The sequence below is a fragment of the Azolla caroliniana genome, unplaced genomic scaffold, assembly GCF_043228905.1.
Source record: "Azolla caroliniana isolate FFs.n. ecotype wild unplaced genomic scaffold, voAzoCaro1.0.p SCAF_1, whole genome shotgun sequence".
NCBI lineage: Eukaryota > Viridiplantae > Streptophyta > Polypodiopsida > Salviniales > Salviniaceae > Azolla > Azolla caroliniana.
Genome location: NW_028230436.1, coordinates 33,754,748 through 33,895,123, shown reverse-complemented (window position 1 = coordinate 33,895,123; position 140,376 = coordinate 33,754,748). Strand labels below are relative to the sequence as shown.

The following is a 140,376-nucleotide window of genomic DNA, read 5'->3' as shown; positions in this document are numbered from 1 at the left end:
ATGTATGTATTCTGGTTGATCCTGAAAACCCAGTCTTTTATTTATTTGTATAGATTTATATATCTCCATTCCTGAACCATCGATCGAAACTGTGGCAGACATGGCAATGGCTATGGCATTGCAGCTCAGCTTTCCTAATCTTGCCGCATGCCCTTCCACCATTTGGAACCAGGACTCTCTGAAGACTAAGAGGAAGAATCAGAAGCTCGGCTTAATGTTGCGGTGTAGTATCTCTGATCCTTCAGTGGTTGAACGATCCGATGCTTTCTTCATCAAGGATTATCGCCCAATCATTCTCTTTGACGGTTAGTTCTCTCTCTCTCTCTCTCTCTCTATCCTCTGTACATGTATGTCTTCTTTGTATACGTATGTACGTATGCATGCGTAATGATCTAGTAAGGGTTAAGCAATGAATCCCAAGACATGGTTGTTGTTGGCTCTGTATAATTCTCAGACTTCGAGAATAAATGAACAATCAGATGTGATTATTAGAGGCTTATCACATATACGTGATTGTTGGCTGCTGAGAAATTTATAAGATGATGTTTATTTTGTGGGTCTGTGTGTGTACTGTATGAATGATGCCCTCGTTCTTAAGCACATTTCTTTGGCAATTTGTATCAAACAGGCGATCATATTAACTTATGCATCATAAAATGAAACTTTAGGATCAAATCCATTATCTGCCAGCCAATTCCCGTGCACTATTAACTTCAGTGGTCATCATAACAATGCAATTTTGCGATGGAGTTCTCATGGCTTCAGATCTGTATGTACACTTGACATGAGAAGCCATATCATAGGATGTAGCCTTTTTGCAATCTAATTGGAACCCCACCCCACCCCCCAGGGTTAGACTGTTGCCATTATTTCAATTTGTGTTTTTTTTGTCCTCTACATACATTTGTTCCAATTAAAGCGTTTATACAAAAATAGTAAAGCATGCATTACTTTTCATAGGTGTCTGCAACCTTTGCAATGGAGCTGTGAATATAGTTCTCGATAACGATCCAAAAGGGTAAGATTTTAAGGTTTCTGTAAACTGTATGCTGAATATTCTTGTCTATGCATGATATGTATGCTTAGCCCATCTAGGAAAATATGTGCAAAGCATATTGTGCTCCCTCTTGACCACAATTCTCTTTCTTTAACTAATATTTCATTTGACGCTATTATTGTGTACTAATGCCTACGTATTCATGACAGAGTAACTTTATCGATAAAAATAGATTTTTGATCGTTTGGCCAATAGTTTTTATCTTTTGGCTTATGTTGATTCTTGTGTCAATTAAAAGTAAAATTCCTCAACAGAAATTGGCTGTACTTTGTGTCAAATTGCAATTATCATGTCCATGCTGTGATTTTGCTTGCTTTATACACATCTCTGCATTAACGTCTCCTACTATGGATCGTCCCTCATATATATAAACCTCACAAATAGGCATTATCTGTTATATGTAGAAAAGCTAACGAGAAACGGAGATACAGGATTGCTAATATTTATCTTAATAAAATTTAGATGCATACAGTTTTATTTCTAGACGAAGCTAGTTTTGCCAAAATAGGCTTATTCAATGTTAAAAATGAGTACGCATCAATTGTGTGTGTGTGTGTGTGTGTGTGTCTCCACTCCTTTCTAGAGATGTCCTGAAGAATCTAATATTCTTCATGTCCAGGACAATGTACGAGGAGTGATCTATTGAATTCTTGAAACTCTAGAATAGAAGTTCTTAAGATCAATTTAAATTTTTGCATGTATGCTGATGTATACCTTCCAAAGAACAAGATGCTCAATTTTGGCATGTGAAATTCCCAGATTAGGAAATGATTCTCCCCAATAAGAGGTGGATATATGCATATATGTTTGCTCATTAATTAGTTGTACTTTTTCCTCCAAAACAAAATGGCAACAAGGTTGCCTATTGATCCAACCAAGTTCTGAGCTTGTAAATTTCATCAGGTTTTGTTTGGCTGATTCAATTATATGGATTTGTGGTGTTGTGTTATTAAGGACACTGTTTCGTGCAAATTTGGGTAGATGGAGAGGTGTGAAATGTTTTTTTTTAATAGTCTGAGTGATGGACAGAAAAAGCAGTGGTTTGTTGAAACATAACTATTAAAAGACCTTATAATCAAAGGAGTGGAAGGTTAATAGAAAAGGGGGCACGCAGAAGGATGCTGATAGGTGAGATCGGACGCCCATAAAGCTCTTACTCCTAAAACAAATTTAGTGACAACTGCGACAGAGAGTAAAAGAATAAGGAGGATCATCAACACAAAGGTGAAGCTATGCCTACTGCCAATTGTGATTTGGCTATGTAATCTGTGTCTGAATGATGAATAATAACTGAACGATAATTTGTTTTTTCCCTTAGATATTGTTATTAAAGTGTGGCTTTGTTTAACTTCTCACGGAACTAAGCTCTCTTTTGGGGGACCTGTAACTGAGCTTCTGTAGGTAGCAAGTAGAGGAGAACATCTGAACTGCATTAAATTATTGTCTTTCTCAAAATCTTCAAGGTCTTTCTGATTGCAAGTTTGAAATTGAAGAAGAACGTATCGAAAGGAAAGGAGCCTTGATGAGAGCTTCATGCTTAACTTGTTGTGCTAAATGCTATCCCTTCCAATTTATAATGGCTACAACATATGGGGAGTTACGAGCTAACTATATAAACTACCAAAATATGCAACCAGAATTTGTTTGGAAAACTTCATAAAAGTGGTAGAACTGCAATCCCACCATTAACCAACCCCAGTCATTTCCAAGGTATATAGAGGCTAAGAGTGAGGGGATCAATTTACCACAGAAGTGTCATTAGTCCAATACTACATCCAGGGTAAATAACTTAAAGCACAGTTTATTGATATCAAATTACAAGCCCCCAAAATAGCCAAGTATAAATTGAAGGCATCATGAATATTTTTATAGCATTACAACAAGCTCTGGAGATGGATCATCTTGTAATGACAGCATGTATATTGATGCTTGGCTAGTGAGAACAACCTTCTCTGAGAGATGCTATGAAAAAAGTATTTTGACAATGATTCCACAAAGACAGTGTTGCAGAATTGTGACATGAGAGGTGGCAGAAGAAGCAGCTCAAGGGATGACACGGTGCGCTTAAAGACAAAAGGGAATGGATAGGCCACATGAAAATTACAAAGTCCATGCCGGGATATGTCTAGGTGGTGCAAAATCTGAAATCCCAACGTGCTTGACATGATGAAAACATAAACGTAACTCTGGCAATACTCCATGCTGTGTAAGAACATCATGTGCTTGGATGATGTGAGCAAAAATGTTAAACAATTCTCTTCCTCACATTTGTCAACCATAAAAAAGAGTAGAGGTTGTTTCCTTCCCTGGATGGTATATGTGAAGAAAATCAGGGACTTCTGAAGAGAGAAAAAAAGAGAGTTTTGTAACGTGTGAAACAACATTGATTGGATTGATTTGCAGTAATTGTGTTGAGGTTATTTGGCAAGTTTTGAGGAAGAACGAGTTTTATTTTCCATGATAGGCCAAATTGACCTTTGGTGTGTGTAATTGATCACATTTTGCTCACCAGTTTCATGTGTCTGACCCCTTGATGTCAGCTGGAATAAATCTGAGGCATTGATAAAAAAGAGTCGACCTAGATATGAAATAAACATGGAGAGTTTTATGAGGGAATTCAAATGAGTAAATTAACAAAACAGAGGTAGAAGACACTGATTGAATTAAGAATTAAGCAAGTCTTCTTTTTTTCTTGATTTTATAATCATAGGAGTTTAAGGCTTGCAGCTTTACAAAGCGAAGCGGGCAGGGCATTGCTTCAAAGATGTGGCCGTTCTCCGGACGATATTTCAAGTATTGTTTTAGTTGAGAAAAACAGGTATGAAGGTATCATTCACACTGAGCTCTTTATACTATCTCATTGTAGCCTTTGGACAAGAAAATTTAGGCATGCATACATTCTTTTGTACAAATGGACACAAATTGTCTCAAGTGAATCTCTAAAGAACATAAACTAATTAACACTAGGTTAACTGAAGATTGCATTACATGATTCTGTGATATCCACGCTCATGCTTAAGGTTATGTGTTGCTCTTTGGATGATGGTTCCTTGTACTCTAACCATGTTATGTGGAAAATATGTATCATGCTTGCATTTATTCCACAATATTTATGCTATATGATCAGGTCATCGACCAAATCAGAAGCCGTTTTGCGGATTGCAAACTACTTGCGTGTACCTTTCCCATTGATTGCAACTCTTTTATATCCATTACCTTTGTACGTTGTTTAGTTTCACCTATTAATATTTCAAAATTCATACAAAGATATAATGGACTTACAAATGAAGGATTTCATTATGTAGGTTCTTGAAGGATACTGTCTATGACACAGTCGCGACGAATCGTTATACTATTTTTGGCCAAACAAGTGAATGTCGTCTCTCTGATGCATCGTACCAAGATAGGTTTATTGAGTAATGAGACTAACATTATTCAAATTTGTTGTAAACAAAATATATTAATGTAAATTTACATGTACATAATGTGGGCTTGGAGAACATATTTATTTACCTTCCTCTTTAAGAATTATATATTGTTAAAAGCAAATAAAATAAACAAAAGGATATCCCTTCAGTTTACTTGCTTTACCTAAAGGTCTTCATCGACCGGTTAAGTTACGGCTTTTTGAGGTGACACCTTTTCTCTCACAAGTATTGTGAGTCTATCTTCGGGTATTCTACTTAATCATTCCTATCCTTCCAAAAATAACCTAGACTTGCCAACTTGTAACACCCCCAATATTATGTCAACCATCCAAAGGATGTACCTCTAAATATGGAGTGATTTTGTGCTGATCTTATACTCGCATCACCAATTTTTTCCATCGATGGTGAAGAGATCTTGATGTAATTAACAAAGATCAAAATTGCAATCCCAAACTTTGATCAAGTTTGTTTTTATAGATGGATTTTTGTAAATGGCCATAACATCTTGTTGCACACTTAAATTGATGCTAAATGACTCAAAACTTGCACTCATTAGCCCTTGAATGGTTGAGTTTTAGAAAAGCTTTGACCCTTTGATGCGTAAATAGCTAACCATAACAAAGCTATACTCTAGTAGCACACTTAAATTGATGCTAAATGACTCAAAACTTGCACTCATAAGCCCTTGAATGGTTGAGTTTTAGAAAATCTTTGACCCTTTGATGTGTAAATAGCTAACCATAACAAACCTATACTCTAGTATACTACAATTTTTTATTATGAAATGTATACATTTTTTCAAGATACATCTCATCAACTCTTACACATTGCCACAAATAATCTCTAAAGTCCAGCGTTATTGAATGGATGAAGTTACAAAAGCTTACACAATGATATTGAGATCGAAGCTCATACATCCAAACTTTATCATGGTAAGCATGCCTTTATTCAAACTCACTTCACACTACCACAATTGTTCTTGCATCTTAAAACAAAAGATGTCCAAGCAAGTTTTCTTATCCAAATCTTTGTTTTCTTAAGCTTAAAAAACAAAAATTAAAAAGGCGATTGTGCAGCAAATCCACCATAGACAATGTGGTCACCTTTCAAGTACATGGTACGTGATCTTCGTAACTTTCAAGGTGAGCTTTTGACCCCAATTTATCAAAGTCTTAGAAGTGCTCTTTTTCCTTACATGATGCATCCATGACTCATGCATCATCTTGCATGTCAAACACCATTAATAGACTCATGGCCATCTACGCACTTCTAATCCATGTATAATTATCCGTTATTCTCATCATACCATTTCTAAATTAATAAGTAAGAAAATGAGTGGCATGTTGAAGAAATTCCATCGTTTTACCTTTTCGAATTTGTCACTCTTGTGCCACAATTTTTGCTTAATTTAATTATTTTGAGATACAAACAAAAGTGCCTGCATGTTCATGCCAAATGTAATTTTATCTATATTAATTCATTGGAGAAAATACAAAAATACACAAAGCACTCTAACTTATTGACAAATCACTAGAATACCCCTCTATTTCTTTTAACCATAAATTTGCTTGTGTTTTTAAATTTACACAACTATCCCTGGTTTTTAATTAGATCAAACCGACACTAATGACCATGTTATTATTATTAGTGTGCTAGTTAGATACCGGAACACTTATTATGATAGATTTGTAATTTAGTATCTCTAGAGCTCTTGAACACTACAAATAGTAATTGATTTTTATTTTTCATGTTAGCCTAGTGTCAGTATTAATTCAACTTAATTAAAAAGTAAGTCTTTTTTAAATTTTGTGGTCGGGGCATCCTAACAATTTGACATGATTAGGGGTATTTTTATTATGTACGCATAATGTAAATAAGGGTAGGTCACTAATATTTACAAAACATAAGTGAATGGTAAATTCGCTAATGTTAGAAAGGGATAATGTGATTGGATAGAGGGAATGGTATGTGCACTATCGTGAGCTTAACAACCAATGGATATAGAGTCTTTTATAGAAGTCACACCTATTCAAGGGGTATGTGAAGATGTATAACTTAGAGAGTCTAAAGTCGTAAGACACTAGTGGTGCAGTCTCAGCTTTTGTCGCAGTGATTGTTTTACCTCTTCCAATATATTAGTCAGCGGAATATCTATGGGTATGGAACATTAGTGGTTTGTTGGCTATGTCTCGATCATAGCTTGAGTGTGGTTGGGAAGATCAAGTTACAAGGGGGGGAAACTTTAAACAAATGCCACAAATATGTGCTCAAAGGCCAATTTTTCATTTTTTTTCACATATGTAACAAAAAAACCAAATGCCATTGTCAATAACCTCTTGAGTAGTTGTATTTGGTATTTATGAAGTTGTGTAGTTAATTTCTATTTCAAGGGTTGACAAATAGCATTTCGGAGATAATGAATGTTTGAATAGTTTGGGGTATGTTAGGTATGCAATTTAGAGACTCGCACATTTAATGGTGTGTTAATTCATAATTATTTAATTTCAATTACAATGTGATATAATCACATAAATTAGTGGCTTTGCACTTTGTCTCATAATTAGAGTGATTAACCATGATAAATCATATTGTGATAAAAGCTAATAGTAGTAAATATATGTTGGAAATTGGAAACTTTCGTTTTGGAGATTGGACAAAAGTTCTATAGTATGGACTCTAGAGATTTGGCTCACGAGTGTCAGTATGTAGGGCTGATGAAGATTGACAGTCAAGCTTTGGACTCGTTCTAAATGGACACACATGGGCCGTACATGGATCATGGAAAAGAAAAAGACACATCATTTTTAGTTGGCCAATCACAATCAAAGGCCTCTTTCATAGGAAAAAACCTTGCCTACCACTTTCTCTAATGCATTGAGAAGTTTATTAATAGAAAGAGGCTTGGCAAAAAGCAAATAACAATAACCCCTTTCATGTGGACTATTTGATTGTTTCAAGTTGTTAAGCATATCAATAGATTGGGTGAATATAACCCTATAGGCTATATTATATATATGAGCAAATTTAGTTTTTTAAAAGTCACCCATCAATGTACTCTCTAATGTTCTTTAATGTTTCCTATACTTCAAAAAATGAAAATCGAGAGACATGCTAATGGAAGATCCTTTAAGGTTCTTTAATGTTTCCTATACTTTAGAAAAGGAAAATGGAGAGTCATGATAATGTAAGATCTTTTAATGTTTCTTGTACTTAGAAAATGAAAATTGAGAGCCATGCTAATGGAAGGATATTCTTCTTTGGAAAAAAAATTAAGAGCCATGCATGCAAGATCCACCATCCACTATAGAAAATGTTAATGACAAGATATATAAAAGTTAAAACCAAGCACACCGCTTTCACATGGATAATTAAATATTTGGAAGACCAATGTTGGTCATAAAATTTATCTTATGGCAGTAGATCAATGGAGTCAAACAATTGGGAGGTTAACCCAAAGATTGAGCAAATATTGGTAAGAGCTAATAATTACGGGTCAAGACCTATACATTGAAGAGTGTGTTGTAAGAATAACCATACAACCATGCCATACATAGGAAATGCTTTTCTACAATAAGATCTTTCAAATATTAAGTTGAAAGATGGTGAGAGGAGATTGGGCTGAGTTGACATTCAAACATGTTGGCAAAGAAGGAATTGCTTGATTGGTAGGTTGTACACGTATGTGGAATAACCCCAATTGGTCAAGGCTAGGCTATAGCATAGGCTTATGGGTTAAACCCTTACAAGAATCACAAATTGAGAAAGTATATATTTGGTGTGCATCTATTGTTTAAGATCATACTTATCTTTAGTCCTAGGGTAGGAGAAAATCACAAACTTCAAAATAAACTAGAGATGTGTTGTTATTTTTGACACGTTCTTTGAATTTTCCTAAATGATTACTGTTCAAGGGGGCATACATGCAAGATCCACCACTCGAACACATTGTTCGAGAAAAATCAAATGCAATGGCCTCTTCTCTAACCCACAAGTCTTTCAAACCCCTAGATGTACACATACTTACAACGTGCATTTGAAAATACTTTACCTTAGCAACTTCAGACAATCATCTACTATCAAGTATTTAACTTTTAGTTTCCTAGTGGATTAACAATGTGAGCATTTGTCGCCGTATTAATTGGATTTAAAAGTATTACTCGCTCACTATAAACAACTTGCTTTGCACTTCCAACTATCCCCATATATTCCATGTGGATTATGTAGTAATTTGTTGATTTTTTAATATTCTAGTGGTGTATGTTTACCTTACTTTCACTTCTTGATTTCATATATCTCATAATTGGTTAGTGGTGGCTTTTTATTTCTCCCAAGAGATTGACATTTCACGTGAGTGGGATGTGCGCTTGGTAGTTTGGTAACTACCACTTGATAGTAAAGTAACCTTACCAAATCCCACTAACAATTAGAGAGAGATAAAACGATGCATCTGATATGCCTTTCTATTTTGACGCTTCCGCCACATCATAAATGTGTTTGCATACTTGCACACACACACAATCCTAAACGGAACAAGATATGAATGCTTGTCCATCTCGTGGATGCTTAATAAAGAATATAATATTTTATGCCAAAGTGAAACAAACCCTCTTCCCTGTAGGATCTAACACATTTGTATGAATATTTTATACTTTGTTATGTGTAGAAGATCGAAACGTTAGATCCAAGGAGCAAATATATATCTATTGCTACACTTCCTCATTGATCAAATGAATGTATAGAATTTATTTTAATTTTTAGATTATTTTTTCAAGCTTGTAACATGCCATTGTTCTATGTGGTGTCCAAAAATTGCATCCTCATATCAAATAAAAGTTTACTCGTAACGCCCACTTGTCCTTATCAAAAATTGGAAAGGGTTTCTATTGTGCAAGTCTCAAGTAATGATATGATAGTTGATTGGAAAGTTGGGAATTGAAAATCCACGCCAATCAGCATATGGAGTTGAATTGAAGCATACTTCTTTTCTACTATCATTTTCGTATTTCGGAATGTAGTGCATCAAACTTAGTTCCTTGCTTAAACGTAACTAGTTGTGGTTGGGACATGCAATAATAATATAGAATTTTAAACATGGGTAATATCCCAAGTAAGATTGATAGGAGATTTTTGCTTTAGTTATGATTGTGGAATATCCCGTCGTTGTATACCCTAATTTCCTTGAATTTGTTCACCGGTCTTTATGCTTCTTACGTGTTGTTCATTCCTAGTTCATTATAAATACCAAGACATAAGACAAACACATGTTTCCTCGTTTTTCTAGGCTACACATTTCCATGCATAACTGCAATTTCACATTTACCATAAATGATTCATCGATATATGGATGTGCATTGAAATATATGGCATGCCATTTTTTGGAAAAAAAAGAAAAATATGGCATGCTTGCGTAAAGACATCACAATTAGTTTGAATAAGTTGGCAACAACGAGAAGTTATAACCCAATAACACCAGAGAAGCTACGAAGTTACAATTGCATACATGCACCTACACTTATGATATGAATGACTCTTTGTTAACTTATGGTAAGAAAATGATCTAAATACTTTTATAGCTCATGGAAAGATGAAGTGAAACTTCTTATTTTACTTGATCTATTTATGTATTTGAAGTTATTTAATAAAAAAATGTTGAGCTCACTTTATAATATAAAAGGACTTATTTTTATAACGAGTACCACCCTTGATCCATGACATTGTTGCGTTTAATATGCATGGAAGTTGAGCGTTATTTGAAAGTAATTCTACGTGTAACAAATGACTTTGTCAAGTGTCTAAGGATGTAAACATGGTCAAAGAGCTACACTCCACTAATGAAGATGGGGAAATGAAAACATATTCCCATACATTCAGCCAATATATAGCATGCATACATGAAATTGCGTTTTCCGCTTATTATTTTCTTTAGCTACTCCAAGCTTAAGGTTTTGCAGATTGACACACGAGGCTTCAACTAATCATCCGTGCGGAACAATTCGAGAGGATGACAACATTGGGAACAGGGTCAACCAATCATCCATGTGGAACAGAGTTCCAAAAGATGACAACAATGGGAGCAGGGTCTCGAAAGGTGGCTTGAGATACTAGAGACAACAAGCTTGAACCGGAGACGAGGGATGCTATGCTATACTATGCTAATATGTGGTATGCATGCATGTAAGTGTATGTATGTATGTATATATATTTATATAGTAAGAAGAGGCAATCCTTGTGGGTATGTATGTATGTGTATGTATGTATGTATGTATGTATGTAGGTAGGTATGTATGTATAGCAAGAAGTGGCATGGCATGGAGAGTCCACAGAAAAGAGGGAGTTATATGAAGGTTTGAAAAACCAGGAAGCTTTTTTTGCCCTTTTTTTTTTTACTTCACTTTAAAGTTTTTATTCACATACATATTTGCTTTTTTTTATTTGGGTCCTGTTTTGTTTCCTAAGCAGCAATTTTGCAAATGGCTCTTCACCTCCGTCATGCCATATCCATCATCTCTCTTTCTTCTTCTTCTTCTTCATATAACAAAGAAAACAAAGAGAAAGCAGAAAGCAAAGGAAACCCAAACTTCAAGCTACCACCTCTTCCTCTTCCTCTTCCTCTTCTTCTTCTTCTTCTTCTTCTTCTTCTTCTTCTTCAAGATTTCTTTGAATTCATGCTCCTCTGTTTCCTCTTCTTCCCTGGGCTACTCTGTTCCTCCATCAAAACATGTTTGCGCGCCTTTTTCGTGCCTTCAGATTCTCTTCTCCTTGTTCTCCTCATCCAAGTGTTCTGGTAAGCTTTGTTCTTCTCTTTCTCATTCTCATTGTCCCTCTCTCCATGCATACATACATACCTACATACCTACATGTATACGTATTCCAATCTATATGTGCATACCAACCTCCTTTTTTCTGTGTGTTTAGCTTTCTTTCCTTTGGTGTACTTTCTCCATTTTTGGCAAATTTGTGACCTTTTTATCCCTACATCCTTTTTTGTGGAGTTCAGTGGGGATTCATTTTGTCGCATTTCAAGGTCTTACCAGTGAAGCTACGTGTATTTTTGGGAATATCTCTGTGGTAAATCATGGGGTTTTATAATTGAAATGATTATATGTTCGTTTTTGGAGACTTCCACGGAAGCAAATCATAAATATTTTTACAGTGGGCTATTCATGGATTCTTTTAGAATGTTTATAATTTCGGTTTTTGACTAGCAACCAATGTTTTTATTTTAGCAAGAGTTTGTTAATTATATGTCGGTCTTTAGCAATTCATGCATCCATTGAGGAGCTTGATTCACGGGTAGCATTAAGTCCATCGTATTCAATCCAATGGAAATGATGGGAAAGACCAAATTCTAATTTCATCCACATTATTGTTCATTATATTTCTATGGGGGAATCTCAATCCATTGTGGAACTATTGAACGTACAACCTTGGCACTCACTGATGAAAATCAATAGATGAATGAGTAAATAATGTAATTGATCTCAATCAATTGTGGGACCATCGAATGCTACACTGTGGAGCTCAAACAATGAATAAATGAATGAATCAATAATGTAATTGGTCTCAATCTCACGTGAGATGATTGAAGATGCAAATTTGGAGCTCAAACAATGAAATTGCTCTCTATAGGTTTTGTTGAAATTCATGTGGTATTTGCATGAAACTGACATCTTTTAATTCTAAGAGGGTCATATAGCGCATGTGTCTTCCTTGAAAAGAGCAATCATTTTTTGTTTTCCATTGATCTTGGCAGCTAGATGTAGAAGCATATGAAGAGACTGGGCAATGGTTTAAGCTATGGTCAAGATTGACGACCTTTGGTAGCTTTATCATGCTCATATCCTTATTTTGCAGTGTCGCCCTACTTGAATTACAGATTCAGGTATATTCTTGGGAAACATTCCAGAAATACACATCCCTTTTCTTTGATTTCCCAAAATGCCCCTGCATTTCCATTATTTCCCCAAACGCCCTTGAACAACCTCCTTCCAAGCAATTATATGTTCTCAATTACTTCTCTTTCTGGGGTTGACCTGGGTCATGGCGAGAAATAACGGAAACATCAGGGCATTTGGGGAAATAAGCAACACAAGGAAATTTCATAATCTTTTTCCCATTATCCTTTTACCTCCAATCTTTTTCCTTATTTAAGACTATTGGCAAACTGTATTATCTTTTCAACATTGTGTTTTCCATACGTGCAGCGCAAAGAACAATGGACAACAATACATCAAAAAACTGTAAATAGCATTGGGAAAGGGTTTGGTCGTATTGTTGACGATAAGCCTTGTCAGGTAATAACTTTTTAATTCCCTCTCTTTATATATATGTATGTGTGTGTGTCACACACACACATTGCCTATTCTATGTACAAAATCTTGCAATTTGATATATAGTGTTGTAATCATTATTATGTTTTCTTAACTTTACAGATAGGTGGATATCAACAGAGAGGAAAGGCATTTGGTTCAATCCCAAAAGGTATTGTTCAAGAAACAACTGATCTTCATTTCCGATCTGTAGGGGCAGATCCTATTGCAGAGGTTTGCATCTGAGCAATGCATATTTTCATTGATTTTGCTTTCTTTAAATATATGATTGCCACATGGTACTATACATGTCAAAGAGTCTTTTATGATTGCCCTTGTCTTTGGAATAATGTATTGGTATTTCTTATATTGCTTTCAGGAGCAAGAAAGTCAGCGGTCCCAGAGTCTTCTGGCTATACCAGCTGGGTTTAAGCAGAAAGATTCAGTCAATAAGATCATTGAGAAGGTTTTCTATAAAGCTAAATGGAAAAAACACCAAAACATTCCTAACTTGTTGGAATAGTGTCTCACTGTTGAAATTGACCAGAATACCCCTGATATTTTAAAAAATGACGAGAATATCTCCAGTACTACGAAAAGGTATTCTGGTAAATGCCCAAACAGTTAGTGGTATTTGGTGTTTTTACCAAAAATAACTTGATTTATCTATGTTCATGTAAGCTTTTTCAATATATCATTGTGCATAAAACTTTTCTGTGAATTCAGTTTCCTCCAGAAAACTTTACAGTGATGTTGTTCCACTATGATGGCATTGTTGATGACTGGAAAATGTTCCCATGGTATGGTAGAGTCATTCATGTTGCAGCTGTGAATCAAACTAAATGGTATGGATACCTCTGTGCTAATTTAGTTAATTTATGGAAAATTAAGTATCCATATCCTCTATTCCATTGTTTCAACTTATGACTTGAAAGATTGATCAGGTGGTTTGCAAAAAGATTTTTGCACCCAGACATTGTTGCTGCTTATAAATACATTTTTCTTTGGGATGAAGATATCGGTGTCGATAATTTCGATCCAATCAGGTATATCAATATTCCTAATTGCATTGTGTCCATGTTGGAAGTGGTATTGGGTTAAGGCTTATAGTTTGTGATTGACTCCAATCAAAGTATATATTAGTTACTCATAATATGGTGTGATTTGAGTTAAAGTGTATATTCGTTACAAGATATTATATTGTGTGATTCAAAATCAGAGTGCTCCGTTATAAGACAATAAGTTTGGTGATTCCAGATATCTGAGTATCGTTAAAGAAGAAGGTTTGGAGATCTCTCAGCCGGGCTTAGATTCTAAGCTATCCGAAATTCATCATCAGATAACAGGTCGTCGGCCGAGATGGAAAGTCCATAGGTTGGTTGTTGGCATGCTCTAAATGTTAGAGCTCATAGATTTCTGGCAAATTCAATTCTCATGTTGTTTTGGCTATGTTAACCTTTTTAACAGGAGAATTTACAGATCAAGAGGCTCTTTCCTCTGTTTTGAGAATAGCACACAGCCACCATGTACTGGGTAGGAGATGATCATAAAAGATTTTGTGATTTTGTTCATCTTGCTATAAAATAAATGTTTGCCATCTAATTGTGCAGACATAAAATCAAGCTTCATTCCTATGCTTTTTTATATCTAGAGTTTATGCTCATCTGTTTGCATTCAAGAATGTGTGGTTAGGTATTTTACATACATGTACATATGTTCAGCTATTTACATACGAGTACATGCTTATGTATTTCCATGCAAGCATAATGAATAGGGATTGATATACGTGTATGTGTGTTTTAGCTATTTACATACGAGTACATGCTTATGTATTTCCATGCAAGCCTAATGAATAGGGATTGATATACGTGTGTGTGTTTTAGCTATTTACATACGAGTACATGCTTATGTATTTCCATGCAAGCATAATGCCTGGGGATTGATATATGGGCATGTGCATTTGCACACAAGTATGTGCATACGTACTTATTTGCATACAAGTATGTGTTTATGCCTTAGATATGAGCATGTCCTTATGTATTTTCATGTGCGTGTGTCGTATGTATTTACACACACGTATGTGCTTTATGTATTTACCTACGTCTATACACACAAGAATGTGCTTATGTATTTACAAGTATGTGCTTATGCATTTACACTTGCGTATGTGCGTATATATTCACATAGCACATACATATTTACACACGAGTAATGTATAAATACGTATGTCCTTACGTATTTACACACTCAAGGATGTTCTTACATATTTACACACACACATAATTGGTTAAGTATTTACATATGAGTGCATGCTTATGTATTTGCATCCAAATCTATGTGTACATATTTAGGTACAAGTATATGTGCTTATATATTTATATATGAGTATATGCTTATGTATTTACATGCGGTATGTGATTTTTAGGCAGTGAAGACAATATTTAGTGTGAAGACATGACAATTTTGGTTATGGTTTGTGAATATTCAAAGTGTTTTCCTATGTCTAGATGGGTGGAGGTTATGGTGCCTGTATTTAGCCTTTCGGCTTGGCGTTGTGCGTGGTACATGATCCAGGTGAGGAGTTTTTACTCACCTTCCATCATCATCATCATCATCATGAGAAGAACCAATGCATGGAAGAACAAGATTTCTTTTTTTTCTTTGATTATCTTTGATAGTCCTTGAGACCGTTGCTTTAAGACAATTGATGGTCAGCTTTTTTGTTTGTGCAGAATGATCTTGTACATGCATGGGGTATGGACATGAAACTAGGGTATTGTGCTCAGGTGTGTCCTCATTGTGATATACATATCGTTTAGTTTTTTAAATATCCCAAATCAAACATTTTATTCTCCATACCAATATGCACCATTATAATCATGTGGATTTACAAAAAAGGCCATCCATCTATTTACTTTTTCTTTTTTTTTCAAGGGCGATCGGAGTCAGAAAATTGGAGTTATCAATGACCAATACGTTGTACATTATGGCATACCGTCTTTAGGGGGGCAGTCTGAGAAGGTAAACAACATCTTTATGTACATTAAATGCTGTAATGCTGAACTATTTTGTTATCATGACTGTGAAGGCAAACAAATCTGAAATTGAATGATATATGATTCTCATTGTATGAGATTTTCTGAAATTTGCATGCATATTTTGACATTATTTTCTTTTCCATTTTGATGTGTGTAGGAAGATGGAAAGAATACAGCTCGACGAGCAGTAAGTATTTCATTTATTTGTCCCTTGAAGTTAGATGTTGCCAAATTGGGGTTTCTTTCAATTTTTGTCTCTAGAGTTGGTTGGGCTTTAGCAGGATGTGAACATCTCTTACCTTTTGTGTAAAAGATTTCTATTCGTATACTTTTTTTCACATGGCAGGTTCGTTGGCGCTCAAATAAGGAGCTTCAAATCTTTCAAAGAAGATGGGCTGTGGCTGCAAAAGAGGACAAATGCTGGACGGACCCCTATCATTGAACATAATGTGGATGATGCGGCTGCAAAAGAGGACAAATGCTGGACCAACCTCTATCGTTGAACATACTGTTTGGATGAGATTGATAGGGGATACGATTCATGATTTACAGAGCGACAACAGAGAAAGATTATGCAACATGAAAATTTTGAACTAGCTTGCTCTTTGCCATCATCTTCCACAGTAGAAAAATAGAAGACATGAAATCAATACAGCACACATCAACCATGAAGTTAAAACATTGGAGGCAACACTACTTACCATATACGATTTATAGACGAATTCGAACTCCAGATAATTCTTTAGGCATGGGGGAAATAATACTGCTTTTTGACATTCAAATCAAGACAATGCCATGAAGTACTGAACTTTGCAATCACATTTATGTAGAATGATTGGTTCATTAATTCTTTATCAATGTGATCAGCCTGGATATGTCTAGCAATATAATTCAAAAACTTAATCTATGTATAGCATAAACCGTTCCATTCAACGTAGGGTTTCAATATGAATCAAGATGTACAAAAAATGTTTCTTACCATGTGCCAAGAAAAATCTAATAGTATTTGTTGCCATGAACAAAGATGATACAATAAACAATGAATTAGAAGCCACTCATGGATTCATGGCGAAAAGAAAATTACATTGTTCCCCAAAACAATGATTTGTTTTGAGGTTGTACATCTGATAAGGCGTTATTTGATGCTACCTAAAATCCCAATGCTATCATATCAATGTTTACATAGTATGTGTTGAGTCAATTAGAATGTATAGGGGCGTTCTTTGATGAATTTTGTTTTGCTACATGGATATGGATATATGTAAAGAAAAGCTAGCTAAGACATATGTGTGATTTTGGAATTCATTTAGAGCATTATATATAATAAACAACTAAAATATGCTATTTCAATCCATGAATAACTCTCTCTCTAAGGGAGGATCACCATGCGACTTTATATTTTGGCATGCAACTTGAGATATGTTGTCTTCATGATTCTTGTCATTGTCGTCCCCTTCTCGTATGTTTTTGAGGTAAATTCCATATCTACTCAAACCCTCATCATAACATTACTTCTTTTTCATACAAAAGTACATCCATCCCTCTATATGGGATCACCTAGATAGTGTCAAAATCCTAAAAAACTTGATGAGCATGACAAATCTCATCTCAATGGTAAGCCTAAACCCTAGATAGACAACATAACAACTCTCCTTCTAAATCTAACTCTCCCCGTAAACCTAAACCCTAGTTAGTACAATAAGTTTATTTTTTGACCTAAACATAAAGCCTTAAACCTTATCTATCTATAATTGAAAGTATGTATCTAGCAATTGTTGTCATAACCCTAAACTTACACCTAGGTGGCTTTAAAAATCTAACAGGGTCTTTTGCGTGGCTCTAGACTCTAATGTAGCCAGCCCCAAACTAACTAATAGATTCAAAAACCATGAACTCGTAGCTATCATGGAAAGTTTATTCTGAACCCGAAATCTAAACCCTCGAGGAGAGCCCATGCCTATAGTAGACCGGACATGTCTTCCCGAAAAGGCCCCTAAAACCACCCCCCCCCTAAACCTACATGGCATGATAAAAGAAGAAGAGAAATTTGAAAAGCACATTACATTTTTGCATGAAGTGGCTAATTTGGGCAAAACCCTTAACCTCCTTCCTCCTCACTAGGTTTTGGCTACAACCCAAAACCAGAAGATATGGCCCTCCCCTCCTGCTGAGACACCACTCCTCTTTCCCTTCATCTTCCTCCATGGAGGAGCAGAGCATTCCCAAAGACACCCCCAACCAATTCACTGCTAATCTGAAGACGAACCCAGAAGAATCCATTTCCTGCAAAGACCACAACCCAACCCTTGACATGTCCTCTTCGGTGGAGAATCAGACAGACATCCTCTCCAGAGAAGAACAGAGCAGATCGGAAGATCCCCCCCAGTGCACTGATTATATGAAGAAGGCAGAAGAACTCATTTCCTGCAATGATGAGAATCCAGCCCGAGACATGGCTCTTTCAGAGGAGAAGCAGACCGAGGTATGCGTACCCCCTACCCTTTCTAAAAATGCACAGAAGAAATTGCTTAAAATGGAGAGATATCAAGCTAAGAAAGCAGAAAGGAAAGCTTTTGAGAAGACCCAGAGGCTTGAAGAGAAAGAAAGGAGGAAGAAGGAGTGGGAAGAGAAGCTCTCTGCCATGTCTACAGAGGAGCAAGAACTGGTATTGAAGGAGAAAACTGAGAACAAAGTCGCAAGGAAAGAGAGGTCTAATGATCGGAAGAACAAGATGAAGCAAGCTATGGAGAGTGGTCAGAACCTTGTGATTGATCTTGAATTTGCTGACCGCATGAAGCCCAGCGAACTTGCAAGCCTTGTGCAACAAGTAAGTTTAGGGTTTAGGGTTTAGGGTTACAATCAATTTCTGTGATGCCATAAAATGTGAACCAACACCAATGATCTTGGGCAAATTAAGTATTAGAGATTGAAAAGACCTGCAGCTTGCTTGTGAAGCTGATCAGCTGCCAATTCGAGTGTCTAAACCCCCCACCCTTAAATTTGTAAATGTATCATGGAAACCCCAAAGCCTGCATTGGTACGCATCCGAAAAACTCTAAAACAGGATTTTTGTAAGTGTCAGGAAAACCCTGCTATGCTCTCTTTGTCCTTTTAAATATCTAACACGTGTATGGCTTTACGCAATTATACAGTGGGCTTGCTATTGAGGATTTATAGTTTAGGACCCGATGTTAGGGTCTATCTATGGCTAGGGTTTTATGAAGTCCAATGAAGTCACTAGCACCGTGCAATAGATTAGGCGTCAAAAATCCTAAACTCTAATACTGGTTCTTCTTTGTTCCACATGTTTATAGCTGTGATCATTGGCTAGGCTTTGCGTAAGATATATATGTGTCTAAACTCCACTAACCAAACAGTAGGGCCTAAACCATAAATACTAAATTCTAGTCCCTAAAACCTAGGGACAGGTATATGTGAGGGCTCGAAACCCTGTTTTTTCTTGCTACATATATGAGGGAAATGTATGTGGTTAAACCCTAAAAAAGGATTTGACTAGTTGCATAATGAATGTATGTGGTTAAACCCAATACGTCTACTTCAGCATCCCTCGTTTTTGTTATAGGTTTCAAAGATGAACTTTCAAATTTCTAACCCTAATTCCCTTCATTTTCCTTCAATTATAAACGTCTGTATGACATTTCTATTATTTTTTCTTGCAGATAATGTATTCGTATGCAGCGAATGGGAAAGCCTCTGTTCCCACAAGCTTGTCGCTCACGGGGTGCACAGGCGAAATACTCGGACACCTCAACAAGGTGTCTGGATTCGGTAATTGGTTGATCCACAAACACGAGGTATCATACTTGGAAGCATTCCGAGAGCGCAAACAAGACTTGGTCTACCTTACTGCTGACTCGGAATGCCTAATTGACCAACTCGAGGAATCAAAGATCTACATCATTGGGGGTCTAGTGGATCGTAACCGGTGGAAAGGTCTGACACTTGAGAAGGCGAAAAGTCAAGGGATTGCTACAGCAAAGCTTCCCATTTCTGAGCATATGAAGTTGACAGGATCGATGGTATGTGCACACAAAGGATCTTTAGTTTCTCATAGCTATGCTTGATGTGGAACTGTAACTAAATAAATGATCCTAGGAGGTTGTTTTTGTGTGCCAAAAGGATCGTATTTTGTGAGATATTAGTCCTACCCCCCACTCTTTCTAATTTGAATGAAGTGCTCAAATATTTGTGTATGACTATTTATAGTAAATGCAAATGAGTACATCATTTATGTATGAAAGCTTAAACATGGTCACTGGTGATAGAACTGATGGTCGTTTGATGCATGTATTTTATTATATTAGATTGTTTTACTACACATTGCTTGATTGATTTGATGATTTATAATGGTTTTCATGTGTTTACTTCAAGAAGTATGTATAGCTGTGAATTGTTTATTTATTTCTAATTCTCCGTTTTGTTTTTGAATTAGGTTTTGACCGTCAATCAAGTAGTAGAAATATTTTTACGTTACCTTGAACTAAAGAATTGGGATATGGCTTTACGGCAAATAATTCCATTGAGGAAAAGATTGAATGAAGATGGGGACAGTGATGTAGAGGAGCCTGTAACAAAAACTCGCCATCTTGATGACGGCTCTTAAGAAAAAGGTTGAAGTCTAATGATCAATTAATAACACACAAACCCTATGTTCTCATTCTTTGAGCAAATTTTCAACTAAGCATTAAGCTTGTGTTTGCATTTCTTGAGCTATGTATTAATGGCAATCATTGTGGGTGCTTTTTCCATTCCTGTCTTACGAAATCAAATTGGGGAAAAATGTGACATGGAATGAAATTCCTTCCATAATGTTACTGCAATCCGTCAGATTTTTGCTTGTGGAAAATGAATGTGATACATACATGGGAAATGAATCCTCAGTATTAGTGTCATTATTTGTGCTTAGCGATTTACAAGTATCACTAAGCTCTCCAATCCACTCTTTTAATCATTTTAGGCTATGATTTAATTAGTATCTCCTCATCTGCCAGTATTATGCTTTGCATTTAGTGGCTTTATTATTGCACATACTTGATTAAACCATCACTTGTTAAATGAAAATTAACATCACGTTTCCACATTTAAGGTATATTGTTGGATACATGATGAACATTTAAGAGGGTTGAACCATTACACTGTTGTATGGCCCTTGTCTTATGATTCCTGGTCATCACATGCGTGAAAAACATATCTCGATCAATTACTCAAGGACTTTTTCCCAAACATTGATTCCTAGACATTTAGTTCTTCCTTTCTGATCAATGAAGACACAGTGCCCTATTAACATCTTAGAAAATTGTTGTAAAACAACAAAGAATCAAAACAATGATTGATTCATAGTGGATGCTTGAAAGCTTGAAAGGAGACCGTTAAGTCATGGAATAATTTATAATGTTACGAAACATTGCTAGTTTGCAGTTATTTTTCATTGACCATTCTAATTAAACGCCTAAAGGATCATAATGTGCTTAATAATCCTTCAAAATTGGTCTGTTTCAAACATTCACCCCCCATGCCTTTGTGAAAAGTAACGGCACTTCACCAATGACGAATTAGAGGGATAAATCAATGTGTGTATGATTGCCATTAAGAAGACTAGGACATTGCTGATCTGAATTGTTTTGAAACAAAACCGGTTCTTTTCTGAAAGAGAAGTGCATTAAGGCAAGTGACTCTCAAATCCATGGAAAAAGCCCACCTTGTCAACAACGGCATTAAAACAAATGGATCATCCGTGGAAATGCCGGCATTTAGGGAGAGATGGTGAGATGGTTCCTTTCTACTTACAAACAACAATGGTCTTGTATTATTAGTGGAATGGGTCATTAGTGGAATGCCAAGATTTTGAGCGTGGTGTTGGAGGCAGCGAGGACCTTCCATGGGAGCTTATGACGTGGGGGCAAAGAGAGAAGCAATGAAGATCTTAGATAAGGAAAACAAAAAAATGAGTGTCTGAACAAGTGGGATTCGAACTTGTGACTAACAATTGGCAACGGTTCGGTTTGAACCAAACGGAACCACACAACCGCAGCTTAACAGTTTAATCAGTTCGGTTTGGTTTCAACAGTTAGAAACCGTGGTTTAAACAGTTTAATGGTTTTTTTTTTAATGTTTACAAAAAAAAGTAAAAATTGTTTTTAAACAATATTTTCATTTTTAGACCTTATTCTCACATTTTAGGAACATCTTTAAATTTTAAAAATATATTTTATTTTATTTACCTAAGGTGGAAACCGAAACTGTGGTTTTAACGGTTTAATGGTTTGAAAAAATTTGACGGTTCGGTTTAACAGTTTCGTGGTTTGGTTCGGTTCAAGTTTCAAAAAATTTTAACGGCTCAGTTTTGACCCTCTCAAACCCAATCAAACCGTTGCCAATTGTTACTCGTGACCTGCCAATGGGTTGCTAGCCTCGTGTCATTGAGAAACCATTGATTGTAGTGAAGCGGGTGTGAACACGAACCCGATATCCCGCAGAACTCTCGACCATTGTGTGTCGTGCGTACGTACCCTTCACTTGCTTCCTAAGGAAAAGCAAGGTCGCCCGCACATACACATATACACAATTACGCACGTGTGGATCATGTGTGCCGCTACTTCTTGCAAAGGACTAATAAATTGCAAGCTCAGAGAGCTATTATCGGTCATCGTTTATACGTCCGTGTGTTAAAGTAATTTGGGTCTCGAAGAGGGCTTGGACCAAAGCTCGTAGCGCATTCGCAAAGAATGCGAAACCAAGATTATGGTCGTGGCACTGGATTTCGTGTGATCTTCCTGTGTACCCATTGTATGAAAGTGGCATGTAGCATTCGACCGCCGAAAGTGTTGTGCCGAAAGAGCTCACGAGGGCATGCATATTGTCGGGAAAACTCCTGAAACCTTCGTCCGGAGAAATACATTTGAAGGAATGGAGAAATGGTTTGCGTCCGGACAAGTGTGAACACGAGGGGACGGACGGACAGATAAAAAAACATGAAAATTAGAAATATGTAATTGGAAGGGGCAGAAAGGGCATCGCTCCCCGAATTTCAAAAAGCTTTGAATTATTATAAATTATAATAATAACACAGCAGAGAAGAGTGTGAGAGAGCACAGAGATGACGTGGCAATTTCAAAAAGGATGAGCTGGCCGGGCCACGTGGAAGTTCCCCTCCACGTGGACATCCTACGTGGCCCGATCCAGCCTGACGTGGATGCTTTGAATACGAATTTTCTCATCGTTTTCTTCTTCTTCTTCTTCCTTCCTCACTTCCTTCTTCTTCTTCTTCTTCTTCTTCTTCTCCTTTTATTCTGTTTTCTCCCCTTCTCCACTAAACCCTAATTCGCGTCTCTGCGACACCCTACCATTGCATCTCTTCTAAACCCCTCAAATTCCTTCCCTTTTATTCCCACCTTCTTCCCTCAATTCTGTTTTTCCAGATGCGCTGCCTGTGTCTCCCCTAAGTATCCTTCCATACATTTCGCTGCTAAACCTTAACCTTCTTTCTACATTCTCTGATGCCATAGCTCCCTGCCCAAAGCCGAATTTGATATGCTTTCCTCTGTTTCTGCTGTAATTATAACTCTTCTGATTCGGAAGCCCTAATTTGTATCTGCAAAAACCTTAATTTTGCATATCCGATCAACTTCAATTTGCACCTCCAAAAATATATAATTCTCTTTATAGCTTCTCTGCCCAACAACCTAATTTTGATATCCTCTTCATTTGCCCACCCAAACTCTCCCATCCCCCCCCCACCAAAAAGGAAACAAACTCTATCTTCCTATTAAGTCATTGTAGATCTGATTTTTTGCAAAATGAGAAAAGAAAAACTATGGTTTAGATTTCTGTCTTTCGCTCTATCCTGAACTTGCAACTGATATCTGGTTCGAGATTGTGGGTAAGGAGAGACAAGCATCCCTCGGTGTCCTCTTCTTAAGGATTGAAAACTTTGACTTTGAATTCTGCAGTAGATTGTTGAATTATGACCGTGTAGAGAAGAAGAATGTATTCGAGAAGGCCAAGGACAAGTAGCCGACGATATGGCAAAAGCAAAGAAGAATTCAGCGAGGATCGTGATGAAGAGTGGCCAGAGAAGAGTAAACAAAAGGTCAGTATCGTAATTTTGTTTAGTGAAAGAGATAGATAAATACATAGACCGAAGATATATGATTAATATCCACTGGAGACCAATGCAATCTATGTGCCAGTGGTGAGGATCAAACTTGGGTTTTCTTAATTTTAGGAATTTGATGCAATTTTGTAAACCATGAAGCTGAGTGAGTGTGTGTGTGTGTGTGTGTGAGAGAGAGAGAGAGAGAGTGAATGAGCAGTTTGTAAGGCTGTCCGGAAGAGACCAGAAGTTCATGCATTCAAACCCAATGGCTTCAAGTAGAGTATTGCATATAGTGAGTTTTGAACCTGAGTGTATAACGTATCAAAACCTTGCATTTTCATGGTATGCATGGAGTTTATTGTGACTCTTGATGTTCAGAAATTTACCAGCTAACGTTGCAATTGACAGTGCACATCATGAGAAAGATTTCATATACTGTCATCTTTGATGTGTTAAATTACTCATATCTTGATCTGCTAATGATGTATCCTTTGGCATGTTAAATTATACACATTTTGAGATACAATTTAATCAGAGAGAGGGCGCTGACATACATCATTCGTATGTATGTTAGTTGATCTGCTAAATTTTCACCTTTCATGGGTTCAACTGATACTTCTTTTAATTTGTCAAGTTCTACATCTTTGTGATATGCTAAAATTCACATATTTGATATGTTAGAAACAAAGGGTTTGAATTAGGATCTATGGGTTTAAAATATGCCAAGATGTTCCCATGCAAACAGAATTATGACCTAAACAAGCCAGGGAGATTGACAGAAATACTGAAACTGATAGTATTTCTGGCCATGTGAACAAAACACCCTAATTCAAACCCTGTTCAAGCCATTGATTTCATGTGTGGAAAGCTTCATGTCAGTTTTGCCATGAGTGATAGGTTATTTTGTAAAATGCTTTAAGAGGAATGGTTGGAAACACCACAAAGTGAGAGAAGCAGTGGGAATTGAATGTGAAATGCTAAAAGATTGGGCAGATTAAGCTTTTTATTTGCTTAGCAATGAGCAGTAATAGTTAGTTTCATTGACAATGCTAGGAAACTTGAAATTTGTTGTCATTAGCAAATGTTTTATTATTTTTTCTGGTGGGATGTGCTGTTTGTTTCGAAGATGATCTATTGACTTCCATTCTATTTAATGTCTTGGCTTTATTTTTGGCAGAAAAGAAAAATTTCAGACCTACTGGGCCCTCCGTGGTCAGAGGAAGACCTCAAACACTTCTATCAATCTTATCGTCGCCACGGAAGAGACTGGAAAAAGGTATATATGTAATTAAGCTTGAGGAACTGTTGCAGATTTGTGAATTGATGACATCTAATTCTCGACGAGGAGTTTAACCACTCCTTGCAAGCTTTGCAAATAATCTGTGTTTTTTAGTTAAAGTAGAACTGTGGATGAATTTGCCAGAAGTGTTGACATTGTAGTTAATATTTGTGGGCTTCCACAGCATGTAAATATTTTATTGATGTGATGGAAACTAATGCAGGTGGCCGGTTCTTTTCAAAATCGAACTGTTGAAATGATCGAAGTCCTTTACAAAATGAATAAGGTAATTATCTTTTTCACTCATGCGTATTGTGGGAAATAAATAAGTAACATGAACATTGTCATGTCGTTTATTCTGTTACTTGGTTATTCTGATAATAGCCATTATCAGAGAAAATAGTGCAGTAACTTTCAAATTTTTTTACTTCTGATTAGTTGGAAATAGAAAACGTTTCTAGCAGCATCAGCATATTAAATGATGCAAACATAAAATGAAAGCATCATATAGATATCATAAACTCTCACAACAGTTCGGTTTGTGCTATTAGGGGCATTTTATCGAAATAAGCAACATTCTGAAGTAAGTTCCAACTTTTGTGGTTGGCTAGAGATGAGTTAGGACTTTTGTTTGGGAACAGCATACATGCATATGCAGTGTTCTCTTTTTCTCCACTCTCTTGCATTTGTTTTAATGCAAATTCTAAATGTAAATGTATGTGTGAGTCTTTTACAACTTTCTCCTGGAAATTTTGTTTGCATCATAACTTTTTATTTTTATCATGGTTTTAAAATAGTTGAATTCCCACTGATAACATTTCTTAAATTGTTTCATTTAAAGGCTTATTTATCGCTACCTGAAGGGGCTGCATCTTCTGCAGGGCTGATAGCAATGATGACTGATCATTACAACATCTTGGTTAGTTATTTGCTCCTCCAAGTTTCTTTTCTGTATGTATAGATCTTGGACCTGAATGATGAGTGTTCCTATAATTTATTTTAGGAGGAAAGCAAAAGCAATGATGATGATGAAAGCAGCAAAGAAATTGCAGGTTCGGGTCCATCTAATCAGATTTCATCACGGTCTCGGCGAAATACATCAGCTGCAATACAACCTGGGAATAATTCCAAACTCACACCACAAGTATCAGTGGGAATGCTGAACTATGCAGTACCTTCACCTGCAAAGAAGCCACGAACTATTGCTGGTAGATATTTGTTTCCTTTGATTACCTTCTCTTCATTCTCATTGGCGTAGAAAAAATAAATTTGATTGTGGTATTGTCTACAGCTAATCGTCCCAGACCTGTCGGGAAGAGGACACCTCGGGTCCCATGGACAATGATGCAGATCGTGGATAAAAAACCCATGGACAATGATGCAGACCAAGACTCATATGGAGAATGTGATGAAATGAAAGTGGCATTGACATTAGCAGCCTCTGCTTCACAGAGGGCTGTTTCTCCTCAGATCTCTCGTACACCAGTAAGTCGGACGGATCGATTGAGGAATTCACCCACTCGCACTCAAAATGGACACACTAAACATATAGTCACTGCAGAGTCAGAAAGTTCTGCTACTAGGCATACGGGATCGAATATAGAAGATGGGGAGGATGGAGCAACTGAAGAAAGTAAGGATACCGAGAATGGGGTTGTGACCAAATCCATCATTAGTACAGTGGGTGCACGTAGAAGAGTTCTGGATGTCAGAGAAGCAAGTGACGGGCTGAGAAGAACACCAAACACTCAGTCTCGGAAAGGAAAGGTACAAGAACTTCAGAGCTTTAGATCTTATGACTTAAAAGAAGAATGCAGCTGCACAGAAGAAGAAACAATGAAGAAAACTGATGTCAAAGGGGAACGACAATCAAAAAAGAAGAGGCCACCCTCCTCGCAGAAGACGAAGAAACGGAGTAGGCAATTGTTTACTGGAGGTAGATGATGTCGCTTGTTTATTTTGAAGTTGGATGATTATCCTATATTTTTGTCGTATAAGTTCCAGGTAAACCTTATTTCGGCTTGCCTTTTCAGATGAAAGAAGTGGACTGGATGCATTGGCAACCTTGGCAGATTTGTCATTAAATGGCCTGCTTCCATCTCCAAGAAATGATTCAGGTCTTTTGCTAGGCAAATTGCTCTGCATTTTTTGCTTGTTTTGTTTTGTGCGTGAAAACTATATTCAGTCAGGTTTAATATTGTTTGGGTCATCTCTGAAAATTTACATCTAAATTGTTAAGCCTATCCCACATAACACAATTTCTTTGCACATTATGTACATTGTTTGTTCTCGTCCAATGATTATAACTAAACTGCAGGTGCAGTGAAGAATTGGGAGACGAACAAGGATACTCGATCAGTGACAGTGACGTGCTCAGAAAGAGAGGATCTAGAAGCATTTTGTGGTCCATCCAAAGAGATGCCAAATATGGTGAATGCAAAAGGTGGTTTAGTAGGCAGATCAAAGGATTTCTTTTCGAAAATTGATAGTGGTAGCAACTTCGAAATGGAATTCCATACGGCTTCAGAATTGAAGAAAAAGAAAAAGACAGTGGTGCCTGACAAGGTGCTAGCTCTTGTTTTAGTTTTCGTTTGGAAGAGAGCACATTTTCATATTTTAGCTATTGCTGAGATATATTGTATTTGTTTTGTAGAGAGATCTGTTTCTGGATGTTAATGGAGAACACGATAATAAGGTGAATATAAAGGTTGAAATTCTTTTTTTCTCAAGGCGCGGGTAAATGCACACTTTTGCAATTACAGGCAAATTTATTATCTAGTCGTCTATTTCAACTAAACAGGTTTCAACTATGCACTTTGAGGAACCTGCGGCCCGTATGAAAGCAAAACGAACTTTCCCAGTTCAAACTCAATCAAAGTACACAGGAAGACCTATCAAGAAGGAGACAGATCAGGAACCTGAAACTCAAGAAGTGATTATGGGGGGTTCTGAAGCAGAGCATTCAAATATTGTAAAGCTTCTTCCGCTAAAGAAGCGGAGCCGACGGAAGACAAAACTTAAGGAATCAACAAGAACTATGATCCCCCACTTTCTTCATGCAACTGAGAACAATTCCAGTGATAATGTATGCACGTCCAACCTTGTATTAATTTAATTAGACTCCCAGAACATGCAGAAGTTTGCTCACTTTTGTGTTCATAATTTTAATTTTATCTTAACTACGACATTACTTCCCTATTGCTGTATCAACAGATTAAGCTTATGCACTGCCTCTCATCGGAGAAAGTTCGGAAATGGTGTATTTATGAATGGTTTTACAGTGCCATAGACCTTCCTTGGTTTGTACGAAATGAATTTGTTGAGTATCTTAACCATGCGGGCCTTGGTCATGTGCCAAGGCTTACCAGGGCTGAATGGGGTGTTATACGGGGGTATGTTGAGTTTTTTTCTTTTATTACTAGGTTACAAATCTAGCCAAGATTATCATATAAAATATATGATTTGATACAGGTCTCTTGGAAAGCCACGCCGTTTGTCAAAAAGATTCCTACAGGAAGAAAGAGAAAAACTTGAATATTACAGAGATTCTGTTCGAAAACATTATCAAGATGTTAGAACTGGAGATAGTGTTCCCCCAGACCTTCCAAGAAACCTTGTAGTTGGTCAGCGGGTTATCGCACGACATCCAAAGGAAAAGGAACTCTGTAAAGGAAGCATTCTTACAGTTGACTTGAAGAAATTCAGAGTTCAATTTGACCGCCCTGAAATGGGTGTAGAGTTAGTTGCTGTATGTCTTCTTTTGATAGAATTTCGGTATGTTTTAGCTAGGTTTTTTATGTGTGTGCGCCTCCTTGTGAACAGGATATTGATTGTATGCCAATCAATGGTTTGGAGAATCTATCAAACACATCAGTTCAAAAGAGCATCCAAGCTGATGTTGGAAATCGAAATATAAAGGATTCTGAGTGTGGTCTCCAGTTGTGGGCAACAGGAAGTGCTGCTGCACTTGCAGCACCAAGCTCTGTAAATAACAGACTTGATCAACCTGAAGGAGTTCCAGCATCACACTCTGCAACCACTTTTCTAAATGCACTTTGCAAGCAAGCTCAGGTATAAAATATGAAAATCGATATGTTTTGATCTTGATATTTTCTCCAAACATAATGATTTATTCTTAAATATTTCAATAACATATCCCATGGGGAGCAGGCAGCAAACACAGTTGATTCTGTCATTCAAGTAAAGGCAGCAGCAAATGAAGCTGTGGCAGCTGCTCAAGAAGCAATGTATCATCAACCATGTTCATTGGCACAAGTTCAAGCCAGAGAAGCCGATATCAGGGCCCTTGCAGATTTAACTCGAGCCCTTGATAAGAAGGTCTTTTATTATGAGTACATTACTGTTTACTGCAACATGACTGTTACATTAAAGATATGTTCAACCTTAGCCAGCCCGATATGTAAAATCTTTATACCCTGTGATGATGAATGTTAGGAAGCCATACTTCTGGAATTGCGGAATATGAATGATGATGCTGATTCAAACCAAAGACACAGAGATAATCTCAGCAGATCTGACATATTTAAGAAGCATTATGCTACTTTGCTTCTACAACTGAAAGAAGTAAACAAACAGGTTTTATATTTTTCTCTGCTGCTTGCCTGCAGTATACCCATCTATTTGTTGGGCTAATCCTAACCTTATTTCTCCACAAAATATGAACCTATCCCTATATCTGCTTATATCTCACTCATATAACAATACATGTTTTTCTAATAGAGTGGCATTTTTTGCCATACGTCTTTATACTTTTCATTCACCATGAATGGCTAGCCGGCTCTTTGCACATTCCCATAAGACTAACATGTTTTGCATGGCACTTTTGTATAATCTCCTGGTCAGGTTTGTGGCGCCCTTCTGCATATGAGGCAGCGGAATAAGTATCAGGACAACTGCATACCACCATGGCAGTGTTCTTCTTTGCAGAAAACCGTGGAGGGGATGGATCCAGGTGGTCTAGAAACTAACAGCTTATCACTGGAACTCTCTCCTCTTGTGAAAGAAGTAATGTTGAATGCGAAAGAACAAGCCAATTTAATGGTTAACACTGCCATGGACACTATGTTTTCTATCAAGCCAGGAGAAGATGTTTTGTCCAAGATTGGTATGGCACTTAATCAGCTGCCAAAGACCAATTTATCATCATCATCTTATGCTGATGGCAAAGCTGATGATACCTCACCACCTTTGGGCACTGGGAAAGAAAATGACTCAGTTTTCCTTTCAGATCTCATGTCAAATTGTGTTGCTACTCTACTAATGGTGCAGGTAAAAAAGAAAGATTCTTCTACTTCTCGAAAGTTGTTGATTCAAAAGGTTGTCTCCATTTTGATGTCATTATCATTGTTCATGTTCAGGCTTTCACTGAACGTCAGTTTCCACCAGCAGAGATTGCCATGGCTTTTGATTTGATTCTTGCAAGCATGCAACCTCGTTGTTCACAAAACTATCCAATCTATTCCGAGATACAACAGTATGCAAACCATCTCAAGAGCCAAATCATTGCCCTCATTCCAACACAATCCCTGCCTGTTGATTTTCCTCTACTACAATGAGATTCTTTTCCCATACCAATCATTACCATTTGTACTAAATCATTCTATTTTCAATAAGTGCCATTTGTATGGACAGCTTGTTTTATGTATCCATTAGCATTCTGCCTGCCTTTGCATGTCAAAAGTCATTGTTATCACTACATCAACCATCCAATAAGATGGAATGTGCATAAGAATTTCTGTAAGTCCCAGCAATTTTATATAGAGGAAGGCTTGTGATGGATATTGCAACTCCTTAGAACCTGGTCAACCCATCCTGTATTTAGACCCCTTTCCTGTGTATGGAAGATAATACCAATTTCAGAAAGTATTTTGAGGTGTATTCTTGTAATGAAGAGAGGTACTGACAGTACAAAAATTGTTCTCAGTTGATGAGATGTATGAATAAGTGAAAGCAAGATGGCAAGAAATTGACACTCTTACAGAATAGTATAAATGTTTTTTAAAAGTATTTCAGTGAGAAGCAGCAAGTTTGAATGATTTCCAAATTCACAAGATTCTGCTTTGAAATGTATAGCCATTTTCAATCTAATGTAATTTTATTAATTGAAGCTATTTCTCGATAGTAAATGTACTTATTTAGTTTACCCAAGTGTAAGCATCGAGAACAAATACCTTTTCATGATTCATTGAATCAAAACAATCAGTCTTATCTTCTTTATTCATTTTGCTTGTACAAAGATTGTTTCTCTCTCTCTCTCTCTCTCTCTTGCTCTTTGGGCTTGGGTGGTTTGCTAATTTGAGAGAACCCAGGTCTCAAGTTCCATCCGCACCCAGGTCTAGGCTCCCTCTCACAGATCACAATCAGTCTTCCATGGACATTGAAATTTCCCATTCTTTGAACAAAGAAAAAAAAACCTATCCTATTGACAATGATCAGCCTCTCTCTACCTACTTACCTATCTACGGCTGTTGGTTTGGCAATTTACACCATAGCATCAAGAGAACCAACTTTGTTCATTGCTATGCGCTCAGCTCCACCTCAAAGATCACAATCTCCTGTGAATCTATCTATATCTCTCTCACAACAGCAACATTCTTAATAATATCATTACTTATTTCCATGAAATGTTTGCAAAATCATTTAAACATGATTATAGAATAAGACAAACATCTCTTCCCAACAAAAATGGTGTGGAAAACCAATCTAGCAAATAAATGCCTTAACCAGACCAACCACTTCATTAAGATGTTAATTTACTCCAAATTAATAATGAGAAAAGCCAAAATTAGACTGACAGGTACAAGAGATATGAGTATATGCTATATGCTTCACAAATTTTGCCATTGATTTCAAAATCCTGTCATGTGATATGCCCCTTTGAAAATGCAAACAGAACATCATTGGAAAATGTGAACGTTCTGCAGAACTTCCAACAAGGATGGTGGCTATTTCAGATGCAGCAGGAAGGACCCTTGTAGAGGTTTCCTTTTCCTTTCCTTTAAAAGAATCCCCAAACTTTAGAGGGATATCGAGCATAGATTTGAGACATTTCGGAAATGGCTGAAAATATATTGTGATCAAGTTACCAATTTCAAAAGTTTGTGATTGAAATAAGAAGGTTGGATTTTTTGCAGTATTTGGTTTCTCAGAATACACTTTTAGAAGAATCAGGTGCTGATTTGCACCTGATAAATACAATGCCCTATTCTTGGAATAATTCGTAGAGTTGAAAAACCAAATCTACGAATACAAAAAAGTCGAACCTTATGACAAGCAACTTACATCTGCCTCTGCAACTTATTCATCCCTTACATCTGCCTCATTTCCATCCCTTATATCTGCCTCTGCAACTTATTCATCTTATGACAAGCACTGACATATTCCATGGGAAAGAATATTATTAGTGACATTACGAGCCAGATACTTCCTCATGAGATGTATCCTTTACATGCATTGAGATCTGAAAGGGGGATGGGAGGCAAGGGAGACCTCAAGAGTTGACAATGGTTTCTACTTTGATGCCAATGATATTATTGCAAGCTGGTGGTGCTTGAAGGCACTGGTAGCATACTATCCATTGATAACACTGTAGAAGGTGATGGAACTCTAGCCACAGAAACATATGCTGCAGAACTTGCTAGTGGCAAACTATTCGGAATAACAGGAGTAATGGCAGCCCTTATTACTGCAGGTTGGGCTCCTGATGGTTGAGTAGCCACCATTATTGGCCTCGAAACTCCACCAAGGCTGACAGATCCTGGTGGTGGCTGTTGCAGATGCGATACGGTTGGCAGTTCCACCCTCGAAACTTTTGCTGAATACTGTGTAGCTACATAATTACATCACAAACAAAAGATCAGCTACTTTAATTTATTCCTTCACATGTTGAAAATCTGTATTATTGGTATAAGAACATATAAAAGGCACATGGTTACACTAAAAAAAATGCCTAGCATCATGAGGTTGTAAGAATTCTAGCAAACCAACAGAAATATTTGCACAAAAATTTAGAAAAATAAACTAAGCGGAGAAGAATGTATTTCCAAGAGAAGCCCATATGAGCAAAAAAGCAATCTGCAAGAATGTGAAAGACTGGAAGCATTTAATTTGACCATTCAATGACTTACGAGTATGAAGGCACTCGTAGAGAGGAACAATATAGTATAAAGAATACCTCGCTTGTTACCGACGGATACAATGTGCCTCAGACAATCACGAAATTCTGAGAGAATTGCTTTTTCTTGTTCAGCATGCATTTGTGATATAATGGGTGACTTTTGTGTGGGAAAGACCCCAGTGTTTGACCCAGATGGAGATGGAGGTGCAGTGAAGAGGCTGTCTTGCTCATCACACATCAGTGCCAGAGTTCCTGGAGACATAGGTCTTTGCCTGGATCCATCAGTACCAGACTCTGATTCTGTTGCATGTATATAAGTTTGTGGAGCTTTTGATCCCATCAAAGTTGTTTCTCTTACTTCTCCTTCTAGATTTTCTTCCTTTACTTCTGCTGTTGCTGAGGTTTGAGAATGGTTCTGCACCTCATCAGCAATGTCACTGACAGACCCTAGGCCCTCTTTCTTAATTGATGGACCATTTTCTGCTGATACCCCATCACGAGCTTTTAGTTCTGCCTCTGCTATCATAAAATGATTCAGAATGATAAGTTCCAGATGTTTACAGATTTTCATATTATATAACAAAAAACCAAAATTACCCGCATATGCTCTTGCTGCATCTGCCGAGACAATGGCCAAAAGCTTTCCCAGTTCCCGGATTGCATCTGGCTGGACTACTCCCATTAACAAGGAACTGCATCATTGCCATCCATCATATTAAATATGGATGTGTCTGTGTGTGTCTGTGTGTGTCTGTGTGTGTCTGTGTGTGTCTGTGTGTGTCTGTGTGTGTCTGTGTGTGTCTGTGTGTGTCTGTGTGTGTCTGTAGCTGTCTGTAGCTGTCTGTAGCTGTCTGTAGCTGTGTCTGTGCATGCATATGTGAATGTGGATGTAAATGCGAATTTGTATTATGTATATGTAGTTGTGTTCTATACATATTACATGTACATGTAGCTGTATTTGTAGATGTCGATGTACATTTAAATGTACATGTACATGTACATGGAGATGGAGATAGAAGATGGAGATGTATGTATCACTGTAGGTGCAGGTGTAGATAGAGATTGAGATTAGATGGAGACATACATGGACACGGACCACGGATATGGATGTGTATGCATATGCATGTGTAGTGCCATCATTATTTCCACACATTGCAAACCTGTAAGAAACCTTTGTGGCTGGAACAGCAGTTGTAGTTCCAGGTATTCCTGTGTGGTATTGATTAATTGAAGCAGCACTTGCTTTCACATTTGGAGGCTGCATAACAAAGACGTGGTAAAATTAGTTCAGACTAAAAACTAAGTATCTTCAATGTGCCAAGTATGACAAAGTAGTATGTACATCTCTTCTTCACCTGCAAGACATGGGGTACTCTGTGTGGAGGAGCTTGTTCCTTCAGCCCCTGTCCAACAAAAACTAGATCATGTGTTCTTCTCTTCTTGGACAGTGGTAATGGGGAATTGTAACCTATGGTACTCGTCCCCGAGGAAATACTAGGATTAAGTGCATAGTTCAGAGTTGTTGACAAATCTCGCTGAAATAATGCACGCCTCTCTTCACTGTTTTCGCAATTTTTGCAGTCAATGCATTTGCAATTCTCTGAGCACAGGATGTTTGCTTGAAAGCATTCACAATATTTTTTTAAGCAACCTGATTTCTTGCAGTTACAACCTTTATTGTGCTTTCCAACAAAAGACAACTGGGCCACTTCATCCTGAAAGATAATCAGAACGATTAGCTTTATAGAATACTTGCACAATATTCAATTGGGGAAACAATTCTCTAGTCATGTTTAACCTTTTTATCCTGTTGAGGCCACACGACAATTTTCCCATTAGTACCTTCCATGCACCTTTAAAAATGAATCTAATTCAAATGCCATCTCTTTCCTACAGTTCAACTTTTAAATAGTTTGCATATACTCTGGCACTAGGCCATGGGCATTATCTTGGACTTCAAGGACTCAATCTAGAAAAAGTATAAGCAAGATACCTCTTATCCAGACTTGTCCATTTTTAAGTAGTATATGAGGATCAAAAGTCAAGATGTTGCCCCTTGACAAGGATACACCTTCCATTAAATTGATTTGCAAGCGTATGCATGTAAAAGCCTCAAAGTCCACTTTATGATAACTATTATTCAGCAGGCAATTTGTCTTATTAAATGAGACATTTTAATCAATCTGGGTTTTCCATGAAAACAGCTGAAACTAAACTAGTAAAAATAAGTATTAGCATCTACCTCAACTAAAAGAGTAATCAACACAAATCCAAAAACCTGATGTATTTTATAAGTTATACCATTAAAAAAACTATCATATAATAAGCACAAACATATTTCCTTAAAATTAAAGATGGAAATCCTCCATGAAATAAGAAATTAGGAACGCTCTCCAGCACTTTCTGCTTGTATGCTCTAAATATTTTTTCTTGTAGTCATTTAAGTCATCTTTAAACACGAAGATAAAGAAATTGAAGGGAATACCCGAGTTTCTCTTTGAGAACTAGGACTGCTGGCTATTTTTGGCCTGAAAGCATTGGGATTGCGCTCTAAAATGGCTTCTATTGCTTCTTTTCGGATAGCCTCATTCTCCACATTATTGCAACAATTTACACAATTGCACCCATCACAATATACTCCTGCAGCAAAACACTCACAGTACCTGAAAAGGATAAGAGGTCAGAATAATATAATCCATAATGGAGAGCGTAAAGAAAGGATGAAAACAGTAAAACATACAATTTCAAACAACGTGAATTTTTGCAATTACATCGTTTGCACTTCTTCGGAGTCCCTTCTTTTGAATCGCATGTAGTTCTAACCCTTGGAGCCCTTGCAGGGGACCCAGTTTTCCTGTAGGAAAGAGATGGTATATGAAAACAATTATAAAGAGACTCGTGTGGGAAAATGAAAAAGAGCTAAGACAGAATTACAGAAAAACACCAAAATACCCCTAGTTTGTTGAATTTTCATCAGAATACCCTTAAATTTTACAAAAACGTGTACTGAAGAGGGGCATTGCAACAAATTTCAAAACTTAGGAGCATTCTGGCAGTAAATACCCAAAGAGTTAAGGGGTATTCTGGAGTTTTGACAACAAAATATGCCTTACATTGTCACTGGCCTAACACATGTGTCCGCACACGAAGATGCTCCATCATACATTGATGTAAAATCTAGCTGTCGAACAGGCTTTCTCGCAGGATGATCTTCTTGATGAATTGGTGCTGATGCTGAGTTTGTCTGCATTCCCTGTCCCATATGTTGTCCCACTGAGCGAAACATTGCCCTACTATTACACAAACAAAAAGAAAATAGCATAGTTATTGTTGAACATGCCAATTACAATGGTTCCACTATTACACAAGCAAAAGAAACTAACATTTAATCCATACGGTGTAACTGTTACAGAAGCAAAAGAAACTAATGTGGTGATTAATTTAAACACCGAGCACTAAATAATACAGCCTGTCAGCACACATAAGTGCATGTGTAGATCATCCACACATAGACCATGTAACCAATAAACAGTTTTTAGGATTTTGATCTGTTTCATGTGTTGTCCGCACATGAAACTGGCAATATCACTAAGTTTAAAAACATGAAACATTTACTTGCAAGTTTCCAAAAAATTTATTAATATGGGAACAAAATTCAAGGAAAAAAAGTTTTAGGTTATACCTAGCAGGTGAAAGTGGTAGTGGCTTTGTATGTACTGCATGTGAAACATAGCCAATCACTCCTTGTGCACCTGCCCCTATCAAATAGAAAAACAAACACCAGGTCTTAATTCAGCAGTATATTTCCAATTCAATAACATTGGGAGTACATTACCAATTAGATGTAATGGGAATAACAGTCTAGAATTCTAGAACTAGGTGATTCAAATTGAGATGTACATTATGATTATCATACAATAAGTTTAAAGATCCAACAATCAACAGAAAAACTTAAGAGATAATAAATTAGCACAACAAACAGACACCCTCGAAATGAAAGACACTTGTCCAGATGTAGAGAATCAAAAGAGCGATGGGAGTGTATTACATAATTGAAATAGACCCAACAATGAAAGAATGGAAAAATATGGTTCAGCATCTCTAATGTTCTGGAATAAATTATGTTCATCCTAATGTAAACCATAAAACCAATGTACAGTTTTTAGGATTTTGATCAGTTTCACGTATTGTTCGTACATGAAACTAGCAATGTCACTAAGTTTAAAAACATGAAACCATTTACCTACAAATTTACAAAAAAAATTATTAATATGGGAATAGACCCAAAATATGAATGGAACTTATCTACTCCCTGTTTCGTGTACTTATTATGCATGAAACTTAGTTTCGCAACACGAATCTGAAAGTTGGGGTATATTACCATTTACAAATGAGATTATTAATATAGGACTGGACCCAAATATGAATGGAATTGATATGAATCTCTGTAGGGCTTGATCTACTCCCAGTTTCAGGTGGTCATTGTGCAGGAAATTGACTATGAAACTTATGTTAACAGGGTGAAACTGACAATGGGAGTGCATAATCATTTGCAAAAATTTTATATACAAATTAAATTTACATATATTATCACACTTGGGTTTTAATACAAGCTTACACATCTAGATATTACACACAAATTGAAATCCAACTTTACATGCAAAATTTCACATCAGAATTTACATATAAAATGGAAGCAATACAAATTTATTCAAGGTTTGAGCCTATTAACTGGTTTGGGTGCTTGTTAATAGCATACAATGGGGAGAATATTACCCACTACACACAAATTTGCGCCACATTTGAACACAAGTTAATATACACTATGAATTAGATCTAATAATGAATGAAACTGATAAAAACATTGTATGGATTGAATCTACTTACTGTTTTGGGTGTTTGTTTGTGGGCTTGGGTTAACATTTGCTGATGAGAAAGGAATTTGTACAGATGAAGAAGGAGCAGTTAATACAGTTGTGCTAGTGTTAGTGTCTCTCTGTTCTTCAAGATCCATAGGAATATCACTCTTTTCTTCTTCTCCCGTTACAGATGGAGTGTCTCCAGCCATAGCCATAGATAAAGCTCAGAATACAACAAATCTCTGAGTTTTAGTTCCCAAGGGATTTCTTGCTTGAGCATACAAAAAAGACCAGAAATTTGTGACCCACAAAAAGAAATTGATAGTTTTTTCGGACCAAATCGGGAATCGAACTTGACCCGATTTAGGGAAGCTTCAGTGGAAGGACACAGACGAAACTAATGGTGTTTCTCTGTGAGAGGATATTCAGAGTGTTCTTTGTTTTTGCTCGTGAATTAATTGAAGAGGGGGAGGGGGGGAACAGTGAAACCCAAAATCAGAGAAAAACAGAGACCCAGAAAACAGAGGAGAGCAGAGACCTCTCTCTCTCTCTCTCTCTCTCTACCATGAAATCACAAAGCAGAAATTGAATTCAAAATATTACCCATATATCGCTAAGGAAAGAGAGGAAAAAAAAACACATAAATATAATTATATATGTATAATATAATCAAAGAAACAAAAGCTTTTTAGTTTGAATTTTCAAAAAACTAAGCCTCGTGCCATCATCCATCATTAATCACCATACTCATCTTATGCTATGTTATGTATATAATGTTAAATGTATGTATTGATGGATGTGTGTGTATGCTCATCGTATGTATGTATGTATGTATGTATGTATGCATATACATCCACCATAGATCTATCCACGGTAAATATTTGTTAGTTGAGTTGGCTACGTGTGGACGTATAAGTGTCTCTCTTTGCGTTCCAATCACCCACTTAAGCCTTTCAACGAGACCATTGAAAGTAACTCACTAATCCATGCATGATGTCGAGTGGTAAGAAGTCAGAGAGTTGATTGGCCCACGATTGAGGTGGTTCTGTCGATTGTTTTGTGATTGTTCGATACACCAATGCACATTTAGTTTTTAAGGAAAATGTGGTGTATGGTCTTGCAAATAAGTTGTCAAACCGAATTCAACTCATACCCACATCTTCGTATCCTAATAACTTACCACTAGGGTAAAACTGTTTCCAAAAACAACAATGCATATGTCGTCGTGACCAACATCCATATATTATAGACCAACAAACTAATATATGGCCCCATCATATGTATTGTAGCAAACTATGTAGTCACCCATGAACTAGGGTAGTTGACCCCAACGTACACATAACCATAAGTGAATATGTTAGAGGTCATTCACATTAAATTGTGGGCAACCATGTGGTTGGACATGAAATGGATAACAAAGGATTTAAAATAGACTCAAGATTGTGATATACGTGTATTCTCATTCAAAGTGTTTCTCGCAACAACTCCATAGTCGTCGTCAAGAGTACATCACATAATGATGGTTGAATTAAAACCTCCTTTGAGTTCTAGTGTTGTTTGTTTCACAAACACATTTGTTTTACCAATGTAAACATATTGCGTTTGACTTACCGTTTTTGTGTATATACACAAGTGGATGAACCTCATAGTCTTGAAGCATGGACAATAATCATAGTAGTGACATGATAGTGCGAGAACATAAGACCCATTGAGTGATTGGTTAGAAGTAAGCTCATATCATATTATGGGCTTTGCATCCATGTAAACATGGGGCCCTTAGATAAATGGGTGACCACATGCAAAACCTACAATTGGAGACACATTTATCAATTGCGACAAATAAATTATCGTGTCAAAATCATTATCTAGTCTCGTGAAGGAAAATTTATGGATTGACGCAAGTTCATACACCACCATATAATATTGCTCCTACTAACCACGCACACACGAGGTGATTGTAGATTTCATTATCCAAATTATGTTCATAATTCTTAAAATTAGGATGACATGGGAAGAGAAAGAAAACACCATCTTCTTGGTGATTGAACATTTGCACCTTTTAATACGATGATGGAGCATAACGATAAGAAAAATAAGAATGGTTGTCCCTACCATAGATATAGACATTTTAAGACATTTTATAAATGAGATGCAAAGCTAACCAATTATCATCTTGTCTAAATCGTACATGTGGGTCAAAGCAATGCTTATAATGTCCACTCATACATGTGTTGACCATGTTGTTGAGCTTGCAAAGCACACAAATGCTTTATTGTTTATGGAATTAGAAGAACTTAACATAAATTGTGACATTAAGGAAAAAATCACTATATGTTAGTTATGTTTATACTACGCAAAACCATGATCAAATTAGATATCATAGTAATGACATTTCAGTTTATCTAAAAACTCATTAGACCACGTATGAAGGTCATTGGAGCATTTTTTTTATGTTGATGCATAGATAACAACAATATTTGCAACATTGGCATGCTAGTTTAAGTCTATGTAAATTAAAGCATACAAGAACATTTCTTTGAAAAACAAAAAAATGCTTTCGTAGGGAACTATTTGTCTATGCATTAGAGGATGATCCATAAATTTGTCTTCATTCTTCAATCCTACGAAAATTCTAATTGTTCCCTTAAGTAGGCCAATCATTGATCAATTATATGTGTGATCTATAAGAGGAATCTCGATAAGTCCACTCTTGTGATGGTTTAACCATTTGGGTTAGTGGTTTCACCATTGTCAATTTGTTTACTATAATCTAATGATGGCTATGGAATTCACGTGATTTGTTGCTCGAATAAACAAGAAGCATATTGTTTCACCATTATTCCATTCACGTTGACATGGAGTTATGGGTGAAACATTCTCAATTATTGTTAGAGTTTACGCAATTAGTTATCATTGGCTTAATTATTACAGAATTGCAAGTATCCTAATGTAGACAATGCTCATGTGGACATTGGGAAGGTTTCACAAGGAAGGAGAAATTAGGAATAAATGTGAGGGCGAGGGCGTGTATGGTATATTGTAACATAAACACTCACTTTTCCCTTGTCTTTATATGTATCAAGAGGGGATTTCTTTGAGGGCCCCAAAATTTATATAGGGTATATAAAATCTATGCCTTGTAGTTCAAGAAATGTCAATGCATGTTGCTAATGAAAGTTCCTCCCTCCTTAGGAAAGTGATACAACGAGGTTGTCATTTCTTAAATTATGACGTGTCTTTATGAGTCGGTTACCAATGTCCACTACTATTTCTCTCTCTATATTTTCAACATTAATTGAAGATTTTTTTCTTCTATTAATAAGATGCAAATTGATCTTTGCGATGTCTCGTAGCTAGATTGCTAAAACAATCATCTAAGATTTCATTTCTTGCAAGGCGGGAGATTGATTCTTTTGTCTTGGGTTATGAAGGGGTCTATCTTCCATCTTTTACCTTGATAGTTTTGTCTTCCGTCCTCTTTGTGTATCTCCCTTCATTTTGATTTGCAATCTATGCTCTAGAAAAGGTGATAGTTTTTTATTGACAAAAATATTCACTATGTATCATCCATAAGAAAGGCATACTACTGTGTCGCTAAAGAAATATCACCTATCAAAATTTGTATTTTAATTCATTATTGCATAACAAATATCCATGTAATCAAGTTTCTCTCATAAGCATAACTTTTCAAGAGGTTATTTGTATCTATACGACAACTGAGTTTGAAATGTGGGGTGCATGCATACATACAAATTGTATGAGAACGTGACACGTTGTTTGCATGGATACGATCATCATCAAGACATGTAAATAATAGGCTTGGAGTTTCCTTGTAATACAATTGTTATTGACACCTATAAATGATTGTCTTGACTACTCTAATGATGTAAACCAATCTGTATTTAGCTTATGATCAATTAATCTTGAAAAATGCAAGAATAACAAATACATACGAGATGAATGCAATGTTAAAGACAAATTTGTATCAACATGCAAACGATAACCATTGTTGCTAACTCGATATCCACTTCTAGAGCATAAACCATGTTGCATGTAGAAAAACATGGTAGTAGAAATAAATGTTTTGATGAACCAAGGTTTCACCAATCAACCATGGATGAAAGGGAATGAAGAAGAATGTGTGTGAATTATCACATGCACTCACAAATAGGACTGGAGAAAGTTAGTCGAAGACCAGAACATGTGGATCAAATTTTCTTGTACTGATCGAATGCAATTGAGTTTACATGAGGCAAGGGTCATCATCTCCATCACATCATCATCGTCAAATATATCGAGGAGAGAGAGAGGGGTCGGTAGAAGGTACCGTGGAGTATAATATGATCTCACGTAGTTGGGGTAAAGGTGTTAGGGGCATCATTTTAACGTAACCCATTGTAAGATCCATAACAATGGAGATTATGCGTGCCTCACTTTGTCCATCGAGTGAGCGATTAATATATGTGTACGCAACATCCCCTCATTGAGCTTCATTTGTGTCGAAAAAGAATAACTATATAAATGTGAATGTGCATCCAACGTTATAGATGGGAAAATAATCACGGTGTTGAGAATGACTTTGATGGTGTTGGGAAAATTGCTTCACGACATCAAAACTAACTCAAATATCATATCATGCGACATTTAAAAGGCTTGAGCTTATGGCCTTCTATATCAAGTATAATGGATAAACCATTAGGATAATCATTCCATATCATAATAATGAATTTTCATTGTACACATATGTTATATCCATTTTCATACATGGGAACTCAAATCAAATGGTGACCATACATCTCATGCATTATATAGGTAATAAATCACGATGGTTCATTTGTGAAGTGTCTTATCTTTCAAAATTGAAGTAAAGGGATCGGGTCAGAGTTTGGCAAAGATAAAGTATCATCTTTACTATAATTTTGGTAAAATATTGTATTCTTAATATAACAAAGCTTGCTATTATCATGTTATCTTGCTTCTTGAATCGTACATTATCTCTATGTATGTGCTCTTCTCTCTCGCTTTTCGTTGGGAACTCTCCTCTCACAAAACCCTGGGGGTTCGACACATCAAGCACAAATGGCACAACAACGAGTACATGGTCAAAGTCTTATCCATTGGATCTTATGAGGTTGACTACCACACCATATGGATTGAATAACACATGCCTCTAGTTGGCATCATATTCCAATCAACTCCCTTGGAATGGTATCAATCCACTCAATGTACATTGAAACAAACATGATGATAATAATGAGTATTAATTTTGTTACAATAGTAACATTGATATACACTAGAGAACAATATTCACATGTTCTAAAATTATTGATTAATCAATCACACAATATTCCAAATTTGTCGCAATTATGAAATGTTCTCTTTCCCTTATTAAGCCATTTGACTTGGAGTTTCTGATTTCCCTTATTCGCAACAAGTATGTTGGTTACTCAACACCTTTTCCTTGCATACTCATCACTTAGTCCTTTCAAGATTTTCGTTGTAACTAGCTTCCTTATAGTACATGATATTTACTTAACAATTTGGGGGTTCTTGGTAAAAAACAAGCATCTCCCAACATTTCGATAAAGTTTCTTTCGACAACCACATGCCCCCATATCACACAACATTCAATGAAGTTCCCCGACAAGACCAAAATAACTCATACCTCACAGTGTTGTACTTCCAAGGTTCACTACCAAATCCAAATGGGGTTGCTTTCCTTGTGGTGGGTTAATCAAAGGATTGGACGATACAATGTTAAAGCCTAAAGGTTTCTTGGCATATCATACTATAAAAGTTAAATCCTTTTTTAGTTATAGGTGGCCAATCATACTTTTCTTTTTAGTACAACCTATTGAATAACCACATTGCATGCTCAGCCATATTCAACCTGTAAATGAACCATTCGACTAGTTGCTTAATGGGTGCCTTTATTGCCTATTCACATTAACATATCATCCACATTATGGACACATATCCATCCACACTTCGCTCTTGCGTAAAATCATTGACCTTGTCACAATATTATGAGTTAGCCTTTTCGAGTTGATATATTTAAAGGAATGATCATGGCATAAGGAAATAGACTATATAGTGGATGGTTGGGAGGAGAGTCAAACCAATATTGTGTGTGGTGGTTTTATCATTTGCCGTAAATTGTATTAATATGTACAATATGGTCAAAATCTCACAAATTTACCATATGGGACAATGGAAGGTTCACGAAATTTTAATATATGCCCCTCATATATTTGAATATCTCAAAATACCCATTGCGCTTTGTAATTTCTCCCATCAAAGACACCATATTCAAAGAGAAAGAAAGAAACACCGACGACTTTTGAAAGTCCAAAATGACACGTGGGTGCGAATGAGAGAGTAACATGTAGAAAGGCTTTCTCGTCATCGAGAATAACCGAACAAAATCAACACAACTAGATTAGTAAAACCATACAAGGCACCAAAATACTACCCCACCCCCCCACCCTCCCTAGTAACACTATATGAGGACGTAAAATGGCGAGGATAGAAGAGCAACAAATTCTGCCTTCAGACAATAACCGACATGTGTTGATACAGGATGGAGAGGCGTCGGGAAGCGATGGGGAGCACGACCAATCTTTGGGGCGATAACGGTCTCGACAACAAGAGTGAGTACGAGGAACTAAGGCCTCGTGCAGACGGGCTTGGAATTGTGTTTCCGAATGTGGTGGATCATCATTGGTGGTGGTAGAGAAAGCTCCCGATAAGGCTCCAGGCCAGACACACTTACTTGTGGATGCAAGAAGAGTAAAAGAAGCAAAAAGCAGCCTTTGGTTGGATGGATATAAATGAGTGAGAGTGGATTGGAGGCTATGTATGGTATTTCGGCAAATTTCTCGAGACGGAAAGAGACTCGCATAGTACGTAAAATTCGTGTTCGTCTAGCATAACATTCGGGTTCATACGTTGGAAAACGAATGAGAATGTTATTTTAAACATTCGTGTGTTTTATTTTTCTTCCTCTTTTTTAGGTTTATTTACCTCTCATAATAAAAATAGTTAATCCTGGTATTTACCATTCTTCGAGGGTGTTTACCATTCGCGAATGTTTGAAAACATTCTCAAAAATTCACGTATGGGTGCGTATGGTTCATACTATAGTATGAAAGAGAGTATGTTATGTCCTTCCTTCCACCTGTGTTTAAGAAGGAGGGGGCTTTTCCTTGAGGTTTTAAGCAGCTCGACAGGTGCTCTGTTTCTGTGCGTGCGTGACACGCGTTTCTAGGGTTTCTCATCTTCTCCGCGCAGAAAGAAAGAGATAGGGGTAGAGATTAAGACAAATTTTTTCTTCCTTATTTTCTAGGTTTTATTGTTTTTCGTTGCCATGTCTGCTGTGGCTTCAGGGCTTGTGGTGAACAACATCATCTGTCAGCTGTCTGATCCCGAAGGAAACCCTCTCGGGAAGCCCGTTGACCTCCCTCAGAATGTCGGGCCCTTGGAGCTCCATGCCCTTGTCAATAGCCTCCTCAACAATGTGAGTGCCTTTCTCTCTCCATTGCAATATTCATGGTTAACATTCTTGAACACTGAGGCTCACTTCTCAAATCCACACATACTACGAGAAAATGTTTTATTTTTCAGCTCCCGCCCGCACTTCATGTTTAATTTCCAAAGAAGACAGTCAAACCTATCTATCCCTTCATAGGTTTGTAAACAAAAAAATGGAGCGTGTTTTTCCAGTATGGGCAATTTTCGAAATACTTAGAATTTCCTTTAAACAAGAAAAAAGAGGGAAGCAAGCTTGTTGTGGGTTAATGCTCTTTAACAAGAAAAACATAATTTTGTTCTATAACAAGAAAGAAGAGAAAGAAATATATTGCCAGTACATTGTATACAGATTATTTGGCTTTTGTCAAAACACAAGAAAAATAGAGAAAGAAGAAGGTATATGTCTTCAACAGTGTCTTGGAAAATAAGCAAAGTTGGGCATTTGATTGTCTGATGCTTAATCATGAAGAAGACTTAATATATAATGATATTATTGATCCAAAGTACCTCTTACGATAAGTAATTATATGGTATAACAGATAATCAGTAATTATATGGGGAGATTATTAATATATAATTATGAAATACTAACATATCATATTTTAAATCAATAATTATAACGAAATAATATATGTATTGGCATAAAGTGGAACCAATATGGATTATGCAGCGTTGCTAAAATCATAAAATGGCCTCCCTTCAAAAATTAAAAAGAGAAAAAACATGTATGGTTGAGTGTTGGAAAACCAAAATTATTTTGTATCCCTCTCTGGAGTAAAAAAGGATAGAAGAGAGTATGTTATATGTTATCATGACATGTGTTGGAGATTTGTTTTTATCTCTCTAGAAAAGAATACACGAAAGTATGTTCTGAATAGAATATTGGGTTATGTCATCGGCAATGTTTTATACGTGCATAAACCAGTGATTGACCACTGGGTTGGTTTTAATGGTATATATTATACGAAATAAAGCTAGGACGATATGGCATACATTGTTTGGTTCGAAGGCACCTTTCCGTAGTACATCAACACTGCAATGTTTGTCAAAAGTACATGTAAGAGATATATCCATGATATTGGATAGTTAGTGTATATATTGGCAAAGGATAGAAAATAGAATTCTAATTAATTTCATCGATTAAGTATCTTGCCAAGATATAAATAAGCCTGTTGTAGATATACAAACAATATTCATCGAGATGACATCATGGAAGACTTTGCACGGATGAGAACCATTTTGGTAAATGGAAGGCATTGGTGATATTTCCATGTGAACGATAATTGTGATTTTTATTCTATATGTGATGGTGTAAGAGTTATAAACGAGTTAACACTTATAGATTGTAATCCAAACCTATTAAAAATATCTCATATGGAATTGAGTACTTTTTGTGCTATAAAATTTGTTTCTATACTGCTAAGAATTGAATTCATTATTTCTCTTTTTATAGGAAGAGAAAGTTCCTTATGCATTCTATGTAAAGGATCAAGAACTTCTTGGGCAACTTGGAGACTTCCTTTTAGAAAATAAAGGTATCTTAGCTTTTCAAGAAGTGTGAAATAATGATATCAGTTTTACAAGCTAAGGTCATAGTCAATATGAAGGACAGTAAACTAATTAGATGTGTACATTTGTAGTTTCTGTGGAACAGGTATTGAAGATTGTGTATCAGCCTCAGGCAATCTTTCGAGTTCGTCCTGTAACACGATGCTCTTCTACAATAGCAGGTTAAATTTGTTCGCTGATCCTGTGATCTGCTGCAAATGCGTGAATTTATGTGAATGTGTGTAGCTTTAAATTTTTGTTTTAGTTTCTTTCTCTAAGGATTAAGGAAACTTTAGAAAGGGTGAGTAACTTTAGATTTTATTGAATCATGAATATTTATGAAAGAGGTAATGATTACACATGATACTTTATCTTACTGGGTTTAAGAACTTCTGTTCAACAGTTAATACGTGAATTAGATTTTTATGTGCTTTGTAAGTTTCTGCGTAATGATACTTTTACTCGTTTATGTGACACAATTTCAGTTTGCGCACACGGTTCCAGAATCTAAATACTTACTCATGCTGCTTTATGATTGCAATTTATCTGCAGGACATTCTGAAGCCGTTTTATCAGTATCCTTTAGCCCAGATGGCCAACAACTTGCGAGTGGCTCAGGGGATACATCAGTACGATTTTGGGATTTGAATACTCAGACCCCATTGCATACTTGTACAGGTAAATCATGCAAAAGTGGCCTTTGAATTCTAGAGCTTTTCATGACATTATGCTCACTGGAACACAAATGATCATATTTAAGTCTAAAGATCAGGAAAGGGTCAGTAGATTTAATCAACACTAAAATTATTTAAACGTTGTTTTTCCAAGTGTTGGATGGAATTGGAGTAATAATAATTAGTGATTTGGGATTCCACTAACTCGACTGTACTCAAAATTGTTTTTACAGGGCATAAAAACTGGGTCCTATGCATTGCTTGGTCTCCAGATGGAAAACATCTTGTCAGTGGAGACAAAACTGGGCATGTATATATGTGGGATCCACAGAATGGCAAGACAGATGGAAGTACCTTCAATGTATGCATCTCTCTCATCTCTTTTTTGAGTTGAACGTTATTTGAGTATTTGTGAAAATATTCTCAGATATGATTATTTATGCTCTGTGCAAAGCATAAATAATCAAATCTGAGAATATTTTCATGAATATTCAAGTAACTTTCAACTCGAAAATGCATAGCACATGACAACCTCATCCATGTGAATTTTTGGGGTTCATTTAAAAATTGATCAACAAATCCTCTAGGAATCTCTACTTGGTAGTAAAGTCCATGAATGTCAGAAATTTCATGTATACTCAGTTTATGAAGAAGACCTGCATTATATATTCTTTTGCCAGATGTGGAGAGATGATAATATCATTTCTTATTTTGCGGTTCCATTATATAGCCCAAACAGTCCCTCCTTTACCTGAATGTGTATATGTGATCCGAATTTTTTGTATACACTCTTGTTTTGTTGTATTTATCTACAGTTCTCATAATAAGCTACTGTAGATATGTACCAGTGACTTTTCTCCAGTTCTCAGTCATGTTTATAACATTTGGCTAACTGTCTGAATCAGCTGTTGTATTCGATTGTTGGGACTCTCTTATTCAGTTTCATGGCTATTTTGTGAGCTATGTCAATTTGCAAATCTATTTTTCTTTTCACATTCCGTTTGGTTGTTTTTGTTTGTATGTTAATTATATTGCAGGGCCATAAGAAATGGATTACCTCGCTTGCTTGGGAACCTGCTCATTTGCAATCTCCAAGCCGACGTTTTGCTAGTGCAAGCAAGGATGGAGATGTTCGCATATGGGATATTGTGACACGGAAGTGCACAGTGTGTTTGACTGGGCACACCTTGGCTGTAACATGCATTAAATGGAGTGGAGAGGGGCTTATTTACTCCAGGTATTTTTTGTGACAGGTGTTGCGATGGAAGAGTTTAAACAATATTGTTTGCATCTATTTGTTTGTTTGGTTAAGTTATACCTCTGTAATTACTGTGTAGGAATACTTGAAGAAATTTGAGACACTACGCATATAATATGCTCTTCTGAAATTATTCATTCCCCCCCAAATTATTGCTTTTATTTGTCATAGCTCTCAGGATTGTACAATTAAAGTTTGGGAGACAACACAAGGAAAGCTTGTCCGAGAATTAAAGGTGCTCCATCACCATGACTCTTTATTTTGCTGAATTTTTAAACATTTTGTGCTCCTTTTCTGATCAAGAACTTTCAGAATTTTGAGCAGAAATTTGATCCAATACTTTATTTGAGACTTGGACACGTTCATTTACTTACAAGAAATGGCAATTCATTAGGCTGTGCATTTATATTGTGAAGTGGTAGATTCGTGCCTTCAAATAATCCATACACACCCATCTGAGCAAAATCTCTGCTGCATACTTGTTTTAGCCTTGGACATGTTACTTTATTCCTTATGCACATGTCATATACTTAAAACTTGCATGAAATGGCAATTGGCAAGGCTATTGAATCACACTATGCTCATGATGCAAACTCCACAATTTGGTTTCTGAATTGAATCAAGTATCACATTTGTACACTGTCAAACAGTAGCATTCTCATGCAATTACTGATGCACATATAAATATGCTTTCATGCATTGTGCAAAGGCAACAGCTAAATTATGTGTACACTTTTGCCTTCCTTTAATATACGTCTCATCATAACATGATCAAACAACATGACATAAATATACTATATGAGTATTTCACAGTTCACAACCTTCGTTGCAAGGCCTAGGTTTATAGAAGTTCATTTATGGAAATTTTAAATTCGCGAATGTGACTGAACAAAAGAAATTTCGGCATCAAGAGGAAAATGAATAATTGGGGAAAATGCAAAAAACTTCCAAGGAAATAGAGGCAAGAGGAACGATGAGCATATAGGGGTTGCAGTATCTAGCATAAAGGGAGGGGGTTAACATGTTCTAGAAAATCTGATGGAGTTTTTATAGGTAAACCACCAATATTGTATGCATGGACCTATGAGCAGAATACAAGAAAATGATCATATCTTATCTTTATTTGCAGGGCCATGGTCACTGGGTAAACACCTTGGCTTTGAGCACAGAGTATGTTTTACGAACTGGGCCATTTGACTACAAGCCCAAGCAGTGTAACTCTGCTGATGAAATGAAAGAGGTTTACATTCTCAAACAGTAAGCCAAAAATCTTGTGCTTTTACTGTCTAATGGTGTGAATAATTCATTACTACTTAATAATGTTATAGGCTTCTCTTACTCGATACAACTTGGCCAAGAAAGATTCTCCTGAAAGGCTGGTTTCTGGATCTGATGATTTTACAATGTTTCTATGGGAACCTGCTGTCAGCAAACAACCAAAAGCTAGAATGACAGGACACCAGCAGGTCAACATTTGTTTGCTTGAATGCTATGGATTTTGCTCGCCGTGTTTATGTTACTTGTATGTTTGGTAATATGGTGCAATAATGGTTGCTTCTTTTTTAGATGTGCAAAGTGATATAATAATGATGAGATAAGGTTTCGACAGGTTGTCAATCAAGTGTATTTCTCTCCTGATGGTCGATGGATTGCAAGTGCTTCATTCGACAAATCTGTTAAGCTTTGGAATGGATTCACAGGAGAATTTGTTGCTACCTTCCGTGGGCATGTTGGTCCCGTTTATCAGATTAGGTATGTGATGTTGCTTCATGTATGTGTGTATGCTGTTCTTGAATTGGTTAAATGATGCCTATGCTGTCTCAATTTGGTGCATGTTACTTCGTTTTTTGACGATCATAAACTTGACATTTGTTACCTTGGAAGAGAAACTCCTAATCTCATAGGAATCTTGTAGCTTATCAATATCTGTTTACACCCACCACATCTATATCATGCTCAAACATAACCATATCATCTATATATATTTCGAGTCATTTAAAGAAATTGTTCCTGTTAATCTTTAAGCTTAATGGGTTCGTCAAGCTAATAGAGCATCCTTGTTTGATCTCTTATTATGCTCAAGAATTTAAAAAAAAATTTAGTCATTGTTTTCGTTGACATCTTTGCCAAGGCCAAAGTGACCTCTGAGAAACTAGCATGACTTATATCCATTGGTCTGAGGAGGTGGCAGCATAGCATTCTAAAACAGTTTGCTGCCTGAAACAGTGTTTCAGCATGAGATTCTCACTAACAGTTGGAAACGGTTTGGTTTGGTTGAGAGTATCAAAACTGAACCGTTTAAAAAATTTGAAACTTGATCTGAACCAAACTGAACCAAACCAAACCACGAAACATTGAAACTGAACCGTTACAAAAAATCCACACTGTTAAAACTGCAGTTTCGTGGTTCGGTTTCAGTTTTCAAGTTAGGTCAAAATTCAAATTTTTAGTTTAAAAATTTAAAACTTTTAATTTTTACAAAATTTAAAGATTTTTCCTAAAATGTGAGAATTAGGCTTAAAAATGTAATGTTGTTTAAAGAAATATTTAAATTTTTTTCAAATGGCAACCCTAAACCATCAAACCGTTTAAACCACACTTTCAAACTGTTTTAACCAAACCAAACCAAACCGTTCCCCCCAAACTGTACCGAACCGTTGCCGATTGTTAATTTTCACTTCTCGACAAGGGGTGAAGTGAAGTGATTGAACTCAAGCATGAGCTAACAAATTCATGTAAAGAAATGTTTATCAGCAGTATAGATTGTCATCATACATATATGGACCTTAAATGACTTCAGTTGCCTGCAAATGTCCATATGGTGGATAAAAATCTGCATTCAGTGGATGCACCAGAGATGAAAATCTTGAATAAAATATCGTTGTTTGTGTTCCAATGCAACAAAATCAAATTGTGTCTTTTTTGCCCTCGGAAAACTTTTCATTTTTAAATGCTGTTCTGGTTTTGGATTAACTAAATGTTCAGTTGAGTGAGATGCATTTTATACTGAAAGATTAGATAATAAATCATTGTTTTACTGCAATTTTCTTCCCGTTTGAGGTAGGCTCTTTGCAGAGTCACACTATAGTCTTCTTGTGCATATGCTTCTTTTGGTAACAGTATTAGCAATCATGACAAAAGCTCACACTGTAGATCCTATATATTTTTATATTTATAGGTTAAAAACATATTATATTCCTTGCGAAATGAGGTTTTCTCCCAAGCTAAAGACAATATAAAAGACTGAATTGATATGTTTGGATTGTGTCAGTTGGTCTGCAGATAGTAGATTGTTGCTAAGTGGTAGCAAAGACTCTACTCTTAAGGCAAGGAATTTGAAACCATGCACATGAATGACAATGGGATCCTTTGTATACTGGTGTGAATAAAATACTGAATGCTAAAGATGTTGCTATCTCAGATCTGGGACATGAGAACCAGAAAGCTTCGTGAAGATCTTCCTGGTCATGCCGATGAGGTATGTATATGTTTACATACACATACACACTCGTATATATGTATATGCACACACACATGTATACATGCATACAAATATGTGCACATTTTTGAGGATTTCCTATTACCTTGTGGCTCTTGTTTTCTATAGTCTAAACCATATAATGGATATTTTTATTGACTTCAGGTATTTTCCGTAGATTGGAGCCCAGATGGTCAGAAGGTAGCATCTGGAGGAAAGGATCGCGTTTTAAAGCTGTGGATGTCATAAGAGGATAAAAACTGGGAAATGAATAAATTTACATCCCAAAGATATCAAAGGAGGAGGGTCTGCATACATTCAGATATATGCATGAATATATATATGGATCAGATCAAATATGTGTGCCAATCTGAAAAATATGTATTGCAAATCACTATGATGGAATGAGTTTCATGTGTTAAGTGGGTAAAGATGGAATACGTAGTAGTGTGATATGCTGGGTACTCCACTCTTTCATCGAATGTAACTTGGTTACTATTTTTTGTTAATTTTGCTAATTGGACAATGTGCCCATTATATTCTTACGCAAAAGACTTGAGCATTGAGAAACATGGAGTCCATCATTATTCTTAGGTAATAAAACTTTTTGTGATTTTTATGTTCCATGAGTGCTCAAAATTTTGTGTTCTCTTTAACCCTTGGTGTACAGAGATATGTGTGATTTTCGTATACGCAAGCGCACGCTAATGCAATGATTAATATAATCAATGACTACAGATAAACGAGGGTTTCCTTTTATTTTTTATCAACAAATAATGACCTTAGTTACGAAAAACGTTTCGGGCTTGGACTGCAAAATGAATGAAAAAGTACTATGAGTTAATTGCTTTTGATGGAGTACTCAAGAAGCTCCAATCAAGCTATTAGACAATTCTGTGGAGAAATTAATACACTAAATTTGAAGTGTTAAATGATTGTTGAATTCTTCAGCATACTTAATTGCATTTGATGAAGATTATAGAAGGACCAACAGCTCAAGAATTTTCTGATGGGTTTGCTCTCCAGTCACGAACCTTTTATCAGATCATTTGAGTCATGAATTCTGAATCTGCTCCCTCTATGCAATCTGCATCATTCTTTGATGAGGGATAGTACTGTCATCCTGGAAATCCTAGTGTTACAAGCAATGCCGATTTTATGCATTGCTTGAATAAGGGAAGTTCAATTAGAGAAGGTTCGGTATTAGCAAAAACAATGAACAAGAGTGTCAAAGTAAGAAAAGAACAAGTAGAAAATTCTAGTGACTTCCCTTATGCATCCCTCAATTCAAAAGATCGTTGTTTGTTGAAAGGGATGAGAGGAAGAACACTTGATTATTACTATTTCTTAGATTCAAATGAAAATTCTTCCACAAGTTCGATGAGGGAACAAAAGCATCCTTTGGTTTTGGGCAAATGGAGGGTTTGTTTAGTGAGGCATTCATGCCCTAGCGAAGATTAAGAGGATTCAACCGTTATCAATCAATCAAGCAATTAGATGTCATGAAGGAGTTAAAAAGCGCAAGCAAATAGTTAAATGACTTGCCTCACCCCCGATAAAATGAAGCAAAAGTGAAGCTTGAAGCACTATCGTGAAGAACTATAGGATATTCAAGCTTTTCAGTTTCATCAATTAGTTTTGGATGGAGCACCTTGATTGATGTTGAAAAAAATATTGTGTTGCTTGGATTATGAAATCATGGAGGCAAATTTGGGAGTTTCGGGAACACAATATGCAAAATGAGGGAATTTGTTGAACAATTAAGAGCATGGTGTTTTAGATTTCCCTACCTTAAATAAATGATTGGAAACTTGAAAGTAGGTGGTAAAGAAGATGCAAAAGAGAGTGCTAAATATGCATAAATGGTGCTAGAAAGCACTTCATTTGGAAAGCTGAATTTTGTGAGTATTGATTCTTAAGAAAATTATCAAATTGATGGCTTAACGAACGTGAGGCCATAGTAGCCAAACAAATATTGCAATCTTGTCCTGTTGCATGCATAACAATACAACATGGTGGGAAGGGTAGCTATCGTCCTCTCTCCCCTTGAAAGCCAATATGGGAATCTAGAAAGAAATTGACGATGTTGACTAGTAACTAGTCTAGGGCAACAACATATTACACGTGTTTGGTTGAAATCCAAAAACTCCAAAATCTTGCCAAGTTAAAGATTTGTTTACATAGTGCAAAACCACTTGAGGAGTAAAAGCAAGTGCCAACCCAACTCAATACGCCCATATTCACACCCACATGATTGAATTGGGAATGAATAGATTGATCAAATGAAAAATTTCAAGGATACCAAGGGATGAATAAAATGCAAATTTTCAAGGATACCAATGAATGTGTAACTTGGCAATTAGAAGGCCACAAATTTACATGTGTACTAATAAAACATTTGGATTCTAGATAAATCAAGACATCATGTCCATAACACAATGTGATGCAGTACCTCTTATTCATCAAATCTTTAATGAGCTAGTATATAAAAATAGTGTATGGAAAAACAAGGGAAATTTTAGGAAATGAACACGGGAGGAGTGTTTTATGTGGTGACTACTAGTTATATATGAGTACTAAAATTGAAGTGTACAAGTTTTTTAGAATTATGAGCGTTGCCTATATACCATACAAAAAAATCTATAGCCCACCCATTCAAATCAAAACATTTAGCCAAAAACTGGCCTGCTCATTTTGAAACATGGCTTCCCAATTTAATTTTAATAACTATACATGAGCTAGAGCCTACCATAACAATTTGAAACAATTTGCAAGGGCGTTGCCGTTACCGCACTCCTTAGAAGAATGCCATAATGTGGCATAACATAGCCCATCAAGCTCAAAACATTTCACAAGATACAACCCCCCCCCACCAAAATAACCACCACACACACACACAATTTGCGTATATTCCTTGCAAGAAAGCCACTTTCTTTGTGTTCCTTACTAGAAAAAACGACATTGAGTGTGTTCCATGGCAGAAAATATTTCCAGACTCAAACTATGTTCCTTACAAAAGGAAATCCATGTAATGCAGTTGCTTCTAGGAAACATTGGGTGATGAACTTGGCCACTTATTGTCATGGACACACGTACACGGACACACCATGGTGGAGACATGTTACAAAGGTCAATCCCATATTACGCATGGAGCATGTCATAGGAGACTTCCTCACGTGCATTCGACGCAGTTGCAGTGCCACTCAAACTATGTTCCTTACAAAAGGAAATCCATGTAATGCAGTTGCTTCTAGGAAACATTGGGTGATGAACTTGGCCACTTATTGTCATGGACACACGTACACGGACACACCATGGTGGAGACATGTTACAAAGGTCAATCCCATTTTACGCATGGAGCATGTCATAGGAGACTTCCTCACGTGCATCCGAAGCAGTTGCAGTGCCACTCAAACTATGTTCCTTACAAAAGGAAATCCATGTAATGCAGTTGCTTCTAGGAAACATTGGGTGATGAACTTGGCCACTTACTGTCATGGACACACGTACACGGACACACCATGGTGGAGACATGTTACAAAGGTCAATCCCATTTTACGCATGGAGCATGTCATAGGAGACTTCCTCACGTGCATCCGAAGCAGTTGCAGTGCCACTCAAACTATGTTCCTTACAAAAGGAAATCCATGTAATGCAGTTGCTTCTAGGAAACATTGGGTGATGAACTTGGCCACTTACTGTCATGGACACACGTACACGGACACACCATGGTGGAGACATGTTACAAAGGTCAATCCCATTTTACGCATGGAGCATGTCATAGGAGACTTCCTCACGTGCATCTGAAGCAGTTGCAGTGCCTCTAAGAGGGGGACAAATGTGATTGGACTTAACAAGGAGACATATGTCGACGAGAGACCGACAAGTGGGTTGTTAGAGACATCTGTGTCAACGAGATACTGGCAAGTGGGTTGTTAGAGACATCTTTCAATTAGAGACCGACAAGTGGGTTGATCCGATCCGAGGCCTTGGCCAAATCTAGAAGGTCAAAATCAGAAAAACCTTCAAAAAATTTCCTTCAAATAAAGTTCGTGACACATTTTTGTGTTGTTTTTGATTCAAACATTCAAACGTCGATATGGAACGCCACAAAACACACAGACACAAAAACAGAGCATAGAAAGGAAAACAGAGAGACACGGCGAAAGAGAAAGACCTGGTGGAGAAGAGATGGCAGGCCCTACCCTCCGTCTCAGCCCTTCCTTCTCCTTCTCTTTCCTTATTGTTTTCGTCACCCTGTTATGTATAAGCGATGGAGCAATTCCTGTGAATCTGGAGCCAGTGTATCCTGATTATTGCCGGTTCTCCAAAGGATCAGTAAAGCTCTACAATTGTAAAGAAAAGAATAAATCTCCCCTCGGTTATGTGAACCTGGAAAATTACACATCTCCTGAGAGGTAAAGTTTCCTCCTTTTTCTAAGTATATATGCACGAATTATATTAGATACCTCTAGCCCATGATGTTTTTATGTAAATACTTCTTTTTGAACTCATTAAGTGCAAATTTCTGAGATGGAAATGAGTGTATTTATCAAGAGCATTTGACGTTCATTTGCCATTTTTAGCAATCATGTTTTTAGCAATTAAATTGTGCTCTTGCAATCCAGTTAACATTTCTTAGCCATCTGAATGTATCAATGGATGCAATATCAGAATTTTGATTTATATTATGGACCTATGACCTTGTAAAAACGTTTTGGAGAATCATGTCATAGCAATGTAATTATGTTTAAATTCCAATAATGTGTTTATTGATTTAATTGTCTACACTTGCTGACGTGAGCTATCCCAAATGGTATTGAAATTAGCGTGACGTCATTGGCCTTAGAATATTGATACTTATCTGAATCTATGGCTTATATTGTGGCATATCTAGGTACCTTATAAAGCTTAAGGATTCCTTTACTTCAACCATGGTTGACCATATTTGTACAAAGGCAGAAAAGAATGAAGGATATGCTGGTAATTGTGTTCACAGGTATGATTCTTATATATGCTTTATGTCTTTGTTATAAGGTGTAAGCTCTGACTTTTTGAAGTTTGAGCTAATCAAAGATGTGATTTTATAGATACAAGAAGGTATGGGTAGGCATGCTTATGGTGATAACTGGGCCTGATTTGACAGAGCTCGTTCACAAGGAAGCATATGCAATCGATCATGTCGAGGTGGATGGCATTGTGATGGTTAGTGTAATACAAAAGAGTCCTCCTTGGGGACTTGATAGGATTGACCATCAACCGGGACAAGCTCTTCTCAATTCTCTCTACAATGTTTCTGCATCAGGTGCAGACGTTCATGTGTATATCCTAGACTCGGTATGGAGTCCTAAAAGGAGTTAGACTGCTTTCTAAAACCTACATAATCTGCACTGGGAAGATGCCAACTGAGTATTCTTGGCTTGTAACAGGGAATTAGATGCACTCATCAAGAATTCTGGTATGCAGATGGAAGGACGAATCTTAGCGGGAAACCCTTAAGTAGATGCATGGGTGGATTTGATGGGATTCAGGATGGCCTGGGAACAAATGATTGCAATGGACATGGCACACACTGTGCAGGTACGAGGAATGGGAACTTTAGTGATGTCATTCTTTTCTTCTTATTTTATATTGAAGACATCTATTATTATGACCTTTTGGAGATAAGATTCTGGTAAGAAGGGTTTGGATAAAATGATTTCGAATGAATTTGCAACACATTGTGGGGGTATGAGGAATCAAAGCTAGTGATATATATATACATATTTCCCAGGCCATTCCATTATTATTATTTTACATCTAATTATAGCCTTGTTTGGATCAAAAAGCAAAAGCTGAAACCACAAACATCTTTTGCGAGAAAATGGCATGAACTAAACTAATCCACATCCAATGAAAACTATCTAATTTTTTATAGGGTTGTGACCGTTGTGCAATAACCAGCCTCATTTGAACCCTTGATCTTGATTAATCTTTTAACTAATGGAACAATATCTCTCTTTCAAAAGGAATTGAACAGAAATAACACAATCGAGGATTCACATTAAGAAAAGAAGACCCCAAAAAATGACATTAAGAGATCTATATGAATTCTTATAGGAATTGTTGCTGGTTTAAAAAGTGGTGTAGCAAAGAGTGCCTTTATCCATCCAGTTCGTACGATGGATTGTGATGGAGCTGGAAACTTTGGGGCAATTTTAGCTGGCTTAGAATGGATAAATGATAATATTATTATGCCAGCAGTTCTTTCTATGTCTATAGCAACCAAAGCCTCCATAAGCATTGATCAAGCTGTAAATAACCTTGTAAATTCTACAGGAATTTTTGCTGTAAGTTATTTAACTATTTATCGTGAAGCTCATAATTTGCAACATGGCAACTGGAAGCTCGTGATTAACTTTTAATTATATCATAGTTAGAGGTTTAGGACCCAGTTTTTTTATTGTGTGAACTATCAACTATTTGACCAACATCTTTATGTCGTTGACATTGCTTGAATAGTTTTACTGGAGAAAAAAGTGTGCTATGAGAAATTTGTTGAATAAGTACTCATCAAAGTTAGCATTACTTCTATCAAGAGTCCCATCATATTTAACTGCAAGGAATTGTTAACAGGTTGCAGCCGCAGGGAATTTTCTTAGCGATGCATGCAGTTATTCACCTTCTCGAGCTAGTGGTGTCTTATCAGTAGCTTCTTCCAACCGTTTAAATGCAATGAGCTGGTTTTCTAACTATGGGAATTGCACGAACATATTTGCACCTGTATGGAAGTTTCTTTGAATCAAAATAATCTTTCCACAGGATTTGTTTTGAGATTTTACACTACACTGTGTTTATTCGATCTTGACTCATGGTTTCCTTTTTCCTCAGTTTTTCTCACATATGTATGTATGCATAAATATATATATATATATCAGGGGGAGCTGATTCCGAGTGCTTACAAGGATAGTGATACTTCATTTGCAACATTGTCAGGGACGTCAATGGCTTGCCCACATGTGGTAGAGAATGATTTACAATATTAATTTGTATACCAAATAGTTTTCATTATATTGAGTTTTGATATGAAGACATTTCTTGGATTAGAAATGATAGGAATGAAAAAAAGCAAAAGAATTCTGTGTATTGTGAAGTTTATACTCTGCATATTCTTTTCTCAGGCTGGAGCAGCAGCTTTGTACCTTTCTCAAAATGTGGATGCAAGGCCATCAGATGTGCGACAAAGTATTCTTGATGCTTCAGAACCTGATGCAATTGGATATGTAAAACCAATGACAATAACAAGGCTGCTTAATGTGAATATGGAGCCACCTCCCGTAAATATTCATCCTAGGTCATTTTATAATGCAACTGAAGGATCATCCTACTTTGTAGTTGTAAGTTTGACAGTAAGACCATATTATCCAGTGACATTGGCACCTGAATTTTCTGATCCTACCATAGGTAAGTCAGCTTATGAATGGAAATATGTAGAGTTTTCATGTACTTGGGCATGTATTATTTAACACAATACTAGCAGGTGTATTTTCACCGTCGAAGTTGGTCTTCAACACAGATTCGACTTGGTCATTTGCTCAAGTTATTCGAGTTCTGGTGACAAAAAATCCAGGTGAATATAGGTTTCTGTGCTTTTTTTGGTGCAAGTTTTCCGTTTTTAAAATATGTATTGCTTATTGATGTCTTCACTCTAATCACTGTGAGAATGGTGGCATATTATTTGAGTCAGACTTTTTGGACCGTAGATCAATGATTAAATGGTCATTTGCAAGTAGAGATAACAGATTTGTTGTATGCCCAGAGGGTTTTCTCGTGTCATTAGATACAGGTATAGAATTATCACTTTTTGAACTATTTGAAAATCACATGTTCAAAATGTCAAATCATATTTTATACATTCGACATTGACCACCAGATTAGTAACATGTATATTTGGTTGTGTAGATGTCTGCAAATATACATCCATGAATCCTTGTGGCCAAACGAAGGAGAATCCAAAAATTATTCCATCTCTTCCATTCTTCTACTATGATGACAGCTCAAAATATATGAATATATATGATACAGACTTTGATGATTGTCATAGTTCAGGTCCGGATGTTGTGTTTCAATATACCCCAAGCATAGACATGGTACATTTCAATCATTCTAATGAAATCTAAGCTATTGATTAAATTTGTTCCTGTAAAATATTAGCTTACCTTGAATGCATCTTGGGTACTGTCTTCAGAAAGCAAGAGTGACATTGCAAAAATTTCCTTACTAGGGATATTGATGTTTTCCTGATTTTTAAATTGACAGATAGTGAATGTAACATTATGTGGCCAAACTACACAATTCGATACTATGCTTGTGATCTATGAGAAACTTCCACTTACCAAAGGAGTACAAAACCTCGTCAAAAGGGCATGCAATGATGATTTTTGCATGTCTGTGTCCGGTCTTACCATGATCCCACTGCTGAAGGAACGTGTATATCTATTTGTGAGTGCTTCTTACTGAATATATTATATATGTATATTGGGGTTTATTTAACGATTATGTGTCTTGCTTGCAGTAGGATCAAAAAACGGATTCTCTAGGCACCTTTTTATTTCCACAATGTTTTGACCTAGTGTGATAATCACCTAAAATATTTATGTTCTAAGGAAGCTAGATCTGAACCACATGGAATATGAATAACATAGTTGCAAAGCCATCCAAAATCTAGTCTTGACCTGTAGAAAACTGACGATACAAATCTTAACTTAGGATTAATATGTCATGATGGCAGTTATAATGGCTTACTGCATACAGGTTTCTCTGGGTCAACATTTTCTTTTATTGGTTTTAAAATTCCTTTATGTTAATAGTATATTAGTTTTTTCGTCTCTCTTATATGGCTTAATAATGCATGTAATCCAACAATAGTTGACAAACTTCTTCCAATGCTAAGTAATCTATTTAACTTGTCTTTTAGATGATTGATGGCTATCAAGGTGAGGGAGGCCCTTTCCAAATCTTCATCAACCGGTTGACAACTGCCTGAATTATGTAGATCCTTACAAGGATAGTTTCCATGAAATGGAGAATTCTTGCATTCTTTTTGTAAGCAAAATTCTTGCTGTATAAATATAGGATGGATTATTTCTTCTCAAGATAAAGATTCTTTTTTTGTTATGAAATGAGCGTTATAACATTAAAATAGTGATGATTAAATTGTGCATTATACGTAGAAAGGAATTTGAATTTAAAGATTGTTAATCTTACAATCATGAATTTATGCTTTCTGATTTCAACCTATCCATTAATTGTGCATAACCAGTTGCAGTTGAATATGAACTGTTTAGTTTACTCATATAATTTGATATCAATCACCTTGAGTTTACTCATATAATTTGATATCAATCACATTGAGTTTAAGTATTCTGATTTCTGAAATCTATCCATCAATCTGCATTCAGGTTATTTGGTTGTTTTTTATGGAAAAGGAAACTTTTTTGTATAAAACAATTCTACATGTAACAAAGACTTTGACAATACGGGAGTTCTGCATTGACAACTTCCCCATCTTCTCTGAATACCAAGATACGTCAGAGGTGTTTAGTCATGACCCAACCGCATGATACTGATAAAATCTTTTGACAGTAGTCTTAGTGTTCATGGTGAATGTATTTATTTTGGTTCAAATATTTAACTCCCTATTCATGGATATCCTATCACAAGATGTCTTTAAGAAAAGACTCACGCAATCATATAACAGGACAAAGTTCATTCCAGTATGCGACTGTCATGCTTATCTAGTTTTTCTTTCATGCTATTTGTTTTTTTTGTCAATCATTAGAATCACTCCCTTTCTCTGTGTCAGTATTTCGTAACCCTACATCTTTACTTGTCAGTTTTCATTATACATTCAGTTCTCCTATAAATGCATCAGACTTTATAGTAATTTCAACTCCCATCCTCAGTCAGAATTGAGCCATACTTCTAATGTTTTTTCAATGTGCATGCCTCCTTTACCATAGACGTTTGACATCATGACATATGGTGCAGCATGCTTGGGTTCCAGATTTACTGCATGTTCGAAGGCATGCCTTGCAAGCTCTACATTTTCATGCGTATGGCAAGCCCCAAGCAGGCATAACCAAATGATCTGATCAGCCTTCACCGTCATCTTTGCTAACATATTCTCTACTTGTTTGAAACTCCCTGCACGTGCGAGGAGATCAATTATAGCTCCGCAATGCTTAACTTCTGGAAGTATGCCATAATCTTGGCTCATTGATGCAAAGTATTCAAGTCCTTCAAAAACAAAGCCAGTGTGAGTACAAGCTGAAATAGCTGATGTGAATGTCACTCCATCAGGTTTTATAGCTTCGAGTTTCAAATTTTCAAACATGTGCAAGCTCTCTACACCATTTCCTTCTCCTGCATGTCCTATAATGCAGGCATTCCAGGATGCAAGATGAGGCTGAATCAGTTCATCAAGGCATGCATGTGCATCCACCATTCTTGCACAACTCCCATATCCATGAATTATAGAGGCTGCAACAGAAGGAACCAGTTCATATCCAGCACAAATGATGTCAAAATGGAGCTCATTACAGATATTCGAGCTGCCTGTCAAACTGCTGGCCTTAAGGACTGATATAAGGGTTACATCATCGTAATCAACACACTGGTTTTGCATTTCTTCAAATAATCGTAATGCCTTCTCTTCTTCACCTTGTTCAGCATACACTGTAATCATAGTGTTCCACGAGACTGTATTGCGTTCAGATGCTAGATTAAACACGTGCTCTGCTTCCAAAACTGCTCCACACTTGCCATACATGTTCAGAATAGTGTTTGAAACATAAAGATCTGATGCAAAACCTTTTCGTCGAGCGTCAGCATGAAGTGCTCGTCCAATTTCCAAAGCAAATGTTTTTCTTGACATCCCAGTGGGAACTGGCATTTCATCACCCTCTGCTATAATGGAGCAAGCCTGGAGGGCAATAATAGATGTAAGCTGGTCTATGCATAGCCTTTCCTCCTGCATCTGCCTGTACACTTGTAATGCCCTCTGACCCTCATTCTGGTCAATGTATGCTGACAGCATTGCACTCCAGGACACAACATCATGTGTAACCAATGTTTCAAATACCTTTTCCGCTTCAATAATATCTCCACACTTCCCATACATATTCAAAAGAGCTGTTCCAATAAATGCATCCGATCCAAACCCCTTCATCTTGACATCTTCATGCAATAGCTGCCCGATTTCTAGAGCAATTATTTTATAAGATATCTCCTTCAATGCTGATGATGCTTCTTCCTTTTCTGCGAGGATTCCACATGCCTGAAGTGCAATCATGTATGTTAACTGGTCTGCATGTATAGATTCATGTTGCATTTGTGCATAAAGTTGTAAAGCCTTATCTCCTTGTCCATGCTCATGATATGCCGAAATCATGGCAGTCCATGATATAACATTGCGATCAGACATGGCACCAAAGACTTGTTCAGCTTCATCAAGAGCCCCACACTTACCATACATACTTACAAGGGTATTACAAACAAAGATATCAGATGCTAATCCTTTTCTTCGGGCATCTGCATGCAATCCACATCCTATCTCCAGACAAATTACTTTGATCGGCCATCTTTCACCAACAAGAGCTTCTTCACTCTCTGCAAGAATGCACACTGCCCGAAGGGCACAAACGATAGTCTGTTCATCAGGATCCACTGTTTCTTCTTTCATTTTCATGTACAATTGTAACGCTTTCTCTCCTTCCTCTTGCTCCACATATAGTGTAAGCATTGTACTCCATAAGACAATATTGGGTTGGGCAAATGCACCAAACATGCACTCAGCTTCCAGAATGGCACCACACTTGCTGTACATATTCAGAAGGGAGGAATTGAGAAACACATCTGATGAGAAATCGTTAGTGCAAGTATCATCTCTTAAAGCTTGCCCGATTTCTAGGGCTATGCCTTTGTTTGGTCTGGAGTTTACAATTGGCTCAGTCTTCTCTGCAAGGGAGCAACAAGCTTGAAAGACAGCTACAGCAGCCAGCTTATCTGGACTAACAACTTCTGTTTGCATCTGCCAATATAATTGCAGAGCCTTCTCTTCTTGGTTAACCTCAACATAAGCTGAAATAATCGCAGTCCATGATACAACATTGCGTTTTGACAATGCACAGAAGACATGAACTGCTTCAGAAATTGCACCAAGTCTTCCATAAATACTAACCAGTGTGCTTCCAACAAACACATCTGATGAGAAGCCTGTCCTCTTTGCATCTGCATGTAAAGCATGTGCAAGTTCAAGAATCATATGTATATATCTTCTTCTATCAACCGCTATAAATTTCCCATCTCCAGAAAGGGCCATACATGCCTGAAGGGAAAAAAGTAATGTATGTCGATCAATGCCTACGCCATCCTCTTGCATTTGTCTAAATAATGACAATGTTTTTACCCCTTCACCTTGTTCGACATAAGTTGCAAGCATTGCATTCCATGACACAATATTGCGCTGACAGAGCGAAGAAAATACAACCTCAGCCTCTGTGACAGCCCCACACTTTCCATACATGCTTACAAGTGTACTCCCAACAAATACATCTGAAGCCAAGCCTTTTCTACGGATTTCATCATGCAATTCCTTGCCTTGTTCTAAGTTTCTTGAAATTCCACAAGCTTTAACAAAGCTCACAAAGGTATAGCTATTGGGCTCTACACCATCCAAATGCATAAGTTTTCGCATACCTAGTGCTTCTTCAGCTCGTCCACATGCCACATACGCAGAAATGATTGCTGTCCATGAGAACACAGTTCTTCGCGGCAATATACAAAATACCTTCCAAGCATCTTCAAGAGCCAAGCATTTTGCAAGAGTCACAACCAAATAGTCACCAACTAAGCCAGAAACTGAGGTATAATGCTTTTTCATAAGATTAAGCACTCTCTTGGCATGAGATATGCCCTTGCTTTTATAGCAAGCTCTAAGTAGTGCAATGTAGGTGTTATCATGGGGAGGTGAATGCATATCAGAAAGCATGTCCATAGCCTTATCAAGCTCTCCTTGATGGCATAAGCTCTGAATAATACCTTCACTATCATGACTAGCACCAGAGGAAGTTGAGATGGATGAACATACCTGTTGATCTTGATGAATTCCATGGAAAGTGGTGATTTTGAAGGTTTTTGGCATGACGTGTGGTCTTGTGTAGTGAGAAGGATCATCCGAGAAGAATGACTCATTATGTGGCTCTTGTACATGGCTGAAGTTGCTAGCTCTGCTACTGTATCTGTTTCTTTGAGGTTGTAATAGCCTTGGGGGTGTTGACACAACATACTGCATTCTCTGCCTGTATATTAGCCTTTTCCCATAGAATTTATAGTCATGGAGCGGGAAATCTCAATGTGAGGAGAGAACCCACAAAGGAACAATGATAACATGTAGAAAATACCATGTTTAGTCACCCCTGTTCTGTTATGCATTCGCCATGGTATATGAATATATAGTGAGTGAAATAGAGGAGTATTCATATAAAAGATTCAAACTCTAGGCGGTATTTCGATGAATATCCCGAATGTTAGGGAGGACAAAACCAAGGCATCATAATGCAAACACAAAAGAATGTTTCTTGCACCTATTAAGAGGATGAATGTCTCCTCCATCTTTCTAGAAATCCATTCATCTAGATCAATGTGGACAAATATCATCAATTTGCCTTGTTTTGGCACATGTTTTGAAGAAGTCCCTACTAATCACTCCATTTAAACCCAAGTCTAAGGAGTTTTCCCCCATCCATCTCTTTATTTATTTTTATGCAATTGGTCGTGTGGCTAAGGAAGTTTGAGACTATAATTGCTCTAGTATTCCTTGAAATGTTACCCTAATGATTGGTTTTCCCTATTAGAAGTAAAGAAAAGTTCAATCACTCGTCCTTTAGTTGGTTTGTTTTTGTGGCAATTTGTCTAGTTAATTTTGTCCACAAGTTTGTTATTATATTATTAAGTCTAGGATTTGTAGACTTGTTGCTTAGCTTATCAGTGGGCTTATGATAATCCATGCCATGGGTTTTGACATGTAACAAGATTGTGTTCATGATAACATTGATTAAAATCTTATCTTTCTACACTTGATTTAACCAATGCTTTGCTCTATGAGATTTGAGGGTACAACGAGTCTTGAATTCCCTTTAAATGTTTGACAACTTCAAAAAGGGATTCTACGAAACCACGACATGGGAGTATCTTATTATCCTAACCTTTTAGGTGGTATGTAGCTTGGGATGCATGTGAAGAGATTAATTACTCTTGTGATTGCAAATAATAGTGTATTATGGTATGGTATCATGGGAGTGGACATAGTTAGAATGAGATATGGTCAAATCTACATAGGTGTAAACTCTAAATCTATACATGAACACAAAGCGTGAAACCCTTTCTTCTTCTTTCAAAGAGCAAATATATGAATTCTTAAACAAAGTAGAAGTGATAGAAGGCTCATAAGCAAGATAATAAGCCAGTAAAAACTTCAAAATGCCCAAGAGATGTCTCAAATGATCTTGGATCATCGTGGACATGCATGTAAATTTTCTAACTCTATCAATTGAATTTCTCCCCTTTCTCAATGGCAACTAAACTAGTAATACTCTAAAAACTCAGTGAGTCAAGTACAATGCATTAACCACTATGATCACGGAGTACTAGTACCTCTTTAGGCTCTTTACTAATTATACCTATGGCCTAAACACGGCACTAAGTGTGATACTTATTTGGGGGGTTCTAATCATCATGGAAATGAAGTCTAGGTGCAATTTAAGCCAAGAGGCATGCCAAGTTTCTCCCTAACAAAGACAATGTTTCAAGCCTTGATATGCTACTGAATCTTAACACTCTTTTGTAGCTAAGACTTTGTAAGACATGAGATAATATTTGAACCCTAAACCCCCTATCCCTAACCCTAAGGAACCTCTGATCTTCCAAGGAGCGTTAAACCCTAGAAATCTGCGTTTCTCTTCTACCCAACCCAAACCCCAAACTAACCCTAACCGACTGGAAGCAACAGAATGCTTCGAAGAAGCTCACTTCTTCTCACAAGTAGTCCTACCCTGTTCTTCATCCTCACAAAACCTGCTAAGAATTTGAGCTTCACAACTATAACACCAAGCTCTCAAAAAACCTCCAGGTACTATTCCTTCTCTGTTTCTTCTTCTTCTTCATTGTATTCCTCTGTTTCTTCTACATGTCGATGTGTGATCGACCTATCGGAGTATCTTCTCAATGGGTCTGATTGGACGAAAGCGCCTAAAATCTCGGATTTTATTGGTCCCTTGCGCATTGGTCGAACGCAAGATGGACGAGGACGAGGACTCTTCCTCACAAGAGATGTATCTGTTGGAGATATCCTAATAGCTAGCAATGCATTCGCTGCATCTTACAATGACGAAAACAATGAAAAGATGTATAATAAGGCCGCAGCTTTTGTTAAGAATTCCCCTCGAGCTATTCGGCAACTATATTCGTTGGCTGGAGGATTAGATCATCAGAGTTCTATGCTTTTGGATGTGCCCAAAATTGAGCTTTTTGATCTAAAAATTCCAGATGTTGAGCTTTTTGATCCGGCTGAAAATATTGTTTTTGATGAAGACCGCATCAAGCATATCATTCAGACCAATTCTTTCTCGGGAAAAATGGGAATTGTGAATAAGAATATGAATGAACCTGAAACAAAGATTAATGCATTGTGGTTGCTTCCTTCTTTTATAAACCATTCTTGTAGTCCCAATACAAGTCGGCTTTTGGTGGGAGAAACTATGGTTTTTATTGCTGCTAGGGATATGAAAGCTCGAGAAGAGGTAACGATTTGTTACACTGATTGTATGTTACCATTGAGGAAGAGAGGTAAAGTACTTGAACGCACAGGAGGAGGTTTCCATTGTGAGTGCAAAAGATGCACCTTGGAACGATCCTTAGAGAAAGAGTTGAGGGATATCACAGATGCTTATCTTGAACATTATGATAAGGCAGCTGAAGAAGTCTATTCAGTAGCCACCACAAGAGCACAGGGATCATTTTCAGGTAGCAAGGAACTTGCTCTTGTCTTTGATAGGTTGATGAAGAAGCTTGATACACTTAGTTTGTCAAAACAAGAGAAGCAATGGATCTTGGGCGGATATTCAAATGGCTTCTTGGCGAATTTTCTTACTGCAGGATATACACAAGATTTCAAGGAACCTGATAGTTTTGCAAATTCCACTGCAATGGAGGTTGTTATCGCAATGCAAGAAACAGTGCCTGGATTTCTTCGCACATTGACATTGGCGGTTATGCTAGCCACAATATCGACAAAGCCAGCTTATAGAAGTGTATTGGTACAGCTTGCTATGGACGAAAGTGTCAGATTATATGGGAAACAAAGACCTGATGTCATTAAACATATGGCACTCCAGGCTATAGAGCTTGTTCCCTTCTTTTGAGTGCAATTTTCTATCATTCAGGAGTCCAACTTTGTATTGTCTGGCCAAAATATGTGAAACCCTAAACCAATGATGATTTGCCAGAAAATGATGCACTCTGATAATGCTTGTTCAAAGAATTTCATATACATAAAACTATGATGATGTGTCCATAGCTTTTGTGCATGTACAATAAACACATTATTCAAAGCATAGGCAATACTGATGAAATAGAATATCAGTGTTTGTTGAGAAGTGGTCATAGCACATATTATGTTAGGTAATCATTGCATGAACTCTCTGATGGTGTACCTATTTCGATATACAGAACCTCTTTTACCAAAGCAGAAAAGGGCTGTGTTTACGGCTTATGTAACAATAAGGGTTGCGTTTACTGATTATATGGTTCTGGTCAGCACAGTAATAAGGGCTTTGTTCACTGATTATATTACTTTGTGTATATCATCGTGTGAACTTTCTGATGGTTTAACTATTCCAAAGTATACTAAGGTCTGTGTTTACTGGTTATATATTTTTGTGAATCATTTTGTCAACTTAATAGTCATGAATTGTTAACTGTACCTCCAAGAAATGTGTCATTCATAAAATGTGTTGGTCATTACAGACTTTCCTTCACACAGTGTGTTAGTAAACCTTAAGAAAAGAGGAACTAGTTAAAGATGCGGGGTCTATTTTCATGTAGGAGAGTGGACGAGGCACAGTTGAACATATGTAGGCTTTAATTCAAAATCCTAGGACAACTTTATAGTAAGAACGAGTTTCCCATTAATAAGATTGAAATAAGTCTTTTATGATAAATAAAAAGTTTTGATTCTAGATGATGCCACAAATTTCATGGTTAAAATCAGCAACAAAGTCTCCAAATCTCATAATATGAACTATACGTACAAAATGTGCATTCGCATTCGAGAATGTTTCAATCATTTTGAGTATGGTAAACACCCTCGAGATTGGGTAAATACCATACTTTTGTATTCATTATTTATTATAAGGTAAAAAAATTTATGACAAGAAAGTTAAGGCAAAAGGTGTAAAAAAAATACATACGAATGTTTTGATAACATACGCATTCGTTTGCATTTGTATGAAGAAGAATGTTTGCCAAGCATTTGAGTATATTACGTACTGTCTCCCATCATCAACAATATTCAAATAAAAATTAAAAAACAAATAAAAAGTAGTGTTTATGTTGCACATTGCAAGGTACCACACTGCTATATGGGAAATTCTCAAGAAATCCAAATATGATCCCAAGTTTCATTAAGTAGTAATTCTCATTCTTGTCAACATCAATCTCTCAGTCCAAAGGCATATTGACAAAATAACCTGAGATATTTGTTAACTAAAATACGACAAACTTGGAGTGAGCTAATGTAGCCCTCTTACCTATCATCTGTTAGTAACTATCCAATCATCTAATGTGGCAACTAGAAGAACGGCCTAACTTACTCAATGATTGGCACTTCTTTCTGGACAAACATACATTTCCATATGACTTTAAGCCAAAACGTTTTCCATTCCTGATCATTTTGCACACTTTCCATGTGTATCAATTTACATTGGATCATTGCGTTTAAAGTTTACATTGAATACTTCAAGTGAATGAGAAAATATGCACAATCAATAGTATATCGCATACACCAAACACAAAGTTAGTGCCTGAGTCAGATACAATATGTTTAAGTTTGCTTGGAACAAAAATTTAGATGTAATCATTTGTTTGAAATGATTGTACAGGAAGTTTACTGTCATGTTAAGTATATGAATTTGAAAACAAATTGATACAACTCATTTACGATAGAGAAGCAAACAAGTAGAGAATGACCCTTCTGTTCTCAAATATGTACACACGAGACAACAGAATGAATCATTTGTTAGAACCTTTTGATGACAAGGGAAACAGTACAATACAATGATGGCCAAGCTTGAACATCTTATGTGCATCCAACAGCAGAAAAACGTCGTAACTTGTTCTTTACAGAAAACCTTTCAACTGACAGTCTTTAATTTCAATCTGGGAACAAAATTTCTATGCCACTGCTCTGTAAGACATTGATGCTGCAAAGCATCAGAATTATCAAAAAGACTTGATTGGGTTACAGCCAAAATCTAGAAATATAAGTGGTTATCTTTATTTTCATTGCCTTGAAATAACCAATCCCTAAGCTTTGATACGTCAAAACTATCAGCCAATGGTTGTAAAAGATGTGTGCTTAAAATTAAGTCTATAAAGACATGAACGAAATTGTCTTTAGAACACATCTATTGTTTTATTGATCTTACCAAGCTCACTTCTGATATGTGAGTTTGGAATTGCTCCATCAGCCCGCATTCTATCAAGAAATCCTGAAGGTGTCACATTTGCCTTTACGTAAGCCTTCACCAGGGCACAATACATCTTATAGCCACGGGGATATCCTGCATCTCGAAGGTCTTTCATGATTGTTTCAGCATTTTCAATATCACCCTTATTTCCAAACATCTCGAGCATGAGCAAATATGTTGCATACCATGGTTTGCGAGAAGAAAGGGTTCTCCCAGCTTGTTGAGCCTCCTTGAATGTAGCCATAGCTTTCTCTGCATCATCACCACCAACATACATCTTAATAAGTTGGTGGTAAGTCGATGGGCCAGGGCTGAAGGAGTATTCTAACATCTTTTTTACGAGAGACTCTGCTTTATTAAGCATCCCGTTATGCAAATATATGGAGAGAAGGGCATTATACTGATGAAGCCTTTTAATGCCTAGAGTGTTAACAACTTCCTTAAACATCTCTTCTGCTCTCTCAATTTCCCCAGCCTTTCCTAGGGATTCAATCATGATGGTATAGTCATCTACGAGGACTTCAAAAGATCTTGTAAGGAGGTCCCAAATTCGTTTAAGTTCATCTTCCCTTCCCATTTGTGCATGAAGCTTGAGAAGCCATCTATATACCACTTTCCTGCTTTTGTAAGGACTTGACTCAACAAGTTTTATTGCAGTCTCTGCCTTTCCACGTAAATCAGCATTGATATAACCCCTGGCAAGTATGGCATAAGATGCACTGTTAGGCTTCAGATTCTCTTCTTTTTCTAGTAACTTCCACACATTTCGCATACCAACAACATCACCTTTCCTTGCCCTAAGGTCAAGTATCATGTTGTATGTGTACAAATCAGCCTTTACAGCATGGATATCCATAGCTTTCATCAAGGCAGCAACAACACTGATTTTCCCTTTCCCCTTATAGAAGTGCACCATCTGATTATATAAGAATACCTGATTGCTCAAACCCATATTTACCGCTCTTGCAAGTAGTCTTTCAGCTTTTCTTTCCATATTACGCTCAAGATATGCTGCTAGTAGGACACTATAAATCATGGTCGTCTGAAATGCGGGGGGTATTTGTGTGTAATATTTTGATGCTGAGGTAACACCATTAATCTTGCCAATGAGGTCCACATGAATGGCATGATCCATCTCTAGAAATTCATAAGGTTTTTCTTCCATGACCCAATCAAGAATCTGAAATCCAAAAGAGACCAGGATCATGATTGCTATAATAACAAAATATGACTATCAAGGCTAACTTTGAAAACTGAGATCGATCAATCATATTAAACACGTGACTGATATACTAGTTGCACATCTCTGCTACTTAACAAAAAATCAATAAATATGCAAGAAGGCAGCTACAAAGTAAAAAACGGGCTTCATATAACAGTATTCATCACCAGATGCATAATTTTCATGATATTGAAAACATATCCAGATGCATATTATTATCAGTGTATGATTTGATTGCAGTGCTAAAAATAAAATATGACATACAAGGGGTCCTACAGAAAGGTAGGCACTCCAAAAATCATCTCTATGACATACGTATTCTCAAATTTTTCTTACTTTTCTGCTGGTTAGTAATGTGCAGCTGGCTAATATTGTTAAGCTAGGAGAGTAGACATCGTAAAATATTAAAAAGTAGTGAATAGGAGCAGTAGTTATAATCAGTTACATGAAGAGAAGTTACGAAGATCAGAAAGTTGTAACATAATAGTAGTTCTATATAAAATCTCTATTTCGAAAGCTAGCCTACACGCCTTGTAGATGGAGCTCGCTTGACAAAAACTACAGATAAACGCAGCTTTATATGAGCCCATATGATCAATCAGGCGGATAAATACTTTAATTCAGAAACAATAGACACTCAATATGCTGAACGAGTTTCAAATGCATGAATGCAAGCAAATTCCCACACATATGGTAGCAAATGTAAACTTGGAGTCTGGTTCTATGCTTAAGGATACTATACTAGACTATACCAATAAAAGTGTTTGAAAGTTAATATATTTGACTTTGATGAGACCAGATATGGCTCATGCAGTTGGTGTCTTAAATTAATTTATGCACAAACTAGGTGATTCATTACATCAACGGCACCATTGATCATGGGTGATCATGTGTTGCCATGCAAATAACAAAGTAAAGGAGCTGATAAGAGTTGAATTAGAAGTACCGTCATGGGATTGCAATTCTAGACAGTACAATGCAAAGAGTAATAAAGGCATTTCAATGTTGAGCTCCTTTTTTATCTCTTCAATTGTGGCATAAAATATAACAATCCCAATATAATATGATCTCCTATTGCAAGACTTGCAATGAAACTGTGCTCATGCTAAACATTAGTTATATAGCAGGTTAGAATATCAATTCAAGGGTAAAACATGTATAGCTTGTAATAAAGCAAACACAGAAAAGGGAAAAATATGTATTCTCGCAAGTCAGGTTAAGGACCCCAATTGAATAAATTACGATTTCAATTATTTAATTTCTAGGATAGAACTAATTTGTTGATAGCCCAGTTGTTGAAGCTGTTTTGGATTCCAAGACTGTTTGCAACAGTCTATACTGCCCTGTCGATTGGTTAGGCTATACTCCAATGATCAAACTGCCAAAAATCTCTCCAATGCCAGACTTTGTAGATGAACTAAGGAATATTCCAAATAGGTAGAACTACTACATTAAGGAATACATAGAATCAACGCTCATTGCAAGTCACACTGGCATTCTTCGCACCCCAGTTACTGCAGACAAACATTTGGACTCATATTCAATTGAAAGCTGAAGATTCCCATCCCAAAGTAAATTTCCTATACCTAGAACCACATTAGATGCATTCTCATATTATTTCCTCAATATGAAAAGGATATGGACGTGTATGTATTCAAAACAAAAACAAAAATCTCTAATGCTACATTCTGCTTTATTGAATATACTCTCTCTATACATGCAATCCAAAAAATAAAAAGAGTTGCGTACATTCAGCAAAATAACTGAGTCAAATTCTATTAAAACGATTCACCTCCAATGCTCGTTTGTTCTTATTCCAGCTCCGGAAGACTAGAATGGTATAGGTTAAAGCAGGACGTGAAACTACATTTCCTTCCGAAATCCAAGATTTTATCACATCTTTACATCGGAATTGACCCGGTTTTGTAGCTGATTCCTTGAATCTCCTCCAAAGAGATTGGCCCGAGTCACTAAATTCAGCCACGATCACATCTTCTACTTCTAAATCTAGCATGCTTCTAGGCATAAGTGGCAAGCCCGCATCATCACTAATCCGTATTTCTTCACAAAAATCGCTTCTTGTGTTCACATTGCGAAAATCAGGTTTTGGGAAGTCATCAGAATCAGCTCTGTTTTCATGGGTTGTTAAACTGAAAATCTCCTCATCATCACTGCATTCTTCATCAAGGATATCATCCGATTCATCATGGCTTTCATGAACGCAGCCAGTATGATCAAATGCCTGTGTATACGTGAGTTCATCAAGGATGCCATCGCCTAAAGGTGTCTTCATGTGTGAGTCTATGTGCATGTTTCTACTAAAAATCCATCCTCTACATGAGGACCCACAAAATCCACTATTGGCATAGCCCTGAGCTAGCTTGAACACATGGAAGTCCTCCAGATTAAGATAATATGATGGCAATAGACATATCGATGGAGATATTCTATGTAGCAAATGTAAAGGCCGTAAGATCTTCATCTCTCAGTATGTATGTATGTATGTATGTATGTCTCTGTTTTGCTACCCTGTCTCTGCCTTCTTCTGTAAATGTTCTTCTATGTCATGGTACAATGGTCCAAACTTTCAAAACCCTCTTGGAACAAACAACGATAAACAACACATTTGCTAATGTAATATCTATCGTCTTACTATATTTCCCTCCCACATTATCGGCATAGCTTGCTTTCAAAGTGTAGCTTTCTCCAACCTACTAGTCTTTAGTAGTATTTGTCCAATGGTCACACATAGTTAGTTCATGTGTAAGATATGTATCCATGCAAATAGAGTAACCTTCACAAGAGAATGAAAGAGAGTGATATGCATATCATTGTAAGCTTAACATGTTATTTAAGCATTCTAACACAACTTATGCACTCCTCCCTACTAAATTTGCATAGAGGATGTTAGCACGATCCAAGGATATTTTTTGTGGGTGATGTTCCACAATGTTTATACAAAAGTCATTGCCCGGAATAAAATTTCAAAAAACTACCACATGTGCTTGTCTTTAATTCGTCTATGATTATCTCACTTGCAGTTGAGATCCATGCTTGTATTATATGGGATATTAGGATGGTGAATGTTTTTCCATGTGGTCCCTAACCATCATGGGGTTGTTTAGCTCCATAAGTGTTTGCCTATGTACATGGTAGAGTCGTCGTCCCCAAATTTCCAACAAAAGTGTGGGGTCTTGATAAACGGTATTAAAGAAAAAGCAAAAACATGGTACACGGCGATGAGAGCAACTGTGTACCTTAGCGAAAAGGAGATAAATGGCAAATATGGCACATATATTGTGATCTCACAGCTCATCTCCCATCGACAATTATGACGGAACCAATGGATGAACGCTCCTCGTTCACTCAACATCCAATTGGAGGAGTTTTACAAGTAGACATACCAATGATGGAGGGGAGTAATCCCACAACATCTCTGACCATCAACCAACAAACAGTGTGAAACAAGTACTCTAGGTGGTGCCAAGGAAGGAGCGACAGACAAACATAAATTTGATAGGGGGGGGTATCCCACGATGTCTCTAACCATCAATATAGCAAGAGGGTAAAACGAGTTCTATAGGTGGTGCTCAGGAAGGAGCGACAAACACTAACCTATGGCTTGGGGGGGGAGTTTCCGCAAACCCAGAAAGAAAGGGCGAGGTCCACGAGGTTGAGAAGGCGACGAGTTCGGTGCTCGATATAGGCTCTCGGCATCTGGCATCGGGTTGTGCGTGTGGAGGGGGACACATCCAAAGTCCCCCCCATGGATCTGTCTAACTAAGTACATAAGTGAACTCTTCTTCTTCTTCTTCTCTTCCATTGAGACTGTGTGTGTGTGTGTGTTTTCCTCAAAGTTCATTCATTTCTGTTTGTTTTTATGATGATATATGTATGTATGAGCTTCCACTTCCTTCTTCCTCCTTTTGTTTGACAGATGATTATGATGATGATGAGCAACAACAGCCCTGCTCCTGCTCCTGCTCCTCCATCTTCTTCTTCCTCTTCCTCCTCATCTTCCTCCTCCTCAGCCATGGTTGGAACCCCTGTTGTTTCTGCCTCTGCCCCTGCCCCTTCCCCTGCTCTTCTTCCCCCTCCTCTGATGAATCCTTCCCCTAACCCCACTTCCATTAATAACACAGCCCCCTCCGTTCCTCCTCATCCCCCTCTTCCCAACAGTAGCGGTAGTAGTATCACAGGTCCACCTGCCCCAACCCCAAATTCCTCTGTTCCAACCCTCAATTCCTCTGTTCCTGCCCCCACCACTACTACTACCACTGTGGGCGGCAGACCGGTGGTTAGGGTTCCGGTGGACGTGGACATCGCACGGCATGACGCATATCGCGCCTGCAACCCCGACATTGACCGGCCCTTCTCCTCCCTAGAGGATGCATGCCACAGGTAAGCACAATTCCTTCTCCCCAAAACCATGGATCTGGCTTCTTCTACCTCATCCCTTGCTTCTTTTTTCTTTTTTACTTCATGTCACTGATCCCTAAACCTCACAGGCTCTTGCCCTTCCATGTCCTTGCCGATTATGATGCCGACGATGTCAATGACAAGTTCCTCGACTCCACGGGCCGCGTTCTCAGCCGTTCGCAGCTCTGGAATGAGAGCCTCGCCGCCAAAATCAACGAGTTCAAGTCCACCTTCCAGAAACAAGTTCGTGTCTTTGCTACTCTCTCGAAAAAGCGAGCCGAGGGAGAGGCGAGAGGTGAAGAGGGTCTCATGTTTGAGCAATTCCTGCTCCAAGATGAGAAGCAGAAGGTAATGGAAATGAAGAAGGAGTTTGAGAGAGAGAGGGAGGAGAGAGCCCGTGCAGCGGCAGTGGCAGCCGAGAAAACCCGGATCCATCACCATGAGATGGCCATAAGGCAAGCTCATCAAGCACAATCACAATCACAATCTCTTCATTTAGGTCATGTTCCAATGCAAACCCCTATGGCTGCATCGGGGGCTGGGGTTGTGATGAACAATGGCGAGGAAGAAGAGAATGGTGGTGGTATGCAACAAGATGCCTCTCCGGATCAGGAAGGTGTAGTCGAGGATATGTTGAATGGTTGGGACGAAGATGGTAATGAAAGCATCAATTTCCTCACTCCCCAGAGTGGTGGTGGCAGGGGAGATTCCGGGCCCTTGGATTTGAACTCCTTGACATCCACCAGATGAGAGCATTAAACTGCGGATTCTTGGATTTGAACCACCCCATCATGAAGTTATTTCCCCTGTTCTGGGCCGGCCATGGGCATTCAAATTCAAACTCTTTCACAAAGATGAAATCACTGGGGGCCCATATATTGTATTGCTTTTCCCCCCCTTCTTTACTTGGTGTTTGTTGTATTTCCGTTGTTGTGACCTTTGCCCAAAGGAAAAGACCATCACAACGCTTATCATGGATATCATATCTCATATATGATGTTATCTTTTATTGTCAGATCAGTGTAACATCAGAATACATTCTTATCATCACCTACCATGGATCTGAGCAACATCTCAAATTCTCTTCTCAGATCAGTGTTACAAATGTTCTTTCAACAGAAAAGGCTTGGCATATACATGTGTAGTGATTTTTTCTATTGTTTATACGATTATTTTTGTATGCTGAATCATTGATGTTATGATATTATGAATTAAGCAGTCATCCCAGTTGTTAGTAATGAGTCTTCACTTTCTCCATTGGTTTCAAGACTTATGAGAACCATCATGAACACCACAACTAAAGGGACCCAATTGGGAACCCTCAAGAGCCATCAGCTTCTCCATTGGTTCCAACCCATTCATTAATCACCACATTTTAATGGGATGGGAACTAGAGGGTGTTCTATATAGAAAACAACCCAATTAATTGGTGGCTCCAACCTATAACATTGCCACTAAAACTGAATGAGAATTTTGGTTTAACATGAGCAAAGGAAAAGTTGTGTACCATGGGAGCATTTAAATACCTTTAGCCTTACAATATATACGTTCAGCAAGCACCTTGGGTTGAGAAGGGGACCTGAGTTGGAGGGAAACGCTCCCTCCCTGTCCTATCTCACATTCAAACTACGGTCACATAATAGTCACAAAAAGATTTTACATAACTTCTTATGGATGTGACAAGTAAACCAATAAAATTCCATGAGGAAAATTTGCCACTGGATGTATGAAAAAATTTGACTTTAACATGAGCAGGAAAATTAGGAAGTGAGAACAAAGTAACCCAACTGGTTTAACATTGCATGACGAAATTTGATTTCACATGAGCGCACAATACACCCAAAAAAAATGCAGAAGGTATTGCATAACTCTTGAAATCAAACTAATTACAAGGTATAATTGTATTTACTCTTTCGAGATACAACTAAATCACAAAAGCTTCATTCTATTTCGCAACCCTTTTATTTCTGTCATATAACACATTAGATGAATACACACTATAAACATCCTTATTTCTCTCTTCAAACAAACTCATTTCTGTTCTTATAACTATTATTTGACATGTCTAAGATTGACCTACTATTTGGCATATATGACACAGGAGATATGTATTTTTCTTTTTAACTAGAGATGTCAATACTACGGACAGCTGATTTGGGCTCAGGTGGTGCCATCTTGGGAACAGTGACAGTAAGCACACCATTCTCCATGGCCGCCTTCACATCATCCACTCTAGCATTGTCCGGGAGCCGGAAGCGCCGCAAGAAGCTGCCTTGTGCACGCTCCACGCGGTGCCACCTATCTGTTGATTCAGTCTCCTCTTTCTTCCTCTCACCACTTATTTGTAACACACGTCCTTCCTCCACTTGCACCTTCACATCCTCCTTAGAAAGACCTGTGACAGATACATTCAAGTAAAATCATTGCTTAACCACCTGGTAAAATGGTGATAAAATTAATGAAGTAAAATAATTGCTTAGCCACCCGGTAAAATGGTGATAAAATTAATGAATACCATCATGAGTTACTACCTGCCCTAAAACCACTTACTAAATTGCATTCCCTAAATCCATAAACATCAGACACCTAACAAAGAACATCCCTCCCCTAAAGTTACTACCTGCCCTAAAACCTTACTAAATTGCATTCCCTAAATCTATAAACATCAGACACCTAACAAAGAACATCCCTCCCCTAAAGCCTAACCAATAAATTCACCATAATTTAAATGGTCATATACATGAAACACCACAACTCTAATGAAAATAAAGGAATATCAGGAGCCTTAAATGCATCATATTTTAGGCTACATCGAAACAAAACTGCATGAAAAAAGAATAGGGAAACCTTCATCATTCATTATTTCATCATTATTCATCGTATTAACCACATACCGCAACCCTCACTAACAACTAACACAGAAGGATGCCTACGTTAACTAACAGCACGAAAAGAGAAAAAGGAAAATCTACATCCATCATATAACCACATACAGCAACCCTCAAACTGACAAACCTTCTTTATTCATGATTCGATCATTATTCATCGTATTATTAACCACGTACGGAAACGCTCACTAACAACTAACACAAAAGGATGCCTATGTAAACAAACAGCATGAAAAAGAGAAAGGAAAACCTCCATCATCATATAACCACATACAGCAACCCCCACTCGCTAACTGATACAAAGAACGGATTCCTCAAATCACATGAGATGTAAAAGAACAAGAAAATCCTAAATAATCAACGAGGCACGAGGACAAGGGCATGCCACACAGCACACACCAACATAATATGCAGAAAGGTTATAGAAGTAACAAACCCTACACCATTTAATCGCATAGAAAGATGAAAGACAAACAAAATTTGACGAAACACGGTATAAAATCTCATACCAGGGAGGTTGGCTTTGAAGACATGCGCATCAGCCGTCTCCTTCCAATCCACCTGCGTGTTGGCAACCGCTACCACATCCCGAGCAAAGCCAGGATGGTCGGGAAAGCTCCACAATGACATGGAGGATGAAGGGAATGTCGAGGGGAACGATGTCGGGAACAACACTGAATCCGAGAAGAAGGCATCCAAGGGGTCCTCGGATCTACGGCCAGGGCGTCCGAACAAGGAAAGAGCCATGGTGTTCTGTTGGTTTGGGTTTTGATTTGTTGTCTGTTGTTGAAGAAGATTAAAAAAGCTAAAAGATGTTATATACAAATAAAAACAGATGCTGCTTGAAGAGCTTTAATGGTAGCTTGCTTCAGCTCTTCCCAAGACTATTTAAGCTTGGAGATCGACTGCAAGAGGCAACGATTTTGGGATTGGGGGAAGGGTGTTTGAAATTAGAAACTCTGTTTTTTTCTTGACATGCAAACAAAGCCCACATGGGCACATTCTTCCCACATCTCGGGCGGCATTGCATGTGATATAAACTTCTGATTGCACGTGACAAATTTAATTGAACTTAACTTTGCCATTCATGTTCTTCTTCAAAGTTTTTTTGGTCTTAGACTTCAGTTTATGAATCTTTTTCATCCGCCCATCGTGTGTCTGCCCATCGAGACCTCGGTCCACATCCCCCGCCTACTTAGCCTAGTGTCTCTATATCTAGTTGCTTCTTTTCATGGTTATCTGAGTTGTCGAGACCTTGCCCACTTGCCCGTCTACTTAGCCTAGTGTCTCTATATCATAGCTACCCCTTTCCATGGTTATCCGATTATCCCGTCTAGTACACCATTGCTTGTCTCAGATACTTGTCTTTCGTCCTAGCATCCATACATTTCTATAGAGCACCGAAGTCCCTATAGTTATAATCGTTATTGCGGACATAAAGTTTCACCACTCCATTAAGTTGCTTGTGGTTCGAAAGACACTCGAAAGATCAACATGCGAGCAGGTCAATGTATTCTTGTCATAACCTACTCCTCTAGTTGTTGGATTGTTTAGCATTGATTTCATGGGGACAAGTTAACTATGTGGTAGTGAAGTGGGTATTATGTTTTGTTTGTAGCATGAAATCGTTGTTCTTCTAGCTATACATAAGTTTTTTTATCTACAATAAATTGTCAAGATATGGTCACCGTGGTTCTCCTTTTTATGTATGACGCAACTACTTCCTTTACTATTACCATCAATCATTTCCCTACCCATTATTTCTATCTTCTTTTGCCATGTACTTTACTCTGTCTTCTTTAGTAATAGGTTATAATCTCCTCACCCTTAACGACGTATGACTAGATGCGACTCAAATTCTTGTCTCGTTATTGTATATTTGCATCTACATATCTAATGTTATCATAATTCTATGTCCCTTCCATTGGTTGGCCAACAAAGAATTTCTTAAATATTTCGGATATTTGCTATTTAGAAATCTAGCTTCAGAGAGAATAAACTTGCCATGTGATGAAATTAGGTGTAAGAGAGTAATTTTATTGATGTTAAGACTTTTAACATAAAGCATGGTATAACTATTGATTACTCCCTTTTATATAAATGGAGCTAAAGGTTATTTTGATTTGTGACACTTTGAAATATCCCAATGGTTTCTCTTTATTTTCTCAAATACTCCTAAGTTGCAACAATCTCGAAAAGATGATGAATTGATCAAGTAACACATTTTATTTCTGGAGAGAAGGTTGAACAAGGATATTTGGGGAAATAGCAAAAACCATGGGGCATAAGGCAAGGGTATTTGCGAGAAATAATGAAAACCCAAGTGACAGATTATCAATTGGTATATCAGTACGTTAGTTTTGTATCTTAATCGGACTGAGCTCGAAACCGGGCACGACCTATCATGGTTCCAACATTAAATGTTCGTTACGCTACGGCTTCATGTCCTACAGACAGGACTATGACGCAGGACAAACAGAAAAAACAGAAAATACCATGGGGTCATCATTTCCAGTAACACCCACATCCCTGATATCTTCCCTCAAGATATGTTCAGAGAGAAAAGACATCTATACCGGTATGGGAATGCATGCCTATGTTCTCAAACATGGATTGCTTCGTAATGACGATGATGATGTTTCCATAGGAAATGCCATCATTAGCATGTATGTGAAATGTGGTGCTCTTGGAAAAGCATGTGAAATGTTCGAAACCCTTCCATTTTCCGATGTTGTCACATGGAATGTGATGATAAGTGGATTCACTTCTCATGGATATGGAGGAAAAGCCCTTTCTTATTTTGATCAAATGCAGCATGAAGCATTTGCTCCAAATTCTATCACGTTTCTTTCCCTTTTGAAAGCTTGTGGCAGTGTAAATGTGTCTGAAAAAGGGCGAGAAATACATGCCCGGATCGCAAGAGGAAGCTTTCCACTTTCAGAAAGACATGCTATTTGGGTTGGAAATGCATTGGTAGATATGTATGCAAAATGTGGTCTCCTTGAACAAGCTCTAGAAGTATTTGATGAGCTACAGACATCTGATGTTGTTTCTTGGACTGCACTTATGGGCGGATATACTTGGCATGGCCGTGATATGGAAGCACTGAAATGTTATGACCAGATGCTAATTCAAGGACTCTTGCCAAATGTGGCGACTTTTGTTTGCTTATTGAATGCATGCTTTTATATAGGAGCATCTAATAAGGGTCAGACGATGCATTCTATGATTGTCGGAGACAAATTACTATCTAGTAATCTTGTGCTTGGAAATGCATTGATAGATATGTATGTGAAATTCAGAATCCTTGGAGAAGCAAGGGAAGTTTTTGACAGACTTGTAGTTCAAGATGTAGTCTCGTGGACAACATTAATCATGGGATATGTTCATCATGGACATAGTGGGGAGGCAATGTGTATGTTTAAAACAATGCAACTCAAGGGTATATCTCCAAATGTGGTCACCTATGCTTGCATCTTGAAGGCTTGTGGTATCATTGGTTCACTGGCAACAGGCCAAGAAATACATGTAAGTATTGTGAGTGAAGGATTGGCAAAAGAAGTCAGCATCGGAAATGCATTGGTAGACATGTATGTGAAATGTGGTCTCCTCCGAAAGGCACTTGAAATGTTCAATGAACTTCCAGATCGTGATGCCATATCTTGGAATACACTCATCATAGGATATGTTCAACATGGGTCTAGTGAAGAAGCACTACGTTGTTTCAAGCAAATGCAGGGAAATGGAGTCTGCCCAACAGAAGTCACATTTGTTTGTGTTTTGAAAGCTTGTGCCAATGTGGGGGATATTGAAGGAGGCCAACGAGTACACGTGGATGTTGTGAAAAAGGGGTTCTTCGAGACGGATATCACTGTGGGAAATTCATTGGTGGATATGTATGTCAAATGTGGTCTACTTGGTATTGCACGAGTAGTATTCGACAAATTGCCAATCAAGGATGTGGTCTCTTGGAACATACTTATTACAGGATATATCCAGCATGGTTATGAAGAGGAAGCAATAAATTGTTTTGATTCGATGCAACATGAGGGCATAGTTCCAGATGCCATCACACATCTTGGCACCTTAATGGGGTGTGGCCGATTAGTGGCAACATTTAAAGGCCAAGAAACACATGCAGAGATTGTCAAAAGGGGATTGGTGGAAGAGGCTGTTAATAACACATTGATAGATATGTATGCCAATTGTGGAATGCTTATGGAGGCTCAACATGCTTTTGACAGCTTGCCATCCAATCACCATACCATATGCTCATGGACGTCGCTAATCACGGGATATGCCCAGTTTGGGCAGGATAGGATTGTACATAACTTGTTCAACAAAATGCTAAATGAAGGAAAGGGGGCCGATCCAATTGTGTTTACCATTTTGCTTGCGTTATGTAGTCATTCTGGCTCAATCGACACCGGCCAAATGTATTTTGAGAAGGTTATTGGAGACTGCGACATGCTTCCAACTTTAGAACATCATATTTGTATGATTGATCTTTTAAGTCGGGCTGGTCGGTTGGAGATGGTAATAGCATTGATCAAAGACTTGCCATTTTGTGCGAATTCGACATTGTGCCATACTATGTTAAATGCTTCCCAAAGATGGAGAAACATGGAGCTTGGAACATTGGCTTTTCAACATGCACTACAATTAGATGTAGAAGATGCATCTGCCTATGTTTGTATAAGGAATATGTATGCTATACAATGTGACACAAAAGTGTGTGTGTTGGGGGGAGGGGGAAGGGACCTTGATGAGAACCCAAAAACCTAGACATACTTCGAAAAAACATAGGACTTTGATTCCAAGGAATTATTGGTAGGGCATAATAAGACTACGTCAAGAGTTGCACTCCAAGCAAATGCATGCACGATAAAGATGTGAATTAAATTGGCATAATCTTCTACTGTGCTTTCACCTCAAGAAAAGGCACGATACAACATGATTCTGAAAGTTGCATGAAAGGAGAAATGAAACAAAACTTGTGCAATAGCTTAAAACCTTGAAGGGATGAGTCATGAGCTTGAATTTGAAAATTGAGCCTTACTCTTGGAAGTGGATCCAAGATGTGTCCTATTTGTATGTCTTGATGAAATATGTCCATCCATGTAACCCTAGATGAGACCGAGGTGCCATTTTATGCTACGTAAGCATCATAGATCTTCTAAAAGTGTTCAGGCTCTTCATGTAAACCTATCAGCAACCATCAACTCAATAAAAGATAAAAACCATGAGTTAAACTTATTCCAAATTACTTTGATAAGGAATACAAAACTTTCACAGATGGATCCCGTTGACATATAATGTGCTTTAGCAATAGCCTATGAATGTATGGCAAGCTTGGAATGTAAAAGTTAAAGAACTCAACATTAGACAATTAACGATGTGATGACCATGTATAATAGGCTCACTAAACATGCAACATACATGTATAATTTTAATGACCTAAATATTATGGAAATTTTGGAAGTTGTACTTATTAATAACAACCAATTTCGTATTAAAACACAATGTTAAAGCATTGCCTTTGTGCACTATATTACAGCCATGCAACATACATAATTTTAATGACCTAAATATTATTGAAAATTTGTTAATGAGCTAAATATTATGGAAATTTTGGAAGTTGCACTTATTAATAACAACCAAATTCGTTTTAAAACACAATGTTAAAACATTGCCTTTATGCACTATATTAGAGGCATTATGTTAAAGCTAAGGCTATAAACATAACAATGTCGTGTTGAAGCTTGGGTTTTGCATCTTTCTATTTGTGGGTAAAAGTATTGAGTAATTAATGAGTTTGATGCTATGCTCTTCAAAGATTTAGTTTGAGAACATACAATTCTCCTATATAAAGGTTCTCGCACATTTGACATCGACATTTTTTGACAACCCAATAGTTGGAAAACGATGGCAATCGTCCTTTTGAAAACAAAATGCAATACGGAATTGGCATTATAACAGACTATCCATGGAAGAAATGAGTGATAGAGAGTAAAAGTTGTGAAGAGTCATTGCAAGTTAAAGCTAACGTATAAGTTTTCAGCCACTTGTCAAACATCTAAGGAGCACTCACTTTAAGAGCGAGTTTTCAACATGTCCCCCTAAAGCAATATTGTTCTCCTTAAAGATCCTAAATGCAAATGTTGCAAATAAATGCATATAAAGTAAGAACATCAAAATGCTCATGAGGTTTCTTTAGCTCACTTGATGTCTTTGAATTTTCTTTTTTTATTCCCCAAATATCACTAAATTCTCTAAACATAGATCACACATCCACATAGACAATGAATGAAAGGGATAGGGAGAGCTTTGAGCTTTATAGAAAATACTTAACATCTCCCAAAACTTCTGAATGGATCTATGTTACAAACATGTTTGAGCACATCTATTTCACGCAACTATGGTTTCAACATATTAGTTTAGTGTCTCTTCTACGAGTATTTTACCTTTGGTATTCCAAGTCAAATGTTATTAGTTTGACACTCTCTCTCTCATTTAAGATTCTCACATTCTTTTCATTAAAATATGTTCAGAACATGATAATAAAAATTGAAGTACGCATTGAATCTTAAGGACTTGTGCTCACATCTCAACTCGTGCTTATGTGCACCCAATCGAACCACACATTGACAATTTCCACTGTATTTTAAATAATGCAACTAAAGAGATCAAGTCCTCGATAAAAATTGTGTCTCAAGTTCTCAACATTGATTTGCCTTTGTTAGAGGAGTTCTTTCTATGAAGTACGATATGAATGCGCATCAAAGCCACTCATATAATATAACAAATACACTATCAAGTCGAGTGTTGAGATTATAATAGTCATTAAAAGATGATCAAAATAAATATACAAGAGTAAATGCTTAAAAATATTCTTTATACAAGCATCCATTGTCTAGAAAAGTAGCAATATTGTTTTGGAAGTTGTTGTATTGCAATTAAATATCTTGATAATAATGGTGAAACACTTGAGGGCATCTCCACTTTATAATACATGCAACCCACTTTTGATTGACCTAGTTTTGATGTATGAATCTCAAATGAAATATTCATGCATGCATAGGATGATTATTATCTTGCATATTGATCAGAAATAATTGTCTTGACTTGATGCTATCGTTGGCCAATGCCCACATTGATGCTTTACAAGCATACATAATTGTTTATTGGTTTTGTTGAGGTCGACATTCTTGAGCATTGCATTGAGATTGAAGGAATCCAAGAGTAGATATCCATAATCCCAATAAACGGTGCATAATTAATTGTGCTATGAAGACACAAGCAATGACCGGTAGATGGAATAATATGTGGGTAAGTACTTGTAATATTAACAATAGTAAAAGCAAACAATATCACCACAACCTCGAAAGAGGATGGAATATAAATTTGTAATCTCACCTATTATCATGAGATGCATGTGTCTATATTTTATGTTCCTAGATTTTCAATGTTGTAAAGGCAATGCATGTTCCCCAATTTTGTTTACTATTAGAAGGCAACACAGTGCACAATAGCCATGTGTTTATACGTTCTCAAAAGCAACTATGGTAGAAAGTCAAAATACGTGGAACACTCGAAGGTTTAGTTAAAAGATAAACGGAATGATTTTCAAGTTATTAAAGATACAACCCTCACTATGCACGAATCGTAACATGTACATATACAAGTCAAGAGAGGCACAAATTAAAAGAAGAAAGAATGATGTCCCTATGCACATGTGTTTATTAAAGAAAGAAAAATTGTCGTGTCTTGTAAATTAGGAAAAATATATGGTGTAATATAGATGTGTGAAACATAGGCTTCAAACCCAACCCGTCGAGTTGATAGTCTTATTACCCTAACTCAAGAATAAGTTAATTAGAAAAATATAGATAGGGGCAAGAGACAAAATTTATGCAATATGTATCAATGCATATATTGTCTCTCTGACTCTCGAGTTTGAGAACAACAAACCAAAAGAAATGTAGCTGATCAAATAAGTAAGTAAATAAATAAATGAAAGTGACGAAAGAATCTCGTTATCGATACACATAAGATTCTCAAAGTAAGATAGATTAAAATTATTGTCTTCAAATGACTATAACATAAGTCGATCGAGAATGAAGAGATCTCTGAAGTGAGGGAAACACTTGCAATGGAGAGAGTAGTGATGTTGAGGAGATTATGTTGATTCATAAAGACAAGCAACGATAATAGTGAAGGAGATACTCGATCTCCTAAAGGTACCTAGAGCTTCTTACTAGTAATCTAACATTCTCTCAACATTTTGTCGATTTTGCATAATTTATGGGATAACAACCAAATGAGCATGAGAGAGAGGCACAAAATGGTCCTTTGGGGTGGACCAAAGATGAACTCATGTCAGGGCCACACATTTAGGAGAGAGGCAATGAACAGATGATGGCAACACTTTTTTGTTGGTGCACTTTTTTGTGCACAAGGCTAGTCCATCCAAAATGTGGATAAAAGGAACTAATTTCTGTAAGAGGAGTGGAAAGAAGAAGATATAGGATGTGTGTTTTCTGGTTCTACGGAGACTATAGCCGCGGCGGTCACATTGTATTATCCGCTTTACTAATGTAAACATAAGTGAAACTATATCCACATATATAAATTCCACTAAATTCGATACTCAATATGAATATAACTGCATGAAGAAGAAGAATATACGAGACACAAGTTTTGGGGAGGTATGAAGGGTGTAACAATGGCAACCTAATCTTATTCAGTGCTCGTGGCTACTGATGCAAAATCAATGAAACTAGAACTACATGTATAAATTGCACTAAAATTACACACATGATATGTATCTAGATGATGTATTTATATAAACTCCATTAAGAATTAAGACTTAAGAATATATATATATATATATATTCGATGGATATGTATCAACAACAATGGAAATGGAAATTAGACGAGAAAATTCACTCTCACAATGAGATAATCATCCTAACCCTCTTAATTTTTAGAACCCCAAGGGTTTTTTTTTTTGTTTTGTTCCGGGCAACGTCTTTACCGATCGATTCAATCTACACATGCGGAAGTTATCATTCTTGGTATTCGTAATTGCTACACTTTTCATCCTAATCCCGACAACTTCTCTAGAGGGATTCACATGCAAAACGGAACCGCCGCTCGCCCTCTTTGTCGAGGCTAGTCGGACATGGAGTAAGCACAAGATCATAGTTACAAAGGTTGGAGAAGCACAAGGCGGGGGGCGATCATTTAGTGGCTTGCCACGAACGATATGATCCTTCCCAGTCTTCACAATGGCTGGTTGACCGGACGAATGGGATGGATACGATGGAGATGGTTAGTTTGCGTCCATTGGCACGAAGAGGTCATGATTCTACTCCTACTCCTCCTCCTCCTCCTCCCAGTACTACTACTACTATAGAAGCCAATTGATTTGTCCGACTCTTCGTTGTGGCCGGTTGATCGGATGGATGGATGGGCGGACACGAACGATCCATCCGAGATGAGATGGTTTGGTTGATTGCATCCATTGGGAGGAGAAGGGTGATATGCTTATTCTCTACTGCTACTACTACTACTACTACCACTACTACTGCATACATACATACATACATGATACTACTATGATTACATACATACTGCATACTACCACTACACACTACATACTACATACTACATACTACATACTACATACTGTAGCCATATCCTTTGAGAAGAGAAAGAAGAGGATAGGCACACGCGTACACCCACACCCACACCCACAGACAAAAGAGGATAGCCAGAAACAGAGCTTATTCATCATCATCATCATCCTTTCTTCTCCACCTCTCTCTCTCGCTCAGTGGTCACCATTATACCTTACAACAGCCTCTGCATCCCCTCCCTGAGCTTCTGATCCATCGCCCACATCCCATTTCTGTAAAGAAAAGAAAGAAAACAATAAAAAGGAAAAAAAAAGAAGAAGCTTCCCCAGATTTCTGAGCTATATACCCCCCCCACATATCCCTCCCTCCTGTGCCAAATGTTATTCATGCCATCGCTCCCATCACGACCCAGCTCTTGAAGCATTACCCACCACTTCACACATCTGCAAACCCTAGCTTTATGAGCCAGCCATCGCCCACTTCAGTCTGATGCAAAAACCAGGGTTTTGAACGATCACCCACACGTCAGAACCATAGGTTTTAAGCCGTAGCCTACATCACATCTTATGCAAATTGTAAGATTTGGATCATCGGCCACTTATCAAGACCCTAATGCTGTAAATCAATCCATACCTTCCCATGTGCACTTGATCACCCATCAAATTAAAGGCAAAAGCAAATAAATCCAATTCTTCCATCTGTCTCTTCTCTTCTATGGCTCTCTCTCAGCTCTCATCCAATAGCTGTTGCTTCCCATCGCCGCCTTTTCTGCTCCCTCTCTCCCTTGTTTCACCTCACCTTTCTCCTTCTCTTCATCTGCAGTCTCACTTCATTGGCTCGGTTCGTCTTCATCAGCATCAACATCGTCTTCAAAGAGCTCTTCATCGATCTCGTGGTTCCCAACCATTGTGGCCTCAAATACGTGCTTCTTCTCTCACCTCACAACCTGGCGCTGGCTTCAAAGCTTCTGAGGTAAAGGAAATGCGAAAATATCCTCGTAATCTAATGCGTTTCTCCCATGTTATATTGGGTTTGATCCTGAATGAAACAATTGGTTTTACAATGTTGGGTTCATTTTGATGGAAGCGATAGGTTCGCAATGTCAGGTTAGGGTTTAATGAAAGCATAGGCTGAAATGTTGGATGGGTTGATCTTGAAGGAAAGAATAAGTTTCTATGTCTGGTTGAATTTGAAGGTCAAATAGCTTTGTTCTGTAGAGGTGATGCTAAACGTGAAAGCCCTATTTTATTTTTCTTTGTGTGTTGGTGTCATCTTGTCATCAGGTTGTCAAGCTAGATGATTTGCTAGCGGAGCGAGATGCATGTGGGGTTGGGTTTGTCGCGAATCTTAAGAATCAATCATCGCACGCCATAGTTCAGGATGCCCTTACAGCCCTTGGATGTATGGAGCATCGAGGAGGATGTGGGGCTGATAATGACTCAGGGGATGGCGCGGGTCTGATGACCAAGATCCCATGGCTCCTCTTGCAGAAATGGGCTGCTGACCAAGGACTCGCCCCTCTTGATGAAAGTAAAACAGGTGTGGGAATGGTCTTCTTGCCAAAGGACGAGTCTTCGTTGAACGCTGCCAAAGAAGGTATTCTTGAAGCTCTCTTGTTAGCCACATATTTTTTTTCAGAGAGATATGAAATGAAATAATATCATCCTTAGGAGGAAAAAAGTACTTCCCATATATTATTGTAGATAGAGATATCAATATTATATTAACATCATCAGAAAACCCAGTTGACCCATGGACGCACAGTAATTACTTCCCATCTTTTTTATTGGATGGAGATAGATAGATAGAGAGAGAAATGAAATGAATGTTTATATTAACATCTTTGAAATGCAGAACTACATCCTATCTTTTTTTGTAACAGAATGAAATACTTTGTTAACATCATTCAAAGGTAAAATGACCTAAGAGACCAAAAGTCATATCTATGCAAGAATGTTCAAAAATTTCTTGTATGACACCCATTAGATCTTCTGAATTACACAAAAGAGGAAATAGCTTGCATGAGGATGTAGCTTCATGCATCAATGTCTTCTGGAAAATCATTTTGCAGAAATTTTCACATATGATGTTATGTGTATCAAGATGACAGATAGATAATTTATTAACAATATTCATCATAATGTTGAAGAAATTTAAGTATGAGGCATTTGAATTTTGTGCACATTTTGGAGGATACAAATTGGCTACTTCTCTCAGATTTTGTGGGCTTGCGATCACAGAAACATCTAATATAATTCACGGGGTACACCATGATGGAATGTCACACTCGCCATACATCGAATATTCCAATAATCTGAGCAGGAAGGTTGAAATATAGGGAATAGAATTAAAATATTTATTTTGGGAAAGTAGATGTGATCCACTGCTTCCAACCCACAACTTCATCAATCTGTGAGCTGATGCAGTGATGAATTCGTGGCTGCTGACAGTGTGAAAAATGGTGTATTATGGATTTTCTTATACTTTCCAACCACCAAAGCAAAGAACCTGCAGTTGAACTGCTTTTTTAGTTTCCTATATAGATCTGTGATGGAAGAAGTAATGCATAGTACAACACGCAATGAGTGGCAACCATCAATTTGTGACTTGTCGAGAAAGATGAGAGAAATGTTGATCGTAGAAGGGTTGTAAAAATATTTGATGTTCCTCAATGATGACAGGTTTTTCCTGATAAATCAGGATGCGTGGATGAGTTCTCGAATCCTCCATTATTGAGAGAAGCCTTGGATGCACATGCTTGCAATACAAAATTTAGCAACCTTCCTTCTCCACCTTTTTCTTATCTCGTGACACTCTCTGTCCTTGAAAACCGTAGCGGCCTCTGTTTTTATTATCTTTTTTGATTGTTCATATTAACAGTTAGAACTTTTTTGCAAGCCATATGAAAAGGTAGACGAAATGTGTTTTGGCTCTTTTGGTGTCTGTCATAGAACAAAAGAAAAATATAATTTACGTGTCTAAAAGGCCATACTGGCACTTGACAAAGGTTTATCTTAGCTTGCCAATTCAAAGTAAAAAAATAAAAATGTCTTTCTGTGTTAGCTTCTTAAATTAAATAGCTTAAAATAATCATGAATAATCAACAACCAGGTTTAGTGCCTTATCATTGAGATTGTTATCTTAACTTGTCAATGCAAGTAACGAAAGAAAAATGTCTTTATATAGTAGTGTCTTAAATTAAATAGCTTAAAATGTAATCACAAATAATCAACAACCAGGTTTAGTGCCTTATCAGTGAAATTGAAATTGTCTGTCCTCTGAAAATCTCTCATCACAGGTGATTCAATGGAGAGAATTAATTCCCTCTTTTTGTTTTCAGTGGTGGAGCGGATTTTCTCACAGGAAGGAGTTGAGGTTCTAGGATGGAGGCCTGTGCCTGTCAATGTATCAATAGTTGGTTACTATGCAAAACAAACACTTCCTAACATTCAACAGGTTATAGTTAAAGTTGCCAATGAAGGTTCTATTGAAGACCTTGAAACAGAATTGTATATATCTAGAAAACTCATCGAGAAATCTTCTGGATCTGAATCATGGGGTCAAGATTTATATATTTGCTCCCTCTCCAGCTCCACTATAGTCTACAAGGGAATGTTAAGATCTGAGGCTTTGGGCAGTTTTTACCATGATTTGCAAGATCCACTATTTACATCCAGCTTTGCTATTTATCATAGACGTTATAGTACAAATACAACTCCAAGGTGGCCTCTTGCTCAGCCCATGAGGTTTCTTGGCCATAATGGAGAGATCAACACATTACAGGTATAAGCAGTATGCCACAGCTTTATATATTGCATTCCCTTCGTTGGAATTTCTTGAATACTATCCGTGAATGTGTTTATGATTTATGCACAAATTTCTCCAGATTTCTGACAAATTCAATGGTATGTTTTGACGATACTATGCAGGGGAATCTCAACTGGATGAGATCACGAGAGTGTTCAATGAAGTCTGCTGTTTGGCATGGAAGAGAAGACGAAATTCGTCCTTATGGGAATCCGAGGGCTTCTGATTCAGCAAACCTAGATGCAGTAGCTGAGGTACAAGTTTACAACCTTGACAGCCGTTGTCTATAGAAATATTCTGCGTGCTAATTCTTTTGCCTTGGCAGCTGCTCATGAGGAGTGGTAGAAGCCCTGAAGAGGCACTGATGATCCTTGTTCCTGAGGCATACAAGAAACACCCTACTCTGATGATCAAATATCCAGAGGTATCTGGGGATACTTGCGTGGTTTATCATTTCAGCAGTCAAGATACTTTTATTACATTTTCTAGGAAGCTTCCAGATTTTCAGTTTTGTGCATTTTTTATGATCTCAGGTTGTTGACTTTTATGAGTATTACAAAGGTCAAATGGAGCCATGGGATGGACCAGCTTTATTATTATTCAGGTAAGGGTATGCTGTAATAAATCACAAGGATCGATATTGATGACATTTCTATTTGGATCATATACTTCTTTGTATTTGCTTGGAAACAACTGATATATTAACGAAGATATAAAAGTAGGCTTCGAATGAAAGTTCCAAAGCTGAAAATGGTGGAAAACGTTTAGTTTGACATCTTAATACTTAATATCTAACTCACACCACTTTCTTCAAATTAGAAACGTTATCAATTCGCCAACTCAATGTAAAATGTGCTGCAACATTCAATGAAGGGTTTGCAATCACAACCTGTATCTTTACAACCTTTACTTGTGTTAGTGGTACATAGACTTTTGGTAGGCTCTAGGGCCCAGAGAACTATTCTAAAATAATGTTTCACATACCACACAATGGATTTAGAGAAAGAAAAGAGAATTGAGGCACATGGTTTAGTCATTGATTATTAAGGATAAGTTCCTAAAATAGCCATGTTGCCCATTCAGAGTGATCATTTCTCGAAAGTTCTATTAAATGTTCTATGCCAACTTAAAGACCATGCTTAAAATGCATTGTATATGTGTGACTGTGTAGGAGGTCCATAGATAGTTAGTGTAGGTGGTAGTTGTGTAATATACGTGAGGTATCACTATTGTAATTGTTATTTTTTGTGAGGTACACACCCAAGAAATACTATAAAGGTATAAGAAAATATTTGTTTTAGTCCTTTACTAAAGGTCTAGTCTGTCTTCTACAAAAGAAGGATTTTTTGCAAATGCATCAAGGTGCACTTCCCATCAAGGAACACTATTCTTGCCATGGTGCTATGTGTTTTATGAAATAAGAGGGAGATATCACCACCTCTTCAAATAAGGCTTTGGCTGACCACACAAAGTAATGGAATACAAAGACTAACAGTTCTTGGCACTGTTCTTGCCAGAACTCAAGAGACATAGGGAGAAGTGTTGAAGAAGAATAAGTAAACTACAACAGCTCATCGCGACTTTCTTTAGCTTTATCACTTCTCATGTTACAAGTCAATCAAAGGCTACACAAGTAGGGTTTCGATCACAACCCTTGAAAGGGGCTACATTAGATCACGGTATAGCACTTTGTGTAGCATCTAGGCCACGTCCATTTGAACTTAAAAAAAAGGTAGTTTCTTCACATTGAAGACATCTATCTCTTGTATTGGCTCATGTTGGAGATCTTCCTAAAGCAGAAGTTTCAGTCCATCTAAGTTCAAAATGTTAAATGCTTAGCTCACAAGATACTTTGGTAGCTTAGGCAGTTCTACTAATTTAGTTATATTTATTTGGTTTGTTGTTCTCATTTGATCTCATGGGCCATTTCTGCCTCTTAAAAGGCTTTACTATATGAGCTATTGTTCCCTGTTCTCTCTCTACTGCATACTTACTATCAACCTTTACGAATCGTTATTTCGTTTGTGCACCATCTGTCTCACATGGTATGGTCAAGATGTTGGAACTCTAATGGTGTGCAATTGTCTGTAGTGATGGAAGGACAGTGGGAGCTTGTCTTGACCGAAATGGACTTCGTCCAGCTAGATATTGGAGGACATCAGATGACATGATATATGTGGCGTCTGAGGTACCTTTCATTTTCACAATGCCTTAAATTCTTTGAAATGTGAAAAATGGAAAAATGACATCCTTGTTACCACGACAGGTAGGAGTGCTCAATATGGACGATTCAAAGGTTATATCAAAAGGGAGGTTGGGTCCAGGAATGATGATTTCTGTAGACCTTGAAACAGGACAGGTAAGACCATCAATGATTTCAGTTTGTGTTTGAATATTTCTGATAATGTTTGATATGCTCTTGATAAAATAATTTAATTGATTTAACACTGACAATTATGTGCTACACGCAACTACATTTAAGCATCAGAAAGATATTAGTTTAAAAAGAGAACCCCTGTAATCTATTCATATAAGAATTACACAGTTTTGATTTATGAAAGCTATCAGAGTGGAAGTTGTAACTTGTACATAATCACTATCTTAAACTGTGTATAGGTTTCAGAAAACACAGAAGTTAAAAAGAGGGTTGCCACAGCAAAGCCATACAAACAGTGGCTTGCTGACAAAAGGCGTGCTTTAGAACCTGCCAAATTTCCTGCTGCTAATCTTTGGGAGAGTGATAAAGTTTTAAAGCTTCAGCAGTAAGTTTCGATGGGCTAAATATATAATTGGGTTGAATGTCAACATTTATGATGGCGATCTTACTAATTGGGTGTCTACTTCAGGGCATTTGGCTATTCTTTAGAAGATGTTCAACTAGTGATAGAAAGCATGGCATCACAAGGTAAAGAACCGACCTATTGCATGGGTGACGACATTCCTTTAGCAGTGCTATCTCAAAGACCTCATATGCTGTATGACTATTTCAAGCAACGATTTGCACAGGTATATATAAAATCTCTGCAATCTGTGGTTGCTATTTTCTTGGTTTTTGTTTACAATGCATTAAAGTACTAGTGTAATACTGCAGGTAACAAATCCTGCCATTGACCCATTACGGGAAGGTTTAGTCATGTCATTAGAAGTCAATCTTGGAAAGCGTGAGAATATTCTGGAGGCCGATGCAAAGAATGCAGATCAGGTATGTCACATTGATATGTCGTCAATTTTATATTCTAGGTAGGTTCCAGCGATGTTGTAATATGGAAGTCGATTTACCTAATGAAGGTCACCATGACAAACCCAATCTTGAATGATGATGAATTGGAGTCCCTAAAAGTGGATGAGAAGCTGAAGGCATATCGGCTTCCAATATTTTTTGATGTCAGCAAAGGTGTGGATGGATCTCTCAAGAGAGCTTTGGATAGACTGTGTGAAGCAGCTGATGATGCTGTTCGTTCAGGATCACAGCTACTTATTCTTAGTGATCGACTTGATGAATTGGTATTTATTCTTGTTGGGCTACTAATAAAATTTCCTTATTTTCTGTTAATGTTTTGCCATATCATTAATATATGTAAAAATGTCCTGAAAGGTAAATTGGATCCAAATGTTATGACTATTTATATTTGTTTTATCATCCACTAAACTACATCGTTTGGGCATCAGGAACCATCCAGACCTGCTATACCTGTTCTCCTTGCAGTTGGGGCTGTACATCAACATCTCATTCAGAATGGTCTACGTATGTCGGCTTCTATAATTGTGGACACAGCTCAATGTTTTAGCACACATCATTTTGCGTGTTTGATTGGCTATGGTGCTAGGTGTGTCTTCTTTCTACATGGAAGAGATTGATATGTAAGATTTCTACATGGTTTGACACTTTACTGAAATTCTATCTCTTTCCTCTTCTTGAATGTGGGTATCCAGTGCAATATGCCCATATCTTGCTTTGGAAACATCTCGACACTGGCGCATCAGTGTGAAAACAGTTAACTTGATGAAAAATGGAAAAATGCCTACTGTGACTATGGAACAAGCTCAACAGAACTATTGCAAGGTTTTCCATCTATTGATTTAGGCTTTTTTTATAAATTCTTAAAGAGAAACATGCATAGAAGTTGTAATGTGCGCTTTCCAAATGCAGGCAGTTAGAGCAGGCATACTGAAGATCTTGTCAAAAATGGGAATATCTTTACTGTCAAGGTGATTTCTTTTCTGATAAGGGTTTGTATGTGCATTTCTATTCTCAAGGGTACAATGCACCATGATTCTTGTAGTAGCTAGTGTTTTCAAATGATTTCTCACTTCTTTGATTCTCGTTTCTATCAGCTATTGTGGAGCACAGATCTTTGAGATTTATGGTTTAGCCGAAGATGTTGTGAACACTTCCTTCTGTGGAAGCGTGTCAAGGATAGGCGGCCTTACTCTTGATGATGTAACCACTTACTCTGAAGTTTCTAATTACCTTTTGGTTTGTTGTTGGTGACACTTTTGCTTTTTGGTGCATTGTAAGTTTGCTGTGTAACTATCTTTAGATTTTTCCACATCAATGCAGCAGAAGTTTTGCCTCGTTGCAATCAGTGCTATAGTGCCTTCAGTTCTTTGTTGAACACAAAAAGAATAGATGCTGTTCAATAGCTGCATATAAAACAAGGAATTTATATGTGCCAGTGCTAAACTGTTGTAACTTCATTGTGGAAAATGTTATGCAAAGGATACATGTTTCATTCTTTTTATGTTAGCAAAAGAAAAGTGCATTATTTCTTTTCTCAACATGGATACCTACTAAAATCTGTAACATGCAGCTAGCAAGAGAAACAATGAGTTTTTGGATCAAAGGATTTTCAGAGGAAACTGCAAAGCGGCTAGAAAATTTTGGGTTTATCCAATCCAGACAAGGAGGTAATATTGTGTCTTGTTGCATATGAATATCTCAGATCTGTACCTCCTTGGAAAACAGATATTAGTATTCTGTAGATGGAGGTTTATATTCATTCAATGAATTTTCATATTCATTAAAATGCGGTTTTGAGTGAAATAGGAGAGTACCACAGCAATAATCCAGAAATGTCAAAGCTCCTGCATAAAGCAGTTCGAGAGAGGAATCAAAGTGCTTATGCAGTTTACCAGCAACATTTAGCAATTCGGCCAGTAAATGTAAGGGCTATGGACCTGAACATGTATTTGTGATCGAGATATTTGATTTTATGCTGGAAATATTTGTGCTTCCAGATTGAAGCATTATTGGTTCTAATTTATATATGAAATTTCCTTTTTCAGGTTCTTCGTGATCTTCTAGAATTTAGAAGTGATAGGAAACCCATATCGATTGGGAAAGTTGAACCTGCATCCAATATTATGGAGCGTTTTTGCACAGGTGGAATGTCTTTGGGAGCTATCTCAAGAGAGACACATGAAGCTATTGCTGTGGCAATGAATAGGATTGGTGGGAAATCAAATTCAGGGGAAGGAGGAGAGGTAATATATGTTATTCTTGCATCAAAGGTGACTGTTATGAACCATCAATTATGAGATGCTATGGGTTGTACTACAGGATCCTATACGTTGGAGGCATCTATCAGATGTAGATGATGGATATTCTCCTACCCTGCCCCATTTGAAGGGTCTGCAAAATGGTGATACAGCAACAAGTGCAATAAAACAGGTGCTTGATAGGTTTATCTTTCTTTTTTGAAAATTCCAGGAATATCTTTCAGTGGGTTTGCAGTAAATTGTTAAATGCAAATGAAGCCAATGTGAACCGGTTCAAATGCCTCGAAAACTTAAAACAGCTTATTAGGCGCCCCAAAAACCCTCTTCTTTTCTGTTCTCTCTGCATCTCAGCCATTTTCCCTCCTATCACACCTGTTTCATATAGGTTTTTGGAGGCCACTGCTAGACTGTTTTAATAGGTGAAAAGTGTATTGGTTTATTAGAATGTGATTTTAGGGCATCTGAGCTGGTTTGTGTTGCATTTAATGCTATGTATAATCTCACCTGTCCTATCGTCTATTTGATGGACATAAACAGTCTTTAGAGTAAATGCAGTATGATCTACATTGAGTAATAGTCATCCTTCTGAGAAATTTACATGTATAGCTGTAAATAGGTTGAGCTCAAGGCAAATATAGCTGCTCTACATGTAATAAAGTAGCTACATTGCTAACAGGTGGCATCTGGTCGGTTTGGTGTCACGCCCACTTTCCTTGTTCACGCTGAACAATTGGAAATAAAAATTGCCCAAGGTGCTAAGCCCGGTGAAGGAGGACAGCTACCTGGGAAAAAAGTTAGTGCCTACATTGCTAAACTCAGAAACTCCAAACCTGGTGTGCCATTGATCTCCCCACCACCTCATCATGATATTTATTCTATTGAGGACTTAGCACAGCTGATCTTTGATCTTCATCAGGTATATTTAGTTGATTCAATCAATAATCAAGAAATGATGAATTCAAATAGTATTTGCTAAGTTCTGCTTAAATTTGTGGTAGGTCAACCCGAATGCCAAAGTTTCTGTCAAACTGGTTTCTGAAGCAGGAATAGGAACTGTTGCATCTGGTGTAGCCAAAGGAAATGCTGACATCATACAGGTGTGTCTGGGGAAATACAGTCTTCTACACATCTTTCAGGATCAATTAATTGTAAATTTATGATCATATAGTTCTCGCTTATGATTGTTAAATATTGAGGCATTTTTTATATCTTACAGATCTCAGGACATGATGGAGGCACTGGTGCTAGTCCTATCAGTTCAATAAAGCATGCCGGTGGTCCATGGGAGCTTGGTTTAACTGAAACTCAACAGGTGGACAAGCAGTGTGATTTTGACTTCTTTACTGGAAAGCGAACCTTTTGTTTATTGTTATGGTTGTGTTTGTGTTTAGACCTTGATCAATAATGGACTTCGAGAAAGGGTTGTCCTGAGAGTGGATGGAGGATTCAAAAGTGGGGTTGATGTGATAATGGCTGCAGCTTTGGGAGCTGATGAGTATGGATTTGGTTCAGTTGCTATGATAGCAACCGGATGTGTGATGGCAAGAATCTGTCATACAAACAACTGCCCTGTAGGTGTTGCAAGTCAGGTAATAAAATGATCAGTGTTGCTTTTCTCATTTCTCAGTACATTACTAGTTAGATGTATACCTAACTAGAAATTCAATGACTTGCTTGCTGGCAGAGGGAGGAACTTCGAGCAAGATTTCCTGGTGTTCCTGGGGATCTTGTAAACTACTTCTTGTATGTAGCTGAAGAGGTAACATCATTTCACCATCATTCTTTCTGATATGAAGAAGTTCAAGTTATTATTTGCGCTGTTATGTTTAAAAACTTATCTAATGGCCATGCTAGGTGAGAGGAATTCTTGCCCAATTAGGATATGAAAAGCTTGATGATGTGATTGGAAGAGTTGATCTGCTCAAACCAAGAAGTATATCTGTCCTCAAGACGCAGCACATAGACCTCAGTTCTATTCTTTCTGTGAGTTAGCTAAATACTTGCCATTGAAATCTCCAATTTTATCCACAGTTCTTTTTAGTAGGAGAACCTGAATGTCATATTCTTGACATGTTTACACTGTTTGGTTGACTGATAGAGTGTTGGATTGCCCAAGTGGAGTAGCACAAAAATAAGAAATCAAGAAGTCCATACCAATGGACCGGTATTGGATGATGTCTTGCTTGCAGATTCAGAGGTAAATAGATCATGCTCATTGTTATAAGCTACAAAATTAAGTGCCTTAATTGTAAGACCATAAATTTAAATTTAAGCATTTATTGAATTTAACAGATTGCTGAGGCCATAGCAGAAGAGAAGAAAGTACAAAAGACCGTGAGGATCCTTAATGTTGATAGGGCAGTTTGTGGAAGGGTTGCTGGAGCCATAGCAAAGAAGTATGGTGACAGAGGCTTTGCAGGACAGCTTGACATAAAGTAAGTAGAGTGGGAGTTTGAATCAATTGATTGAAAGGGTTGAGGAATCATCTTATTCACTGCCGGACCTTCTGTTTAGGTTCATTGGAAGTGCAGGTCAATCTTTTGGTTGCTTTCTGATGCCGGGCATGAATATCCGACTTGTGGGAGAAGCCAATGATTATGTTGGCAAGGTGTCCTATTATATACAAAATTTACCTTACGAGTCATCAAATGAAATTGCGAAAGGAGATTCACTCACTCCAAAGTCTTGGGTTATGCAGGGAATGGCTGGGGGCGAGCTTGTTATTGTTCCTCCTGAGAATGTTGGATTCTGCCCTGAAGATGGCACTATTGTCGGCAATACTTGCTTATATGGGGCCACTGGTGGCCAGATGTTTGCAAGGGGAAAGGCCGGCGAACGTTTTGCTGTTCGTAATTCTTTAGCAGAAGCAGTCATTGAAGGAACTGGAGATCATTGCTGTGAATACATGACTGGTGGTTGCATTGTTGTGCTTGGGAAGTAAGTAAATTGAATGATTGAAGAAAAAATGAGTTGCATGTGTCTGCATGGCTACTTATTGTGATGTGCTACTTCCTCTGCAGAGTTGGGCGGAATGTAGCTGCTGGAATGACAGGTGGCTTAGCCTACCTTCTAGACGAAGATAACACATTGCAGCCTAAGGTAAGACTTTGTTTCTGGCAAACTTAGTTATTGTGTCTCTTATATGTAAACTTGTGGTTTTTTGGGTAATTTTCAATGGATGAGATCGTAAGTTTCTTTTCAATGTAAACCGGTTGAGAAACTGTTAGGGACATGGGTAATTGAATTATGGGATATAATTTGACGTACTTGTTTGTCCTCAGGTGAACAAAGAGATTGTGAGGATGCAACGGGTTACTGCCCCCGTAGGTCAGCAACAGCTGAAAAATCTTGTACAAGCCCATGCGGTATGAAATTCAAAAAATTAAAAAACCACACTGGTTTCATTTGTATAACGGGTTAAACAAAGAAAAACTCAAGTGTACAATTAATCCTACCTTAAATATATTTTGACTTCCAGGAGAAGACTGGCAGTGTGAAAGCACAGGAAGTATTGAGTAACTGGGACAAGTTTCTGCCCCTATTTTGGCAACTTGTGCCTCCGAGTGAAGAAGACACGCCTGAAGCAAATGCAAGTTACACCGATCAATCTTTGCAAGAGATGGCAACCTTTTCATCTTGAGTGTGGATGCATAAAAAGAAAACAAATTCCAGAGGCTGGATCCTGTGTACAAACACTTGCGGGACTGTTCATGGCACTCTGAATTTATTCGGGGAGTTTCATGTAATTTCGGTTTTCATGCTAAAGAAAAGTACTTTAGGTGGTCATAAGATCATGTGGATAATGTACAGTAAGGAGTTCGGCAAAAATATTGAAATCACGATAAAAAAAGGACTCGCACGCATGGGATTGAGATATCTATCTAGCTTCTGTTCAGCATATGCTGATATTCAGCCCATTCAGCTGTTAATAAATAGCTATGTAAGAGTAATTGTTGAGCAGAGCTGCCTTTTGTGTGCCAGCAGCTTTATTGATCTCTTTTTGGTAAAAAGAGTGGGAATAATAAGTGACGCTCAGTTCAGTTTCAGGAATAACTGAGCAGTAAAATTAATTGTATGTGGGTGAAGGCTCATTTATGTACATTTTCATTGATCTATTTTGAGCTTGATATATCTCCAAATTAAAGCCATTGATTGAGATGAAGAATAAGATATTCAGTTATGTAAGTGAAATCGGAATGGTACTGCTGTTATGTTGAAGGTTGAGTGCTGCCTTAGTTGTTCTTCTAAGTATATATACTTCATCTGAGTATCGTACGTGATATATATGAATGAACAAAATACCAGTATTTAAGGGAACTCAATGCTTTTACTATAAGCTTATGTAAAACATGTAAGCATTGTTCATGAGACCTCTGTGATATGGAAAAGCTTGACGGGTATTTGTTGGCAGGAGTTCTAGTCCTTAATGTAACAGATTGAATGTTTCACCTTTGAATAATAATGTTTTTTTGCATGTCCCTAGCAATGAGTTGATTGTGTTATTGAAATTTTCACATTACGACAACAGTGTTTCTAAGAACCAATCTATTGTTTCCAGGGAAATTTTGGCACTTGGAATATTTGATGTAAAGTAGCTTTGTTGAGAAGACCACCACATCTACATTAGTCTACATGTGGCTCTTGATGTTATGGGAATTTTCAATCTTGTATGACCTGATTGTATATCAATTGTATGGAATCCTATTAGGGACATTGATGTTCTATTTATTATTGCCTCAAATCTTCTTTGTGTGCTGTCGAGGGATCATTGTGTTTTCATCTACGTAATATCATATATTTTCCTACATCAGTTGCTAATATGGCTACTTTCCATATTCTAGGTATCACATAATTTGGAACTAACATCCTCGATCCATGTATTGTGTAAACCACCAAATAATATAATCAATAGCACTCTGTTTCTCATGAAATTTTTAATAGGCTTGAGATAGGACAATAGTTCATGGACAAATGTTTGTTTGGTTAGGTATAATTGGAATGGTTATTAGCAAGGTTTGCACGTATAAAAGGTAATTAGTAACTATTTTGCTCACCATCGATATTTTTCACGAAGGGGATTCATGTTAATTCTTTTGTGCTCTTTTTGATAAAGGGGGACTCATGCTATGCAATGGGTGATAGCTCAAGGCTACTTGGTAGAGTAAAAGAATCTTGGATTTGGTTCCTCTTTCTCATGAACTATTTGATAAGTGTGAGTAGGCCATGGATAACTCCGTTATATAATGATATTGGCATGAATCCAAGTTGCTCATGATGTGAACTCTCATCCCAACTGTCATGCATATATTGCAATCAACCCTATGTCATATATACCATTGTACATGGTCAATCACGCGAAGTTCTCTAAACATTTGAATAAACAAACTATTATTATATTAACGGATTGGCCTTCCCGTAGAAGTACTCATGCAATAGTTACAATTTCTAGACTCAAGGGTTCAGGTTAAGTGGAGAGGGCCCTGACTCCTATGCAATTTGCATAATGAATAATTGCATTACAAATGCATTAATGGATAATTAGAAGTATGTGTCCTACGTATGGCTTGACTATACAAAGCTACGATAGCTATGGTTCTATGGAGGAGAGGGTAAGTTGGTGGGTATGACAAGCTTCGGATTCCATTAATTGATCAGCCACAAAAGAGAGAGGTGAAGGGGTAGGGATAGATTGTAGAGATAAAAGTCCTAAGAACATGAAAGAAACAAACCAATTTCTTAAACCCAGTTTTTTAAGCTCAAGACAGAGAGAGGAGAGAGAGAGAGAGAGAACAGAGTAGAGAGAGAACAGAGTAGAGAGGAAGGGAGAGATAGAGAGAGAACAGGGCAGGGAGTCTGGGAGAGAGAGAGAGAGATAACAGAGTAGAGAGAGAGGGAGAGGGGGGAAGCGAGGCATTTATTAGCGAGGAACAAAGCTCTCCTTTTTCTTCTTCGTCCTCTCTCTGCTCCGCGTTGTGAATTCATTCTATCAGGTTTGTCCTCTCTGCCTCTTCCTCCCTCCCTTGCTTGTGTGCGTATCTCAATGCCTGTATGAGAGAGACGGAGCTCTGTCTCCCTCTTTGCAGAACCAAAGACAGTGGCCAAAAGTAGCCCATTGATACCCATAATTGCACAATCATGATGTCATAACATCTTCTGAGAGAGAGAGAGAGAGAGAGAGAGAGAGAGAGAGAGAGAGAGAGAGAGAGAGAGAGAGAGAGTTCTGTACTGAATCAAACGGAGAAGGAGAACTTTAACGGCCAAAATGGTCTATGAGATCAACATATATTACAAACATGATGTTATAAGAGAGAGGTCATGATGATGGTGATCTCGTAGCATCCTCAGGAGGCCAGAAACAAGGACCACAAAACCAAAGAAGAGCGTCACATGAGAGTCTTCTGCGCCTAGTGCAGAGGGTGTAGCCACTACGCCTAAATGGATGTGCAAAGTTGGTGCATATGGTAATTGATGCTGGTAAGATTTTCAGATTGCCATGAATGCTTCACGTCTAGCGTGAGATGAAGGTCATCCTCAATCTCCAGATTTGGGGTGCAGTGTGCATATGCAATTTGCTCTTGCCAGTGCTTTGCAAGCGCCGCCCTCAATCTTATGAGCTTTACTACAATCATGAGGAGGGCAATTTTCCTTCCCACGTCAAGTGGCTTGAAGATGAGATGATTTGGTTGATTGTATATGGTTTACTTATAGGTGTACAAAGGTGTCAGGTTTATGTGAGTGAAACAAGATTGCAAATTGTTATTATTTGCATCCTCATTCCATTTTTCCTTGATTGCATCCATAAGGCATGATTCAATGTTTTTCATGTGCATATCATCAATGTGTAGCTCTTGTAGTGTCATATTCCAGCTCTTAAAATATTTGAGAGTAGGTGCCCAGATAGAAAGGAAGATGTTTGTTTTATTTGTTTTCTGTGTTTTGCTGCCAGCATCCCCAGCTTAGATTGATCAGTGATGTGTCTCCATGTACGTCCTCATACTCTTGGACTCTCATTAGACCCTCTACTGTGATGGGTCTTAGCCCCCATTTTAGGAGCATCAGTGAGTATGGTGTGGCTGCCCTGGCCTCTTGTCATAGGTAAATCCCAGATGTCAATAGAACTCAATGAGAGGCTGGTATCATAGGTAAATAGGTAAATCCCATATGTCAGTCAATAGAGCTCAATTGAGGCCTGATGGGTTTGGTGATAAGGAAGGTGTTTACCGGAGTTATCGAAATGAGTCTATGACAAAAATCATCTGTGCAAGTGCCAAAAACTACGAATGCCAGTGCTACCATTCTATATCCAGAAAAGGGTCAAAATGTACAGACAAAAACATAATTTAACTAAACTTGTCGCTATTTATGGTACAAGTGCTAGGAGAGAAGGGGTTCTCTATAGATGAGTTGTGATACAAGCATGGTATGCAAATCATAAGTAAATTTCTAGTCTAAAAGAAAGAACAGAAAGAGATTCACTAGGTGAAGTTCTTGCCCCCAAAGACAGTATTTATTTTATTGCAGAAAGAAGGAAGGTGAACTATTCAATTGGGACCTTGAATGCCTGAATTTTTCTATTCTAGATCAATTGCTGAAGGCTGCAAATGTGACAATATTGCTCCATTAGTTGCACTTTTGCTGAGACAATTGAGGTTTAGTCACAATGTAAACATCCAATAGAAGCAAGAAAATTTGCGAGCTACGTCAAAGTTCAAGTTCATCAAGCACAAGTGTGGATGTTAAAGAAAGAAAGTGAACTAACGGATATGATGACATTGAATACCTATAGCCAAACACGTTGTGATTTGAAGATGCAAATGTTTCATAGCATATCTCAATACCCTAGGAAGCTAACATATGTGAATCCAGCAACATAAGAACCATCTGATAGCAACCAGTGCAATTTCCATATTAGGGGATGTTGTTTACACTTGTATATAGTCTCTTGAGAAACATCATGTTTATTATCATAAAAGTTTAATGCTCTGGATAAGTTACTTTGTTCTACCTATATGGACTTGCTTGAGAAGTGTCATTTAGTCTTTGCTCAGGGATGAGGCATCAAACACAGGACATTTTTTCATACATCTAAATACTAGTTCAGTAGAGTTTGTTCTCTCATAAAAAAACTTTAATTTAAAAGATTTAAATAAAATTTTCATGGTTTATAAAAGACTGGAGATTTAATTGTTAATAAGGAACTATTTGAATGCGAAGTTTTAAGCTCTAACTCATTCAAAGAAAACTAGGTCTGTTTTGGCTAATGTATCTGTATTGTGTATGCTAGAATGGAAAGAAATGGAGACCAGAAAGCACAATGGTATGTTCTTGGCGAACAACAAAGCTATGGGCCCTACACTATAGATGAACTACAAGGTGAATTGCAGTTTATCCCTTCGTAAAGACATTTATTATTTACATTTATTTTTTATTCAATAGCTTTGCAAATATAATAACTTTGAGAGCCTATTGATTTAACCTTTATGAATTTCAACTACATTGATATCTTTGTAAACATTGAAGCTGTATTAATTTAGGATCTCTTCCCATTTCAAAAACTTTATTGTGAACATTATATTGCAGTGTGTAACTAGCTTATTTTAGCTTAGTTGCCAATATTTGAGCTTTGATAAAGGTGTCAGTTAAAATGTATACTTAGCAGCTAATTATATTGCTTCTTTTTATAGGTTGTTGGTGCACACTTACATTTTTTACTTTCTGCGCTTTAGTTCTGTTATATTTTAGTAATTATTTGTGGAGACTGCATTTACTTTTATCCCTTTATTTGTCCTGTCTTCATTTAAATTAAATTGAGAAGCTCACTTTACGGTAAGAATTAGATTTTAGACTTTCTTTTTCAGCAAGTATTAATCTCTATTCTTGGAATGCAGAACATTATGCATCAGGCTATCTGACAAGCAGCTCTCTACTTTGGGCAGATGGAAAAGATAAATGGTCTTCATTATCTGAAATTGATGAATTGAGTAAATATGTCATAATTAATAACCCTAAACTAGCTAAAAGAAATGAGCTAGATGATACACAAAATGCGGTCATTGCTAGTGAAAATGCGGCCATCGCTAGTGAAAATGCAGTTCAAAATGATGCTGCAGTGAAAGTGTTGGATAGAGGAGATGGAGAAGATGACTTTATAAGGTGGCAGGAAGAGATCAGGAAGGCAGAAGAAGAAGCTGCTCGCTTGAAAGCAAGAACAGGAAAACATGGAGCAGTGGCTGCATCATTTGTCGATTCAAGATCTAAAAACAATGAGATAATTGATGGCACTGATACACCTGTATCACCCCCTAAAGGTGAAGAAGAATTCACTGATGATGATGGAACAACATACCGATGGAATCATGCTCGCAGAGTTTGGGTGCCTCAGGTAGATGATTTGATTTGTTGTTGGCTTTCTGTTTGAGGATGAGTTGACATATGGGGCTCATGAGTTGAATTACATGCGTGACAGGGGGAATGTCTTCCTGAGGTTCCCATATATAGAGCTGAGGAGATGGTTTTTGATGTTGAAGAAGAAGTTTTCCCAACCTTGAGTGCAACATTATCAGAAGATGTTGGAAAGGAGACACAGGAATTAAAATCTGACAATAAAAGGAAATCAGTAGACGTGAGTATCATTATAGTTTCTTTGATTATTTTTATAATTAGATGCACCAGCAGTTCAAACAAGTCACTCTTGTTGCAACAAAATATATGATGCAACTGTGAATTTTTTTAATGCAAGTGTTGATCTCCTATGCGTGTTTCTTGAGCTTTAACCTCCATTTAATTTGTTGCTACAGAGGTTTCTTTTATTAAGTTGTTTAATTTTCATTGATACTGTCATTCAAAAGTCTATAGATCAAAGTTTGCTAGGAGTAAGAGAAATTGTTAACAAAGAGTTAGAAGTGACAGAAAAGTGATATCAGAAAAAAGAGAGAAAATAGACTCTAGACAGTTTGATGTAGAGAAGAGCACAGGTGCAGGAGGAGAGGAGGGACACTAAGTAGAGTGTGAACATCTGCTAATTCTTCAGTGAGGGCAAATAAATTATCTTGTATTCAAAACGGGATGAACACTTGCTTGGCTGTATAGACACATCAAGATGCTATAATCAAAGCTTTCAAGATATTCCCTTGACTCACTTGGGTAGATAATTCCATTTCATCATCACACACTTTCATTCTAGAGATGGAGGAGAGGGCGCCTTCTTACAAAGAACAATGGCCATCTTAGAGACTAATGAGTGTGTCTGAAGGCATTTAGAGTTATGAATTGTTATTTTTAAGTATTAAAAAAAGGGGGCTGGAGGGGTAGAGGTCACTTGTATCTGGAAGCGAGGGGTTGAAATGTACACCTACAATGTTTGAAAACAATATGGGTGTTTACATACTCTTTATCACACAAAATACATATGCCTGTGCAATTTCTTGGGTTTCAAATTGAGCTGCTTTTATTTATTTATTTTTGGAAATTTTGTGCGTTTCTGATCTTTAGTTTGCAAAGATTACAATAGTATATGTGGTTTGCTTGTGTTATAGTTTTTCTAAGATAGTTGGTTACTGTGTTTTATGAGTTTCATATCCTTGTGCATTTTGCAGGAAGTGGCAAAACAGCCAAATAATAACCCCGAGGGTTGGTTTGAGTTAAAAATTAACACTCATGTATATGTAACTGGACTACCAACTGATGTGACTTCTGAAGAGGTATCCAATTACTGAGTTTTAGATTCCATGAATAAATTTGGTTGTTTGTTATCAACTTTTGATTGAACTGTTTCATATTTGGTGTAAGTTCTGTTTGAAGTTAATATTAAAGTGTGGTATATGTATAATGATGCAATAAAAAGCCAGAGTTATTATCAATTGTTGGTGTGCCACTTTTGTAATATTCTTTATATTCTTAAGCTTTTTATGAGACCGTCTAGTCTACAATTTCTATCCTTCTATTTAATCTTGATATACCTAGAAGTGTGTATGACTAAAGTGGATAATTAATGTTGGTATTGTTCAAACAGTGTTCCTATCAGGTGTCTGAGTAATTTGCAAGCCAGTAATTATGTCACTTCGTTATAATGCTAGCTTTCCTAGGTTAAGTTATAGCCACATGAGAGATTTCCTGGATTTTGGATGAATCTTGAATGTATTATGGTTGGCATCCAGAAAATTAGAGCGAGCAATCCATTTTTCATTCTCTATCAAAGTAGTTCCTGAGAGCTTTTGTCTCCCTGAAAAGACATAAAAGCAGACATAACAAAATGGTGAAATACAAAAGATAGCTTTATGGTTCAGGCTTAGAATAGCAAGGCATTTTTTTATTAATTAGCATAGCAAGATATCAAGAATTTGCCATGGGCAATAGCTTTGTTAATCCTTCTGCAGGATTGGACCTATCTTTTAAAATCTAGAAAAGCATTATATTGCAGGTTGCGGAAGTGTTTTCAAAGTGTGGCATTATTAAGGAGGATCCAGACACGAAGAAACCGAAAATAAAACTGTATGCTGACAAACAAACAAATGTTTTGAAAGGAGATGCACTTGTGACATACTTAAAGGTGGGATTTAATACTTCGAAAATCCTAATGAAGGTGTATTGAATATCCTAAGAGGTTTTACATGGATAACAATTGAGTGATAAGTGGTTTTTTGTTGATTGTAGGAGCCTTCTGTAGACCTGGCAATTAAGCTTCTGGATGGAGCACCTTTTCGGCCTGGTGACAAACAATTAATGTCTGTCAGCCAGGCAAAGTTTGAACAAAGAGGTGATCTTTAATGAGTCTCCACTGCATCAGTATTATTATTCTCACATTATCCTGCATAACTTGTGATTTCCCTGTCAAAATATGTGTTGGATATTGCAGGCAGTGTCTTCATTAAGAAGGAAGCCAATAAACAGAAAAAGAAAAAGTTGAAGTATGCAGAGCAAAAAGCCCTTGGTTGGGGTAATGCCATTGCGTTATAGTGTTGTTCTTTTTTATGCTTAAAAGTGCACTATCTTTTAGTTTATCATGCTTAATACAATGAATGCACAATTTTCTAGGTGGCTTCGATGATGCCAAGAAGAGAACAGCAATGAGTGTTCTGTTGAAAAACATGTTTACACAAGAAGAATTGATGGTAAAGGCTGAATATATGCTGAAGATTGAATAATGATCATGCATTATTTAGTCTTATTTGTGATCAACACCAAGAAATACTCTTGCAAATTAAAGTAGAAGCTTTTGGGATTAATGAAAAAGTAGATGGTTCATGAGGAAGCTTATATTATAAGTTACAGTGTTGATTAACATAGGCCCCTTCTTTTCTACCTTTCGTGTGGATGTGCAGTCAGATCCAAACACACTGGCAGACTTGGAGGCTGATGTTACTGAAGAATGTGTCAAACTTGGTCCTTTAGAGAGACTGAAGGTAAAGCGTATAAGTCTCTCCTAAATTGGCTTCTCTTCATTGTAGAATTCACTTAGGTCTGTTGCATTTGGCATTGCAAATCAATCCTTCTACTGATTCAGGTGAACTATGCAGGTATACAAAAACAGCTCCGAAGGAGTTGTGATGGTGAAATTCAAAGATAGACAAAGCGGGTTAAAGTGCATTGAGCGCATGAATGGACGATGGTAAATTGTGTGCTTCATATGGAAAGTTCCATTTTGCAAATGTGATGAGTCATGACTTTGCTAGTATATTGTTGTAGGTTTGGAGGTAAACAAGTAGAAGCTGTCGAGGATGATGGGCTTGTTAACTATGCTGAAATGGATGCTGCAGATGAGGAAAGAAGATTAGAGAACTTTGGTGCTGAACTTGAAGCAGATTGAGAACATTTTTGAGATTGTGCCGTTGGTATTCAAGTTGCTGCACTGTCTGAATGCATCAGTCAGAATTAAGCCAAACAGTAATTCTGATGGATTTTTGTACAGTTGCTACAAAGCCCTGGTTTTCGAAAAGAAAAAGGAAATCATCAACAATTTCCCCATGAATACGTTGGGATAGAAGCTTTAAGGAAAATTCCACAACCATCATTCTCTGAGAAGCATGTATTAGAATAGTGTGTTCTCCCGAGTTATACAATTAGAGAATGTCAAGAGTAGGAAACCCTGACTTTTCAGTTAGAATGTAGATAGCATGAATATTTAGGAATGGGTCACACAAAATGTGTTGAGATGTTACATCATATATGAATCAGTCTGGTTCAGATTTTTGATGGTTGTAACTTTTATGAATAAATCGTGTGGGTCTACCGAAGGGTTGAATGTTTCAATCATCCCTGAGAATATTTGACCTTGAGATGATGTACCAGTAATGTTAACAAATAGGAGAGAAAGAAATGGAAATTGTTTGCACATAGGAGAAAGGGGCTTGAGGAATAAACATTTGAATGCTAGGGAACATGATTCGTACCTTAGGATTTTGACTCTAGGGTAAAATATCGGGGGAAGTAGTCATAATGGGTAGATAGGATTGTTTGTTGGTTCCTTATAACTATGTTATATTATCAAAATGGGTAGAGAAGATAAGAGTATGATCATTGTTGATGCATTTGAAACATGTGGGTAATTGTGAACTATCATATAATGCTCTTAGTTTTTTATTGTAGCTTATTATACTTTTCTCAATCACTTTATATGTTAGCATCTTTTACTTGAGGTTGTTTGAGTGAGAATTTGCAACATTTCATGCTTGGTGGAAACTTACCAATAGACACTATCTATATCCGGATTGAATAACATTTTGTGTCATTTACTTGATTTTGCAATTTTTATTGAAATCATGCTTTTACTTGACCTTGCAAATTTAGCAATGTTATTGTTTATGGTAACAGTGGAAATGAACAAGCCAAACTTTCCTTTTCATTTGATATGTTTTTCTCCTTGTTGCAAGTCATTACATTATGCCCCACAAACACTTGGCTTCCCCATACTAACTTGGCATGTGTTTATGGAGATTCGTGTCCGATTTATTCCAAAAAGTCATGTTTGTCTTGTTTAGCCATAGATGTGTGTAGGGGTAAGTGCAAATGATGGTGGTGTTACAAGGAACTTGGTATGTCCATGTAGACACATTTTATTGCACTTTGGGATTGCATGTATATGGAACATGCACTAAATCATTTCCTTAAATGATAGCATTTACCAACATCCCTCACAAAATTCCACCTTCCAAACTTGTATTCGCTCCACTTTAAAGTTGTTTGCAAATCTAATAGGCTTATGCGAGTATAAGCTTGGAAATAAAGGTAATTGGAAACACTAGTGATATTATCATTCATAGCATGTAGAGAGGTTTCTAAGTGTAGAAGTACACAATGCCAATACTACATGGGAGCAAAAATTCAAGGCAAAGGAATCTAAAAGCCCATGAATTAACCAAAGCTATTTTATTTATTACTTTTGCATCTGGGGTGATCGAGATAGAAAGGGAATTTGAAGCAACCATATTGGCTTGAGCTGAAAATAATACACTCGACAATAATCCAAGTCGAAAGAAGAGAACCTAAGAGGCCTACATTAATTTAGTTCCTTATGATGATGAAGGCACAAGGAATTGAATATGTGGTCTGGGTATTACAAGCTCAAATATATGTATCCATAATTGCTATCTTGATGATTAAGTAAAGAGGAGAGCGCCTTGGCATGGTACAAATAGATCCATAGCAGGGATTGATCAAAGGTGTCAAACACTAGGATGTGCCTAATGGTCTTGGAAATTTAGGTTTAGGGTACTCTATTGATGGAGGGGGGTATGGTGGTAATTATGGAAAGCCTAAAGGGTACAAACTCTGTCTCTCCGTCTCTCTCATGTCTCTCATAATTACCACCATACCCCCCTACATCAATAGAGTACCCTAATGGTCTTCAATATTTAGGTTTAGGGTACTCTATTGATGGAGGGGGGTATGGTGGTAATTATGGAAAGCCTAAAGGGTACAGACTCTCTCTGTGTCTGTCTCTGTCTCTCTGTCTCTCATGTGTAAGGAAGGCTGTTAATATGTTATTTTAGTGATCTGTGTGTCTCACAGACCCTAGATGAAGAAGACTCTGCCTGATATATAAATTTGCTTGGCCATTATATATTCACACACACACACACATTCTCTCCCTCACGCTGCTGTATAAGTAAACGTAATCGTCACCATGCCCACCATTTCTGTGGTTCGTGATCGTTTCTTCCAGGCTCTTCAGCATACCCTCAGTAATTTCTACAACTTCCTCTCTTTTCCTTTCTGTTTGCTGCTTCTGTTTGCAATCGTTTGCATTAGGAATTGTGTAAACCGTGGTTTTCCCCAAATGCCGAATCTTCAAAATGTTTGTTTGGATTAGGAAATGTGTATATATTTACTCTTTCAATCGTAATACGGGATCTTCCAAATGTTGTAGTGTCTCTTGATCACTATAAATAGAGGTACGCATGCCCACTTTTAGGTCTCATTGCAGGACTTGAGTATATATAATTGTATCAAGCATAAACGATACTCAGTAGTTGATTGATCTTCCAAATGCAGTTTCGTGTTCCTACGTGTTTTAATAATGAATACTGTATAGTTGAGTGGTCAAATCGGCCAGAAGTAATTGGTAAAGAAACAGGTTTGGACAGTGATGTGCTGGTCGGAAATGGTATTTACTCCCAAGTTTCAGTTCTCATTACAAATAAAAATTAGGAGAAAATAAAAAATTAGGAGGTGGCTGAATGGCCAAAGTCAGGAAGATTTGGTCTAATTGTTTGATGTACTCCCATGGGTCATCCAAGTGATGGTATGATGAGAAAAAGTAACGATGGTAGCACCTTCAATGGTAGTAATACCCTCAGTTAGCTGGTTGATGTAACAGCCTAACTCCTGAGCTGTAAATGCCTCTAATAGCCCAACTTGGCTCTAGTAGTGGGTCCAATAGACAATAGTTGAGTGACCAAAGTCTTCAATTGGACAACTTTGGTGAGGATATGTTTGGGATTGTCTGGAGATGGACAATATTCTAGCAACGAATCTCCAGCAAAAACTGACTAACGTATGGTATTGCACGTCAATATGTGGTGGTGATGCAGCTGATGTTAATTAATACTCCTAAACTTCGCGAAATGTTTGTTAATATTGGGGTGAACCATTGCATGCCAGGCAAGTGTCTATTTGCATGTTAAACAAGTGGCTGCTGCATCTTGAACACCAAAGAAGGAATGATTTCAGAGGAAATTGTTTTCTTGGGTGCTTCTGATATTATCAAATAAGTCTCTTTAAGTGACATTGAAAACCATCATGTTATTCAGGGAAGTGACATTGAGTTTTTTTTTTATGTTACACTTATAACCTTCTTTGTGGAAATAGTTAAGTAGGCAGCTTGCTGAACCACGCAAATTCCTTGTCCCCTCTTTCATTTTGTTCTGTTTTGTGTTTATTCATTACATCATGTGATTCCTGAGCATACCTATGAATCTTGGACTTGGGCATTATCTGTTTTGAGATCTACTAGACATAATTATGTCCAACACAAGTTCAGCTGGAATGGTTTCATGCAACTAATTGTTGATTTCATATGACTAATTGCATTACAACCTCCACTCCTTCTGACCCTATCATCACTCTCTGGCATGATAATCAAAATGCCCCTCAATCAACAAGACCTGATAGAGAGTTTCTCCCAAATTGGGGGTACAGATCAAGGTGATGCTACCAGACATTGGAAATAGCTATCACACATCTCAGGGAACTCAAAATGTTGCATTAGAATCATGTATCCAGAGTCTTTTGCCCACTACAATGGCCGTGTGCCATATCTTCTGCATGTTCCTTGAATATCTGCCAATAGGGTTGCATTGTGTGTGTGTGTGTGTGTATTGGAGGTTCACCAGCACCTACTTCAAACATACAATGTGAAAGAAGTTGTCTTTTTACATTTTGATGATCCACTCTGCGAGTACATGATTATGATCCTGTGCTAGAACTTCTTGGATTCTTAAATGACCCTGGTTGATTTAGGTGAGTTTAGGCTCCCAATGAACTCCCTGAAATGAAGGAAATTGATTTTGTTATGGGAGTAAACACTGATATCATTATTGATGAGACATCAAAACGTCAAATAGTTGATACCATATTGGTTGCTAAAACTATAAGTGAATTGCTCCTATAAAATCCTTTAGCCATACGAGAAGATTTATTTATTTACAACACATAACAGTGGCCATGTTTTTATTGGATTCATTGTTTAGATATACACCTATCATCATCTTGTTTTGTATTCAGAGAAATTAACCATTCAAGAAGATTTATTTATTTACAACACATAACAGTGGCCATGTTTTTATTGGATTCATTGTTTAGATATTCACCTATCATAATCTTATTTTGTATCCAGAGGTTTCGAAAATATTTGTGTCTATAATGATCTGCTTTATTTGAATGATTTTGTAAACATTTAATCTGATCGAAATCTGGTAGAAACATTATAATATCTTTCCCATGTCATATGATGGTAGAAATGTGATGATGTATTGGTTCTAGTGTGCATTAAGAATAAGAAAATATAAAATACGGTGACTTAGAAATGACTTTTTGCTATGTTTTTCTTCTAATCAAATCAATTATTCTAATATTACTTTGGATTGATACTGTTAAATGTATAGCTGATGACGAATTTGATGAACTTTGCTTCGACTTTGGAATTGAGCTGGATGATATCGTAAGAATGCATTAATATATTTCTTGGAAAGGATTCAATCATATACTACAACTGCTAAGATTAGATATGTTTGGTGGTCTAGACTACAGAGAAGGCCATCGTACGAAAGGAAAAGCATCTTGATGAGGAAGCTGAGGAAGGTGAAGAGATTATTTACAAAATTGAGATTCCAGCAAACAGGTATCATTGACCTTAACTAAGGATCTGAGCTGAAGAAATATGTGTCAACCATAGTGTGCTGGAGAAAGCATTCATAGAATATTTATCTAGGTTCTATTATTGGTTATCATATCATAGGGATGTACTTGCGATAATATGTTTAGCTACAAGCTGATATGACTTGCTTCAAAAATAATGAGATGAGGTTCTTCCGGTAATCTATTTAAAATATGATCTGATTGAGGACTTGGCTTCTATAATAATCAATTGCCTGTAATGATGTGAACAGCTTTATTTCTTCCTCTTGGGAATTCATAATCCACAATATTCTCCTGTCAACCGTAGTGTGCTGGAGAAAGCATTCATAGAATATTTATGTAGGTTCTATTATTGGTTATCATATCATAGGGATGTACTTGCAATAATATGTTTAGCTACAAGCTGATATGACTTGCTTCAAAAATAATGAGATGAGGTTCTTCCGGTAATCTATTTAAAATATGATCTGATTGAGGACTTGGCTTCTATAATAATCAATTGCCTGTAATGATGTGAACAGCTTTATTTCTTCCTCTTGGGAATTCATAATCCACAATATTCTCCTGTTTATTGCTTCTAGGTATGATCTACTCAGTCTTGAAGGCCTTGCCAGATCCCTCCGCATATTTAAAGAGATGGAGCAGGTTCCAAGATTTCATGTCTGTGATATGTCATCTGCATCTTTGGTTAAGGTGCAAGTAAAGGCAGAGGTAATTACATGGTCGTTAACATAAAAATTGTTTCCCTTTATTTTTAAGGTCTTTCTGTACATTTTATTATGCTTCTTCAAGCAGCATTCTTTTGATGCCTTTGTTTGAAAATAATTTGTCTTCAGACATTGAGATCTCAGTAATTTGGTCATGTTCGATTAAAAATTGATCTCATATTCTTCTCAGCTTAACTTGAAAAATAATTTGTCCTCACTCAAATAACCTGAGTTTGCTTTGAATAGTTTTTTGGATTTATCTTTTTCTGGAAGAGCCCTACCGATTATTTATTTAGTTTCCCTATGCGTGCATGTCTTAACTCTGTTTAAATGTGGACTTTTTTCTTCTTGCAGACAGCCTTGATAAGGCCTTTTGTAGTTTGTGCTATCTTGAGAGGAATTACCTTTGATGAAGCACGATATAACAGCTTCATAGACTTGCAAGATAAGCTACATCAGAATCTTTGCAGGTAATTGTAAATTTGAAACTTTCTGCATGAGGTTGGAATTTAGTTTGACGTAATGCTTACTTAATGCAGTAGCTACTTCTCAGGGTATGTTTTTATCAGTCCATGCATTTCTTAGTGTGTCTCAGTAACTTATTAGATGCACTTATAGGTATTTGTCAATTTCACATCCCATGGTCCGTCCATGCCCCTACCCCAAGAAAATAAATAAATAAATTTGCATATAACTCTATTTCTCATTCTAATATATGTATAGAGTCTTTTCTTCTCTCGTAATATTACTAGTAAAATATATCCTGTGCTTTATGTCAACAAAAGTAACAAATTGTCATGTTTCAGTAATATATTTTCATTAATAATCATAGTTATATGTTTATGTTCCTTGCCTAATTGTTGAAAGTCTTATTTCCATTCTGCTTCCATTTTCTCATCAAAGTACTACGCAACTTTGTTAAAATAAACAAATTTTTTAATTGTGGCTCAAATTCTAAATTTTCTGTCTTATGTGTCTCTGTTTACTTTTGTAGGCGAAGAACACTAGTTGCTATTGGTACTCATGATTTGGATACATTAGTAGGACCATTTTCATACGAGGCATGTGCCATAGAGTTATATAGTTTTTTTTAAATGAGGCTTTATTATTTTAACACAGCTGAAGCTTAAGAAAATATTTTGTTTCAGGCATTACCTCCTTCAGATATCAGATTCATTCCTCTTAAACAGGTAAAATTTGCACTTCCCGAACTCATCCACAGCTTTTACTAATCGAACATGACCAAATTACTGAGACCTCAATGTCTGCAGACAAAAGAATACACAGCAGAGGAACTAATGGAATTCTATAAAGTAAGGATGTTTACAATATATAAAATACGGAATGCTTTTCTAAGGCTATATCTCTTGTAAATCTGTTTCTTCTTTGCTGCAGAGTGATACAAAACTGAAGAAGTTTTTACATATTATTGAGGGATCCCCTGTGTATCCAGTAATTTATGACAGCAAAAGGTTTGTATTAGATACTTGAAAAAAGATGGACAGCAGCTTTTTAACAAAGAGTTGCCAAATTTAAATGGGTGTGTGATACTAAGTAAATGCTTCTGAAACTTCTTGCTATTTACAAGAACGTGGTATTGTCAGGACGGTGCTTTCATTACCGCCAATCATAAATGGTGCACATTCTGCAATCACTCTAAACACAAAGAACGTATTCATTGAGTGCACTGCAACAGATTTGACTAAAGCTAAGATTGTTCTAAACACAATGGTAAGATGCCTTTTGCATTTGGATTTAATAAATCGTTGATTAATCTGACTTCTACCCACTGTTCCCATATCATCTTATTTTGATCACGGCCGAGTTACACATAGAAGCCTTTGATTCAGTTGACTTTACAGGCTACATAAGATCTACAAAGAGAAACCCTTGATCTCATCTGTCACTTTGGCATTTTGAAGACGCTATTTTTAATTTCATGTCATTTCATTGCTAAGAAAAGATCATCACTATCTAGGGATATAATATCTTGGAATATGGTCTTGTTTTTGACACCTTAAAACAGATTATATATTGTGTTTTTATGTATGTGTTTGACACTTTCTATGATAGACAGACCTCCAGCGTCAATCAGATCACCTGTCTGCTGCAAAACTGCTTACTTTTGTCAAGTCAAATTTGCTGCTTTGGATGGATTATACTAGAACAATCCTGAACCATGAAAGAAAGTCAGATTTAGTATTAGCAAATGTCTATAAGAATCAAGATCTACCTACTCACTTGTTTCTGATAATGAAAAGAAAAGAGGAGATATAATTTTCAGAACCCTAGGTTGTCACTGGTGTGGACATCCTAAGTATAAAATAGTTCCTTTCAATTAGAAGGGAAAGAACATAAGGCGAACAAAAAGGAGGAGGAGAAGAAAGATGATGATTAGATAAGTTTAAATACCTTTCAATTAGAAGCTTATTTAAAGGCCATGATGTCTTAGAATGATAGTGCTCGTGCATGTCCAACCACGAAACTGTTCTTTTGTAATGTTGTGCAGTGACTATTTAATTTCGATATGGAATGCTTGATGGCATCCTCTGATAGCATTTATATTTCTCGAATACTGGGGAAATTAGATAATTAAGCAAAATACTCTATATTATGCATGTAGAAAAACTTTTGCACGTTTTTACAGGTGACGACATTTTCTGAGTATTGTACAAATAAGTTTGAGGTTGAACCTGTGGAGGTTATATCTGCTAATGGAATCTCAAGTATTTATCCAGATCTGTCCTCAAGGAGCATGGAAGTGAGCTTGCCTTATATCTCCAGTGCTGTAGGTGTGGAATTTGAAACAAATCAGGTAAGAAATTCTTTTTCTAGACATTAAATTTCATATATCATAGGTGTTTACTCTTAATGTTATTCTATTGGCAGGTGATAAAAATTCTAAACAGAATGCAGCTTTCTGCAACAAAAACTCCCTCTCTGGAGGACAGAAATGAACTGATTCGTATATCAGTGCCACCCACAAGAAGTGATGTTCTACATCCATGTGACATTATGGAGGTAAAAACATTTTGTAGCTTTCTATTCTAGCTTGAGGGCGTAATTCTTTAGGCATTTCATTATAAACCAATCTTATATGTTCATGAATCTTACATTATAATAAGATCTCATTAAAGAAATTTTTTGTTTTTCCAGGATGTTGCGATTGGGTATGGTTTTAACAACATAAAACAAACAATACCAAAATGTGTTACCCAAGGAAAGCTGCAACCTTTAAATCAGTTTAGTGATTCTCTAAGGGCAGAGGTATATGTGGTCTGATCCCTTCATTGTTTGGTATATATGGTCAGAAAACTTTGTGGCCCTTTATAAGTATCACATCCATCAGTTCAGTTCTACTCCATTAGTATGAACCCCAGAATTAATTGAGGTAATTCGCATAACAAATTATGAGTTATTTTCAGGTTGCAATGGCTGGGTTTACAGAAGTCCTTACTTGGATATTAAGTTCACTTGATGAGAATTTTAACTTGGTGAAGCGCAAAGATTGTGATGCAGTTGTCGTGGGAAATCCTCGTACCAGTGAATTTGAGGTGTGATGATATATTCACGAAAACAGTACTTGATATAAAGGATGGATATAACCTCTTCTGTTCCATTCTTAGGTAGTGCGTAGCAGTCTCTTGCCAGGGATTCTAAAGACATTGGGGCATAATAAGGATCATCCTCGTCCTGTGAAGGTTTCTCTTCAGAACTCTGCCACAGACTGTTACTGTCTGATTAGTAGAGTTTGAAACTTGATGTCCTTCTACATGCAGTTATTTGAGCTCTCGGATGTTGTTCTGTTAGACCCTAGTAAAGATGTCGGTGCTAAGAATGAGAGGCATTTAGCAGCTTTATACTGCAATGTCAACTCAGGCTTTGAGGTTGGTTTTCCTCTTTTATTGTAATAACAGGTCGATAATAATAAATTTAAAACTTGCCTGTGTAAATTGCGTTTTTCTCGTGAGACCTTCAAAAAATTGTCAATTAGGTAAATTAATCTTAGGCCAGAAACATTGAAATGACCTAGTAATTTGCAGGTGATTCATGGTTTAGTAGATAGAATCATGCAAGTCGTTGGTGTGAATCCTGTATCAGTTGGAGATAATTCAGGATATTATATCCAACCTGCCATGGTAATAATCTGCAACTCAAATATCATATCTAAAATATTTTAATTCAAATATGATACTAAGGAGTCACAAAGAAAAATGAATGATGGTGACAGGAACCAGAGTTCTTCCCAGGACGACAAGCAGATATATTTTGCAAGGGATCACGAATTGGAACATTTGGTATCGTACATCCAGAAGTAAGTAAATGCTTTTTTTCAAGTTTGAGTATGGAATGTTTATTATATTCCAGAGTGTGTGCTATGTGGGGGTAGAGATTTAGAGGTTAAGCATGGATAACCGTACATGGGGATTAGAGCCAGTAGATTCTGGTTGATGTGAAAAATATGGAGGCTAATTTCATTCTTTAAACAAATTTTCTTGTCATGTCTTTCTTGTGTACCAGGTACTACAAAATTTTCTTATCCCAGATCCATGCTCAATATTAGAAATCAACATTGAACCGTTGCTATGAATCTGATGTTTTCCATCAGAATTTTTTTAAAGCTGCGAAGAGAAGTGAGTTTAGATAAGTTGTAGAAACGGCAGATTGGGTTGAGGAGAGGCATTTCGTATGCACAAATCACAACTCAAAATTAACTTTCTGGTTGATTGTTGACTTTATGGTATTTTATCATTAAAAAAAGAACTAATCTCTTGACAAGGTCACCGTTAGTTGTTTCTAAGTTGTCTTAGAGCCTTGTGCCTTGGAAATTTTGAATTACTGATAAGATCTATGAGTTTTATTTCTTGTGCCCTGGAATTACTGAATTACTGATAAAATCTACTCAGCATCTTTAATATTTAATTTTTAATCACATTCGCTTCCTCAAATTCCGTTGTATTGTATAACTGTAACTTCTGTTGAAAAATTTGTCAGAACTTTGGATTATATATTTCAATAGGTAATGGATTTGAAATTGATCATGCAAATTAAATTCTGAGTTAGTTTATATGGATTTAGACACAGAAGAAATATTATTGATTGGTAAAAAACACATTAATCCTTGAAGATTGCTTGAAAAGAAATTGGACTTATCATTGGTAAGGATGACAATGAAAAAAATGGTGAGACGAACCAATTGAAGTCATCAATTCAAATGAATTGGTGGTTTCTTAATCAATTAGGAACATAACGCCTGTTCCACTACTAAAAATCAAATTTCAATCGTTGCACTTCTCACAGGACATCATACCTGCCTTTCAACTGTTATGAGCAACCATAGCATTTGCAAATTATAAATGTGAGCAACTGTTATCATGAGCAACCTTATAATTCTGTCTACTTGTTACTTCCATCTTCTGGATTACGCCAACAATTATGTACCCAGCAAATAGTGAACACAATTCAACATTCTCAGGCAGTCAATGATTGGAGCATAGAATCCTGAAGGCTCTGTCTGTGTTATGAAATGGAACATGAAATTGCTCTTTCCCAGTCGTATGTTTAGCATTAATACAAATGGATTCCAAGAACAATTACTGGAAGGGTAACAAAAACCAGATTTCTCCAATGCATGTGTAGAACCACCACGTTTCCAAAGGCTGGAGGATAATGTATTTGAAAATGCAAAACGATGGTACATTTACAGTTTGCTAAAGATACAAATTCTGAATTGCACCAATGAATACACATAACTGTTGTTTTGTAATCACCTAAACCTCATCAGAACAATATAGAATTTTAGGCCTCCAGACCTTTCAATACTTTGCCAAGTAATGAATACACGACTTTTGTTTTGTAATCACCAAGTAAATTTTGTTAGGACTCCAGGCCTTTCAATACTTTACTAAGTGAAGGCATAACATTATATGCCACGTATGTTCTTCTCAAATCTAATATCGAACCTACCTGCAAAAGTTAAGAATTCATCAATCAATTTATTTGTAAACCATGGGAAATTCTCAATGTTAGATGAAAAACCAAATCACTGAATCTTTTTCCTTATGTCACTCATTATATCCGTCTGAAGATTACAATCATTTAAAGAAAGGACATGTAACAGTGAGAATTTGAAAGTCTGAATTAGTCTCCCATACGAAGATAATTAAAGACTTTGAGAGACATCAAGAAAACAGACCCGCCCAGTTCAAGAAGTTTTCACCAACAGGATATGCTGGCACTAAGAAGATGCCAAAAGTAAAATACAGGTAAAAAACCCCACCAGAGGTGTAAGTGACGAGTGATTTTAAAGGTGTCATGTTTGTGCACCACTCCATTGTAGATGAAGTATACCTTCATCTTTTCTGAAATTGTGGAGGATAAGTTATGACCCTAAGACATTGCAATATCACTCCATCCTTGACATTGCTTTTAGTCTTCATTTCCTGAGTAACCAAAAATTGTTGTTTGCATGTTCCAAACATTATTCATTACGCCAGATGTCAACTCAAGGATCATGTGTCAGTTAACCTTTTCATTCAGTTTTTGGTCTTCACTTCCTGAGTAATCAAAAAAATAGTGATTTCCTATTCCAAATGTTCATTGTGCTCTGCCAATGTCAGAAAGGGCCTATCAAAGATTCGGCAATCCTTTAGACAGGCTTCTGCATGTAAACGTGGCATGGGAACTTGATATAGAACCTCTGAATGCCTTGTATTATATGCCCATGCTGTGTGATCGAGCCTCAAGTGTGAGATGAAACCCCACAAAAGAGTATTATAAATCATCAGGTCACTATTGCAGAAGCATCTGTTATAGCCTCGGTCAGGATGTCTAACGTAGAGTTAAGAGAACATACATAGGTCATATTAACTGTAGAGACTCAGCTTATTAAGTCAAAAGAGTATTATAAATCATCAGGTCACTATTGCAAAAGCATCTGTTATTGCCTCGGTCAGGATGTCTAACCTAGAGTTAAGAGAACATACATAGGTCATATTAACTGTAGACACTCAGCTTATTAAGTCTAGGCATATTATTGCTTCATCCGTTGTTTTAATGATCAAAAGACAATAATGTCTAGGACAAGTACACACGACCACTGCATGCACAGCAAACCAGATTTGGAATATGTTTACATGTGATCAATCACTGTTTTATAGAGAATACTTGATCCAAACGAGAATGTGTGGACCCTTTCTTCCATGAAACTAAAGTTTTTTAGGAGAAACCTATCCTTTGTATGAAAATAAAATAAAAGATAGCATCAAAATGAAGTGCAACCAGCATACTTCTAAAGATCAAGAAATTATTAAAGTGTAGAGAAGTTGAATATTGATGATGATGAAATTAGACTTACAATTATCAGCATTGACGTAAATCCAATTGTATCACCATGGTGAAGATGACGGAATTGGTTGTCAACAAATGTTGATGCTATCACGAGGAGGCTCAGCATCAAGCCTCCTGAAAAACGTTTAAAAATGTAATTGAGTATTTCATATAAAATTGAAAGGGGTTCATATAAATTTGACAATTAATGAAGTACTTGATATAATGAGGAAGGGGTTACTATAATTTGAACAATAATGAACTACTTGATATAGATTTGGAAAAGGTTTATATAAATTTGAGCTGTAATGGAGTACTATTAATTTCATTAATATTACCCCAGAATCTAGTCGAAGCTTGAACTTTTGTCAGGTAGTCTACAGTTTGGTACCCAGGCTTGATACCTGGTATCCTTGCCCCAATTTTCATTAAATATTGATTGACTTCTACAGGAACATTCCCCTGAATGGAAGATCTTAACATTAGTGTCTTGCCTCGCATGACATACCTTATATGTTAAACTGTTAATGTTATTATACCAAGTCAAGAATGTTGAACAGGTTGATGAAGCACACAGTAATTAGATGGTATAGAAAGGGATTTGAGGATGACCCTGGTGTTAAGACATCCTTCAGTTTTATCCAGAACGGATTCTCATATATCCTGAAGATCACCAAAAAATGTGAAATGAAAATCACCACCATCCAAACGACAAAAAAAGTGTGCATATCAAAACAGACCTTGCAACAAATGCAGGAAGAGACATCAATATTGTTGTTGCAAGAAGCGGTTGCATTCCAGTTGGATTGATATTGAACGGGATATATGGTTCTACTTCAGTTACTGATTGAGCCATAGAACTGGAAAATAATACAAAGTGCAAGGTGTCAAAGGTTCATAATATACCAAACACATACTGGCAATTCTCAGACTATCAGCTGAAAGTAGTTGTAGGATATAATCATGAATTTTCCAGAACAATGCGGAAAATAAGATTTATAAGGAAAACTGGGACATAATTTCAGACTAACCTAACCGTAGGAGCAAGGCCAAAATTGTAATACTGAAGCTTCACCTTTCGATGGCCTGAGGATGTCAAAACTGCACATATTGTGAAGCACAACGAGAATCCAAACAAAGCAATTACTGTAGGACCCCAGTTTCCACCTCCATCTGTCAAAAGAAAAATTGATTTAGCCAAGAACTTCATTTCACTGGGGCGGCAAAATTGGATGAGAAAACGATTAGACATATTAATATTAAACATGATAAATGTATTTTGATTATAAAAATGAGGAGCTCAACATGTAATATATAAATATATTCAATATACATTATATATTTTTGGAGGTTGAGTTTCTTCATTCCTAAAAAGTCTGCCCCTTCAAAAAGATGTCTTCATGTCTCAAATGCATCAACTCTAGTGGGTAATCCTTGGTCTTCAGAACTTCTGAGAGTGGAGGAAACAGGATCTAGTGTGGAACACAAGTTCCAACCACAAAGACTGATACATCAAGCTCTAAGCATAAGTTAACCAAGGAGCCAGCATAGATTACGTTAGTTCCAATGAATATGAAACGAGGATGAGGAAATGGAAATGGCATAAGGAAATGCAAACAAACAGGAACATTTAATGTATTTATCACTTGAAAGATTGGAGAATGACACTCTAAGATATCAGTTAAGTTTGATGAATGAATCTTAAGGATTTAAATCCTCAAAACATTGACAATATTTGAATCACATGAAGAAAGACAAACTTGAAAATTGAGAGGAGAATAAACATCGTAGTATGTAAGGCATGATGTATCAATACAAAAATGATACTGAATCATGGAATATAAAGTTAAAGTAGGTAAAGTGTGGCTGAAGAGTAGAAGCTACAGAGATCTCCCCATAGACGAAACATTAGGAAGGGCCCATAAAACAGGCAGAATGGTGCAGAAAAGGTTAAACATACGGACCATGTAGATAATCCACAATTGGATGTTTCATAAAGAAGATGGCAGTTCCCTAGCATCCCCAGGCAGTGTATGCGCGTCCTCATCATATCAAGGTGTCCAAGTTGGTCAGAACACTTGGACCCACGAAAAACAGACACAAAAATGCAAAAACTTTAATAAAAGGACAATGTTGACCATGGCAAATGCTCATTCATAGAGGAGATGGCGGTTCCCTGCAATCTCAGGACTGTGTATCCACATCATTATCATGTCTCAAGGTTTCCCAGTTGGCCAGAACACATACGGGTGCAAAAAAAGGTGTCCTTGAGCCCAACAAATCAAACAATGGAAGTAGCAGGAGATTGCAGCTTGTATGATAGAAGGCGATACACATTTTCTCCACAAAAGACTGCTAAAAATAAAATGCAAATGTGACCTACTGAAACCCTAAACTTGTGGGTGAACCACAGAAACCTTAGAACTTTAGAAGTGACCTGCTGAAACCCAGTTAAAAACCTAACGATTGTTTGCAAAATGTATATATGTGTCTGCATTGATTTTCTCAAGGTTCAGAGCTGAGCTAAGGGACAAACTTATCTGGGATATTTAACTCCAGTTTACTTCAGTTCAGAATCAAATATAGGACATAACACTTCAACCAAATCTTTCTGTTGGTCTATGACTTGCAAAATGAAACCATTCAATGTATTTAACTTTACCTTTGACATTGTTAGCATGAGATTACAACTCTTCACATAACTCTTCACATAAGCTCTCAATACTCACAAGAATTACCTAATAATTAATTTACACAAGCATCCCATATTAGGCCATAAACGAGATATATGACTTTGAATGCATGTAAGTGAGACAGCTTCACGAGAACATTAGCAAACATTTTGTCGCTTTGTATTACCTACTTAGGTTAATGAAGGGTAAACTTTGGTTTAGTTTATCTAGGTTTACAATAATTTCCATGATGGATAGAGAGTGTTATCTCTATCTAGACATAAATATGCAGATATATATAATGTATGTGTGTCTACAGATACCCTATGATAGGAAGACGTCTATATTAACATCTTTTAGGATGCCTGAATGGCCTAAAAGACCAAACAAAAAATTACATTTGTGGAAAATATCCAAACATTAGTCTTATCATAATCAACCTATGAACAAAATCAGCCAATACCCTAAGAAAAGAGAACTGCTGATTTAACTCACTTATGAGACTTGACACAACTTTATATAGTGATTCTGCATAGCCTGTCAAAATGTTTACACATATAAATAGTGATGGTCCCTGTCCTGCAATAACAATATGAATAAATGTAAGAAATAATCCACACAACCATACCAAAATTGAATCTAAATGCTATGTTTCTGTGCATGCTTAATTATTAAAAGAATACCCCTGACGATGAAGGAAATATGTGATTTAGGTTCTGAATAATGGTGATACAAATATAAGCACATGCTATTTTGAATTTGAACAGAAGTACGATCACTATGCATGAGGATAATGAAATGAGTAGATACTAGCATTGCATGGTGCTTTGAGTATCAATACTAATACCACTATGCACTTGTGAGACTAGTTTATTTGTTTCACTCCGTCAATAAATGTAATCAAGAAAAAGGGCCAGCTGTGGTATTGTGGCTAGCGGCCATTATGGATTGTTATTCGCATTCCTGAGTAAGAACATATTATTTGTGAACTAATGCTGTGGCTAGATATTCTTTGTGTTTATTCTTTATCTTTCTCATCAGTTTCATATCATCTAAAACGTTGATGTCAAAGCTCTGAAACATGCACATGATTCTTCATTTGCACAACTACCTCTTATTTCTGTAGAGGAAAAAAATATGCAAATATATACCCAATGAGATTATTTACCAAAACCGTAATCCGTTATCTGGTTGCAGATCCAATTGATTAACAAGGCTCCAATAGACATCAGTGTGGTATTCATAACCAGATACCGGAATCTGGAGTATAAATGCAATCAATTTTCCATAAAGAAAAAAGAATTTGAAAGATTTTTTTTGAAATATGACTCACAGCTTAAATTCTCATGGTAAATCAGAATGAGATTCGCAAACCTGTTATTTGCTGCATACACTGAATATGGGACAGATTGAAATGAGATAATTAATGCTTGAACAACAGCAATTGCAAGGGCCAATCTCTCCCTGAATTTGAGTGGCCTAATCATTTAGCACCTCTAACAATCATTAAATTTAAAATTCATTTCTTACTCACGTGTACTGTTTGATTCTCTTCACACCTTCCGCACCCTCTTTCCGTAGTCGGATCAAGTGTGGTAGAACATAGCAAAGAACCTGTAATGAAAAGTACCTCATTACCATAGCCCGCGAATGGATAAATCCCAAGAACCATTCTATTCTAGGAGTCACACACTGGATCCACCAGGAACACCTACTTTTATTTCCTATATGCTTCATGACAATGGAATTTTGTTTTAACAGGACTGCACATTATCTGTACAAGAATCATTTGCCATGCAGCCTAACTTTGATTGACATAATTAAGAAACTGCATAACATAAAACTCATTTTATACAGGTGGAGATCAATATAAGATAACAAACATTTGCAATTTCAACCGAAAATACACATCTCCTTCATGCTAGTAACTTTACGTAATAGCCAGAGAGACAACTCTTATTCTCTAGGAAACGTCTTTCATCAGCCGATATTCCTCAGAATTTATCTTAAATTGGAAATATATGTTTCCTCTGCCAGTTAAGAACCTTATATAGGAGATAAACAACACACTTCCAATCACACAAATGTATATTTGATGAGTACTTATGGTATGCAGATTTACCATTCATCCATAGTACAGAAAGAAAAACCTCTTCTTTGAACCATTGCTAAATAAGCACACGTCGAACGCCACTAGCAAATTGCAACCAGGTTAAGCATACTTATCGCAACAAAAAGGAATATACAATATTCAACATTCATTGAAACTGATGGATACATTGATATGGTTGTTTGGCTATTTTGTTGCATACATCGAGCTCTCCATCCTAAGCCTTTTTTGCATGCATAAGATTTTTGTCTTTCTGGAGACTGGTGACACAGACAACTCATTAAGATCAACCTATATTTGACACATACTGGATTTTTAGGATTTCACTCAGGCAATCCTTTCATTCTTGCTATGTCTCAAAACAAAGCTTCAGATAGGTAGAGATAATGTAAATGAACGACCTTAAAATCCAAATTGGCAGGTGGTCATGATATCCTGTGTAATAGGATAAATGTTTCATTTCTTACAGTATAGTTAAAGACACTGAATTCTGAATTGTTTTCAAACATTTTATTACTCAATCCTCTAGACCCCTAGCATATCCCTTCATTTCATTTATCAGGTCCAGCTAGAGCTGCATGAAAAATACCAATTCATTTATTAAAGATCCTTGATCAAGATGGAACCTGCATGATAATGGAGGCGCCCATGTATGGTCCTATACCAAGCTGAAAAAGAGATAGTCTCATTTCTGGCACAAGGTCACCAGTTCCTTCTGTAAATCAAAAAATGGCTCTAAGTCAACTTTATAAAAAAAGTGAAAAATAAGCCAGTTTTTACATGAGACTGTCTTCAATACAGCGACTGTGCAAATAAAAGAGGTATTATGCACCTGTCGGATACACAAGGTAATCTCCTGGCATGAAACGCCGGTCAAATCCTGGGAGAGGTATGAAATGGCCAGCACGCATGGCAATAAGCATTAGAAGTGTAACTAGGGCTCGTTGCCTGATTTCACTCCTGAAGAAAGACTCGAGCTGTTTCTTCACAGTTGTACCTAGTTTTGCCAAAATTAGAAATCTGTTCTTGAACCGCTTCTTGCCTGAAAATGACCTTAATAGTAAATCCTCAGAGCTGAAAGAAGTAGATGCTTCCGAAGTTATGGAATCATCGGATTCCTGTTCACTCATTCCCATAGATGTCATGCCCATGTCTGCCAATGAAATTTCTTGCTGACGCACAGTAGTTGAATCTTTAGGGTCCATGCTGTCATTTCGAAATTGGTTGAATGAACGTTCATCCATATCAGCAGCATTCGATCTGCACTTAGTTGTCTGTATATGGAGTTTTTTGGCTGCATCAATTTAAGAATAGAGAGATAGTGTATGAACATGATAGTGGACGGATACATTGTTAAAGCTGGAAATCAATGAGTTAATGCTTCTCAGGATACTAATGATTGCAAGATTGAAGCTAACCTCGTGAGATACACAACGCTGTGAACTGATTGCTATGGAGCCTGCAAACAAATATTTGAAACTTTCAATCTTCTGGGCAAAAACAGTAAGGCTGTGCTTCAAAATAGGACTGAAGCCAACCCTTCAAACATTAGACCAAGGAATGCTTAGCCTCTCTGCTCTATGGATAGCATTTGTAAAAGGTATCCTATTCATACCGCTCAATGGATAGTTGATTGAAGCTTGGTGTGAAAACATTTGCAATGTAATTTCAAATATTTAAAGAACAAAAGCTGCATATATGTTCTGAATGATTAAAATGTTCATTTAATCTTTAGTGAAGAAAACTTAAGAGAAATTAGACAAACTGAGACGTGAAGTACAAAGAATGGTTAGACAAGAATTTTATGTGTGGAGAGGAATAAAAGAAACGAGAGAGACAAAACTAGAAATTTTGAACAGTAGAACAAAAAAAAAACTATTCAACACCAGTACTAATGTATTGCATCAATAAATTCTCCATGGAAATAGAAATGATGCCTTACGTCTGCACAAATTCTGAAGCAATTCTGACTCCTTTTACATGCTTCTTTGATAGAAGTTTCAAACAACTGTCCTCACTCAAGAATAGTCCTATGCCTGCCAAATACATTGAATGACTTGCAAATTAGAGGAAGGGACAGTCAACAGATACAGAAAAGATGCACACCACAATAAATGTTTTTAACAAGTCTAAAAAAGACACTATTTTTTTTGTCTTTCCTTTTCTGTCTTTTTTATAAGAAAACAGGGCTTTATATTATATGCATTAATCATTGAAGGATCCTTCTTCTAGAAGCTTTACTGTTCCTGTCTTCCCGTTTCACCTCCATGAAATCCATACAAACCCCATGATCCCCCCCTTCAAACCCTGCCATAAAAGCATTTTCTTTGTTCTACTGTTTATTAAGGACACTCTTTTCCTGCATTTTAAACTTCTCCATGCAGGTTTCTCAGCAATTGCCAGGCCACTTTAGATTCCCCTCCATCAAATCCTAGGAATTTTGAATGCACATCAGAAAATGTTGCTTTCCTGTAGAGTTACTAATTGAGGGAACCTGTCCGAGATTGGATAAAGGCCTCTTTTTTCTACAGTTCCTGGTCACCTCTGGGGGTCACTTCACATGACCAAACCTCTTGTCCCACAGCTTGCCACATCATTGTTCAAAAATTCTGCAATGACTCTGGATCTCAACTTATAATTATCCATCTCTGGTAGTCCAATTTTACAATCAAGGAGTCTGATAATCGGAAACATATTCCAGTCACTCCTGCTTTCCCAAAGCTTTCACATTACTCTTGTTTACAAAGAGCTTTTCAGTCATTTCTGGTTTCAAAGACGTTATATATTTATATCAGACTACCTTATATGAAAAGATTTTATAATGGAAGTGTATTGCAAATCACAATAAAGGACTCAATGACAATCCAATATAGAGGATTATAATGCTGACTAGTGTATACTGATGGCCATGAAAGTCGACACGTCTAACTTAAAGGCATTTCCTTGAGGTCCATTCTAATGAACTTTGAAGTCTCCTGAATTATCACTCATCTCCTTGTCAATTGTGCATATTGTATGTTAATATATAATCCATGGATGATATTATCTACCATGTTCCATTTCTTGGAAGAAATGCCTGCTTGAATATCATTGTTTCACCAGACAAAACTCAGATTGATCATTTCATCTCTCAGCGAACCATACAACATATAGTGTGCAATACTCATAAGTGATCCATATACTAGGGAGGCCAGTTCTTTGTGAAGCTCCACACCAACTTTGTCATATGCTTCCTCAAAGCTGAGTAGTAAGACGATAAGATCATGGTTCACACAAGCTCGCACGATTTTGATCTCTCAAGGCGTGAAGATATTCCTTGTGTAACCAGAGAATTGTACGGTACAAAGATATCTAGAAAATTTAGAAAAATACAAGAGAATAAACTGTTTACTGTGGAAAAACGAGAGGGAGGAGGAGCAAGTCCGGTGTGTTTATGTGCGTCTTTGCGTGCGTGCGTGCGTGCGTGCGTGCGTGCGTGTGTGTGTGTGTGTGTGTGTGTGTGTGTGTTTGTGCGTGCGCATACCTGAGCCGAGCCGAGTGAAGAGGAATGGTTTGTACGCTGCAGCCATGGCTATGGCGAGGGTCACAACAACAGAACTACTCACTACCTCGAAGAAGAAGAAGAAGAAGAAGCAGTATTATGATGGTGGTGGTGGTGATGAATTTGGGGAATTTACGAATATAGGCTTCCCATAAGTTGTCACAAACTTACAACAAATCAAAACATTTGCACGTCAAAGGAGTGGGGAGAGAGAGAGTAGATAGATTTCACAATCGTGTTCGCAGACCAAATGTAACCTCTCATTCCGAAAACATAACGATTTCACGTATGCCATGTGAAAGTGAGTCGCAAACTCTTAATGTTCTTGCAAGCTTTGATAATGCATATCATAATCGAGAGTAGACATTGTGGTTGATGAGAGAAATCGTGGGAAGCTTGGGTTCACTGGAAGATGTGGGGAAACCATAGGTGAATATGATCAAAGGCAAAGCATTGTATCAAAGTGGCATACTTAAACTTGTGAACTTGTTTAGGACAAATTGCATATAGTTAACTAGTCTCATGGTCCCATCTCACATTGAAGCAAGTGAATGAAGTCGTGTGAAAACAATGGTTTGGATTACTAACAACAAGGTGGGCTCTAACATATACCAATGCATATGGTTTCCTTGTTTGGCAAATAATATGGTTTTGCAATTAGGTGCAACCAATGCAACATAATGTGTGATAGGAGCCTCCAATGTTTTGTCACATGATGATGTATCATTTGTGTTGCAAAAAGGCGTTGTTCATAGAGGAAACTATTGAGGATCATGAAGTATAAGTGGGTTCTTGATTCATTGTTTTCATGGAGTACAGACTGCATCAAGTACGTAGGCCGAAAGGAAAGTTTCCAAAAGTAAGCCCTACAACCACATTTTCCGTGGAGGGAATATTGTAGTAGGATCAACAATGGTTGTTTTTTGTATTGTCACAAGGTTTTAACATACATAATATCTTAACCAAAAAACGAGAAGGGGAATGGATTTACTATTATACAAAGAAAATGGCAAGATTGAATTGACCATTATCAAAATTCCTCAATTTGCACCTGTAATTCATTGAGAGGGGTTTGACGATCTCAATTGGGGAGATATAAAAACAATACGGGCGTTCATATGTATAAAAGAAAACTTGGGGTTGGGGGGAAATATGTGTATATGCTTTGTTAGAGTTATTCCATAGGTTTTGAGAGAAAATGCATGCTTATTCTTTAACCAATAATTAAATATTAATTTATTGTCGTTATAATTTACATGCTTTGTTTGAATTATCCCATAGATCTTGAGATAAAATGCATGCATATTCTTTAACCAATAATTAAAAATTAATTTACTAATTCTAGTTATAATTTGGAAGCAAGCTTGTATGAACTAGCAACAACTTTGATTACCTTAAAGCAACTTTGATCATTTAATGCTAAATTTATTGACATTGTTGCTCTGATTATAATAATTTTAGTAAAAATTAAGAAAAACTTTAAGATTGTCACTTTTTTGTGTATTGTGCCCAAATCTTGATTGATTGAGAAAGCATTATTTCGTTATTGCCCAAATATTGATTACTCCTTCACATACTACTTATATTAGGATATCACTTAACTAAAGCACTCTTGGATTTACTAAGCAAGAAAAGTGGCATGCTAGCAAACACAAAGAGTGGTATCGCCATCCCCAATCATTGGTCAACTCTTACTCATTATCCATGCTTGGTGTTTACTAATTCTTGGCTTCTTCCTTACCTCCTTGGTCATACTCTTTATACATCCCTTTGGTTTTTGCTAATTCCTAGCTTCTTCCTTATCTCTTCGGTTCCTAATTATTCCTTTGGTGTTTACTAATTCTTGGCTTCTTCCTTGTCTCCTTGGTCATACTCTTTATACATGCATTGGTTTTTGCTAATTCCTAGCTTCTTCCTTACCTTTGATTCCTCCGCATTCATTTCTATTTTGACTAAAACCTATCCTGATTCTTCCTCTTGCATTGTGGTGGTTTATTAGAGCTACAGTAAGCTTGCACAAGATGATATCTAGCTGAGATAGGTGCCATCACTTCATTGCCTTTGCTTCAGTGTCTTTGTAGACAATAATGATATCTTAGCATCCTTAGAAGTCCAGAAACATGATCTACGAAACCTGATAATAGAGTTACAAGAGAATCCCATGGTTCAAACTCTAAAAGAAGGGTATAAATGTTGCAAGCTATGGAGTTAGGGTCAAATCTTTTGCGCAAGATTGCTCTGGCTCTAAACCCAGACCCTAGATCCCATAAATAGCTCCAGTTCTACAGAAGCTATGATCTTGCACCACGCCACAATTTCTAGGGTTTGGGCTATGGGTCTTACAATGCTTCGGTTTCATTATGGCATCTTTGGCCCTCTTTATGCTGAAATATCCAATGATGCCTGACATGGAGATTTAATGCCAATCACACAATGAAGAAAGGGCACATACAATAAATCACACATTCACAATAAAAAGGCTTCAAAGCTAAAACTCTCATAAATAAGGAAGAAAAAGGCCAAACTATTTTGCCAAAACTACCTGTTCGCATCATCTTTGTGTAGTTTTTACAAAGACCAGTTTATTTCCCTTGAAAAATGTCCTTCATTAACATCGAACATGTTTCTCTCACATTAGTATAACAAGAAAGTTATGGATGATTTTATCTACAGATGAGGATCAAAAGCACAATGGATACCTAGCCTGATATCTTCGGAAGCTTTGCTCGAGATGAAATATCCTCGGCACTTTCCACATAGCTCATAAATAGGTAGCCCAGGATCCAAATGAGCACATAAGGCCATGGCACCCAACAAAGGCAACCCAATAAGCTTAGAGAACTACCAACATATTGAGGATCCCTCATATACCCGAAAGGAAACTCATGAACCCATGGTATTTGTTTACCGAAACGTACTCCATAATAGACACCATCTTCACCCAGTAGTTGGTATACCCTGTATGTTTGAAAGTGAAGAGAAAAAGACTTAAAATAGTAGCTAGGGTGATCCTGTAAGCAAAGGATTTATATATATATATATATATACACATACTTAAGTAAAAAAACTTTAACATTTCTTGTTCGAATTTAATTAAATGGAAATCCAAGTTTTGCTTTCAGAATAGAACATTAAAAAATACAAGAAAAAATGGATTCTAGATCCTCACTTACATTCAGAACAAAAAAAAAAACAAAAATATGATGTTTAAGTCCTAAAACCCGGATTTCTGATCCAGTAACAAAAGAGAGAATCTCCTGCTGAAACACGATTCCTAAACTTCTGATTCACGAACAAAAGACAAGAAATTTCTTCTGCTTAAACCACATTTAGAAATTTTTTATGGCTGCGGAACCCAAAAGACGATGATAAAAAATACAAATTTGAATAAGACGTGGTTCAGTAAACACTGGAGCTATAGGAACCCTGAAGACAGGAACCTATATGGAAATGAAGATGAACCAACAGAAGAATAAATCATATGCATTTAGAGTACACAATTGATCAACCTAATGATATATATATATATATATATATGGACATGAAGATGAACCAACAGAAGAACAAATCATATGCATTTAGAGTACACAATTGATCAACCTAATGATATATATATATATATATATATATATATATATATATATATATATATATATATAATAATTTAGAGGGTTAACCTTAGATTGAGGAATTGTCCGGCGAGGAGGAGCAGGACAGAGGAGAGGGGAAGGGGCCAGGAGGGGGTAGCAGTGGAGGCGACGGCCAAGATCTGGCCAAGCTTCAGGAGATGGGAGATATGGGCCATGCGACGGCAGGGGTCCACCACGCCGCCGGTGCCACAGCAGTGATCCACCCATGTCTGCGGGTGGGTCCACAGAAACCAATAGAAGAAGAAAGGGAGGAGGATGAAGAAGGAGGTGGAGAGGAAGAAGACGCAGGAGGAGGCGGTGAAGCCATGGACAGGCGGCGCGACGCCACTCATATCTCAGCCACAGAGAAGCAAGAAGCGAGAAGCAAGAAGCAGAAGCAGAAGCAGCCGCAGAGAGGCAGAGCTCCTCTTCTTTCTTTCTTTCTTTGGGATGGATGGTTCATGTCCGTAGTATGAACCATACGTAACATACGGTCATTCGCATTCGCATACGTACCCTCAACGAATGATAAATAGTATACTTTTGGATTAACTATTTATTATGAGGTAAATAAGCCTAATAAATGAAAAACAAATGGGAAAAAAAAAACACAAGAATGTTTGAATAACATTCTCATTCGTTTTCCAACGTAGGAAAACGAATGTTATGCTAGACGAACACGAGTTTTACGTACGAATCATGTCCATATATTCATGGGACACACACACACACAAACCAAATGGCTTGTGACTCTCTCAGCTCGCCCGCCTGCCTACCCATCCCATTGCCGCCACTCGCTACATTGCATCCGTAATCCATAAGATCCTCGTAATAATCATTGATGATTACCGCAACTCGACCGAACCTCAGAAGCTTATGTATACATACATAATGCACGAATAGAGGCCTCTCGGCAGCAGTAATCCATAAGATCCTTGTAATAATCATTGATGATTACCGCTGCATGCCCAAACCTGGGAAGAATATACATATAACAATGCACGAACAAAGGCTTTGGCTTGTCAACCATGCGACAGAGCACATGTCGGGAATGGATGATATATGCTCTCTTCTAGTCTAGCACCCTCTGCTCAATCATAAGCCATGACGTGAAAGAAAACATGATGAGCCTTGCACATGCATGTGTCGTCGATCGGGGTATGATAAGTCATGTTTTTCTTGTGTTTCAAGGAACTTAAAATATCATATCACCATCTTGCTCTCTCTCTCTCTCTCTCTCTCTCTCTCTCTCTCTCTCTACATAAAATGGTAACATGCATCCATTCGATACGACCATCCTTATGCCATAGAACTCTTATGAGGTAGCAAGTGGCATGCCATTGTTTATCTTCTTTTCATTCACATTATACATACCACTCTCCTATGTTTGTGTGTGTGTGAGCGCGTGCTCAAACTTTTAAAAAGGTTTTTGTGATGAGTGATGGTACTCTTGTCTAACTTTCTAAACACGTTAGGCTTACATCATATTAGTTTATTTGTGTTCTCATACTCTTCTATTTTCTTATATTCCTAAGCAATAAACTCCATTATATATGTGCATGAAACATCGTAATGAACTTGGCATGCATGTATCCTTCTCATAAATGAGTCAATAATATTCTAGGTAAACCTCGAAACACAATCTATCATGGGTGAGGGTTGAAGCTTTTCATGTATTGTGGGAGAGAGGGATTACATGACATTTGAATTGGCATGTAGGGTGGCATTGAGTTTGGAGTTCTTGTAGTATATAGATGCCTAGAAGGGTTCTAGGCTGTGTAGTAAGTTAGTTTTGGTGGTGTTTTTTTCTTCGCAGTGAAAGCCATTATTTATGGCAAAAAAAAAGATTACATTGATAAGACATGGTCACAAACTTCTAGCTATTGACATCATAAATGTAGAACAAATGTTGCAAGTGTATATCATTGATGACGAGGTGTGTAGGTAATGATGCATGATTGCCATCAATGCAACATAGTAATGCGATGAATTGCCATCGCAAAATAGAAACATAAGGCTGCATAATCTATGTACACTTCACATGCTTTTCCAGTTGGATCTTTCTTCTCAAGATTAATAGAGCTAATGTATTTATTTTTCAAAGCCATTATCATATCATAGCATAGCACAGATTTTCAGCAAATGAGAACGGAGAAATTTAGAGCATTTCAATAGCTCACCGAAGATTCAACATAATATATGGCGTGAAATGGGGGTCTAAAATTATTAATTTAATGTAAAAAGTAGATGACCTGTTGGCTTTAGAAATAACTCAAAGTCTCAAACCATGTCTACCATTATGTTATGTATTCTATGAGAATTCAATATTCAAACATTTAAAAAATGTAAAAATGCTTGGGATTATTGTTCACATGGCACCCACTTTTCCCTTTTTGAAGGTTCTTCAGAAATTAATGGAGTAGTTTTAGCATGTAGACAAGGCAAAAAAGGATTAGTAAAGGAGATCACATCCAGGAAATAGTGTTACCTTCCACAATAAACCCCAAGTTTTATAGACTAGGTTGAATTTATGTTGCAATCAATTGTGCATACTATAGGCCTTAGAACAAATCATTCTAGAAACAATCATGGTTATTTGTAGTAAGGTAAAACTAAGACATTATATCATATGCTAATGTACAATCAAAGTGATGCCTTCAATATAATACATAAGATACTTTAGATGTTCCCACAATCTATCGCATGTTGGTTACTTTAGATAAAGGGAACGAAACAAACTATTTTTTTGCCCATTTAAAAACTATGGACTCCCATCAACACTACATGTTTGTCGAAACATTCTTAGATAAAATCACATTTATGAAAAGATGTCAAACACTGGAGGATGAGAAGAGACTCTCCATCAAAAGAAAGAAATGTGAAGGGTTGACCATCATCTTAAGAACTTATGAACTTAGCATATTCATGTAGGAATACAATCATTTATAATGTAAAGTTACAATAAAGCTCTCTTGTTTCTGCAAACTATTAACTATGAACAATCACGGTTTGGTGTACACATAAAAGAGCTATAACTTAAGTATTGATCCCATTAAGACATTGAAAAATAATTTGAGAAAAAACAAAAGAATCAAATATTGTATTCTTTCTTACTCTAGAGTAGCTTACAATTGCAATGACAACCACCAAAGAAGTTTGGTACACTATTCAGTGACATTTTATTTCATTTAAGGTAAGTATCGGTTTACAACTTAAAATCAATTTGATCATATGAGCAGGTTTTAAGGATTGGCATGAAACGTTATATCATATGAGCAGATGTGGGGCATATAGTATTAGGTTTTACGCTATGCTAAAAATAATGTTAAGTTTATAGTGGAAGTTGTATCAAATGTGTCATACAAGTTTACAGCTCACAGATTTAGGTTTAGGGTTTAAGGTTTTGTGGTGTTGGTGGACAACCATCCTATAATCATCTATGGGAAGGAAACACAAGGACATTTAGTTTCTTCAGCCAGTTCCTCCCTGTTGTGTCTGTTAATCCAAACACACTAAATGCTAGGGTTACAGTTTAGGAGGATAGTGTAGTATCATCTGTGATT

At 37.0% G+C, this 140,376-nt stretch overlaps 18 protein-coding genes across 22 annotated transcripts; 12 read left to right on the top strand and 6 right to left on the bottom strand.

The window, feature by feature from the left end:
- The first annotated feature begins 42 nt into the window (after positions 1–42).
- LOC147869980 (Putative thiol-disulfide oxidoreductase DCC) lies at positions 43–4,631 on the top strand. Its single transcript, XM_087335539.1, has 5 exons — positions 43–305; positions 961–1,018; positions 3,768–3,875; positions 4,185–4,277; positions 4,363–4,631. Exons 1-5 carry the CDS (start codon positions 101–103, stop codon positions 4,475–4,477), a joined length of 579 nt encoding a protein of 192 aa, XP_087191665.1. The 5' UTR covers positions 43–100; the 3' UTR covers positions 4,478–4,631.
- A 6,302-nt stretch (positions 4,632–10,933) lies between these two features.
- LOC147869979 (uncharacterized) lies at positions 10,934–16,886 on the top strand. The gene is made up of 14 exons (XM_087335519.1): positions 10,934–11,269; positions 12,239–12,367; positions 12,690–12,779; positions 12,918–13,028; positions 13,174–13,260; positions 13,521–13,639; positions 13,739–13,840; positions 14,052–14,168; positions 14,262–14,327; positions 15,302–15,368; positions 15,527–15,580; positions 15,729–15,815; positions 15,990–16,019; positions 16,179–16,886. Exons 1-14 carry the CDS (start codon positions 11,204–11,206, stop codon positions 16,272–16,274), a joined length of 1,221 nt encoding a protein of 406 aa, XP_087191645.1. The 5' UTR covers positions 10,934–11,203; the 3' UTR covers positions 16,275–16,886.
- Positions 16,887–17,928: 1,042 nt separating this feature from the next.
- On the top strand, positions 17,929–20,601 carry TRM10 (tRNA (guanine(9)-N1)-methyltransferase-like protein). Its single transcript, XM_087335506.1, has 3 exons — positions 17,929–18,659; positions 19,513–19,872; positions 20,286–20,601. Exons 1-3 carry the CDS (start codon positions 18,036–18,038, stop codon positions 20,454–20,456), a joined length of 1,155 nt encoding a protein of 384 aa, XP_087191632.1. The 5' UTR covers positions 17,929–18,035; the 3' UTR covers positions 20,457–20,601.
- A 2,981-nt stretch (positions 20,602–23,582) lies between these two features.
- Positions 23,583–31,123, top strand: LOC147869977 (protein ALWAYS EARLY 3-like). Its single transcript, XM_087335471.1, has 17 exons — positions 23,583–23,942; positions 25,126–25,224; positions 25,451–25,513; positions 26,069–26,146; positions 26,231–26,435; positions 26,519–27,163; positions 27,261–27,344; positions 27,545–27,792; positions 27,881–27,922; positions 28,028–28,312; positions 28,441–28,619; positions 28,699–28,975; positions 29,050–29,298; positions 29,398–29,565; positions 29,683–29,823; positions 30,091–30,516; positions 30,606–31,123. The coding sequence occupies exons 1-17, from the start codon at positions 23,838–23,840 to the stop codon at positions 30,801–30,803; spliced, it is 3,492 nt and encodes a 1,163-aa protein (XP_087191597.1). The 5' UTR covers positions 23,583–23,837; the 3' UTR covers positions 30,804–31,123.
- Positions 31,124–32,295: 1,172 nt separating this feature from the next.
- On the bottom strand, positions 32,296–38,796 carry LOC147869976 (protein tesmin/TSO1-like CXC 6). 2 transcript variants are annotated; one of them, XM_087335484.1, is made up of 10 exons: positions 38,252–38,796; positions 37,047–37,122; positions 36,478–36,657; positions 36,105–36,218; positions 35,850–36,027; positions 34,720–35,079; positions 34,525–34,622; positions 33,962–34,056; positions 33,422–33,880; positions 32,296–33,076 (listed from the first exon to the last, which is right to left on the bottom strand). In XM_087335484.1, the coding sequence occupies exons 1-10, from the start codon at positions 38,436–38,438 to the stop codon at positions 32,778–32,780; spliced, it is 2,046 nt and encodes a 681-aa protein (XP_087191610.1). In that variant the 5' UTR covers positions 38,439–38,796; the 3' UTR covers positions 32,296–32,777. The 2 variants fall into 2 exon arrangements, with proteins under 2 accessions (XP_087191610.1, XP_087191619.1); XM_087335493.1 differs by having other exon boundaries at positions 36,478–36,654; positions 38,252–38,795.
- A 6,683-nt stretch (positions 38,797–45,479) lies between these two features.
- On the top strand, positions 45,480–53,335 carry LOC147869975 (notchless protein homolog). Its single transcript, XM_087335461.1, has 13 exons — positions 45,480–45,739; positions 47,207–47,288; positions 47,394–47,483; positions 47,854–47,979; positions 48,209–48,336; positions 49,013–49,212; positions 49,405–49,468; positions 50,363–50,473; positions 50,562–50,699; positions 50,843–50,985; positions 52,505–52,559; positions 52,655–52,711; positions 52,877–53,335. Exons 1-13 carry the CDS (start codon positions 45,590–45,592, stop codon positions 52,958–52,960), a joined length of 1,428 nt encoding a protein of 475 aa, XP_087191587.1. The 5' UTR covers positions 45,480–45,589; the 3' UTR covers positions 52,961–53,335.
- A 3,544-nt stretch (positions 53,336–56,879) lies between these two features.
- Positions 56,880–61,894, top strand: LOC147869974 (subtilisin-like proteinase PRB1). 3 transcript variants are annotated; one of them, XM_087335439.1, is made up of 13 exons: positions 56,880–57,129; positions 57,609–57,710; positions 57,802–58,048; positions 58,141–58,291; positions 58,811–59,040; positions 59,327–59,473; positions 59,629–59,712; positions 59,872–60,154; positions 60,231–60,320; positions 60,438–60,536; positions 60,653–60,840; positions 61,010–61,192; positions 61,668–61,894. In XM_087335439.1, the coding sequence occupies exons 1-13, from the start codon at positions 56,903–56,905 to the stop codon at positions 61,734–61,736; spliced, it is 2,100 nt and encodes a 699-aa protein (XP_087191565.1). In that variant the 5' UTR covers positions 56,880–56,902; the 3' UTR covers positions 61,737–61,894. The 3 variants fall into 3 exon arrangements, 2 of the variants coding, with proteins under 2 accessions (XP_087191565.1, XP_087191574.1); XM_087335448.1 differs by having other exon boundaries at positions 56,994–57,129; positions 57,858–58,048; XR_015531585.1 differs by lacking the exons at positions 60,438–60,536; positions 60,653–60,840.
- Positions 61,895–62,323: 429 nt separating this feature from the next.
- On the bottom strand, positions 62,324–66,194 carry LOC147869973 (pentatricopeptide repeat-containing protein At5g39350-like). Its single transcript, XM_087335407.1, has one exon. It carries the CDS (start codon positions 66,042–66,044, stop codon positions 62,652–62,654), a length of 3,393 nt encoding a protein of 1,130 aa, XP_087191533.1. The 5' UTR covers positions 66,045–66,194; the 3' UTR covers positions 62,324–62,651.
- Positions 66,195–67,563: 1,369 nt separating this feature from the next.
- On the top strand, positions 67,564–69,731 carry LOC147869972 (uncharacterized). Its single transcript, XM_087335429.1, has one exon. The coding sequence runs from the start codon at positions 67,762–67,764 to the stop codon at positions 69,169–69,171; it is 1,410 nt and encodes a 469-aa protein (XP_087191555.1). The 5' UTR covers positions 67,564–67,761; the 3' UTR covers positions 69,172–69,731.
- A 1,176-nt stretch (positions 69,732–70,907) lies between these two features.
- On the bottom strand, positions 70,908–75,274 carry LOC147869971 (pentatricopeptide repeat-containing protein At1g07590, mitochondrial-like). Its single transcript, XM_087335418.1, has 2 exons — positions 74,511–75,274; positions 70,908–72,676 (listed from the first exon to the last, which is right to left on the bottom strand). Exons 1-2 carry the CDS (start codon positions 75,198–75,200, stop codon positions 71,423–71,425), a joined length of 1,944 nt encoding a protein of 647 aa, XP_087191544.1. The 5' UTR covers positions 75,201–75,274; the 3' UTR covers positions 70,908–71,422.
- Positions 75,275–76,640: 1,366 nt separating this feature from the next.
- Positions 76,641–78,152, top strand: LOC147869970 (uncharacterized). The gene is made up of 2 exons (XM_087335397.1): positions 76,641–77,119; positions 77,227–78,152. The coding sequence occupies exons 1-2, from the start codon at positions 76,656–76,658 to the stop codon at positions 77,885–77,887; spliced, it is 1,125 nt and encodes a 374-aa protein (XP_087191523.1). The 5' UTR covers positions 76,641–76,655; the 3' UTR covers positions 77,888–78,152.
- Positions 78,153–79,020: 868 nt separating this feature from the next.
- LOC147869968 (18.1 kDa class I heat shock protein-like) lies at positions 79,021–85,171 on the bottom strand. Its single transcript, XM_087335389.1, has 3 exons — positions 85,039–85,171; positions 80,535–80,778; positions 79,021–79,532 (listed from the first exon to the last, which is right to left on the bottom strand). Exons 1-3 carry the CDS (start codon positions 85,054–85,056, stop codon positions 79,258–79,260), a joined length of 537 nt encoding a protein of 178 aa, XP_087191515.1. The 5' UTR covers positions 85,057–85,171; the 3' UTR covers positions 79,021–79,257.
- On the top strand, positions 82,410–84,810 carry LOC147869969 (pentatricopeptide repeat-containing protein At4g18520, chloroplastic-like). The gene has a single exon (XM_087339320.1). It carries the CDS (start codon positions 82,468–82,470, stop codon positions 84,808–84,810), a length of 2,343 nt encoding a protein of 780 aa, XP_087195446.1. The 5' UTR covers positions 82,410–82,467.
- A 4,946-nt stretch (positions 85,172–90,117) lies between the features above and the next one.
- On the top strand, positions 90,118–103,120 carry LOC147869967 (ferredoxin-dependent glutamate synthase, chloroplastic-like). Its single transcript, XM_087335388.1, has 33 exons — positions 90,118–90,638; positions 90,950–91,262; positions 93,007–93,449; positions 93,596–93,727; positions 93,799–93,897; positions 94,007–94,077; positions 95,565–95,661; positions 95,740–95,832; positions 96,090–96,235; positions 96,320–96,479; positions 96,565–96,675; positions 96,762–96,977; positions 97,143–97,300; positions 97,407–97,536; positions 97,624–97,682; positions 97,809–97,914; positions 98,285–98,381; positions 98,521–98,636; positions 98,760–98,957; positions 99,034–99,144; positions 99,649–99,888; positions 99,971–100,069; positions 100,189–100,284; positions 100,364–100,561; positions 100,657–100,731; positions 100,827–100,955; positions 101,071–101,169; positions 101,265–101,407; positions 101,487–101,580; positions 101,671–101,909; positions 101,993–102,071; positions 102,254–102,337; positions 102,451–103,120. Exons 1-33 carry the CDS (start codon positions 90,381–90,383, stop codon positions 102,610–102,612), a joined length of 4,851 nt encoding a protein of 1,616 aa, XP_087191514.1. The 5' UTR covers positions 90,118–90,380; the 3' UTR covers positions 102,613–103,120.
- A 1,746-nt stretch (positions 103,121–104,866) lies between these two features.
- LOC147869966 (uncharacterized) lies at positions 104,867–112,313 on the top strand. Of its 2 annotated transcripts, none has more exons than XM_087335386.1 (12): positions 104,867–104,962; positions 107,257–107,345; positions 107,861–108,354; positions 108,439–108,594; positions 109,568–109,672; positions 110,392–110,520; positions 110,625–110,727; positions 110,827–110,907; positions 111,006–111,082; positions 111,293–111,373; positions 111,488–111,579; positions 111,657–112,313. In XM_087335386.1, exons 2-12 carry the CDS (start codon positions 107,258–107,260, stop codon positions 111,775–111,777), a joined length of 1,527 nt encoding a protein of 508 aa, XP_087191512.1. In that variant the 5' UTR covers positions 104,867–104,962; position 107,257; the 3' UTR covers positions 111,778–112,313. The 2 variants fall into 2 exon arrangements, with proteins under 2 accessions (XP_087191512.1, XP_087191513.1); XM_087335387.1 differs by lacking the exon at positions 104,867–104,962 and adding an exon at positions 105,683–105,703.
- A 1,710-nt stretch (positions 112,314–114,023) lies between these two features.
- LOC147869965 (phenylalanine--tRNA ligase beta subunit, cytoplasmic-like) lies at positions 114,024–122,314 on the top strand. The gene is made up of 19 exons (XM_087335385.1): positions 114,024–114,151; positions 116,573–116,628; positions 116,711–116,808; positions 117,407–117,536; positions 117,887–118,002; positions 118,527–118,593; positions 118,681–118,722; positions 118,804–118,845; positions 118,928–119,004; positions 119,137–119,263; positions 120,180–120,347; positions 120,422–120,553; positions 120,689–120,799; positions 120,958–121,086; positions 121,159–121,233; positions 121,312–121,419; positions 121,576–121,671; positions 121,764–121,847; positions 122,054–122,314. Exons 1-19 carry the CDS (start codon positions 114,094–114,096, stop codon positions 122,120–122,122), a joined length of 1,785 nt encoding a protein of 594 aa, XP_087191511.1. The 5' UTR covers positions 114,024–114,093; the 3' UTR covers positions 122,123–122,314.
- A 1,079-nt stretch (positions 122,315–123,393) lies between these two features.
- Positions 123,394–133,298, bottom strand: SCY2 (SecY protein transport family protein). The gene is made up of 15 exons (XM_087335384.1): positions 133,167–133,298; positions 131,586–131,679; positions 131,062–131,102; positions 130,476–130,937; positions 130,270–130,358; positions 129,068–129,147; positions 128,908–128,997; positions 128,702–128,793; positions 128,029–128,112; positions 125,893–126,034; positions 125,602–125,721; positions 125,401–125,524; positions 125,200–125,323; positions 124,890–124,996; positions 123,394–123,499 (listed from the first exon to the last, which is right to left on the bottom strand). The coding sequence occupies exons 1-15, from the start codon at positions 133,210–133,212 to the stop codon at positions 123,410–123,412; spliced, it is 1,785 nt and encodes a 594-aa protein (XP_087191510.1). The 5' UTR covers positions 133,213–133,298; the 3' UTR covers positions 123,394–123,409.
- Positions 133,299–135,727: 2,429 nt separating this feature from the next.
- On the bottom strand, positions 135,728–137,202 carry PLMT (phospholipid N-methyltransferase). Its single transcript, XM_087335378.1, has 2 exons — positions 136,862–137,202; positions 135,728–136,142 (listed from the first exon to the last, which is right to left on the bottom strand). The coding sequence occupies exons 1-2, from the start codon at positions 137,164–137,166 to the stop codon at positions 135,884–135,886; spliced, it is 564 nt and encodes a 187-aa protein (XP_087191504.1). The 5' UTR covers positions 137,167–137,202; the 3' UTR covers positions 135,728–135,883.
- Between the last annotated feature and the right edge of the window lie 3,174 nt (positions 137,203–140,376).

Coding starts and splice junctions, on each gene's coding strand:
- LOC147869969 (XM_087339320.1), top strand. CDS start 82,468: ATGTCCTACAGACAGGACTATGACGCAGGACAAACAGAAAAAACAGAA.
- LOC147869966 (XM_087335386.1), top strand. CDS start 107,258: ATGGAAAGAAATGGAGACCAGAAAGCACAATGGTATGTTCTTGGCGAA. Junction 110,521..110,624: donor CACTTGTGACATACTTAAAG/GTGGGATTTAAT, acceptor TGTTGATTGTAG/GAGCCTTCTGTAGACCTGGC. Junction 110,728..110,826: donor GGCAAAGTTTGAACAAAGAG/GTGATCTTTAAT, acceptor TGGATATTGCAG/GCAGTGTCTTCATTAAGAAG.
- LOC147869977 (XM_087335471.1), top strand. CDS start 23,838: ATGTATTCGAGAAGGCCAAGGACAAGTAGCCGACGATATGGCAAAAGC. Junction 27,345..27,544: donor ATCTCCAAGAAATGATTCAG/GTCTTTTGCTAG, acceptor ACTAAACTGCAG/GTGCAGTGAAGAATTGGGAG. Junction 28,313..28,440: donor AGAACAATTCCAGTGATAAT/GTATGCACGTCC, acceptor CTGTATCAACAG/ATTAAGCTTATGCACTGCCT.
- LOC147869965 (XM_087335385.1), top strand. CDS start 114,094: ATGCCCACCATTTCTGTGGTTCGTGATCGTTTCTTCCAGGCTCTTCAG. Junction 121,087..121,158: donor CTCGTACCAGTGAATTTGAG/GTGTGATGATAT, acceptor TTCCATTCTTAG/GTAGTGCGTAGCAGTCTCTT. Junction 121,672..121,763: donor ATTATATCCAACCTGCCATG/GTAATAATCTGC, acceptor TGATGGTGACAG/GAACCAGAGTTCTTCCCAGG.
- TRM10 (XM_087335506.1), top strand. CDS start 18,036: ATGGAGGAGCAGAGCATTCCCAAAGACACCCCCAACCAATTCACTGCT. Junction 18,660..19,512: donor TTGCAAGCCTTGTGCAACAA/GTAAGTTTAGGG, acceptor TTTTTCTTGCAG/ATAATGTATTCGTATGCAGC. Junction 19,873..20,285: donor TGAAGTTGACAGGATCGATG/GTATGTGCACAC, acceptor TTTTTGAATTAG/GTTTTGACCGTCAATCAAGT.
- LOC147869974 (XM_087335439.1), top strand. CDS start 56,903: ATGGCAGGCCCTACCCTCCGTCTCAGCCCTTCCTTCTCCTTCTCTTTC. Junction 59,041..59,326: donor ATTCTACAGGAATTTTTGCT/GTAAGTTATTTA, acceptor AATTGTTAACAG/GTTGCAGCCGCAGGGAATTT. Junction 60,537..60,652: donor TCTCGTGTCATTAGATACAG/GTATAGAATTAT, acceptor TTGGTTGTGTAG/ATGTCTGCAAATATACATCC.
- LOC147869980 (XM_087335539.1), top strand. CDS start 101: ATGGCAATGGCTATGGCATTGCAGCTCAGCTTTCCTAATCTTGCCGCA. Junction 306..960: donor CCCAATCATTCTCTTTGACG/GTTAGTTCTCTC, acceptor TACTTTTCATAG/GTGTCTGCAACCTTTGCAAT. Junction 3,876..4,184: donor GTTTTAGTTGAGAAAAACAG/GTATGAAGGTAT, acceptor CTATATGATCAG/GTCATCGACCAAATCAGAAG.
- LOC147869968 (XM_087335389.1), bottom strand. Junction 79,533..80,534: donor CTTCAAAGCCAACCTCCCTG/GTATGAGATTTT, acceptor TATCTGTCACAG/GTCTTTCTAAGGAGGATGTG.
- LOC147869975 (XM_087335461.1), top strand. CDS start 45,590: ATGTCTGCTGTGGCTTCAGGGCTTGTGGTGAACAACATCATCTGTCAG. Junction 47,289..47,393: donor CTTCCTTTTAGAAAATAAAG/GTATCTTAGCTT, acceptor GTACATTTGTAG/TTTCTGTGGAACAGGTATTG. Junction 50,474..50,561: donor CTGCTGATGAAATGAAAGAG/GTTTACATTCTC, acceptor ATAATGTTATAG/GCTTCTCTTACTCGATACAA.
- LOC147869972 (XM_087335429.1), top strand. CDS start 67,762: ATGCTTCGAAGAAGCTCACTTCTTCTCACAAGTAGTCCTACCCTGTTC.
- LOC147869976 (XM_087335484.1), bottom strand. CDS start 38,438: ATGGCTATGGCTGGAGACACTCCATCTGTAACGGGAGAAGAAGAAAAG. Junction 36,028..36,104: donor AATTCACGTTGTTTGAAATT/GTATGTTTTACT, acceptor TATCCTTTTCAG/GTACTGTGAGTGTTTTGCTG. Junction 35,080..35,849: donor GTTCTCAAAGAGAAACTCGG/GTATTCCCTTCA, acceptor ATTATCTTTCAG/GATGAAGTGGCCCAGTTGTC.
- SCY2 (XM_087335384.1), bottom strand. CDS start 133,212: ATGGCTGCAGCGTACAAACCATTCCTCTTCACTCGGCTCGGCTCAG. Junction 130,359..130,475: donor TTACCTTGTGTATCCGACAG/GTGCATAATACC, acceptor TTTGATTTACAG/AAGGAACTGGTGACCTTGTG. Junction 126,035..128,028: donor AGTTGTGTCAAGTCTCATAA/GTGAGTTAAATC, acceptor TTCTTTTGACAG/ATGGAGGTGGAAACTGGGGT.
- LOC147869973 (XM_087335407.1), bottom strand. CDS start 66,044: ATGCAGTATGTTGTGTCAACACCCCCAAGGCTATTACAACCTCAAAGA.
- PLMT (XM_087335378.1), bottom strand. CDS start 137,166: ATGAGTGGCGTCGCGCCGCCTGTCCATGGCTTCACCGCCTCCTCCTGC. Junction 136,143..136,861: donor GGACAATTCCTCAATCTAAG/GTTAACCCTCTA, acceptor TCAAACATACAG/GGTATACCAACTACTGGGTG.
- LOC147869967 (XM_087335388.1), top strand. CDS start 90,381: ATGGCTCTCTCTCAGCTCTCATCCAATAGCTGTTGCTTCCCATCGCCG. Junction 98,382..98,520: donor TATCCAATCCAGACAAGGAG/GTAATATTGTGT, acceptor TGAGTGAAATAG/GAGAGTACCACAGCAATAAT. Junction 98,958..99,033: donor ATTCAGGGGAAGGAGGAGAG/GTAATATATGTT, acceptor GTTGTACTACAG/GATCCTATACGTTGGAGGCA.
- LOC147869971 (XM_087335418.1), bottom strand. CDS start 75,200: ATGAAGATCTTACGGCCTTTACATTTGCTACATAGAATATCTCCATCG. Junction 72,677..74,510: donor AGAACAAACGAGCATTGGAG/GTGAATCGTTTT, acceptor TTTGGATTTCAG/ATTCTTGATTGGGTCATGGA.
- LOC147869970 (XM_087335397.1), top strand. CDS start 76,656: ATGATTATGATGATGATGAGCAACAACAGCCCTGCTCCTGCTCCTGCT. Junction 77,120..77,226: donor CTAGAGGATGCATGCCACAG/GTAAGCACAATT, acceptor TAAACCTCACAG/GCTCTTGCCCTTCCATGTCC.
- LOC147869979 (XM_087335519.1), top strand. CDS start 11,204: ATGTTTGCGCGCCTTTTTCGTGCCTTCAGATTCTCTTCTCCTTGTTCT. Junction 12,780..12,917: donor TTGACGATAAGCCTTGTCAG/GTAATAACTTTT, acceptor TTAACTTTACAG/ATAGGTGGATATCAACAGAG. Junction 15,369..15,526: donor GTGCGTGGTACATGATCCAG/GTGAGGAGTTTT, acceptor TTGTTTGTGCAG/AATGATCTTGTACATGCATG.